Source organism: Nesoenas mayeri, assembly GCF_963082525.1.
Source record: "Nesoenas mayeri genome assembly, chromosome: 2".
Taxonomy (NCBI): Eukaryota; Metazoa; Chordata; class Aves; order Columbiformes; family Columbidae; genus Nesoenas; species Nesoenas mayeri.
In genome coordinates, this window is record NC_137543.1 from 157,749,617 (window position 1) to 157,893,283 (window position 143,667).

Genomic DNA, 143,667 nt, shown 5'->3' on the forward strand with positions numbered 1-143,667 from the left:
CTTTCTCTCAGTAATCCCCAGAAAAATGGCAGCTACAAGAAACATGAAAGGTGTGTTTTGCATGACATATGTGGAAAAGCCAATTACATGTAATTAATGTTGGATAAATGCTTTGAAGATGAAAAGCTTTTATATAAGTGTGATTAACATCTATTCTGTCAAAATGATTGTCTTTCTAATGTTTTAAGAAGCTTAATAGCATGCCTCAGCTTTCCAGTGTTTATCTCTGAGATGTGATGACCCCATGTAAAGCATTCACTAGAAAACTATATAAGAAAGGCCTTCAGTGGGAGCTGAAGTTGGCCACAAACCAAGAATAAAGACTGAGACACTGTGGGACAGACATGATTCACCTGTCAACAGCTCAATCTCTTACAAAGGTTCCTAATCAGCAAAACAGTTGAGCGATGCTAAAGTATTGTCCTGATACAAGGTCTTAAACTGTGGGCGCTCACTACAGCATGGCTTACGGAGCCTATGAAAAGATAGTCCGTGCATGCTAGATCCAGTTTTAGAAGGTGCATGGTAAGACGTACCAGCTTACACTTAGCAGGAGCCCAGGATCTGGCACGGAACCAAACAGACACCTCCAAATGGGAATTTTGCCACCGATTTCAATGAATGCAAGAAGTGACTACATTTTAGCATGAACAAAAATAAGCTGTTACTGACTGAAGGCTTATAGTCGATTGTTTTGCTCTGACATATTTTGCTTTCCACTGTAAATAAAGTGGATTTCATTGTAAACCACTCACAGGAGATGAGAAACAATAAGGGTTGGACACTGAACAATAGGCGTTCTGAGAAAATAGTCAGTTCAGACATCGGTAGTTGTTGTTATTTTCCGAAAATGAGTGCAGATGTTTTAGTATGCTGAAATCACTCAAGACTTTTATGGCAGAAAGAGGCCATGGAGTAAATAAACTGGTGACAGGTATAATGAAAGGCATTCAGTTTATTTGCTTGTTCAGAGTTATTTTATTCAAGGAAGGCCTGTTTTGCCTACCACAGGCAAATCCTTGAGACCATCTCCAAGAAGTATCTCCCTGGAAAAAAGAATCATGCAAGATCATGGAGCAAGCCCAGGGCTTCTGGATGACAATCAAATGGGTTACTTAATTCTTTGTAAGCAATTCCTAGAAAGCATTGGTTCCCAGGAGAGACATATATGAAGGCTCTGCTCTTTATTTGCTGGTGGGGAAATACAAGGGCTGTACTTCCAGTACTGAGGGGAATGATATTTGAATAGTTTGTGGTGCTGTTGCCAAGAAAAGTGTCCAGATACCACCAAACATTATGTTATTAAATCAGCCAGATAGAGGTCAGGGAGGCTTGCGGGGCTATAGGAACGGGCAGAGATCATCTCATTCTCTCCATCAGTTATCTTCCTGATGAGCTGATCCACTGGTGGGTTAGGACCAGTCCTTGCAGGTTTTCCCTGTATAGTGGAAGTTGCAAGATAGCTCTGAGGTGTTGCTGGAATCACCTTTTTCTCCACTGTTCAGCCAACCCAGCATAACCCTTCCCTGCCCTGGCCTCCTGGGGAACAGGATTTGCTTTTGAGTGCTGGAGCAGCATCACTCTGAGCTGTCGTCCTTCAGGACACTTCTCTTGAGGCTCACCACACCCCTCAGAAGTACCAGTGATGTGGTGGGGGTGGCATTCAGGACTCACAAGGTGCCACCTTTACCCAGCCACAGGGTCTCTGCTTACTTTGTCAGCCTACACGTGGCAAAACAGGTGAGACAACTCAAGCTGTACTCGAACCTGCTAACACACACAGAAGATGGATGAGGTCCTCAGGGCTTATCTCTGTCAGTTCACATGTATTAATACTTTGGCTGCTTCGCCTTCACTGGGATTTTACCTCAGGTTAATTACTCTGTATTTGCTAATACCATGTAGGAACATGCTTTTTTTCCCCCCCTGGTGACGAGAAGCTGGATCCAGAAGTGTTCACCTTCAGTGCAGCTTGCTGCAGCACTGGCACCTTCATCTTTCCAAAATGGAATTGGTAAAAATGTCAAAATCATTTCCACGAGGCTGTTGCCGCAGGTGGGGATCCACATGTTCTCCCACCGGGCACCAATGTGCTGCTGGAAAATGGGCATTGCTCGGGCTGGACCTCTCCCTGGCATGTACCATGCATCAGGTTTTCAAGTCCACCACCTTTCATTAAATGCCCTCAAAAAGACAAGACAACCAACCTTTCCCTCAAAGGGAAGCATATGATAACTTCACCTTTTGTTATTGTGACCTGCCCTTGCAGGACTGAAAAGAGCTTTGAGCACACACCCAGGAGAGCAGGAAATCTCTCCTACGGATCACTTGTAAAATGGCCCCATTTGAAAAACACACTGCAGAAAGAATGAAGCCTGACTGCAAAGGAGAGTGGGGTTTTTTTTGCCCATGAATAGGATTTCAAACTAGCAGCCAAAGTGAATCATTATACATCCTTGCCATATGCCACTTTCAATCAATAAGGCCTTATGCTCTGCTAACAATCATCCTAAACCATACCTATTAACAAGAATGCACATTTTCATAGTAATATGCCACGCACGTCACCGCACACAGACTGCAAACAGTTGAGAGCGATCACAGCTGAAGGGAGTCGGAGTTTCTGAAACAACAGGCTAAGCATGTGGACGTACTCCACACTGTAGAGGCTGCCGCTCTTACACGTGTAGGCTGGTTTTTGCTTTTAATGGCATACACTCCTACAGACTGATTGTTTTTTTCTCTCTTCCAAGCATACGCTTTCTTGACGACCCAGCCAGTTTCTGTCCTGGTGACCCAAGGCTTTTTCAGAATTAGCTGATGGACTGAGGATAAAGTGCAGCAAATAACCCCAGGGGGATGAGATATGGCTTCAACAGGACCCCTTCAGTTTGAAGGGAGAGAGACGACAGCAATCATCAGGAACTAACCATCAGTATGATTAGTTCATACCTGAACTAATCTCTCTGTGAAGACATGGAAACCTGCTATAAAAGAGACACGGTTTTGAGGGACGTGGTGTAGGAAGGGCAGACTTTATTTCCTATTGATCACAGGGCACCTCTGTTTCCCACCTGCTATTTCTTTTGCCCAATTACACTGCAAACTCCTCCTGATAGGTGTCGCTTCCACTGTGCTTGCCGTGGAAGTTATTGACTGAAATGCCACAGTCTGAGCTGCTCAGAGCAGCCAAGTCTTAACACTATGGGCATGAAGCACTCGGTAGATTCACCCAGCTAAAGCAGAAATCTGCACTTGAGCCAGTCACCCGTGGCTCCCTTGCTAGTCAGCGGAGAGCCAGTCAATACAGTCAATGGAGTCTACGGTGATTCATCTCTTCCTAAACTAGATGGTTAAAACAGAGCAGATGAATTGCATAAGAAAAACACTCATTTCTTCTTGCTGCCTAGGAAGTCCAGAGTGATAGTTCGCATTTAGAAGTTTACTCCCACCTCTGCCCTCAGGACCTTCCCCTGCCCTGATGCTCTCTGTGGACCTCAAGCATTTGCTGGTGCAGCTTTCTCTGTATCCTGTACTGCAAAGAGCGTTACGGTTGGGTTGAAGGATGCCTGAGCAGAGTGGTTGTTCCACACTCAGCTAAAATGTACCACCTCTGAGCAACAGCCCCAAGCCCTCCCACATGTCCCCAGACCCCAACCCCATGTGAGTCACGGCCACATGACTCAAAATGCGGTATGTGAGCTGTGCATTGGGATTGCATCAGCCCTGGGGGTCTGGTTGTGCAGGAGCTCAGGCTAGACTATACAAAGTTCTTATATCTACAGATCCTGGATTAGTAGAGCATGTACAGTATGGCATGGCCCCAACAACAGCCTTCAGATGCTACCACGTTAAAACCCCCTTCTATCTTTCCCTCAGAGGGTGAATGTAATCTTTGCTTATTTCTGTGTTTTGTAACTGAAGGTTGCTTCTGCAACCCTTGTGTCCGTATCTTTCACATGGTCTATGTGATACCCTGCACAAGTAATCCTTGTGTGTTTTGCAACGCTCAACATAAAAATTCTTTGCTAATCAAAAGACATTACTGCTCAGATGTTTCTATGATGCAAAATAACCCCCAGTCAATCAACACCCTTCAAACAATCTCTGCCTATGGTTATTGCTTTGCAACCTTGTTTCCTGCAGGTGAAGGCTGGAAAGGAGAACATGCTTACCTCTGAGGAAAAAGCTGTGCAACTCTGGGTGTCAGCAATAACACCAAAATATAGCCAAGGTGGTTCGACGCCCTTTTGCTGGCTTTCTGTGCAAGCATATATCCGTAATAGTGTCATTTGTTGCAAAGATTTCCCTTAGTTCCGTCCTGTCTGGCACAGTATGCACTCATTGAATCTTGAAGTCCTCATTCCTCAGACAATTCCTCTTGCCTTTGATGAAGATTTGTAATCCTGGAAGGGCTGTGCAAAATTTATACTACTAATTTTTCATATTTGGAGATATTAATGATGTACAAGTTACTGGATTCAGTACAAGACAACTGGCCAAATTGCTGTAGTCTGTTTTATATGTGAAGTAAATACAAGTGATCAAAGGAGAACTTCTGGCTTGAAAAGACATTAATACCACTAATATCAGCACAAGTAATTAAACTGCATGTATGTGTCTAAATACTTAGTGTAGCTGTTGACCCTATGGCATTCCCTCTCTTCTTTCTAACATCCATAGACATTTTGACAATACCAGGATCTTTAGGAATGAGGGCAGTAAAGGTGGGTATAAAAAATGGTTTCCCATAATGAAAATGCTCAAAATCATAAAATAAACACACTCTTATTCCAAATCAGGATAAAAGCCCAAAATCGCAGCCCCAAAACCCAGTCCCGGCAATGACAAAACCACACATAGTCCCATATAATTTCACATCTGGAAAAAATGGTTAAACACCTCCTAACATTTCTGGCTGCTGTTTCTGGCTGATACAAAACCCACCTGCTTCCAAAGCAGCGCTGCATCCCTGGGGATCCTGGGAAGGCATGGAATGGGGATGCAGGTGCTCCTTTACAGCACCTACTTAAAGACGGAGAGAGTTGGGTCTATTCAGCCTGGAAAAGAGAAGCTGAGAGGGGATCTCATTAATGCTGATAAACATCTCAAGTGTGGGTGTCGAAAGGATGGATCACATTCTTCTCAGTGGTGCCCAACAACAAGATAAGGGGCAATGGGCACAGACTTGAAACACAGGAGGTTCCATCTGAATATGAGGAGAAACTTCTTTCCTTTGAGGTGCCAGAGCCCTGGAACAGGCTGCCCAGAGAGGTTATGGAGTCTCCTTCTCTAGAGACATCCAAACCCACCTGGACACCTTCCTGTGTGATCTGCTCTGGTGAACCTACTTTAGCAGGTGGGTTGGACTGGATGATCTCCAGAGGTCCCTTCCAACCCCAACCATTCTGTGTGATTCTGTGATACTTGGTGATAAAGTCAAAAGATTACCTTAGCTGGGGCTGAGCAAACAAGGTGGTGGATAGTTCACACAGAAAGGTTCCTTTTAAATTACTTTAAAGGACTCTTCCTAGTTGAAAGGCAAATTTGCATCTGCCCATGACAATTCATCCCTATGGTGTTCCCAGGCATGACATATCGTATGGTTGGGGACATAGGACTTTTTTCTTACATGTGTCCTCTGTGACCTTTTAGGGAAGATGGCAACTATCAAGATGATTATTTCATTACCCGTACTATATCCAGAACTGCAGTGCAATCTCATGTTCTTAGTCTGTTGTTTCAGACACAGTCAGTGGGGCTGGCTCTGCATGGACATGTTGAGCTGAACTGAGAGCAAACTCAGCTCCCTGTGCTGCAGCTAATTAGAAGGTGCTTCCAGTGGGGGAGATACTGGAGAAGAGCTTCAGCCCCAGCAAACCGTGATCTCCAGTCAGATTCAAATCCACACCCCCCACCAACTGCATAAGTGTGTTTTCTACCCTGCACAGACCACATTTATTAATATTTGTGTGTCTTCAGTTTTTTCATCCTTCATTTCCCTTTACATAGTTTTATTTTTCCCAGTCAATAAGAATGATTTTATTCTTCTTAATTAGATTCTTTTTTTTTTAAGTTTCCCATAGTAATTAATGCACTTTTCTTCAGCAATATAACCTATTACAGTAGTTGAAACATTAAATCATGACTGCTGCCAGATCTAAGGGACCAAGAAACATAGGTTTTTCAAGAGCCATTTTGTCTTCGTCTTTTGAATTAGTTCGCAGCCTGCTTTACATTTTTGGGTAAGTAATAAGATTTGTTGATTTGAATGAAGAATGATATAAAAATAAATTGCATTGTACTTTTAATTACATAGTCTTAATTTTTGTGGTGACACTCCAGGCTCTCATATAATGTTGTTTAATGTTTACATCTCTTTATTGATTTGGTAATTTAAATACAAAAATGTTGTTTAATTTGCAAATTTCTACATTCATTGTTGGGTTGCTATGCTCATTAAGGAATCATGGGAATTCTGTCTTTTCTCCCTTCTCTTCTGTGCACATACAGGCGTGTATGTCCCGTATTTGCTTTTTTCTTGGGCAGTGAACCCCAGCTACAGAGATGCTTTTCTTCTTCACTGCTCTGAGATCATGATTCTCCCTGTGCTCGACATTTTCAGCCAGACGGGTTGGTGTGAAATGGGCTCCAGGAAGCCCTTTTTTATGAGACTCCTTGGAGGTGGTTGAAGATCGTGCGGGGTAGGTCAAGAGCCACCATTGGATACACTAGCCCTGGTGGGCTCTTTCTTCACCTGGGAAGTCAGACACCCTCACAGCACTGAGAGTGGTTTGAATACACCCATCCCCTGCAGAAGACATGGTGGAAGCAGATCTTGCAAAAGTTCACAGAGACCATAGGATGAGCGTCGTTAGATCACCCTTGTTTTAGGATGATGTCCTTACTGCTCTCCAAATGCAATTCGGAAATAGCTATGAGAATGCAACCAACGAACAGATCTGTTGGAGAGGGGCCAGAGGAGTCCAACAAGATGATAAGAGGGCTGAAACATCTCTCCTATGAGGACAGGCTGAGAGAGGTGGTTGAAGATCGTGCGGGGTAGGTCAAGAGCCACCATTGGATACACTAGCCCTGGTGGGCTCTTTCTTCACCTGGGAAGTCAGACACCCTCACAGCACTGAGAGTGGTTTGAATACACCCATCCCCTGCAGAAGACATGGTGGAAGCAGATCTTGCAAAAGTTCACAGAGACCATAGGATGAGTGTCGTTAGATTCCCCTTGTTTTAGGATGATGTCCTTACTGCTCTCCAGATGCAATTCGGAAATAGCTATGAGAATGCAACCAACGAACAGACCTGTTGGAGAGGGGCCAGAGGAGTCCAACAAGATGATAAGAGGGCTGAAACATCTCTCCTATGAGGACAGGCTGAGAGAGTTAGGGTTGTTCAGCCTGGAGAAGAGAAGCATCCAAGGAGACCTTATTGTGGCCTTTCTGTAATTAAAGGGGCCTATAAGAAGGACGGCAACAGACTTTTTAGTAGGCCATGTTGCAATAGGACATGAGGAAGAAATTTTTTACACTGTGGGTGGTGAAACACTGTCCCAGGTTGCCCAGAGAGGTGGTGGATGAACCATCCCTGGAGACATCCCAGGCCAGGCTGGACGGGGCTCTGAGCAACCTGAGCTGGGTGAAGATGTCCCTGCTCATGGCAGGGGTGGCACTGGATGAGCTTAGGAGGTCCCTTCCAACCCCAACTATTCTACGATTCTATGATTTCAAAAGCAAACCTTCAAACCTCCCTTTCTCTACCAAAAACAACATCTCTAACACCTCTTCCACTCACCTCTGCTCTCTCAGAGATAAGCCAAGAACATTGCTCCATCCTCCCCCAGGCCGTGTTAGCCACTCAGCTAAATCCCATCTTAGTGGACTGGTTTTGAGGTGTTTGCCTTTTAGTTTTAGAGCGCCAGTCATATTCCAGAGTTTCCAGAAGTTAAGCAAAATTAAACTTTTCTTTCAAAAATCCATCACCATAAAACTGTTTTTACCCTTCTTCATTAATGATTTACTTTCTGTGGAATAAATGCACCAACTGAGGACAGAATCATTATTAAAATCTCAGTTAACAACACAATATTACTTGGATCCTTTCATTTCCTCCACTATTATAAAATTCAAGATTCATTTCATCTATTAATATTAGCAATCTATTTTTTTTTAATTTTGACCAGGCACAAATTAAAGGGGGAATGATATTATGGAAGAGGCACTAGAACTTATTCCTTTTTTTGTAAAATCTATTTTTTCATTTCCATCAGTTCTTTCTTTGCATTTAATATTGGCTCCTTTTGCATTGATATTCCCAGTGACTTCATTTGATACCTGGCATTACTCCCATGGAAGTCAATTGGAAGAGGCCAACAGATATCCTTGGACGGTGATTAAAGTTAGGGGTCAATGAAGAGCTGAAGGCTGGCAAACAGGTTTGGGAGCAAGGGAGCTGGGTTCTGGTCCTAGCCCTGCCACAAAATTGTTCTGTGACCCTGTACAAGTCATTTTATTTCGCTGTACTGCCATTTCCACGTTTAAAATAGGAACAAGAGAGTCTGCTGCTTGTCGTTCAAGTCTCCTAGCAAATAAAACGTGATGTATAAGAGCAACGTGAGCAAGAAGGAGCAGATCCTTCTCTCAAGAAATCAGTGTCCTAGAGTAACAGCAGACAGTGAGGACAGGGGCAGAACAGAGACACATTCTATTTTTCCGAAAGCTCACAAATTGCTCCTGTTCCCTTATAACAGATCATTGTTGGTGGGTTCTAATGAGATTTTCTTTGTGCCTTCTAAAACTAAGCATAACTGAGATTTCTTTGCAATATTCCACACAGAAAAGCTCTATTCACGTGCAGTGTTTCCTTGACAAAGAAAGGCTAGATTTTTAATGCTCTAGAATAACCAAATTCTACAGTTACGGCACACTTATTTCTCAGCTTGTTTCTGTACCGCTACAGTCCTCAGAGCTGCGCATCAGCTACGTATGCACGTGATTGCTCTTGCCATCTCCTCGATTGCAAACAGGGGATTGCTATTGTGGCAGGTCTTCCCAAACGCTGAAGTGCTGAATTCCAATGATTTCAGTGGCAACTGGAGAAAATAGGAAAAGAAATTTAAATGAAGCCTTCTGTAATAAGAAGCCCTTGGTACAATCAACCACAATCATCCCAGCAAGATCTTTGTCTAACACGTCCTTGCAGTGACAATTCCACAACTGCCTGTGGGAATACATTCCGGTGCTGAACTATCCACAGCACTGGAAAGTTTTTCCTGATGTTTTACCTACGTCTTTCCTGCTGGAGCTGAAGTCCATGACTCACCCTACTTGCAGAAGGAACAAGGACACATTGTGCCCCTCTTTTCTCAAGCCTTGCATGTATTTGGCAACTTGTTTTGTCTCAGCTTGGTCCCTCTTCAGACCACACGCTTCTCTCTCCCTCAGCCTTTCCTCAAAGGCAGGTTTTCTACACCTTCAATAATTCTTTTTACAGCTCTCTGGGCTTTTTCCCAACTGAGTCGTATGTATCCCGAGGTGTGGAAATTGTTCTTGAGCCGAGACCCCACCATTGCCAAGCTAGAGTCTTACATCTGGGTAGGAACAACCCCAGGTTCCAGTATAAGCTGCTGAATGACCTATTAGAGAGCAGCGTAGGGGAAAGGGACCTGGGGGTCCTGGTGGACAGCAGGATGACCATGAGCCAGCACTGTGCCCTTGTGGCCAGGAAGGCCAATGGCATCCTGGGGTGTATTAGAAGGGGGGTGGTCAGTAGGTCAAGAGAGGTTCTCCTGCCCCTCTACTCTGCCCTGGTGAGACCACACCTGGAATAGTGTGTCCAGTTCTGGGCCCCTCAGTTCCAGAAGGACAGGGAACTGCTGGAGAGAGTCCAGCGCAGGGCAACAAAGATGCTGAAGGGAGTGGAGCATCTCCCTTATGAGGAAATCTCTTGAGCTTGGAGAAGAGGAGACTGAGGGGTGACCTCATTAACGTTTACAGATATATAAAGGGTGAGTGTCAGGAGGATGGAGCCAGGCTCTTCTCAGTGACAACCAATTACAGGACAAGGGGTAATGGGTACAAACTGGAACACAAAAGGTTCCACTTAAATTTGAGAAGGAACTTCTTCTCAGTGAGGGTGGCAGAGCCTGGCCCAGGCTGCCCAGGGAGGTTGTGGAGTCTCCTTCTCTGCAGACATTCCAACCCGCCTGGACACCTTCCTGTGTAACCTCATCTGGGTGTTCCTGCTCCATGGGGGGATTGCACTGGATGAGCTTTCGAGGTCCCTTCCAATCCCTGACATTCTGTGATTCTGTGTGAACGGAAAGGTTGCCCTGTGCCTTCTGCAGTGTGTCCCTCTGAACAGGCAACCCAGAGGACCGATGGATTTTTGCAGCACTGGATTTCTGCTGTACTCCCAAGCACCACGGCCCTGGATCTTTTTTTCCGCATGGCAGCAGCTTGGCCAATTGCTCCTCATTTTGTATTTGAGAAATTGATTTTACCTCCTCTGCCAGGGAGTGCAACATTTTAATTACTTCTGTGGATAAAGCCTGTTGTTCCCATTCTGATCAGGACTTAAGAGATAAGTAAAGCAAAGCCTATCAGAGATCCTGCAGAAGCTTGAGCTGGAACTCAGGCTACCAGAATACTCCCAACCAGTTCCTCTGCCATATGTCCTTCTCATGCTTGTCCCATGCCATTTTTTCTTTAAATCTTTCTTCCCAATATAATTGAATTCTTTTCAAATCTGGTGTTAGTGGCCACTTGCAACCATTTAAACTGTGGCAGTTGAATAATTAAGAGTCTGTCCACTATCCCACAGCACGGATAGGCCACGATAAATGGGAAACAGATTGGTTGCTTGCTGGATTATTGATTATTTCCCTGCTGCCAGTCCCTGCTTCTCAGCACAAATGAATGGCATTTGGTTGCAAAAATAAAGGACAATATCAGCGGCCTTTGGGAGTAAGAGAGTTAATATGGGGCCAGGAAAGTCAAGACAGGAATTGTAACATTCTTTCCAAAGGTCCTAATCCCAATTTAGGGGCCATTGAGACACCTACAAACAGGTAACACTTCGAGGCTGCCTACAAAAACAGTTCTGTCTCATTCTTCTGAAATCCATGGAGAGGCACTGCCCATGCCAGGGACTCACAATACCCTGGCACCACAGCCAGGGCTGGCTGCCCTCACTTGGGAATACATTTATCATTGATAAGATGCCAAAATGTCCAAGATATGAATGCTGGGGAGCTTTGGGAAGGAAAACAGGTTCTTCTCCCAGGCATAACGGACTGCAGCAGTATTTTACCTGCATCTGTATTGGCAACATGTCACTCCTGTCTCTCTACAAAACTGATGGAGCAGTGGTTGGATTCTTAACAGAATTGTTTCTACACTTGGTACTTTTTATTACATGTGTTCTGCGCTATGAAGCTAAGGAAATAGTCTGAGAAGGGCATTAGGGCAGCTGGGCAAGAAGCAGCTGATAGGAGGGTAGGGAGATAAGACCAAGGTGCAAGCCCGTGACAGCCAGAAATTGCTTGGATGAGTCCATCAGGGAGCCCTTCAGCATTCCGAAGACCTGCAGTTTAACTGGGGGGCCTGAATGGAGAGAAGTCCCTCAGAGCTGAGGAACCTATGTCAGAGATGGTGGCACGGGGAGTCCATCACTTCAGTGAGGGAATTCAGCCCGAGATAGAGCTACGCAGCCCAAGGGATGGAGTGAGGGTCATGCTGCACTGCCAGAAATACAAGGAAGGGACAAATGGTCTGTTTTGGCTTTAGTAGACTGAAAAGAAAAAATCTTGCAATATGTAAAAGCTGGAACAGCAAGAAAAGGATCAACCTGTCCCCCATGTACTCAGTAAGAACCAAACTGGAGCAGGAAAGGCTGAGGTTATTGTGGGAGGGAAAACGGTCTGGGAGCCCTGGGAGCCCAGAGCACCATGCAATGCCCAGCACTGCAAGAAGAGGTTGGATGAGCATTTCTCAGGAATGACACAGGCTGAATAAACACTGCCAAAGGGAGGAGGATGGACTGGATGACACCTGGAGATCCCTTCCGACATGAGCTCCTCAATGGTACATTGCCAGCTGTCAGGTGTGGGACAAGTTTCCGACAGGCAGTTTACACCAGCACTTCCCCCCGGTGACCAGCAGAAACAGACACTTCATGGTGTTAAAACAAACTTTGGTACCAATAAAGATAAAAGGACAACTAGGGACAACAAAAGGGATCTGGGTGTCTTGATTGACAGCCAGCTGAATATGAGCCAGTGTGTGCCCAGGTGGCCAAAAAGGCCAACAGCATCCTGGCTTGTATCAGGAATAGTGTGACCAGCAGGACTAGGCAAGTGATTTTGCCACTATACTTGGCACTGGTGAGGCCAAACCTTGAATCCTGTGTTCAGTTTTGGGCCCTTCATCATAAGAAGGACATGGAAATACTAGAGAGAGTGCAGAAGAGGTGACAAAGCTGGTGAGGGGCTGGAGCACAAGTGTGATGGGAGCGGCTGAGGGACCTGGGGGGTTCAGCTGGAGAACAGGAGCTGAGGGGAGACCTGATCTCTGAACTGCCTGAAAGGAGCTTGGAGCATGGACAGCGTTGGTCTCTTCTCCCAAGTAACAAGTGACAGGACAAGAGGAAATGGCCTCAAGTTGTCCCAGGGAACGTTCAGATTGGATATTGGGAAAAAATTCTTCCCAGAAAGGGCTGTCAGACATTGGAACAGGCTGCCCAGAGCAGTGGTGGAGTCACCATCCCTGGAGGGGTTTAAAAGGCATTTAGACACGGTTCTTAGGGGCATGGTTTAGTGCTAGAGTTAGGTTATGGTGGCACTCGATGATCCTGAGGGTCTCTTCCATCCAAAATTATTCCATTATATGATTCTATGACTACCTTGCCAGGGATGTCCAATTCATTACTCAATACCATGTAACACAATAATGCTGCACTTCAACACTTAGTCCATCTGCCTTGTTCTATTTATACTGTGGTCTTGAGTGTTTATCACCTCCTGCTAATGGCAGTAGATTATTTGCCATGAAAACTTGATTATTTGCCACAAAAACTTAATTATTTGCCTTCTTTGAGAGGGTATTTTTCCTGATTAAAGTCTTCCTGAGAGCAGTAGAGGAAGCACTCAGCCCCACCGGGCATTCTTATACCCTAACCACTGAAATCTGGGACAATGGCCAATAATCTGGGACAAACTCTAAAAATACACCAAACGCTCCAGGACATATTTTATTGGTCCTTCCGTACCTGCCTTGAATGTGTCAGGAGGCACGAGGCCACAGGTAAGAACAGTGAAAATAAACCCTCCAGCATGGTCCAGCTGTCTGCAGGACGGATACAGATGCTTTTCTTAGGCAGAACCATTTCGAAGAGAGACACAATACCTCTGTATGAACATTCCCATTGTTAAAGCATAATTGCAACCAGTTTAAAACCCCCAAGTCTAGCTTTTAAAATAAAATATTGGAATCTGAAAGATGTTCCTCTGCCATTTAAACACCTGGGGAGAGAGGAAGGTGAGAGAGCTGGAGAGATGACAGGCCTTGCCTCTAGGCTCCTGTAGCCACCATACTCACTTTAAAACACCTGCACTGTATTTTCAGGTAAAACATCAACAGCTGAAGACAATGTGGGTAAATACCTACTATCTTTTTTACACTGAGGGTGAAGAAACACTGGCCCAGGTTGCCCAGAGAGGTGGTGGATGAACCATCCCTGGAGACATCCCAGGCCAGGCTGGACGGGGCTCTGAGCAACCTGAGCTGGTGAAGATGTCCCTGCTCATGGCAGGGGTGGCACTGGGTGAGCTTTGGAGGTCCCTTCCAACCCAAACTATTCTCTGATTCTACCATTCTATGATATTTTACAAAGGATGGTAACTCAAACAGATAGGGTTAGGGCACAGTGTAAGGGCAGTGACTGAACACGCTGTTCTTGCTCTGCAGCTTCAAGGGCTGTTGTATTTGCAGGCTCTTTTTTAGGTGTTGCAAAACCCTGTGGGTCCCGCTGGCAGCCACCCAAAAGAGTGCAGCACTTCAGGCTGCCCTAACCTGGTCCAAACATGCCCTGAGGACAGAAGAGGTTTAACGCCTTGCCCTTTACCTGCCACCCCCAGCCAGTGTCTGCAACATCGGCTCTTGCACAAAACAAAGCGGAATAACCAGGGCGACTCGGCAGCTCCCAGGCCCGCAGCATTGCACCCTGGCTAGCCTTACCCTGAGAATGGGAAGATTTTCTTTCACCCTTCTGCTTGTGCATCTCACATAGAAGCTTTGTCGACAACCTCTACGCAAGCAAAACGGTCTAATGATGTGACCCGTATTTATTTACCTTCAGCTTTTAATGGAAGGAGGACAGAGTGCTTTATGGGCACAGAACACGAGATTAATAGATTCCCATTACTGGAGGCTGTCACAGCCACCATGATTGTCACCAAGAAGTGATGCTGGTATTGCTACCACCAACTTGGGAGTACATTTTCCTGACAGACATCCAGGCAGTCTTGAACACTTCAAGCAGAAGGGATTTTGCTGTTGTGGCACCTGGTAATATGTTTGAACGGTTAAGTACCATCAGCTGGTAGAAACATCTTCCTTCCACCAAATTTAAGATGCATTGACTTGAACTTGCTGTAAAATGTGCTCTTGGAAGTTAGAGAAATACTTATTTTTTTAGGAGCTAAGCACCACCAATAGTGAAATGACTGTATTTGTATTTTACAGGGAAACTGAGGCAGAGAGATTGAAAGCAGGACATTAAAATGAATGTCTACAGTTTGGTATCATAGTCCATTTACTCTGCTTTTCCTGACTCCTGTCCACCGGCTTTTGCAACAGCTGGAGCTTCTGTACCTGAGGTTCAGGGAAATCACTCTGTGAGCTGTGAGAGCAGCAGAACCTGGTGTTTCAGGGGAATCTGAATGCTGGTTTCTCATCGCTAAAAAGCACAGTAGTGCTCAAAGGCACAAGACAAAGCCGTCAGCCACAGTAACCTTCAGTACAGTGAACCTCAATGAAGAAAATACCTGAAAGGAACCTCAAGCATTAGGCAGACCTTTGACGCTATGGCCTGGGTTAAAAAAAGATAGAAAATGCAGTCCTTTACCAATTAAGCATATACCGTCATTGCAGAATTAGTCATATGATGTCCGTAATCCTCCTTGTCTGAGCACAGAAGTCTCCAACTCGAGTGTGGGCGTGCTTTGGTTCCCGGCGAGCTGGCATGTCTTGGGGGTATGGGTTAGAGCCTGGATTCTCCTTTATTGGGAAGGGGTAACATGCTAACGATGCAGCTCCCATCCAGCACTGACCATCCTCCAGAGCCTTCTTGCAATTAGGTTCCTGCCCAATAGGCCATCCAAATTCTCCCGAATTTAAAGAGAAATAATTATACAACAACTCTGCTGGTTACAGCGGTAAAAATAATGAGCTATGCCCCAGAAGTCTGAACAAAATTCACAGACGAATAAAGCGGTACTAAAGATCCAACCTAAACAAAGCTTTGGCATGCGGCTCTGACACGGGGTGACATGTGTCAGTTGCTGGTATTTACACTTTAATCGAAATACAACTGAGAACCAAGGGAAAAGTTCAAATTCTGGAGGATGGCAAAACTGTTAGTTTACAGGCATTTTGGTAATAGATCCCTTTGCTTGGTATATTCCCCTCTAATCTGTCAACATCTGATGCCTTGCTCTTTAGTCTGGAGCTAAGAAAAGCTACGAAAAAAATACCTTTGTATAGTTTAGGGCCCATTCTGTCTGCCGTATCACTCGCTATTTTTACCGGTCGCACTGAAGCCAGACCGCAAAGGGCAAATTTGTCACCGTGGGTGGGCTTTTTTAGAGTGAAAACCAAGGCCTCGTACAGACAGTAGCAAAGACCATTTGCATCCACGTCTGGAAGTCCAGGCTCTAATTTAAAGCCGCTTCAAATATAGACATTCCAGCAAAGTTAATAGTAGCTGCATTAAGGAGAGGTGACAGCAGCGAGACCTTAGAAAGCTGGGCAAGGTTTAAATCTGCCTCAGCTCTGTTCCTTTTAGAGTTAGGCAAGGCCTCTGGGAGTTCAATCAGGCTAATACTGGGTATAAATCCTGCTGGGAAATTCTGCAGGTGAGATACTGTCCACACAGCAACGGCATTTCTTGGAAACAAGGATAAAGTTCTTCCACAAAACCACCTTTTCCCCACACATTGAGAACCATGCAACATCGCCCTGCTGTATTAATTGGTCTGTGCTTTTAAAAGCTTCCTAACTCCGCTCACAACCGAGAACTTAGCTTACTGTTATATTAAGAAACCACTTCATGGTGTGGGTTGGTTATTACTGGGAAGCGCTTAATTACAATAAAATGCGTAGTGAAAGTGACAATTTATTTACTCGAGGTTATGAATATAAATAGTTTTTTCTTACCCGTGCATTTTGAAATGGGATGGTGGAGGCTGGGATCCCAGGAGTTTCTTTAGGCTGAGTGATTTCCTACAAACAGCTTTAGGAACTGGTACGGCAACTGCAGCATGTGAACCGGTTTGCTGACTTGGAGCCTCGGCACACTTTTCTCACTTGTTGCAAGTAATGCAAGTTTTGCTTAAGACGACTGGAAACGGGTCCCTTTAATTGCATCAGAGCTCTGTAATCTCCAACAAGCCAATGCCAAGCTGAAAAATAAATCCCTGTTAGTGAATACATGAAGAGATAAGGGAAACATTGGGTCCCCTTCCCCCAGTATTTTCCATGCTTTATAATACCTCTGTCAGTATAAATTTCCATTCACTGAAGAAATTACATTTCACGAGAGCTACAATAGGATTTTAAGATAAATGACATGCGAGCACTGCAGTTTTGCAGAGGCTTAAGCGATCCAAGTATCTTTATCACGTGCGGGGTATCAAAATACATGACTTTGACTTGTTACAACAGTCAGACGAGAAAGATTGAGCGTCATATGAGGCTGCAAAGCATAAAACCATCTTAGCTAAAATTTATTTTAGTGCAAGAGGGTTTGGTGTTTTGGTTTTTTTTAACTGTTAAGTAAAATTATTCCCAAATGGTCTGAGCTGTGCAGCCCTAATGATAACTGGAAACAGGAAAAAGCTCCTGAAAACGCCGCTTGCAAGGGCAATTCTTGCAAGCACTGCCTGCTCTTAACACTCGCTACCTTCGTTCATCGCTATTTCCGAAATTCTTGGAGGCTGATGAAGTTTTTAAGTGTCATCTTGCTAAGGCTGTAACATTATCTCCAGTGACAATACTCACTCCTGGGCTTTTATGTTGCAAGTAGAGAAAACATTTTAGCTTTTCAGGTGGGTAAACATCTCCCTGAGAAACAATGTAAGCAAGGCGGGCTGAAAACCCTGGTGTTTAATAAACGAAAACTCAGAGTATCGTTTATCCCTGGGTGAAAATTACCCTGAGTCCATTTGTCTGTCCGTTTGCTCTTTGCAGCATCAGCTGCATCAGTGCGACGTCTGTGGGTAAAAGGCCACGCTCCACATGCCTTTTTGGGTGGCTTTACAACAAAATCCCAAGCGCTTTGGGTCCGTTCCCCCAAAAGCGATGACAGGCACATGATAAATGTGCTCCCAGGTCTCTGCCTGCAAAGCACCAATTCAGGTATTGTAAAACAAGGATGTTTCATAGTGCCACGATTAAAAATAGGAGCAGAATGGGCCAGAGAGCATATCAGCCTGCGCAGGGAGGTAGCCCAAGCGATCGCAACATTAGCCACACTGCCTGCTCCCCAGAGCTAATATTTTCTTGGTATTAACTAAATCTCTTGTTTTAGCTAACCGTGGGTACAGTGAAACACTGGGTTGTATTTTTCTCCACACTTCAGCCACTTGGTAGCTGTTTAAGAACTTACTCCTCTAATTAAATAAGCATAAATATTGACTCGTTATTTGGTTTTGAATTAAATAAGCAGCCTTATAAGAAATTATCCACCCCTTGTTTATCTTTTCTCTTGAGGCTCCGACTGCATCCTGAGCTGGACATTTACTTCTCCTCTGACTACTGTTTTTCATTCCCTTTTGCACCCTTGTGGTCTTCTCAGTGATTTGTCCCACAAGCATCTGGTGACAAAATCAGTCCATTGCTGCCTCCAGATTAAAAAACTCCAAACCCTACTAGTAAGTGCTTATTTCTGAATGAATAATGATCAATTTCTGACCCCATCCCTTTGACAGACATGTCTCCTTATTTGCTGCCCTTGGTTTGACGAGCTGGGGGACATTATCCACCTTGCTTTTCCCTTGCTACAGACCTGCCCAGCAGCAGCTCTTTGTGGGCTCGTTTTCGCTACATTTTGCTCCAAAAATCATTTTCTTGAGCATTTTTCGCAGCTTTACCAATTGCATTGCCCATTGGTGCACAAGTTAGCTGTAACTCTCCCCCAAGAGTCTTGTGTTTATAGACACAACCACTACACACCTGTTGATGTATTTCTCTTATAGCAAACATATGAATGAGGTATGATACCATGAATGATGCTATTAATCAGTTTATTGCAACTCCACCTAGGAATCCCATTCACGGTTAAGACCTTATTACGCAAATGTTATACGTACATATAAAAAAGTCTCCAGCTTCAAAGAGCTTACAAGCTCTTACAAAAGTCTCCTGAAGTTTCCCACGAGCTTCTTACTGTAAAAAAAAAATATATGTATTTCTTCTTGGAACAAAACGCTTCTCAAACTTTTAAAGGAATGATTCATATTTACTCTTATCTCCCTCCAGAGGAGAAAAGCAAATGGTTTTAGAAATATTTTCAGCCTTACTCCCCACCGGACAAATCAGCGAGAGCTGACTGGCGATTCACCATCGTGCGCAGGAGCTCCGTGCAGCATCCGTGCCGCAGCCCTATGAGTCAGGGGACCTCGCAGCCCCAAAGTCTTGGGAATGACCCAACTTCAGCATCTTCCCTTCCTCACTCCTTCCCCTTAAGATTCCTTCGGTGCTCCCTAACGCCGTGTTATTTCATTATAACTAAAATAAATTCCGGTGAGAGTTCAATCCCTCTAACCCTGGCAATAGAGAAAACCTTATTAACCCTTGGAACAGACTGAAAATTGATTCTGCTGAGGTGCAGCCCTGGACACCGTCCCTGAGTCACCACCCCTACAAGATCCTGGGGTCAAAAGACTTTTTTGGGTGCAGGCGGGACATGAACGAGGAAAACACCTTCTCACCAGCTTGGAAGAGGAGGAGGTTTGTGGGTTTTGTTTTGTTGTTTGTGGGTTTTTTTGCCGGGACGCGGTTTATTTCAGCCCGGAGGGGGACGACAGCGCTGCTCTCTCCCCAGGGAAGGCGGCGGGGGCGGGGGGGGAGGTCCGGCATCCACCCCCTTTCCCCAAGAGGCCGCGATGCGTTCGCGCTGCGCCCCTCCATCCTCCCCTCTCCCCCCACCCCGGGGGGCGCGGCGCTCCGCGGGGCGCGGCCGTGACGGGCAGCCCCGCTCCCCACTCAGCGGCCGCGGAGCCCCCGCGCCGCTCCGCCCCCCTCCAGCCTCTTTGTATCAAACATCCGGGTTTCCCCCGCTGGCTCCGCTTCGGCTTCTCCCTTTTTTTAGAAGCCATTTTGGACTCGGTTCAGGTTTTTTTTTTTTTTAATTATTAAAACAAAACAAAAAAACACAACAAACCTCCCCTTTCCAAATTCCCCCCACCCCGCCTTTTTTTTTTCCGCCTTTTTTTTTTTTCCCCCTCCTCCCCTGTACATGGCAACTCCCGCCCCAGCCTCTGCTCCCGCCGCCCCCTCGCTCCGCACCCCGCGCAGCCCGCGATGCCGCGGCACGGCCCCCCCGCCGCCACCAGCCCCTCTCCCCGGCCGCCGCTCCGCGCCCGCTCCGCGCTTTCTCCGCGGGCTCTTGCCTGCCGCCCAGCAGCCGCTCCGGACGCGGGGTCGGTAACGGTGCAAAGTTTCGCTGCTGCCGGCGCTGGCACCGCGTGTGCGCTGCACGGGGAAGCGGAATGTGTGTGTTTGGAGGGGAGGGGGGACGGGGATAGGAAGTGGGGGGGTAGAGGGGGGTGTTGCGCGCCTTGCACACGGCTGCGCGTGCATTGCGCGGGACTGCGCGTGCACTGCGCGGGAAGAGGAAGGGTGTGCGCGCACACAGGCGTGTGCGTGTGAGCTCGCCCCTGCTGCTGGGGGAGCCGAAGGGGCTGGGTTGGGAGGAGGAGGAGAAGGAGGAGAAGGAGGGGGAGTCGGTGTGTGGTGCACGCCGCGCTCCCAGCACAAAAGCCCAGGGAAAGAAACTCTTGGAAAGCTCGGAGCAAACGCCGGGCCAGGCGGGAGCAGGTCGAACCGTCCGGGCGCTGCGGGGCTGTTCCTCTCCACTGGATACATTTTGCAACTGCGAAGGAATTAAATCCGATTTAATATTTTTCTTTTCAGGATTTTTTTCTTCTTTTTCTCTTTTTAAGAGAGAGAGATAGGGCAGAGCCTCGCTTCTCCCCCCTTCTTTCGCTCTCTCGATCTTTTATTTTTATTTTTTTTTCCCTTGGGGATAGAAGGGCACACGAGGAAAAAAAAAGTAAAGGAATATGATTGCTTCGTGGCTGACTTTCGCCTTGCTTTGTGGAACTTTCTGTGCAGGTAAGTGCATTTCTGCGTGTTTACCTCCTGCTCGGGCTTACGGTCGTCTCTCCAAATGCAGAATTGAATGGGCCGTGCAATTATTCGCAGCCACCCTCCAAAACAGAGCAGAGCAACCAACGAGGCTGCAAACGGGGGAATAACCCCTCCGCTGCCATCTGCTTAATTTTCTTTATTATTTTCTTTTCTTGCTTTTCACCCCTTTGCCCCCCTCCTCTCCGTTTTCTCCCTGCTCGCAGGACGAGCCTTCCCGTGCTGCTTTTTGTTCCCTTCAGGCAGCCTGTGGGAATTAATGGCAATGTAAACACGGCGTGATATCGAGGAAACTTTACGAAAAGGGGCATTTACTTCTGGGCGGGTGCTGCCGGAGTGTATGTGAGGAGTGGGGGGAAACCGGGGAGGTAGCGGGGGTGGGGGGAGAAGTTGGGAGCAGCGGGAGAAGACCTGGGGGGTTGCTCGGAATTGGTGCGGTGCCGCTCAGGTAGTGGCCATGTGTCCGCCGGGCTGCGGTTGTGCAAAATGGGGAGGTGGAAGGGACCCCCTTCCCTTCGCCCCAAGGAGACCCCCAGGTTCCCCCTTAGACCCCGGCACGGCGCGATCTCGTCGGGGTTTGCCTGTTAGCACGAAACGAAGCGTTTGGGGCTGGCTGGCGCTGCGGGGAGCTGGGAGAAAGTTGGGAAAAAGGGGGTGTGCGGGGCGGGGGGTGGGTGCTTGAGGGGAGCATCCCCGGGAGGAGGCTTGTGTGGCGTGGGGGGGGGTGTGTTTGTTTTGTATGTTCTTCATCCCATTTGGTTTATGGAATTGGGCTGGCCTCCAAACTTCAGCTCCAGCCGGCGGGGTGCGCATTTTGCCGAGGGACGCGGGGTGGAAGTTTAGCCGAAAGCCCGGGCATGGCCGGGGAAGCAGGAGGAGGCACCCGGGCAGCGCTTCCCAGAGTGGGGGGCGTTTCTCCATGGGGTGCCCATCCCGTAGCTGTTGTGGGGCGGGAGGAGTCAGACCCCCTGTGCTCCCCCTAGCACTGAAAACGCGGGCACGCTGGAAATCCCGACGCTCCCCACTTGCCCTCCTTGTTTTTATTTTATTATTATTATTATTGTTATTATTGTTGTTGTTTTCATTCCTTTTGTTGCATATTCCCCAGCAGAAAAACCGAGTGGGCAGCAGTTTTGCCCCCCGCCCTTGCGTGGTCATCACAGCCCCTCGACTCCAGGGGCTGAACCTGCCGCCCCCCGCTGCGCAGTAACTTGTTACGCTACCTCCTTTCCCCAGCTGGGGGGCGGGTCGAGGGGGGGCTGTTTGTGGCCGAGAGCTTCCCAGGGACAGGGAGTGAGGGGCAGCGATGCTGCAGCCGTGCCCTTTCCCCGCTCCGCGGTGGGAGCCGGGGAGTTCCCGTTGACTTCATTGTATTGCAAAACGGGTGGGAGTGAGGGGGGGGGGTTTCCCCGCGTGTGTGTGTCTGTGTGTTCCCCCCGCCCTGGGGAAGGGGCTGACCGGGGGGAGCGGGCGGCAGAGCCGGCCCCGGGGCGCTCCTGCAGCCGGGCTTCCTTTGTTCCGAGTGCCCATTAAATATGCACTGCCACCGCCTGCCTTTGGCATTATAAACAGTGCCATCGCTTAATTATTTTATTTTTAAGTCATACCGAAAGTGTGTGTGTGGGGGGGAGGGGCGGCAATAAAAAGGGAGCGGGCAATAAAAATGATAATAAAAAAAATTGATGGTGAGCAAAGACAGCTTGGGCTTTTTTTATCTGATCGCTGGGACACTTGTACGTAGCTTTGTTTCCATGTGTTAGAAGGGGGTTGTGCGGGCTTGTATTTACATAGCAGTGCTGAGGGAGAGCAGGTATTTTGGAAGGAGCAGGCAGTGTGTGTGTGTGTGCCATCAGCATTCGTGGTGCCCGGCGTTGCTATCATCACAACAGCTCTCTTGGCTGGAAAATTCTATTATGTGCATAAAGGAGATTTATGGTCAATGTATTTTCTTTCCATATATCTTGGAATCCTTTTATCTCGGGTGATTCAATAAAAGAGATGGCTTCCGGGTTTGGGGTTTTTTTTTTGTTTTTTTTGGGTATGGGCTTTGGTTTTTGTTTGGTTTTGTGTATATGTGTTTGTTTTTTAACCTGCTCCTATGGCTCTGTACATATAGTGGTCGAATTCTAAGTTGGAGGGAAAAAAAGCAATTGTTTAAAAAGAAATTAACCCTGAAAGCTTCTTAAATGTATCATGTTATGAAAAGGATAATCTAATAGGGCATACCTACGGTGACTTTTTCTCCCCCCTTGAAAATACAATAAAGAACCCTCCCCCCTCCAAATGAATATAATTGTGTTTATTTGGAAGGGTCCTCTTGGATCATTAAATCAGTGCATTAGCAATTCTGTAAATCCCTCCCTCTTTTAAAGCCTCTTTTTTTTTTTTGCCTTTCTTGTGGTATTTAGGAGCATTTATCAATGTGATCTTTATTGTCCAGTTTTTCCTAAAGCTGTTCAGTCAGGAAGAAAAAAATAAACCAACCTCAAATACCCAAAGTTGCAATGTGTTGCTGGGATTCATAACACCGGACTTTGCTTGAACTGTGTCTTTTGTGTGTGTACATGTTAGGACTGTGCAAAAGTGGTGGGCTTTTCAAAAATCGCTTGACCTCCATTGTTGATGCTTCTCTTCACTACCTTGGCTGGCTGTAACAAAGCAAGCACAGGCTTCTATTCTTTAAAAAAAACCCAAATAAATCTGTTACGCTTAATTTTTGGAATACTGAGGATTCATTGAGGAAAACATTATGTTCATTTTTAGCCCTTTGTTTGCAAATTTTCTGCAGCCCAAATGTTCAGAAACCATATTTTAATCGACGAGCTTTAGAAAATACAGAAGGTGTAAAAGGATTTGTCTTGCAGAATGCATTGCTAATGCATCTTCCCGAGCCATTGCATTACTTTTATTTCGGTGCAAGTTTAAGTAATGCCATGCAGCAATGAACTGTGCTGCAAATGGATCTGGTCTCCTCTTTCACTGTCTTGTATTTATCCTCTTGTGCTTGAGAAAGGGAATAAAACTGGCTTCATTAGCTTGCTAATTAAACACAATGAAGTGCATGGCCCAAGGTTAATGGCAATGGCCTTTAAAAACACAAAACTCTTGAACAGGTGTTTGGGATATATATATTTTTTTTAATCTGTCATCAAATCTAGATAATTATACCGCCGAGGTAACCATTGTCACAGTTCTGTGGAGAAGAAAATGCTACGTTAAAGATGTGAGCGCACAGTGTATTATTTTTAGTGGCATTATTTATAAACACCTCTCCAGGTCCTGCACAGCCCGTGGTTTAACTCCCCCCTTCTCCCCCCTGCACCATTTCAAAGCATCTTCTGCACGTCCCCTTTTGGGTGAGTTTTTGTGGATGAGGCAGGGTTAAAAATTCCGTATCCCTGGACCAGAGTGAGAGTCTAACCCATGCCTGGGTAGTTAGCTCAAGTATTTACGCGTGGAAATTTCTGCCATTTCTTGTATCTTTGAGCAGCCCATCCAGGCTGTAATGCCCCTGCTCGCTTGATGAGATAGTAAGAAACAGCCAATTAACGCGGAGGTCTCTTACTCCCCGCGTTCGAGCTGTCACCAGCCTCCTGTCCACTCTGGTCTCCATCAGCTAAAACACGCTTGTCGGGGGGGTTTTTTGTGCTTTACATGACGCAACAGTTGTAGACCTCCCCTGCTGCTGCTGAATAGATGGTTGAGGAGAAAGAAGCAGGACAGCCTTACTTTTTTCCTTTTTTTTTTTTTCTTCTCTTTTTTTTTTTCTCTTCTCTCCCACCGTGTTCCCCCTTCCCCACCACGCACACACTCCTTGCTTTGCAGATCAAGGGTTTCCTGGTTTCACCACTTCTGGGAAGCGGGATGAGGGTTTGGATAGGAGAGGAGCAGCTTTTGGAGCATTGGTGATGGGACTGCCCTTAACACCAGCCCAGGAATCCCGCTGCTGTGATTTGCATCTTGCCTGTTCATGGCGGTGGGTTCGTAGAGCCACAGAATAGTTTGGGTTGGAAGGGACCTCCAAAGCTCACCCAGTGCCACCCCTGCCATGAGCAGGGACATCTTCACCAGCTCAGGTTGCTCAGAGCCCCGTCCAGCCTGGCCTGGGATGTCTCCAGGGCTGGGTTCCTCTGCAGAAGTGTAAAGGAACAAAGGGATGTTTATCTTAATTTATCAAGAGTGAAGGAGGTGGATGGCAGAGATGCTTTGAGGCTGGATCTCCAGCAAAGATGCACTTGTGTGCTCTGTCCACAGGGTGCCTCTTTCTAGAAAGCCAGGACAGCTATAAAATTAAAAGAAGTCAAAGTTGCTCCAGTTCTAGGTCTTGTAGTGGAAGGAGTTACAGCTGTCATGTTTCAGGGCCTACTCCTAGGGGCATTTGTAAAATTTAATGTTAATAGTAGTTGACTGTGTGGAGCTGCACTAGAATAGAATGAAGTGACATTTTAGTAACACCGCATCTTTCAAACCCCGTAAAATATAACACTTCTCTACCAGCCACACCCAGGACAGTTATTTTGAGTTTAACCTAGTAGCTGTAGTCTAAAAGTGGCCAAAACAGCTTGATCTGTACTCTAAAAGTTGCTGAAGCAGCTTCATAACCCTCTTGCTTCTGGCTGTGTGTGGCCAAGGCCATTTGCTGGGTGCTCCTTCTCCTTGGAGTACCACACCGGGTGCTGGGTCATGGCCTCTCCTTATGGTACCTTCTGGAAATCTGCGTATCCCACCCCATCAGCCCATGCTGGAGAAGTGTTATAATTTGGGAAGGGTGGAGGCAGGGAGAGAACCTGTTTGAGTTCAGTGGTAATCTAGACTCAACTGAAAGCCCTTATGGGTCTCAGCTTTGGTGACCAGAGAACTGACTTGAAAAAGTCTTGTGAAGGGAACTCTGGTGAAGTCAGGGTTGGTCGGTACCCACTTCAGCGTAGGCTTTCTCTTGCTTTTGGACTGAAGAGGTGGTGTTAAAAAAGCACCGGCGTTTTCCAGGTCCCTTGGTCAGGCGCAGGCAGTGATACCGGTGGTGTGGTGGTACCACAGTGCCCGGGATCCGGTGTTCTCGTTTTAACAAAACATTGTGGGAAGTTGGAAAATGGGAACCACAGAGCGTAATCTCTGCTTTAAAGAGGTGTTGTCTTTCCCTTTTATCCCTCCTTGGCCTTTGATTTTAGAACTAGCAGGGGGGTGTGATTTTCTTGCCTGGCCAATAGTGCTGCCTGGATCTGAATTATTCAGTGTAGCACTTGGCATTCTGCACCCTATTCCCACTTAAGCTCTTTTTCGCCTGTTCCTTCATGTGGAGATTTTCACATCAGTGAAATTGGATGTGTTTAAGAGAGGTGTTTGTGGCCACAGCATTCACCGTATAAGCTCCCTCTCCCCTGCCTTTCCCCTCCATTAACCATTGAGGATCAACTAATGTCTAATCTCTTCTCTTCATTATTACTTCATTCTGAAATAATTTTGTATCTCTTTAGTCATTTGTTCCTTTAAGGTATATTAAAAAATATACATCACTTTTTTTTTCACCCCCTTAAATCTTCCTTGTAAGTTTTCTTGGAGCCACTAAAGTCAAAGGGGCAGAGAAGTAAATTAAAGATGAAACGCTCTGCCTGCATTTTGCCAACCCAGCACATGTTATGCTTAGATTTGAATATAACTGTTGGCCTTTTTCACCAATTTCATGTTCTTTTTGTTCTGTCATCTTCCTCCTTTACTATGGTATAGCTTCAATTCAAACTTAGAAGTTAAGAGCAGTAATTGTCAGTGTACACTAAAATAATAATAATATACTTCCCTCCAGCACACAAGTGCCTCTTATTTTGCTGTATTTGAGTCTTGTCGCTCTGATGGTGTTATTGCGTGTGGCATTGGTCCATCACGCTACTTAAGAAAAAAATACGTTACTGATGTCTAGGTGCCTTGGAAAAATACGGCTCCTCTTCTGCGAAGTGCTGTTTGCGTAGAGACAAAGTCTCTGCCTCAAAACCACTAAGCAGAGGGGCCAAGCACAGGCAAACGTTACTGTCTGCAAGCGCTCCCTGCTGCATCGTGAAGCGGCTCACCTAAGGTCGCGCCAAATATTTTGTACCTATACTCAAAAAATGAGCTGTGTATGGAAGTGTTCCTGTATCAGGTAAAATCAGGCTTTAACCTGGTAGTGTGCTTTGGCCACCTTTGTTTTGGTGACTTCGTTGGAGATGGTTTATGTGTTGAGACCCATCCCTCTTGGGTTGGTTTGACTGTAAGCAAGAACTGGCTCACTCACGCAGGTTTGTAAATTTAAGTATAAAAGGAACACAGCGGAAGGAACGAACCTGTTTGCGCTCGGCTGGAGGAAGATGCGAATTACTCGTTTCTCGTTAATAATTCTGCAATTTCCAGCTTGGTGTGCCATTTCATTGCAGGTTTGGTTTCAGATCTTAGGGTATCTCTGCGGGCAGGGGGTTGCTTGCAGGAGGACATGGGCTGAGCAGGAGGCAGCCCCAATCCAATGCATCATTTTTTGGCTCACTGATGGGTTTGGGAAGCGAGGATGTATTAAGGAGCTGAAACGAGCCTGTTAAATTGTGTGCACAGGAGCTGCTAGGAGAAAAACTTGTACCCGCAGATGTTGCCATCGTATAGTGCATAGTTTATGGTATGGAACAAAAGTTTACCAGGTGTTCCCACATCTTCTGTGGCGGGAGGGACGTTTCTGAGATCTTGGGAGTCAGTGGTAGGGCAGGACTGTTGCTCCTCATCCTCTTGGGTCCATGGCTGGTGCTCAGATCACCACCATTATCCTTTTTTTTTGTCCATCTGGAATTAAATTTGCTGGGAAAAGTGGAGTGTTCTGATAATTTTATGAAACAAGAGGTATAATTTTGTTTTCTTTCTGTCTCAGTCTTGTACAAATAGATCCATATATGGGTTCCTCTTCTTTATTTAAAGTGTGTTCACAAGAAGATGCAGCGCTTTGGAGTCTGAGCTATGTTAATTTTCATCCAAGTGGATGCTCGTGCAAATTAAGATGTGGATTTAAACTCAGCTCCTCATGTCTAGTATGTGCCCTTGTGTGAGGACAGAAAAAGGGGCTCATGAGAGCAGAGGGACTAAGTTAATCCTCCTCCAGTAAAGCTGGAAATGGAATGTGTTGCTGTCAGTTTTATAGAGAAATAAACAAAAACTGGGGGAGATGAGCGTGTCTCTGGCACTCACCAGACCAATCCAGAATCCCAGGCTGATTGAGCCCCAAACCACAGCAGCAAAGGTCATTTTAAAAAGTCCATGGTAGCTGCCACTGCCCTGTAGCATCTTAAGTGCTGGGACTGCCTCTACTTTATTTAAAGCTTTTCCCATTATAGAACTTGTTTTCTAACTGGCAGCAGAAGTTTAAATTTTATATGTGGTGCCTGTAGTGCTAATGTAATGCTTTGTCCTAATTTATTGCTCTAAAGTGTGAGGTTATAAGCCTTTGAGTGGATGACAGGGATAAAGTTAGCTCCATTTGTGCCTCATCTATCGAATGGTCAATCTCAGTGGCTAACCCTTCTTTCTTCTGACATTATCTGTTTAAAATGCCATGTGTAATGTGTGCGACTTTTAAAATTTGGCTTTTAGGAGTATTTTGCTTATTATATAATTTACCTCCGCAGATGGTTTTGAATTCCTGGGGAGGGAGGAATGCAACGGTAGGTCTGAGGTGAAGAAATGCTCAATCAAGCTCTGTCTCCTTTTTGTGACTTTTTAAAAGCATTTCATAAAATGAGAGTATATTAGGCTTTTTAAACCCTTTTAATGCAATTCTCATGTTTTGCAGTCTGTGGCTTTATTCTGCGCACTGGTGGCTGGTGCTGTAATTTGGCTGAGCTGTCTGCAAACTCTCCAGTTACTCTTTTTGCCATTGATACTTTCATTTTTTTGTGAAATGGTGTCATTTAAGATGTGCACAGTTGATGTCGAAGTCTTTCTCTGGGGCAGCAAGCTGAACTTTATGTTATTGAAGTTGTAAGGAGACGGTGGTACCAGTTTTGGAAGGGCCCCTGAGCTTTGTAGGTGTGAGGAGGCATTTGCTTTGCTCATTGCCCATACGTTACAGTGTGGATTTGCAAAAGCCCCTGTACTCAGCAGAGGGAAACTTTGATTGACTTGAGATGTGGCTGCTCAGCAAAGTGCAGATTTATGGCTATCTCGCTGGTATCCCTGTCTTGGCATGTTCGCTCTAGGGACAACCAAGACATGGCAATGCAACCTGTGGGCACCTGGCTCACTTGTTTCCCCAAGCTTTTATTTTTCTTTCCTCAGTACGACAACTGAAACACAGCAGGGTTTGTATTGCCGCTTTAGCTCCTGAGAGTAATTAATGGGTTAAGATTGCTAATTCCCCTATATATGTGCAGGCTGGGAAATTCAATTGTCCTTGGGTTTTCATGGTGGGAGTATCCAGTTACAGCTCAGCGGCTATTGGGTTAGCTCTCGGGTGCACTAAAGTTTGAACTCGGAATCCCTCGCTTTCACATGCACTCACAACGGAGCAGGCACTTTTATTTTTATAGGAAAGCCTCTGCTAAGGCACATTCTTACGCCTGGGGCAAGGCATTTTCACAAATACCTATTGCACTTGCACCTGCTTGGCTCCTAAAAAACGAGTTTGGGGTGGTGGCGGTAGGCGCTGCTGCTGACATACCTGAAGCAGTTCCCTGCTGTGAAATTCCTGTTTATGTAAGGACGCACGTGAGATAAAGCTTGACACAACCCGAAGGAGAAGAGGGGGACATGGTGCATGTGATGCTTGGTGCTGCTTTACTGGGTTGTTTGCTCTGGCTGCCAACGTGTGTGGTGTGGAGTTGTGAGTAACTGGCTCTGGTGATAATACTGGAGCTGTAGCATCTCCGTCCGAAATTCTGTGTGTGGGCATTTGAGTGGGGATGCTGTCATAGGGTATGATCTGTTGCAGAGCCACCTCATCCACGCTCCTTGGTTTCTTTTGAAATATTTCAAAGATAATTGCTCTTTAAAAAAAACCAAAAAACAAGACGCACACAAACATAAAACCCCCCCAAAAACACACCACACAAAAAAAAAACCAACGGAGCAACAAAAAAACCCAACTGAAACCAACACCACAAAACAACAACAGAAATCCCTCCCAAAAAACAGCTCCTACAAACAAACAAACAAATAAACCCCCCACCAAATCTGACAACCCCAAACTGATGGAGATGGATGTTTTTATCTAGTGGCTGTCGCTTGTTGCAACAGATCTTCGTTCCTTCCTCAGGTTCCTGGAGCATCTTCTTAAAACAAAAGCATGAAGCAGGAGCCTGTAGAAAGGGCAGGCTTGGCACGCTTAGTTACAGCAAGGTTTTAATCACCTTTCAGAATCTTTGAAGCAACATTCTGACCCTCTGCTGTCAATTTCCAGGCTTGTTTGCGCAGGCGATTTCAGAAATGCTCCATCAGGCTTCGCTTTCCTCTAATCCCACTTGCTGTTGCTGGGTAGTTCCACTTGTTGGGTGCAGCTTGGTGGCACAAAGCTCATTCAGCTTGAATTCTGAAGGTGGTAGATGCAAAAACAACCCAAACTAAACCACCCAGCCCATTGAACGTAGCATCCCTGCAAGTGCTTGTCCCCACGGCTGTCTCCTGGCTGAAGCCCTGGCACTGTGCCTGTTTGCATCGCAGGGAGTTTGGCCGCCGCATCCGTTCCGCAGGGCGGGTATTTTAACATTTATATTGTACCTGAGATAACTGGGGAAGTCTTTCACAGATAATTTTTATGGCTATAGATAATTTTTTGTAGATAGCTTCTGCTATCGTTTAATGGGACAGAGTTAGTGCTGCTAAAAGCAAACATGAGAAACCTTTTTTTTTTTATTGGTAATAGAATTTCCTTTCCCGTGCAATCCTGTACAGATTGACTATTTATTATGTAAATAACAGCTAAAAGAAGCTCTTCCAAGGTAACTGTAAGCCCCAAAGGTAAATGAGATCACTCCTACACTGTTAGATAAGTGAGATGCAAGTGTATCTGGCTGTGTAACTGTGTCTATATGCTCCTTCTCAATGAACTGCTGATGAAAGAAGAAACCTCGAGTGAGGGATGTATCGTTCTTGCAGCCGGCGCTGGAGAATCGCCCTGTTGCCGTCCCTGACGCTTTTTGTGCGTGGAAATGATTTTGAAACAGCTAACGTGCAAAACTTTGAAGTGTGGTACGACAAGATAAAGTCATCTAAAAATAGGTCTGAATATGAAAGCCAGGCGAAAACTCGGAGAGGGGGGAGCTGGGGGTTGTTTTACAGGCATTGTTGATAGAGTTTCAGGGTCCCGAGAAGGGAAGATGAATGTCTTTCTGTTATAGTAACAGCTGCTCTCTGTCCATCGGGATCTAGTGTTTGCCCATCCAACTCATAATAATTAAACAAAAGAGTTATTTCATAGCAAGCTTGGTGGAGGATTTATGTTGGAATTTTATCTTTCTCCGTTTAGACTTTTCTTCGTCTATTAAAGAAAAATACAAAGTTAACCTCTCACCTGAACTGGATCTGGCTACTTGTCAGATCCAGCTAATTACTACCAGGAGGAAGCCAGCAGTTAACTGGGCATTCAGAGTTATATTTAAACAAACAAGAAATCTTCAAGTTTCACTAATGTACTTGTCCTTAAAGAGCTCCTCAGGGTTTTTGTGTCCTGAATCCCTGAGCAGTTGGGTGACTTTACAAGGTTGTTAGTAGCTCCCTAGTACGGCCATATAATACGATGTACAGTTTTCTCTTATACTTTCGCCTTATTTTTCAGTGTGTTGTGTGTTTTTGTTTGGTTGGTTTGGTTTTTTCTCTCCCCGTTTTGAGGGCTAATAGCCAGTATAAATAAACAAACAGCCCTAAAGGACTCCCAGACTCTCAATGCATAACAGCATTTTGGGAATGGATCTACATTGTGGGACTTTATTCCCGTGTAGTAAATTCTGCAAAACCCCCTGGGATGGGTCAGGCTTAGGGGAGTCACAGAGGTCCAGAGTAAGGCCCAGTTTAGTTGGTCAGTACATTTTCATGTATTCAGCCACAACTTTTAAGACAATTTGGGGTTATATCTGTACCCCAGAATAAAACAGCCCTGGCCAAATGGTGTGGCATGTGCTGATGTTCTCCTCCTACCTGAGCAGGGTGGCCACGATCCTGCCCTGCCCTGTCCTGTCCCCAAGCCATATGTTGAGAGAGGCACCATCCAGAGCCACATCACCCATTCTTCCTCTTTGCAAATCTCTCCTGCCTTTTTGTGTCACTGGGCTCTGTCCCTGCAGAGACTTTCCAGAAGATTGCATCTAGAAATAGCTGGTTTTTTACATTTTTCGTTGCAGTGGTACACCTTCCTTTCTTTTTTTCAATATGCTGAAGCTACTATTCCTTGAAGATCACAGACTTGAATTTATCCATTGCTGAGGCATCACGAGAAGTGACCCAGGGCTCCCATCGCAGGATCCCTTCCCAGGTCTTAATGGGATAAATGCTTCCATGTAGCTGCCTTTTGAATCCTGCCTGTTAATTTAATACCATTTACCTTTCTCCAAAGGAGAACAGACCTGGTTGGCTGGTAAGGTTAAAACCTGAGCTGTGCTATGTTTATATTAATAATTTCCACTGGTAAAATATGGATCTGAGACTTTCCTGATTCATTTAAACCTCATAGTTAATAGGCAATAGTGGAAATGTACCACGATCATGATTATTGCAGTGACCTGATTTCACATGCATTTCTGATCTAACTTCTGTTTTGGAAAAAAAAAAAAAACCACAAAGAATTATATATAAAATTGATTTTGGGAGCCCTGGGAAGGAGAAGGAAACCATTTATTTCAACCCCCAAATTCCTTTGAGCTGTAGAAACATTGTCAAAGTAATTGTAGCCCTTTCAATTTTTTCTGTGTAGTCTCAGAAGAACTGTGCTCTGTTGATGGATGTCACTGTTTTTTTACTTGTGACAAATATCTCCCAAGGTATTGTTTGAGTGATGTAAAATTGGTTCATGTGTAAAATTCTAGCTTTTCATGAATACTTTATCATGGATATGTGCACGCCAGCTTCTCCTGGATTAAGGTGTTATACCTTTAGTGGTTTGCTGCGGGATATCATCTTAATCATTTTTGCTGTAATTTAATCATCTTAATTAAAACTGTATTGAATTGTGGAAAGTAATTTGGGTCTAGAGAGCAGTGGGTTTTGTATTTGGTTTTGGGTTGTTTTTTTCTTCTTTTTTTGTCTTGTTAGAAGATGGTAACGGTCTTGGCAAGATTCTGCTAAAAATTAGCACAGTGTACAAAAACTCATGTTGCCAAGTTAGTACAGTATTTCTCCAGTTAATTGTGGATTTGAAGGGTATGATATAAAAGGTCATCTTTGTTAGTGAACTGCAGGCTTCTCCTGCGAGACAGAAATCCATGTCCGTATCAAGGATGAAATCTTGGCTCCTTGGTTACACAATTGAGCTTTGCTGTAATTTGGACATCATTAGGCTCTTCATTAAAGCAGCAGAACACTAATCAATCTTCGTGCTTTGCTTTCTTAAATGTGTGGTCCCACCCCGGCCCTGCGAAGGGGAAGCGTCTGAAGATGGGATTGGGTTAAAACCTTTCGGGGTGTTCTTTGGCCAGAAGGTTTCCATTTCTGACGCTGGTTTTGAGAACCGGGGTGTCTGACCTTTTCTTCTCATCTTCTTTTGTTGAGCAGAGCCAGGAGACGACCATTGTGGAAAAAGCAGCCACTAGTTTTGGTTTGTGCTGTTAAACTTCTAAAACAATACACAAAACTTAATGAAACCAAAATATAATTTAAAAAGCGATTGGCTTTAATTTTCTCTTTCTTTAAACTCAAACAATTGGGTTTAATTTTTTTTTTTCTGGGGAGGTGGGGAAGAAAATAACCCAAACCAGATTTGTTTCTGTGGTACATGGTTATAGGGTGCAATTATGGAGGAAAGACTTCTTTCTTTCTTTTTTTCTCTTTTTTTTTCTGTGCCTTTGCCCCTTTTTTGTACTCTTGGATTTGTTTTCATTAGGATGTTGGCACTGCCAGGAACATATTTTTGTGGCCCTGACTTGAGCATTGTAAAACATAGCTGGCACTTACCATCTCTTTGTTTGATTGCTGTTTCTTTAAACCAGTAGATATTTTTCTAGTTGGAGGGATGAATGGATCTTTCCCACTTATTAGACAGATCTGATTTTGGACAGCTGTAAAAGTTAGACTTGTGCTTTGGCAGAGCTTCATTTGCCAGGTTTTGAGACTCTAAATTTTGGTGCCTACCATCACGTAGATTTGGGTACGTGATGTGCTGGAGGTGTCCGTGTCCTTGAGACACTCACCGGCGTAAAAACACTTGGAGAGGCAGGCACAACAGCATCAGATGATCTCTCTAAAGGACTGTCTTCTGCAATGTATGTGCCAACTTCACTTTCCTGCATCTTGATGATGATAATCTGAGAGTACCCCTCCAGCGGGACATGGAAGCGTTGTTACTCACACGCACAGATGAGGACCTGAGCGGAGCGATGTGCTCGACCAGAGTGATGCTCAGACCCTTGGTGGTTGTTTGGGCAAGCTGAAGTCTGTGGTCCCCGATCCCCAGAGATGGGGGCTTGTACATGGACCTCTTGATCATCTCAACGCTCTCATCGTCCAGGGAAAACGCTGGGAGGTAAATACCTACAGTTGTTATTATTTTTACAATTTACCATATAGGTGGCTTCACCTCAAGCACAGATGCTGTGACAAATGTCTAGTTTTTCAGTCTTGATGTATGTGCTGTGGTTCTGCGCTGGGTAACCTGTTATGCCTTCAAAAAAACCCCTAAAAACTGGAAAAGAGACTGTGGTGTGCTTGTGGATGAAGAAACCGTGTTCCGCTCTGCTCTGCACTGATGCGGCCTCACCTGGAACACTGTGTGCAGTTCTGGGCAACACAGGATGAAAAAGATGTTAAGCTACTAGAGAGAGTCCAGAAAAGGGCTATGGAGCTGGTGAAGGGTTTGCAGGGGAAGCCGTATGAGGAGCAGCTAAAGTCACTGGTTTGTTCAGGCTGGAGAAGAGGAGACTGAGGGGAGAGCTCATGGCGGCTCCAGCTCCTCACAAGGGGAGCAGGAGGGGCAGGACTGAGCTCTTTAGTGACCAACGACAGAACCCGAGGGAATGGCAGGAAGATGTGCCAGGGGAGGTTTAGGTTGGACATGAGGAAAAGGTTCTTCACCCAGAGGGTGCTGGACACTGGAACAGGCTCCCCAGGGAGGTGTCACGGCCCCAAGCCTGACAGTGTTCAAGAAGAGACTGGACAGCACCCTCAGACATATGGTGTGAATTGTGGGGTGTCCTGTGCAGGGACAGGAGTTGGACTCGATGATTTGCTGTGTGCATGTGCACTGAAGTGCTTGGTGGCATCTGGAATGGATTGTGCACCACCTCATTTACAACCCCTCCAGTTGGTACTTGCCCAGTTTCTGTCTAACAGATACGTGTGCACTTCAGGAGTTTTCCCCAGGTTTTGCCATTTTGTGCAAAAAGTTTGCTCTTTGAGCTATTACTAGAACCAAACATTTCTGCTCTGAAGGGGTGAGCTTTCTTGAGCTGCAAGTTTTAAATGAAAGCTTTAGGTTATGAATGTGTCATCGTCTCATTACTGTTCCATACTGCTTGGCATCCTGTTCGTCTAAGCTAGTTTAACTGTCTCCAGCCTAAATTGAGTGCTGCTTTCAGTATTTATACACTCTACAACTGTTAAAGCAAACCAAGCCTCCAGTTGCAGGAATGGAGCAATGGCAGTGGGGTTGAAGACAAGGAGTTGTCTCTAAGGAATATAGTCTATTATATGTTGGGTATAAATCAACCTCTGACTTGTGGGTGTTGGGAGGAAAATTTCCTTGGGGACTTGTAATCCAGAATCAGCCTCCTATAAATCTGCTTGGATCCTCTCCTGAAGCATGTGGCGGTACTGGAGAGCTGATTATGGATGTAGACTGTGGACTTAGGAGTGTGAAATACTACTGCTCCCTCCCCTTCATCACCACGCTGGACAGACGTGTCCGAGGAGCAGAGTATTTTCAGTATGTTAGAAGTGATGAGTTCATCGTCCTGTTCTCTCCCTCCCTCCCAGTAAAACCTGCAGGCTTGGCTTTAGATATCGGGAATTGAAAGCAAACAATAACAAATATAACTGGCTTGGTTTTATTTGCTTTTTGGGGTTTCGGGGACGAGCACGCACTTTGGTTGCATTTTTGTGCTTTTTATATATTTTTTTCTCATTCCTTGATGGCTGGAAAATATTTCTCTTTAAATGGAAGGTGATATTTTACATCTTCTAAATGTCTCTGAGGGATGAGTTTGTAGCAGACAAAATATCCAGCTCACTGGTAGCAAGAAATCCTGAGAAGGAAGAACAGGGCATGAGCTGATGCCACCGTATCTGCAGGGACAGATTGGCTCTTGGACGTGACAGTGTGTGAAGTTTGTCATTGCACGCTTTCTTTAAACAAAGCATTTTTTTGGTCTTTTTGTGGTGCCATTCAGTTGCTAGAAGCTCTCTTAGTTCTGCAGGTTAAGGTACTTCTCGAAGGATGGGTGATGTGAGCAGCTCTGGTCCTTCGAGGGTTTTCCACAAAGAGCAGAACACAGTTGATGTCCTGAAGCTCTTTGTAGTTGGTTAAATTTTCCCCAGAAAGGTAAAAACCATTCTTAGGGCAGCTCATTTTAGAGCCATCCCTCCTCTGTGCTAGAACCACACCAGTGATTAGGGCAGCTTTATTCTCTTCCGTTCCTTGGTGGGTTCATCCGTCTCCAGATCCAGGAGGCTGCAGGATCGGACACCTCCTACAAGTTGTAGGACTTGTCTGTACCTCATGTTGGTCACATCCTCTTCAACCCCATGTCCATCCTGGTTTGCACACTTCTCAGATGTGATATTTACAGGAGGTTTTTCCTAATGGGAAACATGACCACAGAACCAAGTGATATATGGGTTTGGTTTGTGTTGTTTTTTTTTTTTTATTAACCTTTTTCTTTTATCACTTCTCATGCAACTTGTCTACTTCTCTTCTTGCCTTTTTTTTGGTTTTTTGGTTGTGCTCTCTCTACCTTTCTCTCTATCTGGAAGAAATTGTCTGTTCCAACTTCAGTAAATGTTTTCTCGCTTGTCAGAACAAAAGCAGCTGAGCCCGGTGTGGTTTCTGTTGGTGTGTGTGTGTGCAGGGAACGTGTCAGATGTTTTTATGGGCGCTGCTGCCGAGCTTGTCAGCAGCGGCTGGGCCAGGGAAGCCAGGCTCTTCTACAGGTTACATATCTTTACAGATTTTTATCTCCAGTTTGCAGGGAAGAGTAGCCTGAAGTCGGTCTTGACAGTTGGATAGAGGAGAAGGCTGTAACCGCTGCTCGTGCAGTGCCTTCGCCAGCTGACCCATCCTCCTGCCTGCTAGCAGAGCGGTGATGGGATAGAATCATGGAATAATTTCAAATGGAAGAGACCCTCGGGATCATTGAGTCCAACCATAACTAGCCCTAAACCACGTCCCCAAGAACCTCAGCTATGTGCCTTTTAAATACCTCCAGGGATGGTGACTCCACCGCTGCCCTGGGCAGCCTGTTCCAATGCCTGACAACCCTTTCCAGGAAGAAACTCTTCCTAATATCCAATCTGAACATTCCCTGGCACAACTTGAGGCCATTTCCTCTTGTCCTGTCACTTGCTACTTGGGAGAAGAGATGTCATCCTGCAGTGATGGTTGTATTGGTCCCTCTGCTTTTGCAGTGGACTCTGCTCCCTTCCCCTCCCCATGTGCTTGTTGCTTCTCACAGCTGGAGGAGCCTGACTGGAAATGCAGGAACCTGTCCCTGCCCTTTCCCTGTCTGTCCTCTCTGCCTTGCTCTTTGGAGTCCTAGTGACAAACCATTTGCCATTAGTCAGGAGCCCTTACAGCCATGCCCGATAAAGGCTTTTATTTATCTTTCCCCCAAGTGGCTGTTTGGGGGTGGATGCTTGCAATTCTTTGTGCATATTTCTGCTCCTTATGTTCAAAGGGGCCCAGAGAGGAGCCGAATCAAACCCTCTGGGCTAGAGCATCTCCCACCCTGGGATGAGCTCCCGGTTTTTGCAAAGTCTGGGCACTGCCTGCTGTGATCTGATGCATTTTGGCTGCAATTTAAAGATGTTACAGGGTCCTCTTGCGTGTACGGGCATTGACATTCATCCCTCCCCCTCCTCCCCTGTGGTATCTGGGGCGCCGTTATCTACAGCAGTTCTGTTGTTTGGTGGAGGATGAGCTGTCAGGAGTTAAATGCGAACAGGCAGCAGGTAACTTGGCTGAATTAAACTGGTAATGCCCTATTAAACCCCTTCTCCCTCCCTTCACGTCTTTGGAAATGCCTTTTATCTGGACTGTGAATTAAATTATTGTTGTTGACATCGCTTCAAAGAAGCTGCAAGAATGAGTTAATGGGAGCTCCTGAGAGAGGTCTCCCCAGCAAGTCTCCTCTTAGTAAAATGTTAAGGCATCTTTTTTCCTTTTTCCTAATTTTTCCAAAGCTGGAATAGAAATAATCAGTCTTTTCCACTTCAATCTTCATGATGCATTTACCAAGAAACAAAAGTCCTATAAATGTCTTAAGTGTTACCTTTTCTTGCAGGCTTCATCGTAAAAACGTTTATTGAGGCCTCAGTGGCTTAAAGTGTTGTGGTCAGCATTATGAAAGTGATGGTTTTATTTGCTTCTTTTCTTAATATTACTTTAAAAAACCCAAACAACCAACCAAACCCAACAAACCGAAAAAAACCAACCAACCAATCAAAAACAACTAAGAACCACCAACCAAAAAACCACCCAGGAAAACCATCACAGACTGGAAATACATATTTCTCTGGCTTTTTGGTGTTTACCAGATATCAACCTGAAAAGGAAAAGGAAGAGTTCCTTTCTGCTGTCCAAGCTGAAATAACAGTGGAAAAGGAATGCTTAAAATAATGCTATGGTTTAGCAGTATACAAAAGTTTTTCTAAAAGAGATAAGGTATAAACAGTGGATTGGTTTTGTTTGTTTGTCTTGAGTTCTTTGTTTTCTTTAATAATCCTGGTTTTGGAGGTGTAGAAGGCTTGGTCCTCAGAGAGGAGGAGGAAGGAGAACATCAATAATGAACACGATTTGGAGAGGAAGGAGTGGGGTAGTTGGATGACTGCAGGAAAAGCGACAAGGTGGCCTCTTGAAACTGCCTTCCACCTCCTCCCTTTTTGTGTTTCTGCGCTTCTCTGGTTATTGCAGGTTACCTGGGACCTGAATTAGTGATATTAAAGTGACAGGGATGTGTTACTGAGCTGTCTCAGCACTGATGCCCCCTTTGAATTTGTCCTGCAGAAATTAACATTTTTTGTCAGAGGTGTAGTTGAAAACAAAACCAGCTGTGTGGCACTTCTAGGTCCCAGAGCACCTCTTGGAAATCCCTGATCTCAGGAAAATACAGAGGGGAAAAATAGCTTGGAAGGTATTTAAGAGTCTCAGGCTGGTATCTTTTTAAAGTTTTCTTACTATTTCCACCTCTGTGAAGATGTGGGGCTTACTCCTGTCATAGGCTGTGGGGGCGTTTAGCCGGGGCTGGAAGCTGGGGCTGATGCTGAGCGTAACAAAGATCAGATTTTAGTGCAAGAGATGGACTTTCTGGAAGTGACTGATGAACTAATTCCCCTCGTTTGTCAATCGAAGTACAAACTTTGGAAATTATGTGCTTGAGCTGGCCAAGGAAGGATAAAAACCAGTCGGGGAGAGTTTCTTTCATGGGGATATTGCTCCAGAACCCAGCAGCGATGTCTTGTTTCTTGCCTGCCAGAGCAAGAAACCTCTCTTTGAGCAGTCATGGTGTCTGATATAAACCCTCTTTTTCAAGTAAGAAATCATCTTTTCTGCAAAACACAAAGGTCGCCGTGTTTGTGTGTGTGTGCGCAAACCTTCTGTCTGTGAAGGGAGTAATGTAACCTCTGTCCTTTCGGGCTTCACCTCAGTTGATCCGTACCACATGTCCTTCAAGGTAAGCTGGGTAAGTGGCTAGTAGTCAAGGCAGGGAAGGAGAAATCCTATTTGAGGCTGACTTGATGCCATCTGACATTTTGCTTATTTGAAAAGGGGGAGGTTTGGTATGAAAATGGTGGGGCTAGTTCTGAGTTGCTCTGGCCCCTTAAGATGTATTCATCCCAAAGGTGAATTAAAGCTTTGTAAAACAAGGTTTTTATTCTGTGGTAAAGGCTTTTCTTCCACTGATCACCTAAGTCTGCTTGAATCCTTGATGTCCTTGCGTGCCTTACTTGAAGCATGTTGAGAAGCTGTTGTATACCTAATGAAACGTGCATTAATTCTGTACAATTAAATACTCCTTTATATATCCCTCTACTTAGGTTTTATGAGTGGCGTGGTGGACATTCCCTACTTGTAAGTGGGCCAAATATATTCTTGCTTTCTCTTTAGCTCTCCTTGGAGAAGCTGAAGGTTCACAGCATGCTTTGAAGACGAAACAGTTATTGCTGTAGCCTCTCTGCTCTCTGGTAGATTCAATCTCTTCCCTTAGGAAGCATCCAGCTAGAGGTTACAGAAAATAAAGCACCTCTCCCTGCTGCAGTGTTTTTGTTTTAATTGTGGTCTGCAGCTTATAAACACGGATAGGAAATTTAGACTGCTGCTCTGTTTGCTTTGTTTTGGTCTTTGTGAAACGGCAGTAGCTTTGAGGCAGCGATGCTTTCTGTTGACCTCATGCCAGGTTAAGGGTTTCTCAAGCCTGCCATCCAGCTTTAAGTGACTGTACATTTTGGGGCATGCTGTTAGCACACAGCAGATACGAGGGGACCCGCCTCAGAGCCGTTTTGTGCCTAGCACTGATTCCGGCTCCTGGGACTTGGACTGACAGAACAGGTGCAGCTGTTGCTGAGAAGTTCAAGGCAATGTAAAGCCTGTCATTAGGAATAGAAGTGTCTAAAAAGTTTGTGTTTTTGTCACTTTTCATTGGCATGTGTGATGTCTCCATGAGGAACAGCAGCATCTTTTCTGTTCTGTTTGTCCCCTCTCTCCCAACATCAAGCAGCTGGCTCATGTGGCTGCTCACCCATGCCATCTGTATCTTGCTTGGCCGGGGTTGCATTTCTCCTCCAGCTCTCCACTGGGTACAACCAAAGAGTAGAAAGAGCCAGAAGATCTGATGGTCCCCACCCCATGAGGACATACAGAGGGGAGCACCAGCGCCACGAGCGAGCCGGGCGCTCTGCCATTACGCTTTCTGCCAACGTCCCCTTCTACAGTTGCACCCTGTCCAACATTCCTGATTTTCCTTGGCCCAGCACTTGTTTCCATGATACCCTGCTGGGTGCCCTTTAAAACGTACTGTAATCCGGACATTGGCTCCGTGTGGTCTACGGGCCACCGGCCAGGCTGTGGAATGGGAGCCGCTCTCCAAGGCGAGGCCCAGCCCGGCCACCGCAGGAGCACGTGGACAAATGCCGTGGCCTTGGGGACGTTCAAACAGCCATCCCAACACAGGTGGACATTGGGATGGGCCAAGGTGTGATGAGGACATGCAGTTGGTGGGATGTGGGGTGCAGCAGGAAGGTGGGGGACACCTGGGGACCCTCAGTGGAGCCATCCCAGGAGAGCAAGGGTCACTGGCCTCCACCCACTTAGAGTGTGCAGATGATGGCTCTCCCAGACCCCTCATTTTCAGGTGGTAGTGTATATTTCAGAGAGCTGTTCAGGACTTATTTTCTTGAAAATTGCTTTGCATTGGTTGAAAATCCCTGCACAGAAATGCTGCTGTTGTTCTGGTAGGATCATGGTTGAGAGTGCCCTCTAATTCAAAATCACAGCTCAGCCAAGACTTGCATCTATTATTTTGTTTTGTTTGCATTCCTAAAAATCATCCAGACTTTTTCTGCTCTTTAAATGCAGCAGTGCTACAAACCTCTCCAGCTGCCGTTATGAAACAAGTGAATTATTCTAGCTAAATTGAGTAGATTGGACTGGAAGCACTTCTGGAAATACTGTGCAGGTTGTGGACCAGCTGTTGGCAAAACTAGCCAGGGTTTCATACACACTGAACCCAAAAAAGAAATTATATTTTGCCATAGTCCATAGTGATTTTTTTAAACCCGTTTTTATTCTGCTACAAGCACAATCCTGCACTTTTTAATTAAAATTTGAGCTGTCTCAGCAGTAGGAGAGGGCTGTAAGTCTGTGGCATGAAAGGGCAGTCGTTTCCTTCATGGTAGCTGGTTTCCCTCCTTCCATCGTGTTGGTGACCTGAGACAACAGCATGTCTGAGAGGACAGAGTGGTGGAAGCTTTTTTCTATTTTTCCTTGCCTTTCCTTGTTCCTTGCCTTTCCTCCCCTCTTCATGAGCGGACTCTTCTGCTCTGCTCAATGGGTGGCCCAGTAGCAGGAGGAGTAAAGGAAGAGTTTGTAGTAATTGATATAACTCAGCAGAGCATCCAGGGGGGAGCAGGAGGGGCCTGTTGAGAATGAGTAGACTCACACTGATCTTTATCCAGACTGGGATCTTTCTTACGAGGAAAGGCTGAGAGCTCTGGGTCTGAGCCTGGGGAAGGCTGAGAGGGGACCTTATTTATGCTTTTAAATATCTCAAGGGTGGGTGTCAAGAGGATGGACCAGACCCGTTTCAGTGGTGCCCAATGACAGGATGAGGAACAGCGGGCACAGACTGAAGCACAGGAGGTTCCTTCTGAATATGAGGAGAAACTTCTTTACTTTAAGAGTCCCAGAGCCCTGGACCAGGCTGCCCGGAGAGGTTGTGGAGTCTCCTTGTCTGGAGACATTCAAACCCGCTTGGACACATCCCTGTGTGATCTGCTCTGGTGAACCTGCTTTAGCAGGTGGGTTGGATGATCTCTGGAGGCCATTTCCAGCCCCAATCATTCTGTGATTCAGTCTTTTCACATCTGCCTCAGTCTATCGCTCTCCAGCCCAGTTCAGTTTCTTGGAAATTTTCTGCCTTTCCAATAATATATCCTAACCCTTCAATTTAGGGCTGTGGTTGTGCATGAAGACTCATGAGCTCTTTCCCTGCCCAAGCAGCCAAGGCAGGCACAGTGGGCTGGATGGGGACCTAGCACAGAGCAGCCCCAGTGGCTTTTGAGTAATTTTTCTTTTGCATGCATAGTAAAATACTCTCCCAGCATCATCTCCTTTCTTTCATGGGGAGGAGTATTATCATCAAGCAAAATGAAGAGAGCCAAATTCTTCAGCCTGCTGCTGCTGTACCTCTTGTTTGTAAAGCATGTATCCTTTTTGATTCCTTCTTTAGTGTTTCTTTCTCCTTTCCAGTTCGGGTCACCTCTTAATCCATAAGGTTTTCAATCAAGTGCACACAGATGGAAATTTTGTTGTTTTCTTGCTGCACCTGCTTGTTGTCCACTCTCGGGTATATGGCCAGGTCAGCCAGAGCCAGTTACTCCATCATGGCTATGCAGGAACAGCAAAGTCCAGAAGCAGACTTATCACCACTGGCAAGGGTAAACTACCATTAGTTTTTGAATGAATCTGACTTTAATGCCTTGCTGACAGGGATATTTGAACACAAGAGGGACCTTTTCCTCAACCTCCCAAAGGAAAAAACCCTAAACACTTGAAAACCTTGCATTCAAGAGTGGGCAACTGTTTTCGACCAATTGACGAAGAGGTTGAGGGAACTGGTGAGATGCTGCAGGTTATGTCCCATCTGCTGCTGAGATACTAAAGTAGTTTTGACTCCCTTAGAACAACTTGATTTGCTCTTTGCAGATTGAGATGTTCCTGCTTTGCACTGAGTGTACTTTTTAAAAATAAAAGAGAAGGTGGATGCTGGATCCTCTGTCACTATTTTTACCGAAAACCTCTGAAATGCTACAGGAGGAACCGCTTCCCCCAGGTCCTTGCAGTTTGCCTTGGCCAAAGACTTGCTTCCATTTTGATGTATTTTAGCAAAAGCATTATACTTGGGAGCATTGGCAAGTCGTTTATTGTTGCAGAATAGCAGCTGTATGGTGCAAACTTCACAGCACTAATCTAAAGTTTTGAAATGTTGCTTGTGGTCCAACAACACGTGGCTTTAAACTGGGCCACACTCTGATTTTGGGGAAGACAAGGCAATGGGGAGCTGTGACTTTGCAGCTGAGTAGGTCTGTTCTAGCAGGGAGATAAGCTACCATGTCCTCCCTCTTCTGCTGTGAATTTTACTGGAGATGAGACACAGTGTTCATGGTGACATGATGAGGTGACATTCCAGGACTTCACTTAACTGTGGGTGAGAACTTCCTGGTTTTGCCTTTACAATGATTTCAGAGTGGTGTAACTATCACCCAATTTTTACCTTATGGTAAAACTAACCAAACACAAACCAACCAACCTAACAAAACCCCAAGAAAAACCACAAAAACCCCCCCAAACCACTAAAAAACCAAAAGCAAACCAAATAAACAAAGCTCAAAAACCCCCAAACAACAGGGGGGAATTTTACTCTTTAGCTGCTTTATCTTGTGTTGTAGCTCGAATGAAAACACCCATTTCATCTTGCTCTGCAAGGGAGGTCAGAGACCTTGCATATCTTGTCTGAAACCAAAAAGCAATTATTGAACTGCATCGATAGTTTTACTGGGTGTACTTGAGATTGCGTTAATGCTCATGCACTGCTTTAAAATGTTACATGAGCTATTTCACTGGGACTTTCGGGTTTGAACTCCACGTGCTTTGAAAAGCACTGTTCTCCTCCAGGCAGGAAAAAGGAGGATCTGAGGGGGCTCAAATTGCCACGATCAGGCTCGGAAATCCTCCTCCGGACTGTGCTGAGCAAGAGCCTCGCTCCTGGCGTCGGTGGGGAGGGATATCGCCCTTTGGAAATGTTTCAGAAGCGTGAAATGCTGTCTCTGCCATCGTGCCAATGCTGCAAGGCTGCATTTTTTTCCCCTGCCCCCTCTTGCCAGTGTTAATTTTTATCCGTGCAAAAATTCTGCCTTGGAATTTTTCAAATTTGCGTTACCAGCACAAATTACTTTCTCTTCTCTCTTAGGTGTAAAAGAGCATTTTTGAATGGCCGATGTGCTTTCCGAGGCGTGATTTAAGCGCAGTAGGTCATCAATGTATTGCACATATTACGGCCATGCCTTGGCATTTGTTTTGCGTTTGTAATCCAACACCCAGCTGCTTCAGCTTCAAACTCCAGGCAGCTATTTAGTAGTTCAGCTAGTGTTGAGGAATGCATTGTGGTGCTTTTTACTTTGTTATGTGCAAGGCTTATATGGAGTACAGCAAGGTTCAATTAAAAACAAAATACAAACCCAAAAGCTGAAAAACATTGCTAGGAAATAAAGTGTTAATATAGATGTTAACCCAAGCTGGGAGAGAGGGACCCAACGGAGAAAATTTGGGTTCTATTCCGCAGTCATTGCAAGCATTCTTGATGGTGAGAGCGGAGATTACTTACAGTGTGATAGGGAACTGGACCAAGAAGGGGGGGAAAAGAAAAGTATCCATCTACTCCTCTGCTGCAGCTGTTCTGTTACTTCTCCATCTCTGGCTGAGCGAAAAGCACTGAAAAACCCCACCCAGAGCAGTAAATGGGGCTTTCCTCTGGGTATACTCAGGTTTTGCTGGTCCTGATCTAGGTTAATGTTTTAATTGTAGACTTGGCGGGTGGTTTCACCCAGTGTTTCCACATCCCCAAACTCTCTAGTTTTGCTAAAGTGAGATGGGGTGTGTTGCCCTGTGCCTTGATTTATATCTCGCGTGCTAGTGAAAGTGCGCAAAGTCAAGGCGAATTGAGTTCATTACGTTTAGCCGGGTAATTAGGATGCTGCTAGCTGGTTATGTAAAAGGTGATAGTAAGCAAAGCTTTTGATCAGCTGATGAGGATTTTGTGCGTATTCCTGCCGAGGCTCTTTAAGTCTCCCGGGGGGTGAGGAGCAGTGGTGGCTCTTAAGAGGATATAAAGTCCTGAAAAGGGGGAGAGGGCAAAGATCTTCCTGCTCCTTAGCAGGTGGAGATTGTCATGATGTTGTTTTCTTAGTCGCAGAGTAGCTTCTCATGACAGATGAATATGTTGTCTCCGAAATGAGGAGTGATTAATAAGGGGCTATTCCTGTCCCCATGCTGCAACAGCTGCTGTTGGAGGAGGGATCTGAGGATACAGAAAAATTCAAGGAGCTCAGCCCTTGTCCCTGGCCGTCACTCTCGTGGATGAGTTTTATGGGTCATGGTGAGGGTGGTTAGCTGGACTCCCAGTTTGGGCTGAGCACAGTAGGGGATGTGTACTGGGTGGTACCAAAAAATAGTGAAAAATATGCTTTTCACAACTAGAAGTGCAACTTGTGTGTAATCTCTTAGAAGAGCTGCTGTGGTGGTACCTGCCAATGCTCCAGCATCAGGAGGTGATGCTCAGTCATAGGGCTTTGCTGGTCCAAAGTGTTAGTCCTTGGCCGGGTGACTTGGTGGTTTTGCTGGAAGAAGAGGGTAATAACCTTCTCCTCCTGCTTTATAAAGCGTGGGTGCATTGAACTCAGATTTCTTTGGAAAATAATGTATGACCTGAAAAAAATAAAGGTGGTATTAGGATTTAAATCTCAAGGCAGCTTGGTTGTGGGACCTGAGCAGCCTGCACAGCAGGTTGGTTTGTTTGTTTGTTTGTTTTTTAAATATTGGGTTAGAGAGCAGTCGTTCTAGTTTTAGGCTTCTTGTTGTTCTTCCAGTTTACACATTTGTCATTGGGCTTTCTAAAGATAATATATATCATCCTTTTTAGCTTCTCACGCTTCTTGTGTGGAAGAAACAAGTGACGTTGCCTGTAACGGTACAAGAATACACCCAGGTGGGCAGTGAGGAGGTCTGGAGTGCTGAATGGACACAGTTATCCAGCAGAGCAGGTTTAAAATGTATTTGGGTTTATTTGAGCAAAAAGTCTTTTGGCATATGTAGCTGCATCTGACTTGGCATTTATTTTTTGGGTTCAGAGATCTGCTTTAAAACTCGTGTATCACTGGCACATCTTTGAGGGGGGATGCTATTATATCCAGCAAGTAAACTGCTGGGCTTTAGGAAGGGCTTAATGGGTAAAGGTTGGAGCATTGACCTTTTCCACGTGTATTGTTTTGGGTGTGATCCTGCCATAGAGCCTCGTGTCTGATTGCCCTGTGTTTGTGGCTGGTGTCAGGGCTTTATCAGCCTAACTCAGCATTGCTTATCAAATCCTTGGACAGGAGAGCAATTTCAGTGCCAAAAGGAGAACCACCTCTTTTTTTTCTTTCTTTTCTTTCCCCCCCGAGGAATTAAATTTGAGGGAAATGAGAGAAGCCGTGGTCCTCTCCTGCCCCACTTCCCAGGGTATTGAACTGATGGAGACTGGGGAGCCGGGTGGGACTTCTCCCAGTGGATCTCCTAAAAACAAGTAGAGAGGCAGCATCCTTTAGAAACAGATCTCTGTACCACGCGTCTACATTGAAAAGAGAGGGGAAAAAAAAAATCTAAGCCTATTTGTAACAAAGCAAATAAGAACAACTAGTGTTTTATTGAGAAGGGACTGAGACATCCTTTAATTCCAATAAGCTCTTTGTCCTTTACAGTGGCAGTAAAGGAGGATCTTCTTGCCTCAAAGCTGATGCTTCCAGAAGAGTTTGCTCTGTGTACAGCAGCAGCCTTTAGATTCAGAGAGGTGTTGGATCCTGCAAATGTCTTCAGCTGCAAAATGGTTATTATCCAGCTATTTTTGTCGCAGAGGGCACGTAGAAGTGGCTGTGTGGATTTTGTTTGCCTGTTTTCCCTGTCAGCGTAGGTTAGGTATCTTGTCATACTCGGCGGTGGCTTTCATTAAAGTGATTTCCAAGCAATAGCACTTAAGTGGTTTTGTTTTCTTTCTTTGTCTCCCTACTTTTCTGTTGGCACATGACAGGTTTGAGAAGAGTCAAAGAAAACCGGGCGCGTTTTCGGTGCTTTCTCAGCTAACCTGCAAACCCTTCCCAGCAACCTGGGACCAACTCCTACCTGTGCCCCATTTTTCTAGATTCCGAAACATTTGTGGTACCAGCCTTTAAAAAAAACCTCAACAAACTAGCTGATGCTTTCTTACGTGTTATGGGATAGTCTAAAAATAGTGTGCTGCCCTTTTTAACAGAAGCATGTATTATTCAAGAAAGAATGAATAAAATCCTCCTTCTTCTCACTGCAGACGAGCTTTAAAAACCTTTAAGCCAAAATATTTGACCCTCTTGCAGATGGGAGCTCTTCCTCGGGAACTGCGGTATAAACTTCACATTTCTCAGCTTGTGGCGAGGTGGTTGTTTGCCTTTGCAAATTTAGCACCCGGGTAACGTGTTGTGGTTTTTAATTTTTATTGTATTTCTTTTCTCCAAGAGGAGCAACAGCAAGGATGGAGCTGGAACAGCGTTTTCCTAACCACTGCATGCCCTTGCATTCCTGCCAGGCGCTCGTAGGTGGTTTATATATAGTGATAACGGGGCTGATTGTATTTATCTTGCCTGGGATGTAGCGGTATAAAATACTCCTAAATTGGGCTGGTAGCATCTGACACTGCACAGTCATTCACGCGGGTGCTGCGGTGTGTAAAACGATACCGTGCTGCTGCGGTAGCATCTTATATTCGCTGCTGGCACAAATGAAGTGAACAAGATGCCCTGTGCCTTTTCTTGTCTGAATGACCGGTTGGGACAAATTATTGCAGGATGTTTCTAAGCAGCAGGCTCTTCTCTTTGGCTCCGTTTTCTGTGTGTTGCTGGTTGAATAACAGTTTGTGTAATAAGCAATTAATGTCTATACATTTAATTTTAAAGGACACTGTAAATAACAGGTTTTACTTCCCTCCCTCCCCCAACTGTTGCATTGAATTTCATTCCCTTTAATTATACTAACAAATGTGGAAAAAATTATAAATATTTATAGTGGACTGCATGGCTTTATTCCATAAGTGAATGAGTGTCCCAAGGTTGATTATAATCTTCCATTCAATCACAAATCAAAAGTACCTATTATACAACTTCAAGAATGAAACTCCAAACTTCTGCCAAAAGCAGAATGAAACGACGTCGGATGTCGGGAATGTTGTCAGTGTGAACTGTGGTGTGGCTGGCCAACACATTATTGTTATCCCTGTTCCTGAGCAGCTAAAAAGTGAATTATATGGCTGTAATTCTGGTGTGACGGTGCATTTTAGCTGCTGCCAGTAACTAATTTTTGGAAAACAAATGTCAGGCGTTGTGCTTTGACGTTGACTTTGATTCAGCGCGTCTTTTAGAGTTTTAATTTGTTAAAGGATATTTAGACAGGCATATGAAATAATTGGTAGGCAAGTATTTTTACCACATTTTTGTACTTTTAGCGTGGAATCTCTAGTTTCAATATTGCATTTAAACCCCAGGTTTCTCTCTTTGAGTTTCTTCCTGCATCATTTCCATGCATGCTCCTGGACAAGCCATCCTCCTGGCAGACCAGGATGTTACTGGGAATGCTGTATATCCATTCATCTTCAAGAATATTAACAGCATAACCCTTCATATGACCTCTTTTTTTTCTTTACTTAGTTTTCTGCCTTTTTGAGAAGTGCTGTGTCATTACAGAGATGGGTCTTCTCCCACTGCAAGAAGAATATATAGTTTCAAGTGGAACTGTGGAAGGGTTGGGCATTGATCCCTTGGTGGGAAATAAGAGCTAAAAGTCTGATATTGTTTAAAACTGGTTAGTCTGCATCAGCATATCCCTGCTTTTGCTTTGTAACTGTACAGCTGAGAAGAAAGGAAAAGATAATATCTTCGCTATCACCATGGGTTGTCGCTTTAGTGTCAGTGCTGTGATCAGCTCTCGGCAGGTGAATTCCGTAGTCCATGTGCTTCATCTCTGGTTCTGTGGGCTCCATTTGCGTTATTTATACCGAACTGCTCCAAACAGGACCTGCTTGAGCTTCTTACAAATGTTTGGTTGGATTTGGCACATGCAACCTTTATGTGTATATGAAGTGTGTATATATATATTAATATATAAGTCATATAGCACACACACACATCTATATAAAAGCATTGCATCTATAACCACTGAGTAATCTTCTCTTTGATTAAATTATTGCTTAAAAGACAATAAAGATAAGACTTTCAGACCACCTTTCAGTTCTTTATTAGCTATTCCTCTTTGTATCATCCAGCTGCTGTAAGCCAGTCAGGTAGACTTTTAATGGAATGGATTGTATTTTATAAAGAGTCCAGCATAATAGAGTCCTTAGTGGCAATAAAAATGGTAAATTCACTGGAAGTGTCTTGCAATTTTATAACTTCAGATGTCTTTCTTACATTATGCTTAAATAAACGGGTCTTAAACTAGGAATCTGAGGCTTAAATTAGACTAATGTTCTCACAAGTTTCAAGGGTTTTATTTTGACTTTGAAGGACTGAAATAAAATCACTTCAGTTTATCACTCTTCCCTCCTTTTTTTTTTTTTACTGAAGAAGGCTGAAGTGACAACTTCACAATATTTATTTTAAATGTGGTTGGATGAAATGTTGGTCATGTAACTTTTCAATAGGTGCTTCTTTCAATCGCAGATAGCAGTTTTGAGTTGAGGCGTCAGTAGAAGGCATGTGAGACATAAACCTCCATCCTCTTTATTATTTTTTCATTTTGATTTTTAAAAATTGGTGATGGGCAAATGCTGTATACTCGCCTGTGTCTCTGCTCTTGGCCTCTCATCTCCAGCCACCAACACTTCAGCCATCTCTGCTGCATCACCTCCATGAACATCCCCCAGACTTTCCTCCCCGCTTCCAGTGTTTCTTCCATCCCCAGTATCACATGATGGTTTTTTTTTTAAGCTCTTTTTCCTCATCTTTAAAGATTCTTCCTGGCTCCCTCTGCAGTCACTGGGGTGATGTGGTGCTTTGCTGCATCACTTGGACGATGCCAGCCTTAATTGTCCATTTGTCTGGCTTTTCTGTGGGCGTCCTTGGCTGCTCTTCCTTGTGCTCCTTGAACGGGTCCATGAAGATGTGTCTTTTTCCTCCAAATTGTTCTTTTAAGACTCCAGGGATCCTACAGAGGATTTGTACTCACACATGCTAGGAGAAAAAGCCTTTTCATTTGCTGGGGTAGGTAATTTAGGGAGTCCTGGAGATAGAGTTCCATTGAAGGCCGAGGGTTTAAACTTTCCAAACCCTATGAATTTTAGATCATGCTTGTGTAAAATCACATTATTGGTATGTCTTCTTGTGGATTTCTGGTTTTATCTCTACTGCTCTCCCTTTTTGTTGTTTCTTCTCAAATTAAATTGCAAGTGATGGGGTGGCAGCACAGAGAGAGAGGAAGCGGGGGAATCTTTCCCTGTATTGTTAAATAGTTTCTACCACAGTGAGAGCTGGATCCTTTTTCACACCTTTGGATACTACTTTATTGTAGATCTTTTCACTGAATGGCATGTGTAGTTCCCCAACAGCACCATCCACTGGGACCTTCCTGGGGCATGTTTGTGCTCCCTGCATGGGTAGGCAGTTTTTACGTGTCTCTTATATAAACCATAGTGACCTTGAGATATTTGACAACAACCCATTTTTTTCCTTCTGGCTGTTTCATAAAGTTAGAGGCAATCACTTAGGTGGTATTGATGCTGGTAAAGCTCCTGGTAGTCCAGCTCCGTATGTCAAACAAAGCTGGATGTGAAATGCTTCTGCTGAATTTTAATGTCAAGTGGTGCCACTCTAGGTCTCAATGGCCTCATCCTCACTACGCTGGCAAGACTCATAAAGCCACATAGCCACATAGCTTTTGTCATGTGTAATAAAAGTGATATTTACGGATCGGTGGTGCACACTGTCCTGTTCCTAAATAGTGCTGGTTTGTACTTCATAGCCCAGGAGGCACCCAAGTGTGTGCCGAGGATGAGAGCGGTTGAAGCCAACCGGGAGCCAAGTGCAAGAAGGAGGGGGAAGAAAGCAAGGTCCTAATTTTTCTAAAGGGAAGCATGGCTGAACACCTGCTGTTCCCCAACAGAATAATATGAATTTGCATCAAAAAGGGGTCCCAATCAGTTGTGCTGGCTGCTTTTGAGGAGAGCAGTTGTGTCTGGAGGCATTCTGTTGGGGGAGATGTCTTCCAGTGAAAGCATTTGCCATGGGGCCCACCCCGTGGCTGGCATTTAGAGAGGAGTGGAAATGCTATTTAAATTTCAAATGGACTCAAGTTTTCACAGTTGCCATGTCAATAGATCAAGTTCCTTGAAATACATTTTAAGCGGAGTTTACACAGAGCCGCAGGAGCCCGCATTGACTCCAGGCCCTGCCTTTATTGTGCCTCCAGCAGTGGTAAGTCAATATGGCACATTGAAAGCAGCTCTGCTCTGCTGCCGAGTGAAAGTTAGCAAATTCCCCCGTCTCCTTCCACCTCTTTTCTTGGGTAGCAGCATGTTTAACTAACTGAAATGGTCTTTCCCCCCAGCCCCCGCTTCTTCTTTCTTACTTGTTTTGGAAAGGCGGTAATTAGATCAGGCTCTCAAACTCATCACACCTTCCAAACGCAATGCTGAAAAACCAACGTGATACAAGGGAAGGTAACAGGAAAACAAGCAGGACAGGGCTGTGCTGATAAGGGTCGACAGTTGCTTAGTACAGAACAATAGAAAATAAAACTCGGAAAACAAGACCAGCCAGAAGAGTGGTCGTATTTCATTGCGGGAGCTGATAAAGGTTGCAAACCGTAACTTCAGCGGTTCCAGGAACAACATCCTCTGGGACTGACCTGATCTGACCCCCCTCGCAGCTCTTACCCTTGCCTAATTGTGGTTTTCACTCAATTATCTTCTCTCTCTATCCAAAATTGCTCCAGATTCTTGTAGGTCTAGGGCTTGCAGCAGGTGTGGGTTGTAAGCAGAGACTTGCAGGAGATCATAGAACCATTTCAGTTGGAAGAGGCCCTCAGCATCATCAAGTCCAACCATAACCTAAGCTAGCTCTAGCCCTAAACCATGTCCCTAAGAACCTCATCTAAACACCTTTTAAACCCCTCCAGGGATGGTGACTCCACCATTGCCCTGGGCAGCCTGTTCCAATGCCTGACAACCCTTTCCATGAAGAAGGTTGTCTCCAAAAAATCTCATAGGTCTAGGGCTTGCAGCCCTAGGTGGGTTGTAGGCACAGACTGCTGGAGATAGGGTTGTCTCCAAACAGAGGTGGGATGCTAGAGGTGGCTGCTCCTGGGAAGGGCTCTGGACCTTGTCATTAACTTCCCCAATTGATCCATCAGGGTATGAATGTATCTGACGTAAATGTCATGGTTTAAAACCATTTGTGTCTTTTTTTTCTCCTAGGGGAACGGTGCATGGAGCAACATGTGCTTTTGCATGTTGTTGGTCATGGCTGATGCTGGAATCAAATATTGTCTCTGGTCTTATGGCATGTGTCTGCTTTTGGTGTGTGGGTGCGTGCAGTGAGTCTGCAGTGCTGGAAACTGTCTTCTTTCATTTCTACAAGACACGTTTGAAATGCTTCTGGAGATGTTGTGTGCACTTTTTTCTCCATCATCTGCTCATGAATGAAAACCCGTAATTTCTCCTTGGTGTGACTACCATACAGGCAGTCTCTATTAAAGACACTTGTTACCTGTTTCTTGCTGGGCATTTCTAATGGATACGTGAATCTGAACATCCCCATCTGTGGTGAGTTAGTGCCAGCAGGTACTTCTGATTTTAAGTTTGACCTGCTTTGGTATTTTAAGATGTGGCATGGTGGCAGCTATCTGCGGTCCTCCTCTTTTCACTGGTGTCGCATGTGAGGAAGCTGGAGCAGTATGCAAGCTGGAGTCTAGACTTCAAATTTTAAATGCTCTGGTATGAGCTGTTTTATTCCTGTTTGGGTTTCGCCTACCACTTTTATACCCTAGTGCTATCCTGCCAGGATAAATCCCTCTTTAGGTGACCACGCATTTCCTGAGAAATACTGTTAACTTAAGCAAGCAAACAAATGACCTGGCAAATCTCCATGTGATGTTGGGTACTGATGATGGAGCCTTTGACTCTGCAACCCAGGGAATGTTCCTCCCCTTTTTCCAGGGCTCTGGTAAAGCTCTGTGATTGTGGTACCCGAAAAAAACGATGGCTAGATTTACATCCTACCAGAAATAGAGTTTAGCATGGGAGAAACATATGCCTTGATTCCTAAATGAGGAAAAATAATATTTAGGGAGGGAAAACAGTTCTGTGACTAATTATTTTAAATTGTTTTATTTGTAAAAAAAGATCAAGATTGTTAGAGTGCTTCTTCCCCTCCAAAACATCTACAAGTGATCAGGCTACCAAACAGACTAATTAGATGTCAAATAGACTTCAGTTCTTAAATTGGTTTAGTTACACAATGCAAAACATCACATTGGTAAGCAGATGGCGTGTCATTTTTAATATGTCTTGTAACTTGCCTGAAACCACTTCAAAGTTTCCTTAAAGAAAATGTTGCTACTGCTGACCAAAAAGATGCCACTGAGTATCTGTCAGCAGAAGAGGAAGATGTTGGGCCAGTGTCTTGCAAATGTTGCCGGTTCTTTCAGAGGGTTAGGAGTAGAGGTGTCTTTTTAAAGGGGTTTATATTCAGTGTATCCACTGGTGATCATAGAAAATTCAGACCCTTTAAGGTTGGGCAAATTGGACACCAAAAAAACCTCCAAACCAAGGCTATAATATAATTAGTTTTGAATAATCTCTTTGCCCAGATTATATAGTTCAATTGGCAACCTTTTTAGGCTGTGCCTTCCATGCAAATGCCTGTGTTGCATTGGAACCTAAAAGATACGTTGAATAGGAATCTGGAGAACCAGAAACCCCACAGCAGCGAGGGAACTGTTAGCCTTGTTGCAAAAACATGAAAATGGTTCAATATCTTGTAACTCGAGTCATTACAGCATTAATAAAAACAGCATTAAGTGCTGCTGGGCTGTTCCATTGCAACCTTAATTACTGAAAGAGTAGGAAGTGAGTGTTTGGGTGAAAAACAGGTTTAGGATTGTGGTGTAGATGAAGTAATAGCCAAGTGGAGGGAGTGCTGTGCTCAAGTGATCAAAGTTAGGAGATGACCTCAATTGTATTCTGAATCCATACCCAAAGGCATGTTGCAGTGGCTTTGGAGGGTGTATTTGTTGCATAGGTGTAGAAGTCCATGAGATTCTGACAATAGCAATGAAAACAAAGTCAGCAGTAGATGAAGGCTGTGGTATATATAAAAGGCCAGTGTAGGTATCCTTGGATGATTTAATGCTTGAAAAAACACATCTTCCACGTAAGTTTATTTAAATATTGATGGAAAAGTATTAGTTTGGGTTGGGGTGAAAATCAGAAAATCAATCAGTATAGGCTAAACAAGGCAGAGGGTTTAATTTACCTCTAATGTTCTTCATTCATACACAGCATTTCGTTACTTAAAATTCATATTTCTAAAGGAAAGTAAAAAAGCAAAGAATTAGCCCTAAATTAGTATTTTAACATGTTGTGCAAACTTTGGAAATATCTCCTTCTTTTATCACAAAATAATTCAAAATAGTGGACTTTCCTCCCTCCCGTTCCAAGCTCTTAAAAGGCAGGAGGAGCAGGGTAAGCTTTGCCATGGGGCATCCTCTTGTCAAAGATGCTTAATTGCCTCCGAGTCTACTAATCTAATATACGAACAATTACCAAAGCAATTAATCGTGTTGATTTAAAACCCATTTCCCCTCTTTTCTTTCCGCTTCCCCCTCCCCAAATCTCTTTACATATTCATCCTGTTGGCGGGAGACCGTCGGTTGTGAAATTGGGTGATTCATTGATCTTTTGGGGTTGGGAAAGCTGTGGCTTGTGGGGCGAGCGCTACTTTAGGAGGGAGGAAGGAGGTGGAGGAGTTGGTTTGGATGCGTTGGCTCTGGGGGTGCTTTTTGCTATGATGAAGTACAGTCTAAAACTGCTATTGGATGTGGGATATTTTGGTGATCCACTTGGGCAAAGAGGAAAGCCAGGCTTGATGACACCTACCCTGGGCGCAAAGAGGGGAGCTGGCCTTTTTGAGGTTCTCTTCTTTTTTGCACTCTTTAGTCCCCCTGCTGGTAACAGTTTATAATTAACTTAATTAACACAGTATACAGGGCCTGGATCAATCTCTGGGCAGTTGCTCCTAAGGATATCTTGCTAAAGGACTATAGGATAAGTGTATTTGGCACCAGAACGTGATGAAGATCTTTGTCCATGGCGCTAATTGCTTGTGTCATCCTTCTCCTTGCTGCCAGCTCCACACAGTTCTAGAGATTTTCCTCAATGGGGAAGAGTTTCCTTGGAAAGAAAACAACCTTGTCTGTACTTTTGGTCATTTAAATGGCAGCAGTTGGTTTTCAGCGCTGCTCTGGGGAGTTTGGGGAGGTGGAGGCAGTTTGAAGGGGGTCCTATGTGAACCCAGTGGAGAGCTGGGTGGTTTTGAAAAGTGCTTCTTACCTCCAAGTGCTTTAGAAAAATCTCTTTCTGAAAGAAAAAAAGACAAACAAAACTGTGAAGGTGTAAAATAAAAGAAGCAATAAGCAGGATTGCTTGCCCTTATTTTCTATCTAGCTTCCCCAAAATGGGAATGCATTACAACACGGAGCTGCACTGAGGTCATGAAGTTTGCGGAACAGCAACCATGTGGAGGAGAAGGCAAAAGTGAACACAAAAGCACTGGGATTAGTTTGGAGTTTTTTTGAGAAAACGGTCATCCAGGATGTTTCTGTTGTAGGCAGATTTCTGTTGAGTGCAAGTCAAGTCATCTCATTTTATTCAGCTCTAGGCATGACTTCGTTTTTTGGTACCTGGTGGGTTTCATCCTACATGGCTTTGTGGACCCTTCCACATTTTTGCTAAGGATTTACAGATCTTGGGGAGTACATTTGAATAATATTGGCAAGAGGTGCTTTTATTTGCTGCTTTCCTACACCCTTCACATGTGCTGCTGAGATCCTTAAGAGTCTTTGCATCCATACCTTAAAACTCGTCATCCTTTTAATTATGGTGGCGTCCTCAGCTTGTGGACTGGGACCTGTTCAACTCTTTTTTAACGCAGAGCAAGACTGAAAAGTTTATTTTGTTGTGAAGAAGTTATGGAAATTCTCGGCATGACCATATTTATCTCGTAGTGGGAATGAAGATGTGAGAGCATTTAAGAGAAAGCTGGAGAGGGGAGGTGGGTCCTGCGGTGCCTTTGCTGATGAGTGGTTGTGGGTGTTTGCTCACCTTCTGGTGGTGCTGGTTTATTTGCTTCGTGCAGGAAAAGGTGCTGGAAGAGGAAATTAGGAGCAGCTCTATTGCCTATCTGACACATTGAATCCTGCCTTGCTTGTTATTTGAATTACAAATGTTTTACTCATCCTTTTGTTTTTGTCAGGGCTGGATTCTAGCAGTAGCCCCTTGACCATACACTCAAATGAACAAGAATGACCTGAGAAATCTGACCTACTGTTGTCTTTGATTCTCAAATCTATTTTCAGTAACTGTAGTTTTTGTTTGTGCTACATCTAAAGAAAAAACCCTTTAAGCAGCCTCAACTGGTGGGCTATAGGAGGCTGGGAAGGACCTGTAACCACTTCCACCATTTTATTTCCCATCAAGTGTGAGCATTTTAAACAGAAAACCTGACAAGTCATTTCCTATCATGCATTGTAATTATCTATTATAATAGGGAATAAAGGATTAATTACTTTTCAAGCTGCAGATATGATTTAATTAGTTTTCAAGCTGTATCAGAAACACCTGTCTCAGCAAAATCAAGGTGCTTTCATTTAGGGGGAGAAAAATAGGGGAGAGGGAGGAAAGGAGACAGCAAGTTCAGGGTTGCTCATGTTTGCTGGTTCACGGGGTTACTCCCCCATTTTACACCCTCAGCCAAGTTTGATGCATATTTTGTTTTTAACAGCCCGATGGCAAGTGTCTAATTGCACTGACGTGTTTGAGATGTGTCATTGCCAGTTTATGCCAATGCTCCCCAAAATTTAAGGAATTTCGCATGTCCTCTATAGGATGAATGTGCTTGACCCCAGGGGGTTCATGGCAGAGAGAAAGGGACCGAAAAACACTGTGTTTTGTGAAAAGTCTCAGCTCTAGTCACTTCGCTGCAGGAGGGCAAAGCACTGGCCATGAAACTCTCCTCTGGTTGTTGATTTGGGGACAATTCAGTGCTGAGTGGTCAGATTAGGTCAAAGGATATTTTTGCTGTATGTGAGCAGCAGCTGAAGTCTCAGGGGGAGGCAGTGGCATCTTTCTGTTGGGATTAAGTGTAGTTTGGGAGGAAAAGGGGTGTAAAGCAGGAGGATTGATGGGTGGGTTTTATCGCGGTATCGCTGCCGACACCTGGTACTTTTGGGATAGCGTGGGAAGGTAAACTCCGTGGGTCCGGATTAGCCTCTGAGTGAAACCACATCCTCTCTATCTTTTCCTTCTATAAGGATAATGATAATCATAATAATAACCACCTTCAAGAAACTAAGCTGCTTATTCCTCTCACCCCAAAACCGTATTTCAGGGTCACTCCCTGGGAAGAGGTTTCCAAAGCAACAAGAGTTTTGCTTTTTGGAGGTGGGAAAAATGTACCATTCCTGAAAAAAAAAGCATTATTGTGTTTTTTTGGTATCTGAAGATTTTACTTGGCGCTTTTTTTTTCCTCCATCTCACTTTCTCCCTGTCACCTTTATTTTGAATCCTGCCTTACACAGCAGCGCTACCGCCCAGGCAGGCGCAGGGTGCAGCGCGCTTTCTTCCCGTAGTAGTAGTAAAGGTCACGCTTCCCTGCGGTGGCTTTTTTGGCTGGGTTATTTTTAACTCAGAACAGCCCATCCACGCTTCTCTCCTTCCCCATCGCGTTCGCGCCCGCGTTCTGCGGGAGCAGAACAACAAACCGATGGCGCTCGAGTTTATTCCGTTGTTGTTATTATTGCTTTTATTTTATTTATTTTGTTGTTGTCGTTGCTGGAACCGCTGGAGCTCTGCGGTTGGGTTGCGCCTGGTTGCTCGCCAGCAGCTATAAATAGCGTTGTGTACAAGCAAGAAGTGCCTGAATGAGGTTGAGCGGCAGGAAAGGAAAAGCCCCTTTTGGCTTCCAGCTGGCTGGCGGCCAAGCAGCGCATTGCTTCAGCAGATGAGTGTTTTGAGGTAGCGTGGGAAGGAGAGAGCAGTGAGTAAGATGGTCTTTCTCCGGTTAGAGGTGTGTGCGAACGTCTGCGTGCACGTCTTTTGTTGAGGTTTGGATTTTTATGAATGGCTGCCCGCGGGCAGGGCGGGGATGCCAGTGGCTTCCCACCAAGGTTTGATCCCTCGAGGTGCTAATGAAGGAGCCTTGGGAAGGACGGAGCGATGAGGATGCTCTGGAGGATCCCTGGTGAGGTGATGCCGGGTTGGGAGTCAGGTAGGTTTTAGTTGTGATTTTGCTCCTGTTCTGATGTGTTTAGCATCGGTCAAGCTTCTTCTCTCTTTTTCTTTCTTTTTAATATTTTTTTTTTCTAGTCTAGAAATCAACTCATTCAAACTGGGGTGTAGCACGTGTTTATGGGTGTCCCATCTTCAGCGCTTCTCATGACAGGCTGTCATCCTGGTGGGTTTTGGACTTTTATACTCAGGAAGTAGGAATTGTCCCTCTGCGATGGGAGGGATGGGACCATTGTGCATTATTCCCTTCTCCCCATCATCTCTGGGGCTGGGCCACCGGTTTTGCACCCCAAAGGGCACTCATAACCCCAAACCCACCCCCTTGCACCCAGGCTCTTCCTTACCGGGAGGTGGGGATGATTTCTTGCATTACTGCAGCACCAAGTGAACCCCGGTACAATTGGGGCTGTGCATATAGACTAGAAGGAAACACTCAGAATTGACCCTGGATAAATAGATTGTTTTTTTTTCCCTCAGAGTGCATAGATAACATAATTTTAATCAAGCTCTTTCTTTAAGAAGTCTTTCACCTATATATATAGTAAAGAAGAAAATAAAAAGTGCCTTTAAGTGCCATATATAGAAGCATGGATTAAATTACATTGTTAGTTTAGAATTAAATGAGGTTTTATCAGAACACTTAGAGACACTTTTACGGTAAAGCCTTAATCGGTCTGGGGAAAACCTGACTTTTCTCTGTCCAGTTATTTCAGCTGCACTGAATGGCTTTCTAGGAAGAGCCACAGCTCAGCCTGGACAGGCTGCCAGCTCTGTGGGAAGGAAAAAGGATGAGGGGAGAGTTTGCTGTCTTTGGCTTTCACTTTTTAAAAGAAAACCAATTAAAAATGCCACCAAATTTCCTTTTTGAGTATAGAGTGAGTTGGCTTAATTTTATCCCGAGACTTGAGGATTTCAATGAGTTTTGAGATACTAGAACCAGGGGCAAGAAGTAGAAATATTTAGGGAATTTATTCACTCTTCCTTCTCCTTATTACAATTCATTTGCAAACTCAGTGAGAGAAACGTTATGCTAAAAAATGTATTATTTAAGTACAATTAAGGATTTACTTAACTGCATAAGATTTCTTCAAACTTCAAAACTGATGAATTAGCACTACATAAAAGTAAGCGGGACATTAGGGATCAGCTGAGATGCTGATTAAGGCAGCATTAGTTTTTAATAGCGATGATAACGAGTTAATGGTTGCTTATAGGGCAGAACAATATATTCAAACATTTATGATTGTCTGTGTTGTGCTATGAGTTAGCAGATACTGTAACTATCACTGCCCAGAATAACCTCAGACCTGCACAATCTGCTTCAGAAAAGCCCAATACGGTGGGGTTTGCTCTCTTAAATGTTTTGGGGACTATCCCTTTTTTTGAAGGTACCTGCTAATTGTGTTGATCATCCTGCAATGCAGATAATGCAGCATTAATTTAGTAAATACATCAATCTCCCTCTTCTTGGTTTCATAGCTATTCAAATGCTATAGCTGCATTATATTGCTGGATTTTTTTTTCCTTCTGTAATCAAACAGTCTTAATGCAGAAACGGCACTCTATTTATTTGAACTGTTTAGAGGAAAATTAATTGGGCTATTTTTATGATTGGTCTTTTGTGTCGCGGTCTTATTTTTCACTATGTGATTTATGTAGCTGGAGTAAGAGGACTGAAAAAAAAAATCTGCCTCATTTGAATTGCTGATATTTCTTTTATAGGGGTTTAGGTTGGGATTTTGTAGTTTCTGCTTTAAGAGTAGGAGACAGAGAGCTCATGCAGGAGAACCTGAAATATGATGGGGTTTTTTTTGTGCTGTTGGGATATCAGGGCTGCTTTGATCGCCCATGATAAAATGTAAGATGCTGGGTTGCTCCAGAGACAGAGGGGGACCTCTTTTTTATTTTCAGTTCTTCAGGTGGCTTTGGTGGTGAATTTTGAGCAACAAAGGTTGGCAAAGCCCTTCCTTACACCCAAGCGAATGTCATGACCCCCAAGTCCCAGTGGGGCACTGTCCCCTTTGAGGCTGAAACCCAGACCTGGAGGACTGGCTTTTCCCTTTTCCAGTGTGGACAATTTGTTCTGCTGGGTGCTGTTTGCTCACCCAGGTCAGAGATCAAATGCCAGGCAGTTTGCAAGCAATAGTTTGGGAAGTCTGTGAAGAAGTGGACATGGGAGGACAACATTTGGTACCAGGTTTGAAGCCTTCTCCTGAGCTGGGCTTGCTCCCTGGAGCGGCACTGTATGTGGAGGTGGGAGGTTTCTAGTGATGCTGCTCTGGTTATTTGAACAAACCCAAATTTCAGGTGGGAGTTTGGTAGCTGGCAATTGGTGACTGCCCGGCCATGTGTGTGTCCCTGATTTACTTGCAATGCCAAGAAAACAAGGTGGCTTGAACCCCAGGAAGGAGACACAGGGCTGATGTTTGTGCCTGTGCTAAGGAGTGGGTGACTCCTCAAACCTGGCTCTTGCCCAGCTGCAACTGCCTTATCCTCTTGTCCCGCTTTAATTCTGACTTAGCAGAGGAGTTAAAGCAGTTCAAGAAGGACAGGGAACTGCTGGAGAGAGTCCAGTGCAGAGCAGTGAGGATGATGGAGTGGAGCATCTCCCGTGTGAGGAAAGGCTGAGGGAGCTGGGGCTCTGGAGCTGGAGAAGAGGAGACTGAGGGGTGACCTCATTAATATTTATAAATATATAAAGGGTGTAATGAGGATGGAGCCAGGCTCTTCTTGGTGACAACCAATGATAGGACAAGGGGCAATGGATAGAAACTGGAACACAGGAGGTTCCACTTAAATACGAGAAGACACTTCTTCTCGGTGAGGGTGGCAGAGCCTGGCCCAGGCTGCCCAGGGGGGTTGTGGAGTCTCCTTCTCTGCAGACATTCCAACCCACCTGGACACCTTCCTGTGTAACCTCATCTGGGTGTTCCTGCTCCATGGGGGGACTGCACTGGATGAGCTTTTGAGGTCCCTTCCAACCCCTGACGTTCTGTGATTCTATGATAAAGCACTTTACTTTGTTTTGTCTGTAGTGAGCAGCTTTGGTTTGATGTAATCCATTTAAAGTGTTGAAAGTTATGTGTGGTTTTATGTTTGTTGTTCCTTTTTTTTTTTCTTTTTTTCTCTTTGCCATTGCCATATAGATTATTTGAAGCAGTTAATTGTCAAAAACCTTGTGCCCTTCGCTCTCCTTGCGTGAAGGTCTGTAAGGACTTGAGCTGGGCTGCAAAGTGAGCAGCCACCCCCTAGCACCGCCACGATGCTGAACCACATTGGGAGGTCACCAGAGGAGCCTTTTCTGACAGCAAGACCGTGCTATCCAGGGAAATACTGTTATCTCCATGATAAAATGTTGTTTATGTTTTTTTTGGCAAAAATCTTCCTTTACAGTCCCAACTACTGGAGAAGTTAAACGGTCCAGCCTTGAGGAGCTGGAGCCAAGTGCAGCACTTGGAGCGCTGCTCCCTGTGACCTCCCTCTCCTTAGTGGCCTTTCGCTTGTTTGTGGCAGCAGAACTTGTTGATAGGGAAGTGCTGTCCTCTAATAAATGAGAGATAACGGATAAGGACACGTTAATAGTGGAAGGTGCCGCTTGAGAAACAAACACCAAAAGCGCTTTGGGGGCTGCTGGTGGTGTTTCCCTTCCCGTGCGGACTTCAGTGCACTCCTGGGCTGCTCAGTTCATGGACAGTGTAAGGGTTGTTAGAAGTTGCTGTTAGCTCTGGGACTAACATCTGCTTTGGCTAATTATGGTACACCACCTCTCCATTTTACACTGTTTTTTCTTCTTTTTAAAAAACAAACAAACAGAAAAACAACTATGTTAAGTATGTTTTCTAGTTAAAACATCTTCTGGCATGATATATGTTTTTTTCTCTAAGCACCCAATGCTCATAGTTAGCGAAGGGAATCCCCTGTGGTGATGCCACATACCCAAGTTTTACAACCCCAAAAGGGGGATTTACGTCTCCTGGTGCAGCTGAGAAGGTCACACGTCAACGGAGAGAGACCAATCGAAACCCCACGGCTTGTTTGAACTACGAGGTACAAAGTACGAGACTTCATGCTTTAACTCCTCTCTCTGCTGAGTCAGAAAAATAGGGGGATGAGAAGTTAAGCTTGTTCCCATTAAAAAGGAAAAAAACTATATTGGTTTTATAGCCATTGGTTTTAGGGCCACTTTTGTTTCGTCCTGTTGATGAGAGGAAGGATGAAGGAGTCATCAGAGCTTTGGGCACATGGAAAAACCCAGGCTGATCCCCTGCTCTCTCGCAGGCTCTTCCTGGCGGTCCTTGGTAAGTCGCTTTGCCTTTTGGTGTCCCAGCTCCCCATCTGTAAGCACAGAAAACACTTTCCAGCTGTGCTGGAAGACTGCAAATAATATATCAGTATTTGCAGGGTGCTCAAATTAAAGTGGAGGTTTTGTATGTGCATGCTGAAATTGTTTCCTGGTTATGTGTACAAGAAATTGCTGTTGTGATAAACCCACATGTGTATAAGTTACTTATTTTATTAGGTCATTAGGTTGCATGAGTTTGGGTTGGGTTGGAGGGCTATCACATAATGGCAAGTACATTCAGTATATGAAGAACAAAATGCAAAATCCATGACTCTTTGTTGTTGCTGCAGTTCTGTACTTCTTTTGTTTACTTATACATTGAAATTATGGAGAGGGTTTTGCGGGGTTATTTCAGGAGCAAAACATCTTAAGTGACCTGGATGTCTGTAGTCACTGGAGAGAATGGGTGGGAAGCATTTCACTATTTGAAACTTTGAATGTATGAGATTGTAGAGTTGTGTTTTTGAGACATGCAAAGCAGTGTGTTTGAATGCACGGTGTAATTAGCAGTATAATTAGCTTTCTAATTAGTGAAAGCCTTGATTCTGACATCCAAAATAATGTACTGGTGGTTGAGCAGAATATATGTGGCTGTGATGAGGTTGCACAATGTCCCTTATAACTGCACCAAGAACTGCTGGTCCAGGGTGCTCTGGCTGAGCTGCTGCAGGGATCCCAATGAAATCTGTAGGGCAGGGATGCTGCGGGGATGCTATTAGCAGAATGATGTAGGCACACTGCCATGGAGAAAGAGGTTAAATCACTGTGGCCTAATGCAAATTGGCACTAAACTTTGCCAAATTAAATGTTCTACCTTTCCTCTGTCAGAGGTTGCATTAACCAGTGGTGTAATTAAGAAAAAAACAGTAATTTTACTCTGAGAGAGAGTTGAGAGGGGTCTTGTACCTTGAGTTGCAAGAGCGAATAGCGTGGATGTCTGTCAAATTCAAGTGCTCCTACTAACAGGTTTTTTTTCCCAAAAATGAGTCAGTGGGGAAAATTAATTTTAGTGCCAAGCAGAAGTTCCTGCTGTAAAGTACCGTGGCCTAAAGAAGTGGAGAAGATGGAGTATGCTTAGAAGAAAAGGTAAAAACGCTCTTTTTGTTAGTGGGGTGTCAATGGTAATTGGCTGTTTGGTTGCTCACTGCAGAGCAGCACTTTAGCTGTATCAAGTGGGCACAAATTCAGACTGTGTCTTCTTGTTATTTGTTTTTATAAACTATAACATAAAAACCCCACTGATTTTAGGCAGTTGAGCCATTTAAACTAGATATTTGTGTTGCTTGTTTCTTTGGCTCCTCATAATCTCTGGTGAGACCGCATCTGGAATATTGTGTCCAGTTCTGGGCCCCTCAGTTCCAGCAGGACAGGGAACTGCTGGAGAGAGTCCAGCGCAGGGCAGCAAAGATGCTGAAGGGAGTGGAGCATCTCCCGTGTGAGGAAAGGCTGAGGGAGCTGGGGCTCTGGAGCTGGACAAGAGGAGACTGAAGGGTGACCTCATTCATGTTTATAAATATGTAAAGGGTGAGTGTCAGGAGGATGGAGCCAGGCTCTTCTCAGTGATAACCAATGATAGGACAAGGGGTAATGGGTTCAAACTGGAATACAAGAGATTCCACTTAAATTTGAGAAGAAACTTCTTCATGGTGAGGGTGGCAGGGCCTGGAACAGGCTGCCCAGGGAGGTTGTGGAGTCTCCTTCTCTGCAGACATTCCAACCCGCCTGGACACCTTCCTGTGTAACCTCATCTGGGTGTTCCTGCTCCATGGGGGGATTGCACTGGATGAGTTTTCCGGGTCCCTTCCAGTCCCTGACATTCTGTGATTCTGTGATCATTCATTCGCACCAGTGAACTCTACTGGTCTGAAGAGGGCAAGAGACCCACAGGAGCAATTGTGCTGATGTGGTGGCTCAGACCTTCACTTAGTTTTATGTTTCTCCCGGTAACGCTATTTTCTGTTCTTTTGAAAGCTCCTTTCTGCTGTAGTTGTTCAGTATTATCTCAACAAACTGCAAAACCGAGCACCTTGGCTGACTGCACTGCTGGGAGGAAATGGTTTGGGTTTTGTGTTGGGATGACCTGTTGAGTACCTGATCCTATCTCTGTCTGGTGAGAAAACAGAGCTGCCCCGTTGCAACTGATACTTTCCATTGTGGAAATAACACGAGTGTGTGCGTGGGGGTATGGAGGAGAACAACATCCATTTTCTTGGGCTAGAGGACCAGTGTCAGGGGAAGAAAACCCATTTTCTTGGGCTGGGGGAGCATTGCGAGGAGTAGAGAACCTGCTCCATGAAGATGATCTTGGCAGCTGTGCTAGTCTTTGCATCTTTCCGAGAAGACCCAAGTGCTGTCATGGTTGTTCAGGTATCACGAAAAATCCTTGGTTTAATGGCACAGTCCTGCTGGTTTCAGCATCAGCCTGAGCTCTGCCATGAACAGCCCCTGTGGGTGTTGTTGGACTTGACAGATTGAAGGTGCTCGTTCAATTAATGCTGCATCATGGTTCGCTTTCAGGAACGCGGGAGGTGTCAGCAGTTTTGTTTACGAGCCTCCGTGTTTAAGTCATTCCTGACAAAAGGAAGTTTAAACGCTTGCATTGATTCCTGGCTCCGCGGTGCAAAATATCCGCACGTGGCAAAGACGGGGAGATTTTTCAAAGCAGCCTAAAGGATTTAAAGTGCTTTTAACATCTCAAGCACTGAGCTCCCAGGCCTTGGACCACTGCTTTTAAGCATCCGTAAGTCACAAATAGATTTAGAAGATAAAAAGCTGGAGGCTATTAGTTCTCTCAGCGCATACTTTAGTTATTATTTCTTTTGAGGAGAGCACGCTTACTAAATTTACCCTTTGTAATGTTGAGAGATTGATATTCAGAGATTTAGCCTTTATAAAAAGCATGTTTGGTTTTGTAAAGAATATTATGGCTTAGAAGCAAGATTTCTGGTTTCATAAGTCTCCTCCCTGTCACTAAATAAACTATCCCAAAACATGGTCCTTAACAATTGAATATGTGATACATGTAAGAAACTAAGATGCTTTTTAGTTTTCAAGTAAAAGCTGGGAAATAGTGGGAGGGGGTTTGTGTGATTTTGGTTTGGTGTTTGTTTGTTTGCTTGCTTAGGGAACACAAGTTTTTAACAAAATGGGTTCATTTTTCCCACTGTTAAAATGGAGTTAAAATGGAGTTAAAATGGAGTTTAAATGTTCCACATTCGAATGTTTCCTTGGAATTTTTTTTTAAAGGGCTTATTCTGTCTTTGTTGAAAAAAAAAAAAGGAATATTGTGTATCAGGAAGTCCCAATGTTTGGGGGGAAATGCAGAAAGAAAAAAAAAAGAATAAGAATTTAAATTTGAAACTCTTTTACATGTCAGATATATTGGAGTTAATTGGATTTTGTGTCATGTTCATCTGCAGTGGATCTACCAAAATAGCCTAGATGATTGCCCTGATCCATCTGGTTATTATCTTGCTTCTTGTAACGTCTTTGTGCCGCGCTGTTGCGGCCGGTCGTGGCTGAGAAAAAGCAAGCTGGAGATTCCTGAAGATCTGCTCTGTTACACGTTACCAACTTGTCAGGGACTCACTTGACAAACTGAAAATTAGCCAAATGCTTTTCCAAGCCAAAAGTAGCCTGAGCTGATGTCTATGCATCATCCCAAAGAGCTCTTTTTAGTTCCTTAAGGTGACCGACTCCAAATATTCCTCAGATTATTAATAGTGCCCTAATAAACCTGGAGAGCAATCCTATAAATTTCTACATGTTCGTGGGTCAAGCAGTGAAGTCAATATTAATTAATAGTCAAATGCAGTTTTTTATTTCATGTAATCAGCCTCCTGACAGCCTGAGCAGTCTTGGAGGTTAGTTACGCTCGGAGAGTGGGAGCAATGCCAGAGCATCCCATCCTCCGTTGTTATAAAATAGCAAATAATCCCGAGCTGCTGCATGTCATAGCTGCAGATTTAATATATCGCCTCAAATGCTTTGTGGCCTTTAATGAAGGATGGTGGAAGCATTTTCTGGTGGACCTCGTGGTGTTTTCTCCTTGCCCTCCTTACCAGCTCTTGGCGCAGAAACTTTGCAAAGCAATGCAGCAAAGCAAAGGAAAAAGTTGGGTTTATTATGAGAGCAGAAGAAGAGGACAAAGACCCAGGTGTTGGGAAGTTGTAGCCAGGTGGGGATTGGTCTCTTCTCCCAGGCAGTCAGCGATAGGACAAGGGGCCATGGGCTTCAACTCTGCCAGGGGAAATTTAGGCTCGACATTAGAAAGAAATTTTTTATGGAGAGAGTGGTCAGGCATTGGAATGGCTGCCCAGGGAGGTGCTGGACTCACCGTCCCTGGAGGTTTTTGAACTGAGATTGGACATGGCACTTAGTGCCACTAGTGAATGGACTGGAGTTGGACCAAGGGTTGGACTTGGTGATCTCTGAGGGCTTTTCCAACCCAGTCGATTCTATGATTCTGTGGGGTGACCTTGGATGGTTGGTGGCTTCATGGTGGCAGCTCCAAGGTGGAAGGTTGCAGGGGGAAAGGAAGGACATGTGGAGAAGCTCCACACTCGTAGCACAGATGGAAAAGGAGAGGAGCTCCAGAGGGAAGGAAGAGGTTGCCCCTGAGGGCAGCTCTAGTATAAACTAAATGACTTCAAAATTGTTTAACATGCACTACTGGGAATATTTAAAGGATAAAAATTCTCTTTGTGAAGGGGAGTTGTGTTTGTGTACCGGGATTGTCAGATTACTCTGCTCAAAAGCAAATCCATTTATTTGAAAGTGTGATTTATAGATTATTCTGCCTTTCAATAGCTGATCTGCAGCTCCTGGAAATTCTTTATAAACTCTTCTTCTTTGCCTGGCCGGCGGTTGGCACGTCACCACAATTTGTCTGTGGTTTAGAGACACCTTTGGTGGACAAAGAGGAGGAAGACCTAAAACTCATTGCTGGACATTTGATAATATAAAGCCCATCGTGTCCAGAAGTTTTGCCTTCATTTTCATGATAGCTTGAAGCTGCAATGTGCCTCAAATGCAACTCTTCATACCCTAAAAAGGGCTTGAGGAAGAAGGAGGAAGAGGGAGAAAAAAGACAATATTTAAAAATTTTCTAGGCAGATGCACAGATTCCTCTTAGCTGAGGATATTGGACAGCGTGAAGATGGATGCTTCATCCAGGTATTTGTATTTTCTCTCCAATCCATTATTAGAGTGAATTAGGATACGTTTTGGCTACCATCTCCAAGTCATTTATGTAGGATATGTCACTTTATTAATTATATTCCTATATAACCTTATGGGGTGTATGCCAAACGTTTCCCAGCCTGAGGAGGATTCACATGTGATCGAGCCCAGCTGGTTCCACAGTGCTCGTCTCCAAACTTGCACCATGCTTCATTCTTGAGAAAGAAAAATAAAGTTTGCAGAGATTTGTGCCTGGTTAACCCAGGCAATACTTCATTTTTGTGGAAGGTAAAAGATTTGTGGCCAGAGAAAGGTTTACTATTGAATTTTTAAAACATTACTTATATACACATGCATGCGTAAACACAATGCGTGAATATAAAATAAACATATATTCACTGCCAGTGCTACTGGTGATACATTAGTGTTTTAATTCGATGTAAATACATTTGCCTGGCATCCTCTTGCGGCTGGAGTTGTGGTCTCCAGGTCGCAGTGTCCTCGAGGAGTTCCCTCACCATACGGCAGCCGTGTGGTGGCCCTGCAGTTTGGAGCCAAGTGTGCTGCCATTCAGGGAGACCTGGGCAGGCTGGAGAACTGGGCAGAGGAGAACCTGATGAAGTTTAATAAGGGAGAGTGTAGGGTCCTGCATCTGGGAAGGAACAGCCCCAGGCACCAGTACAGGTTGACCTACTGGAAAGCAGCTCTGCAGAAAAGGACTTCGGAGTTCTGGTTGACAACAGGTTGACCGTGAGTCAACAATGTGCCCAAGAAGGCAAATGGTATCCTGGAGTACATTAAAAAGAGTATGGCCATCAGGTCAAGGGAGGTTGTTACTCCCCATCTTCTCTGCCCTGGTGAGGCCACATCTGCAGTTCTTTGTCCAGTTCTGGACTCTGCAGAAGGACAAGAAATTACTGGAGGGAGTTCAGCAGTGGGCTACAAAGATGATGAGGGGTATGGAGCATCTTTCGTATGAGAGACTGAGAAAGCTGTGTCTGTTCAGCCTGGAGAAGAGAAGCTGAGAGGGGATCCAATCAATGCTTATAAATATTTCAAGGGTGGTTGTCAACAGGATGGACCAAACTCTTTTCAGTGGTACCCAATGACAAGATGAGGGGCAATGGGCACAGACTGAAACACAGGAGGTTCCATCTGAATATGAGGAGAAACTTTTTTCCTTTGAGGTGCCAGAGCCTGGCCCAGGCTGCCCCGAGAGGTTGTGGAGTCTCCTTGTCTGGAGACATTCAAACCCACCTGGACACATTCCTGTGTGATCTGCTCTGGTGAAGCAGGTGGGTTGGACTGGATGATCTCCAGAGGTCCCTTCCAACCCCAACCAGCCTGTGATTCTATGTTGATGTTTCTCAAGCAAAACTTGGTTTTCCATTATTTTTCACTGTTGAATCCAATCTGTTCATTCAAAAAAAATTAACTTTTGATTGAAGGCTTCCCATGTCTCTGTTTTGTCCCCCATTCAGTAGAGCACATCTTGTGATTATAGTTTAGACCCATCATATATATATTTTGTCCTAATATCATGGTTAAGGCCTTTGCTGAAAGATATATGGAGTAAAGCACATTGTGTGAATGCTCTCAGAATCTGGGTTTTTAATAACATTAACCAGATGTTAGGCAGCCTGCTTTTGTGGGATGTATAATACAGTTGGAGGGAAGGAGTAGCTCCTACTATGAAGCTCTGCTTTTGTGGTGCTTCAGGACTCAGTTTTCCATCATCCGCATTCCTATATCCAGATGCAGATAAAATAAATGCTCCTGCTTTTAACCATTTTTCAACAAAATTATTTAAATCCTTTCTTGGGGTTCCCTTCCACAAGCTTTCTCATCCCAAGGAGACATTAGGCGACAGCATTACTTGTCTGCCTGCTCTGCTTTGCTCAGCATCTTGACCTCGGCACCATCTTGACTGATGAAGTTTTCAGAGGTGATGTGTGTTTCTACAACTATCTCAAGAAAAGGCTACTGGGTTGAAAGAGTTGTACTTCTATTGTCACCTTGACTGGGCATTTTCTCCCATCTGGACTATTTGGGGTTTTGGGGTGCAAACCCCAGCTGCCAGGTGGATCTACAGAAGGGATTCCCCCATGAGTCAGCCCTCCAGCAACCTGTTAACAAACCTCTGGCCAATGGGCCATTCCAGTGATGGTGCAGTCCTGCATACTTGTGTAGTCGCTGCCTTTTTTGGCATATATTTCTCTTTATTTTAGTAGCATTTTGACTTCATCTCTGGCTCTAATGGATTTTGTGCATTTGAGGAGATAAACTGAGAAGCTCCACTTGAAGGCACCTCATTGACGGCCTCTCCTTTGCCGCTGGAGTGCTTTCTCTTTCTGGCCGTGTGTGCTTTTTAGCCATGGCAGCCCAATTTCGAGTGCATATTGTCGAGCACATCGCAAGGCTTTTCGGTCAGCGAAGCACATGTGCACACAGTGCTGAATTGCCCAGCATTACAATGGGTTTTCTTCTAATGCCAGCGACATCAAAACATTGGTGCAAAGGCAGGATAAATAACCAGAGATGGATTACTTTGGGAGAAGGGCTTTTTGGGGGAGGTTTTTTCTTCTGGTCCATGGGGCTGAAAACTGGCCTTGGCTTCAGTGGAGATGAAGATATGTGGATTTAGATTTAGCTGCAATCTGCTTTGTCTTCTTCTAATGAGAAATTTGGATGCCTCCTCTCCCACGTAACATTTTTTTTCCCTCCATTTCTGTTCAAGTATGTGCCTTCCACAAAGCCCAGCACCTTGAGCATCTTTTAGTCTCAGTTTAAGCTCATGCTTACACAGCACCTTGCACAGGGGGAGGATTTAAGTCCTGAACTACCACTTTCTACATTGCCTGTTCCCTGAGAATCTGTCTAAAAAAAATTAATGCAAAACTCCAGCTTTTTCCAGGTGTGGTTGTGATGTGCGTAAATGAACACCTCAGCCTTTTCCTGAAGGACCAAATATATTCCATAACAAACCCAATGACTCGCATTGTGCAGACAGAGTTATTTTGAATTAGATTATCGCAATTAGATGGTAATTTTTTTCACTGATCTCGCTTTGGCTAAACTTGAGCTTTTCTTGCCATAGGTACATCAGCCAGGGATCGGGTGGCCATGGTGCTGGGGAAATCGCCACATCAGGTGTTTAAATAGCTGCTTTTTGAAGTAATTCCTTTTCGTGGGATAGATCTGAGTGGATGTAGGCTGATGAACACCTGCTGTTGACTTTGGGCATTTGCACCTGAACTCCAAGGATCATTTTTATGATGGGAGAGGCAAAAAAGCAGATACCTGAGTTGGTTTAACTGGTGGAGTGTTGGTGTTGTGTGAGAGTGAGGGGCACGGTGGCCAGGAGACTGGGGTGTTCTCCTTGGCTGCACTTTGTTCTCCAGGATGGGAAAGAAGTTGTAGGTCACAACCATAAAGAAAAATAACAAAACAAAACACAAGAACTTCAGCATCTCAACAGATCTGAGCCTTAGAGCTGGTTTTCCAAAGCGTATCAGACCCGTTGAGTGCTTGTTGGTTTTAGGTGATATCTGCCCAGGCACATCCAAGTTTGCAAGCAGGTGTTGGAGTTCCGTCCTCTGTCTTCATGCTGCTTTTATTAACCGAGTGCTGAGAGGCTTTGGGTGCCATGTTGAGACACCCAAACAGGTCCCTCCTGTGTTTGCAGGGGAGCTTGAGTGCGCGTACTGAGATAGGATTTAATGCGAATGCATCCTCCATCAAAATCCATATTAAATGGAAAAAGTGCTCATTGGACTCCCCTAATCTCTGGTTTGTGTGGCTGAGCGATGGAGAGAGTCTTGGCCTACTTTGAAGCGAGAGAAAGGGAATGTGTAAGGGAAGCAGGAGCTGGAGTTGCTAGGGAAACACGAGCGGGGATGCTCGCAGGGCTCTCACCTGATCCCTGCTGCAGCAGCTCTGCCGCGCAGGTTCCCTTTCGTACAAGTGTCATGTAGCCTCCTGGGTGAATTCACGGTCACAAAAATCTGCTTAAATTGTCCACTGTGGGAGTATTTCTCCCCCGAGGCTCAAGGGGCAGCAGCGGTGCCCGGCAGATGGGGGACACGTAGTCTGCCCCTGGGCTGCTCCGGGGATGCTCTGCCCATCGGCATTGCTGCCAGCACTTGAGGGTTGCACTGAAGAATGAGGCAAATAGAGGTTTTCTTCTTCTGGGATCACTTTCGGGGAATTGCCAACTTGCCCTCGGTAGGAAGGAACGCAGCAGGTTTGGTGGTTTCTCCGTTCGTGCCCGTATTGCAGGACATGGGGACGATGCTGGACCCATTGGGGTTGTCCCCATTTTCATTGCTCTTAAAATTGTCATTTCCATTTATCCCTCTGGAGTACGAGTCCTGAAGTACTTTGCTATTTGAATAATTTGTACCAGGCCGTGTACCTAGTGCTCAGCACACTCCATACCAGGAAAGATGACTTTCATCGAATTTATGATTATGCAGGTATTTTCTTTCCTGCAAATGTTTTATTTATTGCAATGGTTATTGATAGCTGCACTTACCGATTCTGTTGAGGCAAAACAGCCCTCTACAACAACTGCTTATTTTTTTTGTTTTGGATCATGTGAAATAAAAATCAATCCTGGCAAAAATTTGAATATCTGGATTCCTCTTGGCTTCCCCCTTGTAAGATTTAGTAGTATCTTGTAAATATTTTCATCAGCTGCTCCTTTGTTGTTTAATTGAGCGCAGATGAATCTTGAATGAATGGGTTTTATATGACTATGGGATTTTTTTTCATGTTTAAGCAGCGATCCGTTCAGTTTAAGTGGTGGGCACTTTGGGGGATGGATGTGGGACTGTTTGTAATGTGGTTATTTTCTTAAATTTAGAATTAAACAGTTGTGGAGGAAAGCAATTGAAACTTTCCTGTGCTGGCTGGTTCCTTGGGAAGCAGCCTGTACCGTGCAGGAATTGCAAGCAGCTGGCTTTGCTTTATAATTAATCAAGGGAGCGATTATCTTGCGATAATCTTGCCCCCTTCATCTCCCATTGCATAAGTAAACACAACTTCAGCTTGTATAAATTGAGTTTTGCCTTTCCACCTTTTGCTACCAGAGGTGGAAATTCAGCCGTGCCATGACGAGCTGCCCCCTCCAGCAGCTCTGCCCAGCTTCTTGTCCCCCAGAGCAGCCACAGAGCCCAGTGCCACCTCACGCTGTCCCCAACTTGGTCAAGTGGGGACCACACTTCACAGCCAAACAACTGTGTGAGGAGCAGTTGTACGTGGACACTGCGAATGGAAGGCTGAGGGAGCTGGGTCTCTGGAGCTTGGAGAAGAGGAGACTGAGGGGTGACCTCGTTAATGTTTACAGATATATAAAGGGTGAGTGTCAGGAGGATGGAGCCAGGCTCTTCTCGGTGATAACCAATGATAGGACAAGGAGTGATGGGTTCAAACTGGAACACAAGAGGTTTCACTTAAATTTGAGAAGAAACTTCTTCTCAGTGAGGGTGGCAGAGCCTGGCCCAGGCTGCCCAGGGAGGTTGTGGAGTCTCCTTCTCTGCAGACATTCCAACCCGTCTGGACACCTTCCTGTGTAACCTCATCTGGGTGTTCCTGCTTCATGGGACTGGATGAGCTTTCGAGGTCCCTTCCAACCCCTGACATTCTGTGATTCTGTGACTATACTCCAGTAGCTGATTTATTTTATTTATTTTATTTTATTTTATTTTATTTTATTTTATTTTATTTTATTTTATTTTATTTTATTTTAATGAAGCATTTCTGGCTAGAGGCTGCTGCTTTGGGCTTCAAACAGAAGAAAGGGACCAATTGAAAAAAATGAAAAGCACTTGCTATGGGGTGAACGTGGGGCTGTGCTGCGGTGCTGTGCAGTCAGCATCTCAAGTTTGGTAGGGTGCTGCTGGGTGAGATGAGCTCAGATTAGCTGAACTCATGTCCTTAAGAGCCTTGGTTACATCCGAACTCGCTATGGGCTTGAGAGGCGATTGGCACGCACACAGCAAAAGCCTCAAATCCCTTTTGGCCAGCTCACCCAAGTGCTGCCAGGGGGTGGACGTTGCCAATTCTGCAAATCCCAGCACCCCAGGTTGGGACTTTGCCTTTGCAGGCTGCTTTCAGGTCTTGTTTAAAAGGAAGGAGATAGCACGTTTGAATAGCAGACTCTGCATTCATCTCTGGTTTTATTCCTTACCCTTCCTCTGCAATATCTTCCCTGTGGGAAGGTGAAACCACGAGCTGGAAGGAGCTGGCTCCTTGCTTGTCAGCGGCGCCGGCATGGCCCGTTTGCTTGCCCGGAGGTGGGGGATGCTCAGTGCCAGCTCCTGGTCAAAATACATTTAATTTCTAAATTAAGACAGGGATTCTGCAGAAACATTTGGCATAGGTGAGTTGGAAAAAGATTTTAAGGGTAAGCAGGTTATTTATACTCTTGCTTTGCGTGTCCAGCCTGTGTTTGCGCTAAGCCATTTATTTTACGGAGAAGGACCTCTGCAATAAATACTCTTCTAACCGTCAGTCAGCAGCAAGCACAGGATGGGTGTAGGGCACAGTGTCCAGCTTAGATGGAGGAGGGCGTTTAAATAAGATACAACCCCTTCCCAAGGGCTGTATCCTGCATCATACAGCAACTGAGAGGGAGCAGCGGGCTGGTGATGCAGAGACGAATGGTCCTGCCTTAGGTTAGAGGTTAGAGCATCCACATGTATACGGTGTCCCCAGCCTCCTCCATCCTTGGGCATCTCAATTTTTAAACACTGAGAAGATTTTTAGGCTCCTTGGGCTGTGAGCAATCACAGGTTCATGCACGTTACAATTTTTTAGCAGGGATTGGTGTGTTTACATGAGCCCTGCAAGGCTATGGCAATGATCCCACTTGTGAAGTCCCTGGAAAGTGCTGTTTAATATATATTTTCTTCCTCAGGACATAGGTATGAACTGGCTATTGGGCACTTAGACTAGTAAAAATGGGTTTGGGGGTGCTCTCATTCAGGGGTGGAGGAAGAGGGGTTTGGCAGGACCTGCAACCTGCGAGGTATTGAAGAAAATCCCTGTCTTCCCATAAAATGTCTGCAGGGACATTTATCATCACATTTGTCTCACGGGCTCTTTAGTGGGAAAGAGTTAAATGTCTTCTCACATGTGTTCATCACCACAGCCTTGGGGAGGTTTCTCTTCCTCAAGAAATAAATGTAGCACATGTTCAGCTAAAAATATTGCAGGAGGAATCCTTCCTTGGCCATAGCCCTGATATGGGAGAGCAGCTGTGAGTTGTGGGGATTTTGTTTGGTTTTAAACTTTATCTGTTTTCGAAGTGATGCTGTGGTGGTTGTGGAGTGTTACAGGAGCCAAAGTCCCCATTGATTTTCTTCTACATGTGAGGACTGATGTGGTCTAGGACTTATTGGCAGCTATTTGCAGCGTGGGTTAGAGGAGACTCTTGGTTTTGTTTGTGCTTATCTGCAAAAGCAGAAAACCTGGAGGTTACTAGGATGAGTTGCGCTTGGGTGGCTGCAGGTTGGAGCATCTTTGGGGTTGCTCATCAGTGTGATGATCTCTTGCTGCATAGAGGTGAACGGCAAGGAGAGGTGTCTTAGCCTAATGCTTTGCAGGGATCAGTCCACAGCACTAAACCTTCCTCATCGAGCATGGGACCTGATTTGCTGTGTTGATGGATAAAATGGATTTTGACCCTGTGAATCAACTGTCATCTTCTAACCAAGCGTGCCTTTGATCAGCTCCCTGCGTTTGAAAAGACAAACTGCTCCCATGCATCTCTCATAGAATGATTTCAATTGGAAGAGACCCTCAGGATCGTCAAGTCCAACCATAACCTAACTCTGGCACTAAACCCTGTCCCTAAGAAATGCCTTTTAAACCCCTGCAGGGATGGTGACTCCACCACTGCCCTGGGCAGCCTGTTCCAATGCCTGACAACCCTTTCCAGGAAGAATTTTTTCCTAATATGCAATGTAAACCTCACCTGGCACAACTTGAGGCAATTTCCTCTTGTTCTATAACTCGTTACTTGGGAGAAGAGACCAACCCCCTCCATGCTCCAAGCTCCTTTCAGGCAGTTCAGAGATCAGAAGGTCTCCCCTCAGCTCCTGTTCTCCAGCTGAACCCCCCAGGTCCCTCAGCCGCTCCCATCACACTTGTGCTCCAGCCCCTCACCAGCTTTGTCACCTCCTCTGCACTCTCTCTAGTATTTCCATGTCCTTCTTATGATGATGGGCCCAGAACAGTGGGGTGGGATTTCTTAGTTTGGCTTAAGCTTCTACTTTAGGGCGTTTTACCCCTGCAGGTAAATTCAGCTTAGTGTTTCCATTCTTAAACCGGTAGTGTGGGGTTATTGCTGCCTCGATAGATTTCCGGTGTGGGATGGGACTTCTTGCCAGCTGTATTAACACCAGTGGATGCTGCTGCTTGTCATGAAGGTGCTGGAAAGCTGCACTTGAGGACCGGCATGCCCTGTGCTAGGTGCTCCCATTCCCAGACAGATCATTTAAAATTGTGCCTTACTTCCCATTGTAAAAGTGACCCTCCTCTTTTTTCTCTTCTTTTTTTTTGTATTCGCATTGCTGGCCAATCATTCGCCCACCACCCCAAATCCCAATTGAGACTCGATGCTGAGGGGCAGATGAGGCAGCGAATGCATTCAGCCCGATGATTTCCACATGAGCAGGGCTCTGTGCCGGTGAAAGACGTGAACTCATTGCAGAAACCTCCCAAGAACAAAGCTTTGGAGAAAGGATCAAACCTTATTAGCACATTTAAGGAGAAAGGGGGTTTGTCACTGTATCCGTCCATGCTTCAGCACATTAGCGTTTTAAATCTCTTTGTGGAAGGATTGATTAAAAAACTATATTTACTTTCCACCCTAAAAACCTGGAAAGGAAAAAATTAAATCCCCAGCATGCTAGTTTGCTGTAAATCTTTTAGACAAAGTTTGTGGGGTTTGATGCTTTAAAGCCTCCTGCAGTTAAAACGATTCTTTTTTTTTTTCAAGCAATCTTTTGGTTTCCCAAGTATTCTTCTGGCCTTTTCACTTGAAAAGGAAAGGCAAACTTTCATGAATTGAGCAGGAGCACTCTTTGAATGAAGCCAGGGTCAGTGCTTCTCCAGGCTTTTCTTCCCATTGTTTGAAGAATACACTGAGGATGGTAGGAGCAGATGTGCTGCTTCTATCTGGGCTTATTCTGCCCCTAGTATGGATATATATGAGCTGCCTTTGCATTAATTCCTCCCATGGTTGCTTTGGCTTATTCTACGTTACTTAATGCGTTGAGGCTCTTCGTAAGAACAGGACAAGGCTCTTCTGATGAAAAGTTGGCGCTTTACACTGACACCATCCCTTTCAAAAGCAACAGCAACAAGAAAAAGAATGAAAAATATCAGCAAAAGGAAAAATCAGTGGAAATCTTTCTGTTCTGTGGGTTATGTTGGGGGGTGTATACCCTGCACTTGTGACCCTTTGGAGAGGTGTATCTGCCATACGTGCCAGATGTGTTAGTGATGGAGGGTGAACTAATGCAGCATCCAGCCATTGATTGCTGGATGTGAGATGCTGTTTGTAGTAGTACCTGCCACTGGGATTTAATTCCAGAAAGAAAAAAAAGTGGAAGGTGAAGGAGATTGCATTTAAAATAAGTGTATGTGAACGATTTATCTGTCTTTCATAATAAACAGAAAGATTAGCCACTCTTTGAGCACTAGACTACTAATGGCTTTTCTTTGGCCAGTGACTCTCAGTTTAACTATGCTGTAAATGAAATGGAGAATGGGCGCTTGTGGTCATGGATGTTTTAATGTTAACAAAATAAAAAAAAAATGTGTTTTTATTAGGGCAGAGATTAAGCAGAGTCTGGCTTTGGAGCAGAGATGCTGCATCCATTAAAGGCAGCTAGAAACCTGGCATATTTTTTGCTTTTGGGAAGAAATCCTGCAAACAAGGGGCTTGGTTCTGACTATTCAAATTGACGTTAAAATCTCTGCCTTGTGTTAGTTACAGACATGGCATCCTCGGTTAGGCTTTGTCCCATCAGGGAAACGCTGCTTTGTCACTGTGTGTTACTAGCTGGGGTAGCACTGTTATGATATCTTTAAGGTAGGTTTTGTCTTGTAGGCACAAATTGTTGCAACCAGCGTTTCAAGGACAGTATCACTTTCACAAGGACCGTATCTCTTTCACCTTCTGAATCTCTCATCCTCTTGAAACAGAGCGGTTGTTCAGTGGAGAATGTAAAGTACATCCTCATCCCTACCTGCTACTAATGATAAAAGCGATTTGTTTCAGTTGGGGAAAATAAATATGAAATACATAAAATTACTCATCTGTTCATCTCCTTTTCTGTCCCATTCTCTTACCTTGTTCACGCATGAGCATGGGATGTGGTTTGCCGAGGGGAGAGGGCAGAGCTGGGCTTGGATGGCTCCAATTAAGATGGTCATGGTCCACTTGTCCTCTTGTAGAGAGCGAGGAAAGACCTTTACCCCATAAAATGCCCATGTGGAAAATCTGCAACGCGTGTCCCTCTTCCCCAAAGGGGGATGCAGTGGGAAGAAATCCTGGTCTGCTCCTCCGGATCTGCCTTTGCCGCAGCCCCCTCCTAATTCAGCCTCATCTGGATGAAATTACTGGCTTGCACCTGATGCATTATCAAAAAATACCCACTTGTGATGAGACTGGATTAACCGTGACATTTTACAAGGCCAGCTGGGAGAAATGCTTCATGATTAAGTGAAGCGAGTTTCTACCTGAGCCGCATGCATTACTTTTCATGTTTCATTTTTGGGGGGCAGGTTGCGTATTTCTCACTTTCTTCCTGACAATTACATTTTAAAACCAGCTAAACTGCAACCAGTCAAACTTACTCCATCCTTTGGTCAAGCAGAGTTGGAGAGATACAATCTTCAGCAGGATTTATGATGGATTTGCGTGCTTGGAAGATGTTATAGGGCGGTTTAGGAAAGTGGTCAGATGACAAAAGGAATCACGCAGCAGAAGATTAGTGCAATGGGCCTGAGATTTTGTAGCCATTAAGGTTATTGAAGAGGGCTGCAATGCATTAATTTAACCTTCCACCTAGCACGGCCAGAGGAACTTTATCTTCTGATAGCCGCCAACTGTCTTTTTTTCAACTGGGTACTCTTCAGGCCTAAAATCCATTCCAAGATAAGAGTCTACTTAAGCCTCTGAGACTGCTTAGCACTCAGTAGAGCTGAAAACTGCACGGTCGGCTGAGGAGCAAAATGATACTGGGTATATCAGTTCCAAATCCTGCGGCGACACCCGTGAAGGGACAGAGGCCACCAGAAAATCTGACTGTAATGGAACCTAATATCCACGCTGGTCTTTGAGTTGAAAACCATCTGCTTGAGCTCTCCTGCTAGTCCAGCATGAGGAGGTTGTGCGCTTCCAAGAGGAACGGTGGAGCAGTTGTGTCTTCGTCTATAAATGGAAGATGGAAATTAAGAACTAGGAGATAGAAATCTTCCATCCTAGGATAATGAGATGAGAGAATGTATCATCAGGAGAAAATACCTGGAAGGCACATCTGCCTGATGCAGATGACTTCTTTGTAAAAAATAAAATAAATAAATCAGTTTTTAATGTCCTACTGAGAATGCCCCAAGTTTGGGATTGCTGTTGTGCCCCAGAAAATATCTTGCAGATTCATTTGGCTTCCCAGTGCATTTAAATACATGAGAAAGAGTCACTTGCTTTCTAGCACTGCTGCAGCATGCTCTGTTCTTGCCATCCCTTGGGCGGATGGTTTGCAAGGCGAGATTTCCCAAAAGCACTTGGTATTGACTCAGTCCTACTTCCAGAAGCCGGGGGAAATACCTATTGAGGCACTTGGAAGCCCCTCCTGGAGTTGCTCAGGTCTGTGGGGACTTCCACAAGTGCTTTCATCTTGCTGTCTGCTGCTCTTTGAAACAAAGACTTTATGGAGAGCAGATAGCTGGGGTTCTTGAAGACTTAACTTCTGCAGCAGCTGTCAGTACTTCTTGGCTTTATGATGACAATCACAGAATCACAGGCTGGTTGGGGTTGGAAGGGACCTCTGGAGATCATCCAGTCCAACCCACCTGCTCAAGCAGGGTCACCAGAGCAGATCACACAGGAAGGTGTCCAGGTGGGTTTGAATGTCTCCAGACAAGGAGACTCCACAACCTCTCTGGGCAGCCTGGGCCAGGCTCTGGCATCCTCAGAATAAAGAAGTTTCTTCTCATACTCAGATGGAACCTCCTGTGTTTCAGTCTGTGCCCGTTGCCCCTCATCCTGTCGCTGGGCACCACTGAAAAGTCTGGTCCATCCTCTTGACACCCACGCTTGAGATATTTGTAAGCATTTGTAAGATCACCTCTCAGCTTATCTTCCAACACAATTTTGATGCTGTCTTGGGTGTATGCCAGGAAGACACAGAGAACATCTCTGGAGCCGCGAGCGGGGTTTCTGGTACTGATAAACTCTGGGCAGAAGGTTTCTGGTTTGCAAACTCTCCTACTTGACAAACAAGAGGTTGCTCTACAGAAGGGGAAAGGACAGGAATTAAGGGGAAATTGGATGCAGCCACCAAAACACTGGGTGCAATGGGGAAGATGTCCTTGTCTGAGTGACTTTGGGTTTCTGGGGGGAAGGCGGGTTGCTCTGTCCTTCGGCGGTGCAATTGCATCCACGTGAGGCTTTTCTCCAGTGGCACAAACCTGCCTCGCGCTGCTGCCAACAGCTCCTTGGATGCTGCGTTGGGAAGAGCTCTTTGGACTGTTGTTGTAATGCTGTCGCTCAACATCCCCCCTGTTTGCCTACCCGGTTTAAAGTGTTACTAGTTCCTGAATACAGAAACTATTTGCAGGAACTCATTAGTTTCCCCGCTCTTGGGCGCTTTCAGCTTTTAAGAAGTGGCAGCTAAAGATGTGGTCAGATGTGCTACTGAAATTAAAATGCAATATGAATTTAATGTGAAATAGCTGCTCCTAAATGGCTACATGCACGTAGATATTCCTAATCTGGAGGGGAGATTAATTTTTAATCTGTTTTATTTCACTGCAATATATCCACGAGGCTGAATTGAAAGAAAACAATATTATTCCAGGATAAACATGCTCGCCTGCGGGTATTCGGGAGGAATGGGAGCCTGAACAGCTCTGCTGGAGCAGCTTCTGTGTGTGCACAAGCCGCAAAGCGATCGTCTGCTGCGATTTTAAGAGGGAGCCCGTGATGTGGAAAATCCTTTGCAGCTGATATGTCAGTCATACCTGAGGATCAACCAGGAGGGAGGGATAACAGCACGTTTGCTGCCCAGTCGAGGGCGAGCAGCTTGCAAAAAAAAACCCCAAACCTTGAGTAAAGCTGGAAATAAGCTGCTGGGACTTAATAGGGAATTGCAGTGCAGAGCACAGTTATAATGTTGGAGAATGAGAAGTAAAAACACTTTAAAAAAAAAAGAAAAAGGAACTGGTGCTCCTGATGTTGATCAGTGTCTGAAAAGCAGTGAGACTGATCGAAATTTCTTGCAAACCACCGTTTTCTGGAGCATTTGCATGAGGCCAGCTCCAAGTTAGCTGGCTCTTTCGGAGCTGTTTGCACTGAGGGTTGTGCAAGGGATGGGGAAATTTTCAAAGTGGTTCTGGGAACTCGTTAGGCTGAAAAAATAAATATCTCTGGTGGGTATAAGTGGTCAATGTATTTTCCCCTTTTAATATACCTGAGTCGGGCTTCCCCACCCCTCCATCACCTCCTCCTCTCTTGCTGCTCGCTTGTCTGCATGGCCCTGGACCCCTTTGGCCAGATTTTGGGGTGGGGAGAGAAGTTCCTGGCTTGCAGCGCTTGAGATGTGTTTGTGATGCCTTTGCCCTGGCTGAGATTTCCACGCCAGGCGGGCTCCTCATCCTCTCCCTGCCCACGCCACTGGCATCATGCCGGTGGTCCCAGGCGGGTTGTTTGGCTCCGGTGCAAGATACCACATTTCCCTTGATAGAATTAAATAATGCTTTTTCCTTCTTCCCCCCCTTTTATTTTCTTTCTTTCTTTCTTTCTTGGGGGATTGTGATGCTTTTCCACTTCAGCTACTTCCACATCCAGGCAGCCCTGCCTGCGAGTGCCGGTCCCTTTTTAGCACAGCACAGCACAGCTCCTTCCTTTGAGGTTGCCTTCACCTTGTTTATTTTATGATAAAACGAGCCCATCTTCACCCTGGCTTTACCTTCAGGTCTGTGAGTTATCTGAGTTAAGAGCTGTGGTATTTTTCTCTTAAGCATATAGAGGCACTCAAAGCCCTGGTGCTAAACAGCATCAATCCAAGCCCTGACTGCCTGATGTTGTGGACACCTGCGGCCATTAGGTGAACTCTCTTTGCTTTTGAGGTTTTTGTATAAATCTGTTTTGCAAATTGGAAGAAGCTCTAAAAACCTATTTCCCTGTTTTGTGGTGTAAAAACCCACATACCCATCGCTTCAGTAGGATGAAGAGGACAGGTACAGGGCTGCAGCTGATATTGTAGGGAGCAAAGCAGTGAAATGCCATAGAATCTTGGACTATCAAGAGTCGTCACACCCCTGTGGCGTCTTCTTGCCATAGGGAAGCACTTGATTTCATCATAGGAAAACCCGCCGGGTGGTTTGAGCTGGGATGGCAGTGGTTGCACACTAGGTATATTCCTTGTATTTGATACTGTGCTGTTTCATCTCCAGTAGCAACTGGATGCTTTTCATCTAACCCCAACATCACCCATGCTAAAATGTTGATGATTAATGTAACTTTTCTGCTAAATTCAGAGAAATCTCAGCAGAAGCTTGGAGCAGAGCAGGGAGCAGCAGCAAACACCATCTCTCCCCATAGGGAAAGATCCTTCCCTATTAAAAAATTAACAATAGTGAAATAATTCCTTTATATTCATAGCTGGTCAGAAATAAATTGCCCATCTCAGGAGTCTCCTGAAGTGTTTGCTGAAAGTCTTTTTCAGGATGTAGGGCTCACCTTTTTCTAGCTCAAGAAAATTGCATCCTCGCTGGGAGTGATGCTATAATAGTGTGTTGATGGGAAAGCAACCCGGGCACTTTTGTTTTTCTCTTATATTAAACCTTACAGTAGGTTTACTTGATGGAGTCGAGAGGATTTAAAAAGAAAGCGGAGACGTTCAGTGTGCTGAGTCTGATGGTGATGCAAAACAGTTGTAAAACATTAGGGACAGTAGCCTGAAATCTCAGGCGGTCAAAAGGTGAATGAAAAGTAAAGATAAAAAGATCCTCAGTGATGTTTACTCTAAAAAAATAAAATCTTAAAAGAAAAATCTTGTGGAGGCCATTTGGTGCTAATGTGCACTTGCAAGATTTGGCAATTCAAACAAAGAAAAGGAATTAAAATTCCTTATTTGATTTGAAAGGCAAGGGGACTGTTGCCTTAGAAGTGCCATTGGCACGTATGGTGTGTTCTGAAATTGCTTGGGAGATAATATTGAACTGGGGAGGGGGGATGGAGGGAAAGACTAATTATATATAATCTTAAAATGAATTAGGTGATATAAATGTAATGAAAGCAAATCCTGTTCCTGGAGAGACTTTTCAGTTTGCATTTTGATATCCTAGGGCAATGGCATGTTGCTCTCTGACAGACAACCATTTGATTTGGAAATATGTGAATAATTGGGAAGTGGAACCTCTTTGAATTTGTTACTTTCCCCTCTGGCGTTTGAAGGACTAATTATAGGAAGAGCCGTAGAATGCCCTCTGCGAGCACGCATGCATGCAGCCAATTTTATCCTGTGCCGGTTGCATGAGTCACTGCACAGCATCCTGTGCTCTTTGATATGTGTCCTTGCTTAAAAACTTAGATGTTTATTTTATAGATGGAGAGATTAGCATGTTATACTCTGCGTTGCTGAGCCCTTGCTAAAGATACCTGTGGCAAAAATAAAAATATGCAGCTTTGTGGCCAAGGCTGGAGGTGGGCTGGGATGTGCTGGTGGTGGGTGGGAATAGGCACACATGTGGCTGATGTAAAAAGTTGAGCGGCTGAAAGCTTAAGGATCTTGGCAAGGCTTGTGCTGCCTGCTCGACTGAGAGGAATCGCCCTATTTTAAGATGATTTAAAAAACGGGTCTGAGGATCCTCCTGTCTGCAGTTTTCTGACCCTGTGCTGGGCAGGAGGCACCATCTCCCTGTGCCCAGCGTGGCCACTGCCAGTCCCCTGGATGGTACCAAAAAACATTGATGTGACCAACCCGAGCTCTCCAAGGAGGAGAGAGGGTTAATCAGTTGCTTGGCTGGTCCGGAACACTTGGTCTCATTTATCATCTCTGCCTGTGTCCAGCTCCAGGGCGGTGGGTTTGAAGGGGGAGGTTAGAGCCGGCATTAGGGCAGGAGGCACTGAGTGTGTGGATAAAAACACTTCTCAATCTGGAAAAAACAATGTGTTTCTACTTGGTGTAGCTCGCAAATCCTAAATAATAGTACCGTATAAATGTTTTACAAATATATGAAGTCTTCTGCAATGTGAGTGAAACCACTGCTGGGTTCTTCGGTGCAGGGGGGGAAAGAGGGGCAGTTGTAATGTGGTGATGGAGACAAAGCCACAAGCCTGCGTGCGAGATCTGTAGTTCCCAAGCTGTGCTCAGCAGACCCATTACAGTATCTTATGTTAAGCTTTTGTTTTTTAGGTAACAGGGAAAGTTTGGGATCTTCAATGACTCAAATATTCCTAGTGGTTTATTCCTCACCCGATGTATAACCTTGGGTTTGGAGCTATGCCACCTCCTCCGTCTCCCCCCACCTATGATAACGATATCTGCTGGTGTTTGTGAAGCAGTGTTGGCATGGAGAGCTGCGGAGTGAACTGGGATGCTTTGCTGGGCTGGGACGCAGAAGGATCTGCTCGTTTTTTCGGCTGAGAAATGATACGTGAGGTTGCGCAAGATGCGCCGCATCTTTTGTCTCTCCCTTTTTAGGCAATATCCTATTTGGGAAGAGAGTAGCGCAGTGAAGACCAGATGTATGTTAAGCCCTTAGGGCCATATTGAAATGCAAATGGAAATGAAATAGTGTATTGCTTCCAAGAGCAGTAATGGTGGTGTGAAGACAAAAATGCTGCGTTGGTAGACTGTGTGCATCAAAAAGGGATAGCTGGTTATCAGTCCTGACAATGCTTTATCCTGTTGGGAAACCTGCATGCAATGCAATGTTGTATTTGGGGTTTTGAGGTCATTGTTACGCAGATTATTTAAGCCTGGATGCATTTTTAGCTGGACTTTGTCTAAAGAATAAACAGAGCCAGGGCTGTTTTCCAGTCATCAGCGAAACAGCCAGATTGAGGGCTTGAGTCAGCGATCCTTGCAAAACGTTACTGGCTGTCTTCAAAACAAAAAATTTAACGCTCTTTGCCTTTGAAAATGTAACCGTGCATAGAGTGATACACATTATTTTTACTTCATAAACAATTCTGATGCCTGGACCGTGGATGTGTGAGTCTTGGCTCTGGTTCTCACTTGTATTTGTGGTGCTTTGCTTTCTACATGCATCCATGTATGGCTGAGATGGCAACCTAAAGATGGAATTCACTTCCAAGATTAAAAGAGCTTAATTATCTCCTCCTGAAAAACCAGTGGCACAGGGACAGGAGTTATATTTTTGCTATGCTAGGGACGTGTGGCTTGTAGCAGCATAACACATAGTCCCTATCCCACTAGAAAAGCTTGCAGCTCTTGCTGCATGGCTTGTAGGTCTGCCCTTGCTTTCAACTCAATCTGTTAGAACTGGTTTTTAGTAGAAACACCAGCATCGTTCAGATTTTGCAGTGAGAGCACTAATCCCCATTAATTATCCCATGCTAGAAATGTACCTTTTAGGGCAAGGAAGACAACATGTGAATTCCTTGCTATGCTGAGATCAAAGGTGGTTGTGAGACATCAGCTCAGACTGAGCACTACAGTGACTTCTCTCTGCTTAGATTTTTCAAAACTCCTTAGTGGCTTGTGGATACTTAATTTGAGACATTTTAAACATATTTTTTGCCGCTTCAAGAATCAGGCACCTTTCCAAGATAGCTTAGGCTGCCTACCCTGAATGAAAATCTTTACTCCCTTTGATACTCTTGGCCCACATCTTCTTCAACAATTCAGATGGACAGGCACAGCGGCTTCCTCTGTGTTGGTGTAAAGGTCACTTATGATGTGTTGTTGAATGGCAGGGGCATCCTTGCTACATAAAACATTAAGAAGTTGTTAAGCTGGAAAATACCAATGAACAGATGAAAACCTTGTGCAAAATCTCTGCCCGTTGGGAAACGGTTGCAAGTGTTGATTTGAAGTGGACCAGGGATGGGATCTGGCAGGGAGGTGTTTGTGTCCTTCTCCCAGCAGCTGTTGGCTCCAAATGGCACTTCTGGGCTTGGGGCAGTTGTTCGAAGGGATTTGGTTCCTCGAATCCCAACATGAAAATAAATGCAGGCCGTCTGGATAGGTGAAATGGCAATCAAGAGCAAAGTCACAGTCGGTAACATCGTCCGACATTTGAAGTATTTTTAAATTATGTTTTCTTAGTTTGAAGACATTTAGTATAGGAATTGGGCAATGACCAGACTGGGCCAGAATAAAAGCCCACCCAGCCTGGTGACCTGACTGCATCTTGGCCAAAAAGTGCTTGAGGAGGAACAGCAGAACAAATAAGTGCATGTGGTTCTTCTTAAAACATTATGGGGCATCTTCTGAGAAGGGGTTCCCCACATCACCTGCCCTTTGCCTGAGGAACCGTCTTCTCCAGGTTCATGTTGAACCTGAATCTCACCAGCTGTGGTTGGTTAACCCTTCCACATTTGTTCATCACTTGTTTCACTCTTCATCAGTTGCCTTATCCTTGCAAAGCAGGGGCGATCTTAGAGGTGGGGGAGATTGATCAGCAATATTGTTCTCCAGTTTCAATTCATTGTCTCTTAGTGCTCATGAGAGGTCCTGGTATAACTAGAATAATAGATTATGTTTTACTGGGGTTATTATATTTTAAAAAAGCAAATCCTGTATTAGAGTATTTATATTGAAAAGTCTGAACTGTGACATGATAGCCAGGGAAAACCTGTACATGTAGTGGTGGGCTGAAACTCTCCTATAGTCTTATCTTTGCTCCAACCTCGAAAAGAAAGATATAAAAGGTGGAGAGCTTCCCGTCCCTGTTGCTGTCTCACCTTGGGCAGGTGCATTCACCTGCTTGTTGGTGTGGAAGCAGATGGATGGTCCTGCACTCTCCAAAAAGTTATCAAAAACTTTGTTTGCTCTTCTCAGATAGCTGCAACGCCTTACCAAAGTTCAGGAAAGTTGGCTGAAGAGCACCGAGAGCCGTGTGTCCAAACCTAGTGGGTGGCTGAGTTCTTTTATTGCTCAACCAGCTGCTGTCACGGTGAAACTTGTCACATTGCCTTGGAATTTTTTATTACTTTATTTGGTGAAAAAATGGAGTTCATTGGTGGTATGCCTTCCATTTTTATTCCTGCTGATTAACAGGAGTGTACAGTAATGTCTCATACTTTATATTTTCTTTTATTGGAGAGGTGGGAGTAGTTTGCACGCCCGTGTCCCCCGGGGGAGGCAGTGAGAAGATGTGTTCAGGGTTGCAGTTTGCTCATCTCCATGTAGCTGCCAGACCTCTACGTGCAAATTCCTGCACGCACCTCTCTCATCTTACAACTCATGCACAAAGAAGTAAACAAGTGATTATTGCATCTTGCCAATGAAGCTCTTGAGGAGAAAGGACTGCAGCTGAAAATGATCATGTTGCAGGCTATAAAGGGAGTATTTGAAAGATTTTTTTGTGAGGTGGTTCAAATAAGGATGAACTGATCCTTGATTGTGCTCCTGAAATCTGGAGGAAAAAGAAGAGAAGGAAATGTAAAGTATCTTCAAGTTTTGAAATGGTTTGCTCTGTCAAGGTCTGACCTACTCTCATATCAAGAAGGGTCTTCACTGAGTTTACAGGTTAGTAGAGGGAGTATTTATGTAAAATGATTGCTTAGAAATTCAGCTAGATCTTGCATAGTGCTTCAAACATCGATGCCTGTTGAGTCTTTTTTATCTACAGGGAAATGAAGACATGGCAAATCATGGAGTGGCTTGGGGCAGTTAGTGGCCTTGTGGTGGAATGAGAATGGTGACCTTGGCAGCAGAGCAGTGCTGTGTGCTGTGCGTCACAGCTGGGGACACTCAGCATGATGAGAATCACCAGGGATCAAACATCTTCTTGTTGCCACAACAGTTGTGTGATGGAGGCTGACAACCATATACTGTTGTTTTTTCTTTCACAGACCCAAATCTCTCCATTAAAGAATGGTTTGACTTGGAAGGAAGCTTTAAAGATCATCTAGCCAACCCCCTCCTGCCATGGGCAGGGACATCTTTCACTAGATCAGATGGCTCAAAGCCTCATCTGGCCTTTCCTTGAACACTCGCAATGATGCAGCACTCGCAGCTTCTCTGGGCAACCTCTTCCAGTGTCTCACCAAACTCATCATAAAAAAATCGCTTCCTTATGTCCAATCTAAACCTACCTTCTTCCAGTTTAAAGTCATTGCTCCTTGCCCTGTCACTGCAGGCCTTGGTAAAAAGCCTTTCCCCATCTTTCTTGTGAGCCTCCTTTATAGACTGAAAGGATGTAATAAGGTCTCCCCAGAGCCTTCTCTTCCCTTGGGTTCTCATTGCACTTCTAGTGATAAATCCCTCTAAATATTTGTGTCCCTGGAAGTGCCCAGACAAGAGCACCTCCAGCTCCTTATTTTCATATGTCAGCATCTGAATACATGGCAACAGCATCAGAGATGGGGCTTGTGGAGATTCCCACCTATCTGAGCTTAGGAAATTCGCTAGGAGTACAGTACTAAATCTTAGAATATTACTTTATGTTGTTTTATGTAATATTGGAGCCTGGTCACCATGGCAACAGGCATCTAAATAAAAAGTTGAACTGGGAGGGAATGTACCCAGTTTCTGGGGTGGAGCTGTTGTGCTCATGTCATCCATAAAGCTCCCATATGGATGGAGAGTGTTTGTCCTTCCATGCCGTGTGTGTGCTGTGATCCCAAGTGTTTTACTCTTCCTTGTGAGAAAACTTGAGAAAACTATAAAACACCTGGAAGGAGAAGACCTGTCCAAGAGCACGCGATTATTTTATTACTTCCCGCCTGTGAAACATGCAGAGTTTCAACTTCATGGGACAATCTGCTCAGGCACATTTTTATTTCAAAGTGGAATCCGGATGCTGGCGAGTGCATGTAATCAAGATGAAAGTTAATAGGTGACTTTATTTCCCTCCCCCCTCTTTACATAGTGTCTCTTCAGAATCTCTTTTCTAACTTGTCTTTAGAGAATCACTGCAGTTATCCAGCCGTTTCTTCCGTGCCTTTCATTATTGTAACAGAAACAATCACTGGAAATTGCATGATGCTATTGGATTGTGCTACATTCCTTCCTCAGGTCACTTGACGGTAGCTTTTTTCAATAGACCCAAAGGAGAAAGGTACATTTCTGTAAACATGAGACAAGTCCTAGATGTGCTGGAGCCACTTGGGAGAAAACTCCATTGTAAAAGAGGCTTTTAAAATTGCTCATGTGGGATTTGCCATTAAGAGAGTAAAGACGGGAGAAATGGACTTCTCATTCAGCTGACAACTTGCTTCTCATCCTCTGAAGAATTTTAGGAATGCCTTTACTTCCTTTTGGAGGGCTTAAGGCTAGTGTGTGATTGCAAGGGCTAGAGAGTTGCTTTTCTTCCTGCCTCCCTTCTCTTCCATGCGAGGTTCAGCTGTGTTGACTGAAGCTTGTTAACTCTTGAAATACCAGTGTACACTGGGAAGGAGGGTTTTAAAAGTCGGTGGTTTCCTTATGAGGAAAGGCTGAGGGAGCTGGGGCTCTTTAGCTTGGAGAAGAGGACACTGAGGGGTGACCTCATTAATGTTTACAGATATATAAAGGGTGAGTGTCAGGAGGATGGAGCCAGGCTCTTCTCGGTGACAACCAATGATAGGACAAGGGGTAATGGGTACAAACTGGAACACAAGATGTTCCACTTAAATTTGAGAAGAAACTTCTTCATGGTGAGGGTGCCACAGCCTGGCCCAGGCTGCCCAGGGAGGTTGTGGAGTCTCCTACTCTGGAGGCATTCAAGACCTGCCTGGACGCCTTCCTGTGTAACCTCATCTAGGTGTTGGACTGGATGATCTTTTGAGGTCCCTTCCAATCCCTGACATTCTGTGATTCTGTGATTCTTCTTTTGCAAAACTTGAGTGATCTGAAGATATAGGATGTAATGTAAAAGATGTCTCTTTCTTCAAGGAGGAGGTATCATACGTACTGCAATGGGCTGAACTGAGGAAACTCTGATTGGTTGTGATAACGCGTGCTTGTCCTTTATCAGTGTAACACTGGCATTAAATAGTGCTTGTAGTTTCTTGTGTGCTGTACTTTGGCTGTATTCTTACTCTTTGAGCTAAAATACACCAGGGTGTCAGAGCATCAGCAGTTGCTCATGCCCTGGGGAATGCAGGTTGGACCAGCAGCTAAAATTCATGCATTCTGTTCTCTAGAACGTAGGGAAATATGGGAATTTTGTCATATGGTATTCTGATGAGAATGGTTTTTGCCCAAAGGGCTTAATTACCCATCCAAACATTGAACCCTCGAGCGTACTATAGGAAGCCGTGGGCTTTGCTGCAACTCAGGGTTTTATGTAAAGAGCTGGGCAAGCATCCCCCACCTGGTCCCAGAGCATTTCTTCTGAAGCCCTTGGATCCTCTGAAACAAAAGTTTGGTTTTCTCAGATAAATAAAGTAGAGAGCCCAGCTGGGATCAGCCAACAAATGTCCATCATCGTACTGGAGCTGAGGTTTGATTTTACAAAGAGTTACCAAATTAATTCTTCCCTGAGTTTCTCACTTGCTCATGTAATCTGCTCATTAAGTGAGTCACGTCCGTGGTGCATTTGAATTTTGGTCGATGGTGGAGTTTAAAACAGGGATTTTGAACCCTCTCCCTCAGTTTAGAGTGACAGTGCTTTTTTTATTTGCTGCTGAGAAAACTGCCCAACTCCAGGCTTTGATTATTCAAGTGGAAGAGGGTGACAAGACGACAAACAAACATCATTTAGTTCTTGGGGGCACGCTTTCCTGATGCTTGACCTTTTGGACTTCCAACGTCTTCTTGTCCATTTACATGCATTACAGTTTTTCCAATTACCAGTGAATTAAATTTGGAATTGTGGTATTTGGAAATGTCAAGCAGAATCAATAGAAAAGCACTTGGGGCCCAATCTTAGTAGACTCAGCACATTTTAAAGCATACTTGAAATGTCCCTGCTGATAAATCTCAGAGGACCATGTGTAGATTATGAATTGAGGTGCTGCTCTTTGGGTACTGAAGCTCTCTATGGTTTGCCAGGTGGGCTGTGGTGTGTTAGACCCACATCGGTCTCTCCCTGGAGAAAACCTTAGAAATCAGGAGCTCTGAAAGTCATTTCTGCTGGTGGCAGCAGCACGGGAGGATGAGGATGGTGGGATAGAGCAGAGGGGCGTGAAAGAGCTGGGAAAGGTATCATCACATGGTTCCTTAAATCTCTCAACTCCCGTATCTTCATCGCTTGGCCTGGAAGGACATTTCTTTTATAGGCTTGCTTTGAAAGCTTTTCAAAACTTCACTGTGTGGGGGAAATATTTACGACCATACGTGATTTCTCTTCCTCCTCCCATGTTCTTTGGACACCTCACGATGGCTCCTGAGGAGAATGGGAGAGAACAAATGATTATGTTTTAAATGTCATTGCAGAATTTGCTGCATATTTTACTTTAGTGATTTGTGGCATCTGGTCGAAATCTGCCTTCTATTTGATTTTTTAGGAGTGTAGTTGGAAATATCTTTATCTTGTCATTAAACTCTGATATTTTCAGTCACTGAAGCTGCAAAGTTTGGGCCTGAGACAACCTTCTCAGTAGCTTATTCACCCAGTGTTTAGCCCACGATGGTCCACTTTTCATGCCAGAGAGTAGCCATTGCTGTTACAAGCCAAATAAATGATCTGCTTAATGCTTTTATAAATGCACACCTCAAATTTAAGGAAAAAAATATAATCTAAATACTTATACGCTTATTTGAAAACTTGTGGCCTGGGGGAGAAAAACAACCTCTCCTCTATGGAAATCCTATAGAGAATGAAGTATTTTCTTGGTACAGGGGTGCCAAGGAAGCCAGGAGATGTCTCCTAATGAGCAGGGTGGGTGGCGGAGCAGTTGTCACCCTCCTGCACGCCGTGGGATCCTTGGGGACGGTCACACATGGATAGACAGCAGCTCACCATCTCGGGAGGTTTGGCCGGGCGATGGGCAGCTTCATGTGTTCTCCACTCTGTGCTGCGGTCGGTGACGAGGCCCTTTTTGGATGCGTAACTTTGTGTTCATCGAGGTTGACTTGGTTTTGTTTTTATCCTTCGGGTGTAGTGGAGGAGTGTCTATCTATATTGAATTTTTTTTAAAAAAAATGGGCCTTTTTTGTATGTTATTACTAATCCGGTTTGAGCTCTGCTGTCCAAATTGCCTCGTTTGTGACCCAAAGTGCATTTAAACATGAACTGCAGAAGCACCACGGCATTAAATGCTTTTGATTGATCTCCCTGATGGTTTTATTAAAGAACTAAAACCGTTTTTTGGGGAGACAGATACAGTTAGTGATGCGAAGGGAGAAATCTAATTACATTTTGGCTTTGTCCTTAGCTGAAATGCTACAAAATAGGATTTTTCTAATGGATAACTAAAATGATCCCTTCTTTAAATAAAATATAGAAATGACCAGCTGAGTTCAAGTCAAAAATGCACTGCGTCCAGAAATTGATTAACTGCTGGCAACGATTCTTCCTGCTGCACACCAGGCCAGCCGGTGACCTGGCCAAACCTCCTTGGATCTCTCTGCCTGGCCAGAAGAATGATTTACTAAACCTTTTCCTCAGTGATCCTCCTCCTTGGTCCAAGAGATTAATCTCATCAGCTCTGTGTGTGTGTGTGTACACTCAGTATTCCACTCAATCGAATAACGCCGTCATCTTACTCAGCTCTGTCTTCCCTAAGCAGGAATCTGCCTGGTTTTATGGATTTGTGAGGAGCTGGGATGCTGCGTGTTCTTTTCCGGATCCTCCTTCTATCCGCTCTGTTCCACTTAAAATACCAGGGAAATTATTCAGAAGAATTAAACCTTTATTGCATCCTTTCCCCAAGCTGGCTCTAATGACTCTTAAAACATGTTCCCTGTGTTTTACAAAACAGGTTTTACTTGCAGTTTAGGGGAAAATTGTAATAAAGCTCTAATTCTTTTGAATAATTTCCTTGTTATTTTCTACTGAGATAAGCCCAAGTTAAAAAAGAGATATATGGGGTGGGGGATTGTTACACAGATGTCCGTGGAAGCTGTTAAGTGTGAGTCATGGTGTGAATATAGAAGCCCTGAGTTGTCATCCCTGGTGAGCAGGGAGGATGTATTTCTTAATATTAAAGTTCCTTTTTTAATTTTAAAAGAAAATGACTTAAAGCCTCCTGTCCTTTTGAGACTGGTTGTCAATGGCATCATTGCAGGTTACCATGGCAATATATGCTGAGATAATAGATTAACAGCCATTGATTGACTAGAAAACTTAAAGCTCTTTTATCGTGGGATATGCCAAATCTATTGACAGAAAACAAAATTTAAAGTAATATCTTCCCTTGGCGTTACGCCGTTGCCATTCTTGATGCTGGTTCTTGGCCTAGTTTTACCTGATCTGGCTTAAGAACCAAACCATTTTGCAATAGTTGGTGCTTTACTATGTTTTTTTAATTAGCCAGGGCAGTGCCCATCCCTACCTCCAGATGGTTGAAGGGGGCAAGCCCTTTGATCCGTGTCTGAGTGAAGTTTTGGCTTGAGAAAGGCGGAATTTCTGTTACATGGGGCTCATTTCTGTTATATGGGGCTCTGCCATTTCAGGGCTTTTGTGAAAGAACGGGGGCTACAAGCAACAAGTCTTTAAATCCTCATGTACAGTTACATACTTAACCACAGATGTCATCGCTAGTTTGATGCTTTGCTTAAAAATGTATTTAGACCCTATTATTTAAGTACAGCAGGAATGAAATCACTCCACTTGGGGAATAAGCGCCAGAGCAACATTTACTAATTGCAGATTCATTAGCAGCTCTGTAGAGATGCAGCGGGGTGGTCTCTCCAGAGCAACGTTTTCCAGACTTTCCCAGTTGCATGCCTTCCTCTGGCTTGATTTTGGGATCTGAAGTGCTCGCAATAACTGTTTGGTTTTATTTAATTTGCAGTCCTGCACCTAACTTCTGGCCAGGTGTCTGGGAAAGGGTGAACTGGGAGGCAGCAGCACCTCTTTCCCTTCACCCCAGTGCCTCCCAGTCTGCTCCATGAATGCTTAGATATTGGTCCCCCCACTGAAGGATGTGCCAACATGCAGCCCTGTGTTCAGAGGTGGCTGGTTTAGCATCCCACAGGCTCTGAGCAATGGGGAGGGCGAGCGGGAGCGGATGCTGATCCCAGAGATGCTGGGCTGCAAGGTGAGCGATAGGCAGCCTTTTATTTCCCAGCTCTGCTCAAGCATGCTGTGGTTTGAGGGATGGCTCTTGAAAACAAATACAAACCTCAAACAAAGGGCCCAACTTTCATAATCACACATGCAAGAATGCATCCGCAGTTGCTTAATTGCTACATGCAATTACCCTCCAAATTAGAGGGCAATTACCCCAATTCAGTGTACATTCTCTGTCATTTTATATTATAAAATCACATGTACAAATAGCTATATAGGGACATAACCAAGTGTTTGCAAATAACTTCAGTTGCATACACAGTTTCATGTAGAAAGCCCGGTGGTTTTGACAGTTAGGCAAACAGACTGTCTGGTAAATCACTCAGTGTTTATGCAGACTATTTTGACACATTCCATCTTTTCATATATACTTTCATTTTAGCTTTTAAAAAGGGGACAGGCAGAGATAAAGAGCTGAGATTTATAGCAGCCTTCAGCCTTGGGGAAGATATTCCCTGTATATCTAATTATGAGTTAGGAGCCCAGCAACTGCTAATGCCCAGACCTGGAGTCGCTACACTGGATCTTGGCTGTAATTTAGCAGCTGTTGGATAATGACACAGCCTTGGTGATCTGTCAGCAGCTCCAAATTAGGAGAGCAGAGTTTAGTCTCAGATCAGCAGCAAGGTCCCATGCCTCAGCAGGCTGAAGCCCTTCAGTTCAGGAGGACCCTTTTTAATGAGCTCCCTCTGTGCCTTGCTACTCCTGAGTAGAGGAGAGAGGTCTTCCCTCGTCACACGGTGTTTTGACTGCTCTTCCTATCATTACATGCCTCAGATAGGTGCTGAGGTTCTTGCATGGCAAAATCCTAGTGATGCTTCAGGCATCTGGAGCAGAAAAATAACCCAAGGGAATCAGTGTAATGATAGTTTCTCAGGACTGAGGTCAAGAAGTTGATTTCCACCCCAAAAATGGCTGGTGGTGGGTAGCTTCCCTCTGCCTTCATCATGTGTTGGGAGTTATTTTGGCTTGGTAGTATTTTGTGTAAAGGTTCCTTCTTCAAGGAAGGTTGTCGTGGTTTGAACCCAGCTGGCAGCTAGGGCCATACGGCCCATTGCTCACTGCTCTGCCTTAAGTGGGATGGAGGAGAGACCAAGAAAGGGAGAAAAAGAAAGAACAACCAACCTTGTGGGCTGAGATGAGAACAGTTTAATAGGACAGCAAAGGAAGATAAAATTATAATAATGATAATGGAGTATACAAGACAAGTGAGGCACAATGCAGTTGCTCACCACCCGTGACACCCATGTCCCATCTACTCCTGAGCAGCAGTATTTGCCACCCTGGCCAACTCCAGTTTAATATACTGAGCATGGTGTCATATGGTAAGGAATACCCCTTTGGCCACTTTGGGTCAGCTGTCCTGGCTTTGCTCCCTCCCAGCTTCTTGTGCACCCAGCAGATCATGAGAAGCTGAAAAGTCCTTGACTACCCAGCAGCAACTGAACCAGCAGTATATTATCAACATTCTTCTCATACTAAATCCAAACCACAGCACTATGCCAGCTACTAGAATGAAAATTAACTCTATCCCAGCTGAAACAAGGACAAAGGTGTTGGGCAAAGCCACACTGTGCATCTCCAAAGCACTGGGTGTGTGCAGTGGGATGTCAGAAACCCATCTGACCTATCTGTTCCTGCAAAGCCTAATTCTTCCTCAGACTTTGATTTCAAACAGGACTTCAGACTTTATTCCTTAAATGGCTATTTGTGGATCGTGGTATTGAAATGTTTATTGTTTTTGCCTGGCTGCTGTCATGAGACTCTTTTGCATGGAAGAACCGGGGTTTATAGTGGGCGGTGCTGCTGGAGATGCTATGCTGGCAGAGTATGGCTGGGCAGGTGGAGAATGGGGGACCATTGAAATAAACCAAGTTCTGACAGTGATCTTTAGACACTTGCTTACCAAATGTTTTATATCTCAATGATAATGGTAATAGAATATACTAAACAAGTGATGCACAATGCAGTTGCTCACCACCCATGACACCAATGTCCTACAAAGGCTTTTATTTTAGGAAAGCCTTTTTTGTGTCCAAAATTAATCCTGTCCCTTCCCTCAGCTGCTTGGGTTTGGTTCAACACCTCCCTTGAGCCAGAATGTGCTGCCGTGGGTTGAGGGAAGCCCACTCAAGTCCAACCCAACCTCGTTGCACTAATGCATGAGCTGTGTCCGGTGGAAGGAGACAAGCACTTCTTGCACTCATTTTGGGGCAATACCCTTCAGTTTTTCTTGCAACTTGAAATGAGAAGCAGGATGTGGTTGATCTGTGCCTCTCCTACCTCTGTCACTTGGCAGAAGTATCCAGCTCTGTGTTTCCTACAGGCCTCTGGTGGCCTCAGGGGAATGGGCACTTCCGTACCTGTTGTCCAAGGGGAAAAGAGGCAGGAAAAACTAGATGGCTTCCCGGACATGCAGGAGTAGAGCTCAGATTTCCTCCTCCTGGTCACCACCACCCCACCATTCCTGTCAAAGACACAAAACCCTGTTTCAGTTCCCCCTCCTGCCATTCCGTGGAGAGTTTTAGCACAGTGAATGCAGATAAGGCAGTTTGCTGCAAACTTTGGTCTCTGCGTGATCCGTTACAGAGCGAGGTGTGAGTGTTTCTTGATGAGCTAAAGCAGCAGGTAAAGTAACACCCAGTCCTGGAGCTGTGGCCCTTCCTACTGAGACCATCTTGGGCACAAACAAAAGGGTTTCTTGCAGTCCTGAGCACCCAGCAGGATGAGGATCCTTACCAAAGGGCTTTTTAAAAGGATCTGAAAGCAGGTAGCAAACATGCAGGTTTTTGAAGTGTCTCTGTAATGCAAGCATCCTTAGGAGCTGTTTTAAGGAAAACATGCACGTATTCAGTCATCCAAAACTTTATTCATGTTTTTATTCAATTCATCTAAACTTTGACAACAGGGGAAAAACTGCGAAAGGCCTTTTTCCTGGCGCAGTTGCTGTTTGCAGAGTTGGGTTTGCGTGTTTGCAAGCAGATCTTAGTCTTCAGCTGAAACTTGTTCCAGAAAAGACAACTGTCTTGGGGGAAGGGAGCCTGGGCTCAGCACAGGATTTAGCAGCCTTGTTTTGCTGGTCCCAGAGCCGACACAGCTCCTGCTGTACATCTTTTTAGCATTCCCTTTTCAAAGCACAGTAGAGACATCAAATCTCACCGCAGCTTTGTGCATTGTCTTGGCCCTCGTTGCAGGTGGAGAAAACAGAGACTACACAATATTGCTTGAGGTTATGGACAGAAGTGGCTGAGCCAGGATTAGATTTTGGGGCTGCTTCCCAAGCAAATGGTTCGTTAAGCTTTCCTGCTTTCTGGGAGACGGGATTGGGAGAGAGAGGAAATTTCCCTCTAGAGCAAAAGCGAGATTGGATTTGGGATGATGGCAGTGATAATGACAAAATGTATTTCAAGGACTGGACCAGAAGGTGACAGTGAGGATCAGGTATCAGGTATCAGCTTGAAGCCATGTGAAATATTACAATTAAGTGAAGATATTTACTCATTCCTTTATAAAGAAAAAGATACCGGCCTCCCTGCACACAAGACAATGCTCCTTCGCTTCCCTTCTGATTTAACCACTATTTAGCAAAAATGCTTAATCTGCCCTAACAAAGCGTGGTGTAAGTATCAAGAGAGCAAATATCCAGGCTTTAACAAGGAGTGTCAATATTGACACTGTTCTGTGTTGAGGGATATTGGTAGGTTGTTTTTATTATAGTAAGCAACTTGTCAGGGGAAAACTCAGATGAAGCTTTGCAAGTGCCGATAAAACCTGCAGGTGCTATTGAAATTGAGCTCTTGTTCGTGTGTGCTTTGAATATAATTTTCAGTTTCTGAAGTCGGCTTTATGACTTTCTCATACCCCTCCTCCCTTTCAGTCTCTCCCACGATGCAGATTAAACATTCTTCCAAAAAAAAAAGAGTTACTGAAGGATTGAATACCTCTCCAGTTGTCAAGAAAACTTCCTAGTCGGATGAGTTTGCTCCATACCATGAAAATGACCCGTCACTGAGTCCAGGTGTTGATATCAGAAGCAGGCTGGACACATCACCCCTAGCTTGTGCACAAACCATGGTTTCTCCTGCACGCTTCTTGCAGTTCCACTCCGTGCCAGGTCATCTACACTCTTTGCTTGATACCTGCTGGCAGCAGAAGGTTGATTCCCTACAGCAGATCAGGCTACGCTGAATAGCTTGAATACAATCTCTAGCTCAAACAGCATCTCTCAAAGGCTCTCCATGCACTGCAAAACTGGAGGCGAATCCTCCCACCAGGTAACAGCTTGGAGACCTGGCAGCTTGAGGAGCCGCAGGCTGTGGATAGGCAGGTCAGGCTTCCCCAGCATCCTGCTGGCTTGGGACACGTCATTTAATCTTGGCCACTCGCTGCTTGGTGTCTTATGCAGACTGAGTTGCCTCACCTTGTGGAGACGTCTCAGAAGTGGCCAGTTTGCTGCGTTGAGTGGGAACCACAGTCTGGGTGGTCATCTAGATATGGCCTTAACTGCCTTAACTGCTGCATTGAAGGTTGTAGGGCCTTTGGAGAGGTAGAGTCATGAAAGCACTGCAGATTTTTCCAGGCAGAAACTTAGCTCAGTGTTTTGCAAAGGTCTGGCTATTCTGGGAGATGCAGCACTTTCATTTCATCATCCTGCGGGACCCGTTTGTGTTTTCTACCCAATTGTCAACACATTTTATTGGGATACCTAAGTTTTCCACAACTGCAATCCATAAGTGATCTTAAAGGTCTTTTCCAACCCAAATGGTTTTATGATTCTATGGAAATAATGGCCAGGTCTGACCTTACCTTGGATTGGGTGATCCCGAGGAGAGATGGCTGCAGAGCATCTCAGGATTTACAAAATCATGAGCTTCATGGTACCTTTTCTGAGTGTTTGCTTACATGTCATGTATCTGCTGCATTCTTCTCACTTTAAACTAATTCTTAAAATGCCATAAAGCTGTGTATTTCCAAATGAAGACAGGATTTCTAAGGCTTGGGACAAAACAGGTCACTTGCAGATCTCACTGTTCCCTTACTTATTTTTAATGGATGTGTCTGTACTCGTGTTTCAGTTCTGTGTGTTTGTGGCCACATGGGAACTGTTTCACTTGGGGCAGGAGGAATTCCTCAGTCCTTTGGTACAAGGCTATAAGTGGTAAAGGACCTACAGGCTATGGAGACTTGAGGACCACTTGAGTTTGTGGTGGCCAAACATCCATTTGGGGTGGCCAGACTTATTCAGGGAACAGAGTTACTTTTTGGTAAAGGTCTTGCTTGGGTGGAGGGGCGGCATGTCAACCACAGCTAAAACGTGGCATTTATCATATGGAGGCTTATCAAGTAAGCCTGAACTGGGACCTAAGTGAGAAACAGGCACTGGTCCAGTCTTTCTCTGCAGGATGAATATTATATATGCTCACTTATAACCTACCCATGTAAGAAATCATTTATTTTTTAGTGGTGTTTCCCAAAATAGGAGTGGAGAGGAAGGGTAAAATCTTCTGTGTGACATCCCAGCAAGTAGCAAGTGGCACCTCAGGAGGTTGCCTTTCCTCAACATGGTTCCTGGGTTGCCTTGTCTTGTACATCCCCTGTTAGGGTCCTGTGGCTGAAGCACTGGCCAGAGGAGACCTGGGAAGTTCTCAGCTGGGCTCTTGACTTCACCATGAGCTCCTCTTGTGAGCCCAGGCAAACCTGACCTCTCTGTTCCCCACCAAAAAAAGAATAACCCTCCATACCATACTGAAGCTCACATTGATGAGCTACTTTGCTCCAGGGAAGGCAAATGTATGCATCACCTAAAGCAAAGCCACGTGGAGATGCATCTCCTAGGATCTGTTTCTGATTTTGCATGAACGTATTTGGGATTTGAATTTTGCTCCAGGCCCAGGCCATGGGGAAGCTGAAACAAGGGAATGCATTTACTACAATGCCAACTGGGAGCTGGAGAAGACCAACCAGAGCGGCGTGGAGCGCTGCGAGGGGGAGAAGGACAAGCGGCTCCACTGCTACGCCTCCTGGAGGAACAACTCGGGCTCCATCGAGCTGGTGAAGAAAGGCTGCTGGTTAGATGACTTCAACTGTTATGACAGGTAATAGCCTGGTTTTTGTTTCATTTTGTTCTGTTTTTCTGAATACAGGTTGAATTGTTCCTCTAAGCGCAAAGACTCATGATTTTTGTATCAAGGGAAAGAAAGCAAGTCCAAGTCAATTGGCCCATTCATCCCTTGTAATTACTTCTGTTGCTAATGTAGCTCTCTGAATTGTCACTTATCTGCCTTGACTTTCCGAATAGAACCTGCAAAAAGCACTTTTAGGGTTTTTTGTTGTGTGTTTGTTTTGGTTTGGTTTTTTTTTTCCTTAGCAAAGCTTTGATAATTCTGGCATGCGTTGAAAAACGTGTCCTGTACCATCAAATGAAGAGCAATATGTTCTTCCAAGAGCATTTGGCGATACAAAGGAAAACTTGGAATCGTTTGGAGCTCTCTAGCAAAGAAAGCACAGATATCTGGAGGTGGTTAGAGGTTGAGATATTCTGAGGTCGGTAATGTTGCAAAAAGTTTTGCTGTTCTTCATCTGAATTAAGAGACGGGTGAGAAGAAAGAGCGGGACAGCAAAAGCAAAGCGCGTGTTTGTGTGTCATTGCCTGTAGCGAGCTGAAAAGGAGAGGTTTTGTAGAACGAAGGCTCCAGCCTCATTACATAGCTGGGAAAATAAACCAGTCTTTTCTCATTCCCCTTGATGCAATTCTACAGAGGAGAAAAGAATTAAAGCTAAAGAAAATAGCTCTCTGAAGTTTGACGGTTTAAAAGGACAATGCTTGGTAGCTCTGGATTCAGTCAGGGTTTCTGTAAAATAAAACCAAAACCAAACCAACAAACAAAAGCAAAAACAACAACAACAACAAAAAAACCCAAACCCCCAATGTCCAACTAACCAACCCAAACCGATCCCTTTCAATGGGGATGAACAGAACATAAAATTCAAGGATTTCCCTTGGTATAACACCAGTGTAGGGTGCTCGCACCTTTGTACAATCCCCAGCTGTGCATCTTTGTAGCTTCCCTTTCCAAAAGTTTTAGGACATCAGGTCCTATGTCATGGGGCTTAAGCTGGGACTAGATCTGTCCCATGGCTAGAGACTTTTCTCCCTATGGTGCTGTACACTGTCCCTGCTTTTGTGCTCGTTGTCTTAGCTTATCCCAACTGTGAGTTGTTCCACATCTTCCTTCTATTATTAGCGCTGGGTTTACTTTCCCACCACACCTATTCCCTTGCCAGTTGTGTAGCCAAGCTCTATATATAGTTAAATTTTTATTCTTTCCCGATAAATCAATCCTCCTTGGCCCATTAGTCATTTTAATGCCGATTCTTCTGAGAACAGAAGGTCACTCTAGTTTTCTACTTCTAAGCAGAAGTGTTTACTGTAAACAGATTTCTCCTTTCAGTGTCTGCTCTTGTATACAGTGACACTTGTATTGTCACTGAGTGTCTCTGTGCAGGAATGTAGTGGTTCTTAAACTTTGTCATAATATGTTGCTCTGTTATAACAGTAAAAAGTTTCCAGGGCTCCTCGCAAGCCTTTTTGCAGCCCTGGGGTTGAGCATCCATTATCCCGCAGCCTCATTCTTCAGTTCCAGGGCAAAGCTAAAAGATCTTCGGAGAATTAACAAACAGCGCAAGCGTTGAAAGCAACGTTTGAAATAAAGGTTAGCTTTAATTAAATAAAGGCTGTTTAAATGGAGTCTCTTTTTATCTCTTCTTCTCTTGAATGTCTCCATCAGTCTTTCACACAGGTAGTGTTGCATCACAATGGCTAAAAAGGTGACTTTTTGATGGGTGGTGCTGTGCTGATGCCCTTTCCGTCTCTGTCTTCAGCATCTTTGGATGCTGAGCTCTTGAGCGCATCTCTTGGGAGATGGACCTGTATCTGCAAAAGTGTCCTCTGCATGCAGGGCATGGTCCTATTCTGCCAGGCAACACATGCTGGTCCTTGTCGCTGGAAGGTGAAGAATTCAGGAGTGCGAGGGTTAGGGTGATGCCTACTTACTCTGTTCTTTATCTTAAGGAAACAAGAACGTAGCATATGTACATTTAAGGCTATAGGAAAAAGGTAGTGTTTAAAAAATCGACTTGTGTGCTCTTCCTTTATTTACACAGCCCCACCAAGAGGTCGTGTTCACGTTCCCTTGAAGAGCACGTGAACTGCTACGAAACGTGCCCTCGCTGCCATAGAATAATGTGTCATTCTCTCCCACTGTTTCATTTGTAATATTTGCTAAGTATAACATGTCATATGTACCTGGATGGCTGCCCCGAGCGCACACCAACTCAAAGACAGGGATAATGAATTGCAGATGTGGAGCAGGCTGTTTTCACTCATTAGCTTGATTTCTTAACCAACAGATTTAGCAAAGGGATGTGTTTTCTCTTGAAGACTCCGATACTGATGCTGTTAAATCCAAACGGCTTGTTATCTTATTTCACGAAAAAGCATCTGGAAACATTGCTTAACTTGTTAAAACATCTTTGGTCATTTGAATAAGTCAAATAGCTGTTTTTTTTTTTCTTTGAAGTTTAAAAAATAAAAACCTGAAAAACAAACCAAGTGCTTCCCAGCTGAGATCTTGCAGGAGACATTTTGTCTAGAGCCGCTTTTTTCTTTCCCAAAAAGGAATGAAACACCAAAAACTACCCTGCATTACGACTGAAGAGAGCCCTTTCCATCCTTCTTGTGGCAGTATGTCAGTGATACCACAGAAAAAGAGGCTTGGCGTGGGTTCACAAATGAGTAATAATGTCAAACACATATGATTGTTTTGCTACTTCCTCCGAGTGGTCGAAGGAAGGAAGTTATGCATATAATTTAGCTGGGCTTCAGGAAATAGTTTGATACAGTTCTCTGCAGAGAGCAGCTCTGCAACCCTGATCGCCAAAAGCAGAGGGTAATGTAGTAAAAAGTGGCGGGGAAGGGAAGCAGGTATTTAAGAAAGGGAAAGAAACGACTGCTAAAGTGCTGCAAAAATCACTGCGCATCTCTTTTGGCATTGACCTGTGGGAGAGGGAGGATGTGTGGAAGCGGAGTCGGTTTGATCCGTGGCCATCCCCTAACGCCTTGAGCAGTGTGGAAGGAAACCTCGGTGCTGCAAATGCTGCGGCACTACCTGGATAAGAGGCAAATAGGGAAAATGAGAGCTGCAACCTGATTTTCTTAAAGCCTTTTGTGCAGGAATAAGTTTTCTTAAAGGAAGAGGAGATGGCGCTTGAAAATTTAACTTTAAAAGCAAAACCAAACCAAACCCTGCACCGCAGGTGCTGCTGGTGTCTGGTTGCCCTTCCAGCGCATAGAGTTAGTGATGCTCAAGGCTGTGAGAGTGGTCTGAGCTCAGCCCTCCTTGTATGTGCTTTATGGCACAATCATTAATTGCGCAATCAAATGCTCCTCTCCCCTGACAGCATACATACGGGCTGCGGGAAAGGCGCTGTTCAGGGAATGAGGCATCTCTCCATCGTTTTTCTGCTTCTCATTCAGTTAGCGGCGACGGCTGTTATTTATTACTCGCCATCTAATGCCTTCAGTACATATGGAAGCATTTGTTTCCTTTACGGTCTTTTCAAGGATCTTTGCTATCCACTGGGGTATTAGAGTGCCAGGTTGTGTTCTGTAAGAGGAGAGTGCCGATCTGTGCAGCACAGCAGAAGGAGAAGGTGCGTGAAGAAGGCGATTCGGGGCAGGAGTTGGCTTATGTTGGTTTTTCTGTTCTCTTCATTGCCGTGTCTGTCCCTCCCTGATGCAGGCAGGAGTGCGTAGCCACAGAAGAAAACCCTCAAGTGTTTTTCTGCTGCTGCGAGGGCAACTATTGCAACGAGAAATTTACCCATTTGCCTGAAGTCACCGGCCCAGAAGGTGAGTGACCATTGTGGGTGAGAAGGGAGAGTCTCTTCTTCTGGTCTTCTTGATGACTTTGGGTTGCTGGATGTTGAGCAAAAAAATATATCCGATAGGACACAAAGTACCATTTGAGTTACAAAGTCCAGAAATCTTTCTGCTGGGGTTCTTTAAGGATAGTTTTTTAAGGTTGTTTCACTCTGTGGGTAAAGTGTGTTATATCAACACCTTGTAAGGATTAGGTTTTCTTCATGGTGGGCTCTTAAAAATCCCACACAGGGGGAAGAGGGCAGAGTGATTTATACAGCATGGATCAACTCAGACTCTTAAAAGGTGTTTGACACCTTCTTTATTAATTTTCATAGGCCAAAGGTCTCCAAATATCTTGGAGATCAAGGATTTTTGCATTTGATTGGTCTTTTCTTGGTCTGGGGATTGAAAGGGAATGTGTGTGTGTGTCAGCTTTCAGAGTTTGTGGATATACTTCGGGGAAGAAAAGTAATAGCAGGTCCTTCTTCAGAGGCTAATAGAAAAATGATGATTCTTTTAGCTCTAGGCTTGCTGAAGTATCATTCAGTAAAAATTATTAAAGCAGGTGGGTCTTTTCCTTAGGATGGTTTCTTTTGCTCTCAACTCCCTGCCTTTACTGAGATGTTCCAGTAGACTATTATCAGATTTTCCCGGGCTTTCCTGTTAGGTTTTTAATTGTTTACATGGGTTTTATTATCTCCTGTTATTAATGTACCCGTGGCAACCTAGTAGCAAATATTCTTTCTCTCACAGTTTTTTGTTTAATTTGGCAAGTCTCGTTATTTTTTCCTTCTCTGTCTCCAACATAGCAACATGGCTCCATTTAGTATTCCCATTGTTTGTGTCTCAACTGCACTGATGTAATTTGGAACAAGAACTACTGTGGGAATAGTGCATTTGATTGTGGCTCCGGCAGCATTTTACTAAAAACTGACATCTTGTCAATCACTACAAAAGGCAAAGCGGTGCTGCAAGGGATTTCGTGCTCGCTTAAGACTTTCACAAGGGTTAAGAGGAGGAAATTTTCTGCTTTTACGTATCCCAGCAAGAAATGCCCATTTTAACTAAAGGTCAGGCGGAGGCTCAGCTTGCAAAGTGTGGTTTGGACCGTTGTAGCTCCATTAGTAAAAGCCGTATGGAAAAGAGTGAACCGCAGAGCCTCATGAATGCTGTTGGATGCAGCAGGACATGCCACTAAGTATTGTCAGCTTTGGAGTGGAGGTCAGGATGGAGTTTGATTGCATCTGGCCCTGTAGCTGACAGTGCTGTTACATGCCTGAAGGGTCCTTTCTCTCATTTACCCTCTCTCTTTTCTCAGTCATATACGAGCCGCCGCCACCAACGCCCTCCCTGCTCAACATCCTGGTGTACTCGCTGCTCCCCATTGCTGTCCTCTCCATGGCCATCCTCTTGGCCTTCTGGATGTACCGTCACCGCAAACCTCCCTACGGGCACGTCGATATTAACGAGGTGAGGGAGAAACCGGGGGCTTTTCCAACTCGTTCTCCTTTATTTGGACCTTACGAAAGGCGCGGAGGCCGCTCAGTATATGTTCACATCCACTTTTCCTTCACTCTTTTCAAGTGGCCTAACTTTTCTTCTCTGTCCTTTTGAAGATGGTGGTACAGTTGGCCTCCGTGGCCCACTCTGCGAGGCTGGTGGGTTTACACGGGGGTTATCACCATGTCTGAGATTCCTAAGGGATGGAGTTGCACAGCCGTGCTCATTGACCACTCTTCTCCCCAAGCTCTCAAACCCCTTGCCTGATTTCAGCCAACTTTGCAAAGGAGCGGAGATCACAGAGATGATAAAGTTCCTAACTATGGGGTGAGGGGAGATGCTTTCCCTGTTGAAGCTCAGTTTTTATGAGCCATCAGAGAATGCATGCAGGAGGTCATCCTCATGGCCCAAAGCCATCAGGAACTGGTCCTTGCTTGCTCTGCTGTGCCCTGAGCCTTCTGGTTTCTTCTGAAGAGCTGAGCTGTTACCTCTCCCTCCCTTCTCTGCCCATTACAGCCCATACTGTGAACCTTTCCCATCTGAAAGCAGAGAGGACACAGCTCCAACCTCACGCGTCCCGCGGGGTTGCGTTGTTCTCCCGGACAAATGCAGAGTTGAAATAGATACGATCTTTATGATGCTGACAGACCTGTTTACTGCCCATTGCTAGGGTTATGTGAAACATGCTTAATGAAGTGCAAAGCAGTGGGAGGTTTTAGGTGTAGCTGGCTGTTGGGTCACAAAGATCAAAAAGTTCCTGCTTTTGGCAGGAGGTAGCCTTGAGGTCATCCATATTTTACAGCCCAGAATAGCTTTTGCTTTGAAAACATAGGAGAATTCAGGTTTTGCCAGAGGATAGCAGGCAGTAGTTTGACAGACAAAGTGACACTTGGAGGCATAGATTGTTATACGTGTTCTGTACAAATACCCTACAAAGCAAAACAGGGAATTTTGAGCTGCTTTTGCTGCAAACAGTACACCTAAATAATCTGCATTAAACAAAATGTTATTTCTTTGTGCCTCTTTCCTCATATACAATCTTTCCATCACTCCCCTCCTTTCTATTTTCTAGTCCAGTTTCAGCTGGTGACAGTGTTTTTCTCCTGTGCAGGACCCCGGCCCGCCACCCCCTTCTCCCCTGGTTGGCCTAAAGCCTCTGCAGCTCTTGGAGATCAAGGCGAGGGGTCGCTTTGGCTGCGTGTGGAAGGCTCAGCTGATGAATGACTACGTAGCAGTGAAAATCTTCCCTATTCAGGTGAGAAGTGCATTGCATTAGGTTCTCACTCATTTGGCTTCCTCACTGGTGCTGAGTTGCTCTAAGTGCCTATGGAGGTGTTTTTAAGACGATAACAGAGATGCATTTGGACTCTCCTGCTGGGGAAAAAGTTCAAGGACCTTTCTTTCCTACACTTTTCTCTGTGTTATCGAATTACCAGCTGTCTACTGTGGTAGTAGTTGCTGCAAGAAGGGCAAAAACAAGCACATTTTGAAATCTATAGGATATTTTAACTTCACTGCAAGTTGTAGAATTATAGAATAACTTGGGTTGAAAGGGACCGTCAAAGCTCATCCAGTCCAACCCGTGCCATGAGCAGGGACATCTTCACCAGCTCAGGTTGCTCAGAGCCCCATCCAGCTTGGCCTGGGATGTCTCCAGGGATGGTTCATCCACCACCTCTCTGGGCAACCTGGGATGGTGTTTCACCACCCTCAGTGTACAAAATTTCTTCCCCATGACTAGCCTGAATTTCCCCTCCTTTGGTTTAAAACCATCACCCCTTGTCCTGTCATAACATGTCCTTCTAAAAAGTCTGTCCCCATCTTTCTTTTGGTGCCTTTTAAGCACTGAAAGGCCGCAATAAGGTCTCCCTAGAGCTTCTCTTCTCCAGCTGAACACCCCAGCTCTCTCAGCCTGTCCTCCCAGCAGAGCTGTTCCAGCCTCGGATCATTCCTGTGGCTCCTCTGGCCCCTCTCCAGCAGGTCCATGTGTGTCCTGTGCTGAGGAACCAGAGCTGGACCAGCACTGCAGGGGATGCTCAGCAGAGCAGAGTCCCTGGTGTTACAGCCCAGCGCAGCAGCGTGCAGCTGCGATGTCCAAAATGCATACAAAAGACCAAAGCCTCTGCTTTGTGTGTCCTGCCTGGGTAGATTGTAAATCCAGACCTGAGCCTAGCAAACAGTTTGCAGCTTGCAAAGGCGCAGCCCCGGTGCTGTGACAGCTAATTGCACTGCGGCGTTTCTGTCAGCTCACGTCTTCTGCTCTAGGAAACCTTTGAACGCTCCTGACTTGACTCTCGAGGAATTGCAGATGGAAAGAGTAAAGCAATCAAAAGTCAAATGAAACAAGAATGACTGAAACATCTTTCTGCTTCTCTGCTATCTCCTTCTTTGTTAATTTTTCACCCCGCATTTGTTGTCACAGCGTTGCTAAAGGAGATTTGCACATCTTCTGTCCAAGCCAGCTGTGACCTACTAGTAAATATTCAATAGGGCTTGGATTAGATTTTGCAATTGTAACAATTAGAGCTACAATGCAGATCTGGCTGCTGTATGCACAGGCTTTATTCTTGCAAGCATCCTTAGGAAATCTTGACAAATCTTATTTCTCAGTGAGGTTGGGTTTGTATTTCTCCTCACTCCCCACACATGTGATTTAGGAATAGCCAAGGATAATTTTGGGGAAGGAAGACTGAGAACAGCCACTTCCAGTCTTTCTCCAGCATCTGCCCTTTAGGAAAACAGCCTCACTTTGAAGGGATACATCACATCCAAACGCTGGAGGATGATATTAAAAGGAACGTGAGCAGCTCTGACTGAGCTGAAGGAGCTGTTTGCTTTAAAGGGAAGTGTGATCTTTGACGGCGCGTTTCTCCCTGCTTTAGGATAAGCAATCTTGGCAGAGCGAGAGGGAGATTTTCAATACTCCTGGCATGAAGCATGAAAACCTTTTGCAATTTATCGCAGCAGAGAAAAGAGGGACAAACCTAGAGACAGAGCTCTGGCTGATCACAGCTTTCCACGACAAGGTAACGTATCATTGCACCTACATTTTGGGAAGGCAGAGAGGCAGCTGGTCATGAAGTAGCAAGATTTGGTGTCTAATATTCTCCAAGAAGCTCCCCTGTAATCTACCCAGTCCCTGGGGAGCCATGGCTTAGTAGTAGCTGAGAAGTGCCCCTGCTCCCCTTCTTCAGAGGCCCTTCCTTTAGCTTTCAAGGCTTTCTTACACAAACAGAGGATTAATGAAGGTGGGATTTGGGGAGAGACAGAGGCACAAAAGGCCACAGCTCATGTAGGTGTTGGTCACCATCTCTTAACGTGTGTAGATGAGCACTTGGGAGCCAGGGACCGCAGACCACTGCGATCCCAATTCGCCCCTTGCAGATGGGCTCCGTGTTTGCTTTTTAAGCTCAGGGTATAACTCCCCCATTTCATGGATTGCTTTAGTTAGCAAACATGACTAACACTTAAAATAAAACAAACATGCACAAATCCGGGGTTGAGCCAGCAGCGTTATCCCTCTGTTTAATCCAGGGTCTACTGAGTCAATCATTGCCACAACCAGCTGATAAAATGCATCATCTTCTTGCATGGAAGACTTTCCCCTTTCTTGAGTTAGATGAATTGCTCTGTTTTGAGATTATTTTGTCCCTTCCTTACCTGCCTCTCCATTCCCTGGCAGATTAGTAGACTTCTTTCAGACATCCAAAGGGCTGAGGATGTATTAACACTTATTGGTTTTTATTTCTTCTTCTTTTATACTTTCCCTAGTGAATTTTTCCCCTGATAAATCAAGGTTTCAGTTTCTCAGCCACTCATTAAAACCATTTCCTAAGCCGATGAGGTGGTACATATGTCACGTAGCAGGGTCTGCGATTAAGAACATACGATGTCCTGTTTTGCAGGGCTCTCTGACGGATTACCTGAAGGGCAATATTATCAGCTGGAACGAGCTCTGCCATGTTGCAGAAACGATGGCTCGTGGCTTGTCCTACCTTCATGAAGATGTCCCTTGGTGCAAAGGTGAAGGACACAAACCCGCTATAGCACACAGGTACGGCCTCTTTCATTGATGCAATTCAAGTGGTGTGTTCAGATGTTTTTAGGAAGTAAATGCCTTTTAACCCAACAAATCCTATGCTAAGACAAGATTGTTTTTCAACCACATGTGAAATGGTAAAGGGTGAGTAAGTGTCTTGTCCGTGAAACAGTCGGTATGGTTGGTAGTGGTTTATGGGAATGTCTGAAGGGTCGGAGCTTCCCTCTTCTGTCGACTCTTCTCTGACATGTAGTGGGAAGGGAAATCCTAATTGCTGCAGAACCTTTCTTTGAAAGGACTGTGCTTGATAAATCACATTATAATCCATGTGTTTCTGTGGCCGTACCAAGATTTGGACCCTATTTTTCCCTAAGTGTGTTAGACTGATAACTCTGCTGCGTGCCTTCCCACAGAGCTTTTGATCATTAGGTAGGAAACGGAGAAACTGCAGAAGTGCAGAAAATGGCTGCTATTTATTTTTCACTCTATAGTGCCCAAATCATTCCAGGGTGCAAAACACTGAGGTCCCTCTGAGCCCTCTTGGCACACGCTTTAACCCACCTGGTTGGCAGCACTGTGGGGACAGCAGGAATCCGGAAAGCCGTGGGTTAAACCATCCTTGTTGCAACAATACTTGTTTTAGCCCTTCTCTGCAGCCCCACATTGCTCACCCTGGACTAAAGCATCACTACCTAGCGGTTTGCTGGTGGCACAGCGGGATGGGGGGAGTTTTCCAGAAGGGATTTACGTGGGCTACACGCTGTAATCCACAGTCATACATTCCCGCCACCCACCACATCTCATCTAGGAGGGGCTTAAACCCCACATCCCGCTGCAGCAATTTGTACCTGAACTAGCAGGGCTGGCTTCCTGTATGGAGAGATAATCCCTGTTTTTGCAAGGGCGTCCCTGCTCCCAAAACAACCCCCCTGGCCAAACCTGGAGGTTTCTGAGGACTGGAGGCTGTTGAAAGAGCCTTCAGCTGCCTTTGTGCTGCTCCTGGAGCTGACCCCTGTGTCCCTGACATTTGTCCCTGTGGAATAAAGGCAGTGGTTTATACATGGAAATTCCTGAGGGCGGGGAGCAGAGAAAGGCTATAGAAAGGCTTTAAAGCAACAGATCGTGCTCATTAGTGTCCCCATCCATTTAGCAAATGATAAAAGATGGAGAATGCACCATTTGTGTGAACTTAGCACATAACCCAACAGAAGAGGGATTTAAGGACACAAGGGATTTTCCTTGGATTACCCCACTCCTTTTAGTTTTATTTTTTTTAAAAAAAAAAAAAAAGAAAGTACCAAATACCTTTTAAATTTGAGGGTGAGTGTTTCTGAATGGCTTTACACAATGTGTGCGAAGATGCCGGGGTTGCCAGGTGGGACTCCCCGAGTCGCTGCTGGGCAGGGATTCAGCGAACTCCTTACTGGCCCCCACACTACAAGGATTAATGTTATGGGATTCCTTGTTGGTGCAAAAGTGCCCCCACGTGGAAGCTGAAAATAAAATCTGCAATATCTGAATCAAGTTAACGCACCCACCGTTCATAATCCGCTCGCTCTTTTACTCCCTAGTTTCAAGCGTTACATGGAAAAGGATATTTTGTTCGTTTCAGGCCACTTTCCTTTAGCAGTGACCATTTTAGGGTCATCTGAATCATACAGTGTTAGTAGGAATTCTACTTGGCATGGCTCAGATCAAGGATATATCCCTGTCTTGGATATGTTTGCATTGCAGCTCATACTTGCCAGTTCAAGGCGGTTTGTGGAAGGAAGTGCATGGAAAAATGGGGAAATGTATGGAAAAATGAGGAAATGTATGGAAATGGAGAAATGTATGGAAATAGGGTGAGGAAAAAAGGAATTGCAAAAGGAAATCCCAGCATCAAGTATGAAGGTGTAGTAGTTAACTGTCACATGCCCAAAGGGCAGCGCGGGTGAGCAACAGCAGCAAATGCCCAGACAATAATCCTGGTTTAAATCTTGTTTCACTTTGAAAACGTATCATTCAGGCCACTGTCTAATAATGTCTCCGTGGTCCTTGTTGGGCTACTGTTCTGCAAAAATTTCGTGCAAAATCTGCACCATCCTGGAGGGCATAATCCCCTAATGCTGACCGAGCAAAGGTGTTGATCTATGTCATTACATGATGACTTTTTTCTAAGCCTTTGGGGAAACTACAGCATAGGCGCAGTCTCTAAGACAACAGATATTGGGTAAATGGTGTTTTTCTGTGTAATGGAGGGGTACAGATGTTTTGCAGGCTCCTCAAAACTGTGCTGTGTCTTTAGAAACCCTGTGTGTCCCCTTTCTGCTGGGGTTTCCTGGCTGTATGATGCTCTCCAGCTTCGCAGCCTCTTCCCCCATCTTGATCCTCAAGCTAGAAATGCCCATAACACTGTGTTTAGCTTAGAAAGGAAATATCCTTTTTCTGACTTTTGTTTCTATGTTTGGGTTGGGTTTTTTTGTTTTGTTTTTGGGGTTTTTTTTAAGCTCAGAATCAGGGGCTGGTTGTTACAGGATGATTTTTGCTCGTGGTGCTTTGAGCTGTTGCTCTGGCATCCGAGGCCGCAGCAAGCAGCCTTTCTCTATGGTCCAGCAGTTTCTCTCTTCCCAAAGAATTTTGACAGGTCTCTCTAGTGCGGAACAATTGTATCTGCCCTCATTAATTATTTTGTGCAGGCCTGCAATGTCCTGCAATCAGCAGGGTCACCGAGTGAATTGATGATAGGGAAATTATAATGCTGAGCATACAGGACAATTGCCATCTGCTGTCTAAGGTCTGTAATTTAATTAGATTGCCAAACATTTCTTTTCAGATGAAAATGTGGGAAGCCCGGGGAACAGGGCTTGACTGGGTAGGCATCTCGGTGTGACCCTCTTCCACCACCGCTTTCCACCCCCTGCAGATTTACCTGAGCTGCACAGGACTGACACAAATGTCCCCGTAAAGCCACTTTCAAGCACAGAGCCACCATCTCCACTGCAAATGCTTATACCAGCCCATCAGCTGCCCAGTGTGATCCTGACAGCTTGTCACCCCCTTCCCTGCTTGTTTCCCAGCCCTCCAAATTCTCCAGGGAAGATCAATCCAGCAATTACACCATAAGTTTAATAGATGACTATGGCAGAGTCTGTTGAAACACATAGTCAGAGTGAAGAGAATCACACCAGCATCTGCTAATTTCCAGGAAGATCTAATTTTGTCAACGGGAGCAAACATCCTTACTAGGATAAAGAGTAAATGCACCCCCTTAACCTGTCTTGTTTTTGTTGTTGGAGTGAGAAATATAAGAAGTAGCCAGAGGTGGGATTCACAGAGCAAGAAATGGTGCCTAATAGTGCCTGCTCTAATTAAAACCTGCATTTATGATGCCCTCTTCCTATCACTCCTTGCTTTTATTTTGAGCTTAATTCACCGTAGAGTCTGTTTGACTCTGTGCCAGGCAGCACAGCCTACTTGGTTGTGGTTTAGGGATGTGGATGGCAGGGAGCAGCCAAATTTTCGAGCACTGACCATGCTGGGCAGCTGGGGAAAGAAGTGGGAGCTGATTTACTGGGGGCTGCTGAGCCTATAGACTTGCAGCGTGGTGTGTTGCAACATGAATTAGATGTGTGCTGTAATAAACCCTTCCCAAACTTGTTTCTTGGCTTGTCCGTAGGGACTTCAAGAGTAAAAATGTCTTGCTGAAGAACGACTTGACGGCAGTGCTGGCTGATTTTGGACTAGCTGTACGGTTTGAACCTGGAAAACCTCCAGGGGACACTCATGGACAGGTAATCATTATCTTTAACAATAACATTTTAAGAAGTTGAGCTTGTCATAGGTCCTCCAGACGGGGAGTGTGTAGTTTGTATAGATACATTTCATTCTCTTCGAGATATGTGTTTTCTGCAAAAGCTCGTGCTCAAACCTAAATCCCAGGAGCTGCTTTGATCTGGGTGAGCAGTGAGAGCGCTCAGACCCTCCCGACCGCTGTGCAGGTGGAGCCCCCCAGCCCCTGGGGAAAGCGGCTTTTTCCTTCAAACATGGGACTTGCTGACTCTTTATTGTCTTGGTATTAAATATTAATACTCCTAAAATGATTCAATTATTTTTAAGGATTCAGCCAGGCTGGCCGTTTGGGTGACCTTTAGCAATGGCAGATCTCGCGAGCTGGCTGTGCGCTGCATAAACAGTTTACTTCATTTTTATGGGTTCTTAATTTTCTCTCTTTGCGTTGGGGTGAGCAGCCCCTTGTTCTGCTCTCGTGCCGGGGCACAGCAAGGCCAGCATCCCCTCCCTGTGCCTCTGGGGTTTTCTAAATTCCTGTCTCCCAAGCAGGCTCCCTTCTTTACATTTATCCCAGAAGGAGTGAACGCTTTTCTAGGTTAGCCCTCCCCCAGCTTTCCTCATTTTTGCCACCTTTTTTTGGCCTTTTCTAGTATTTCACATGCCTTTTCACATCCTGGCTTCCCTCTGTCATCACTGCCTCAGGTGACAGCAAGAACAGATGAAAAATTCCTAAAGGAAAAGATTAAAGGCATTTAAATTCCCTTGTTAAAAAGGTGCTTTTTCTCCTTGGTCTCCTCTCCATTCTGCTACACTATGGGCTAGAATTCTGCCACGTGTATAACCACAACTAAATGAGGAGCTCAGTGTAGTTCTACCTGGACTAAACACAACAAGATAAACACTATAATGAGGACTGATTCCCCTCAAAGCAAGAGGGGATCTTTTCCAAACCAGATCATGGCAAGTGAGGGCAGGGTAGACTTTGCAGGGTTCATGCTTTACCACTCCTGCATATACAGACTTGTTTTATCTAGGGCTGTCAAACCAACACCTTTTCCTACCATTTCAGGATATAAGTGTTTTACTTTTCGCTTATATCTATGCCTCTATATATTCTTTTTTTTTCCTTTTAGTGAAAGGGGATTGAACTTTCAACAACCACGATAACCAAGTCTGACTTGACCTCAGGGTGTTTTGTGTGTCTCCAAAGACAGCATTTTCTCACGCAGCATGTGCTGACGGAACAAGATGCGGTGGGACGTGGGGAAGGCAGGATTTCATCCGTACTCACTGTGCTGCGCTGCATTTAAATTAGACCCGTAGCGTACGCTGAATGAATATCACACACGTAGCCGTGCACTTTGGCTTTTTCCTTCAGGTAGCTTATCTAGACTCGAGTGATCTTAATGAGAATCGGTGTCAGAGAAAACAGCTCCCTTTTGCTTGTTTTTCAAGTGAGGTGCAGCTTTAGCAGAAGTAGCCTTAAGGCTAATGAAACCAGCTGTCATTCATCTCCAGCCAGCGGACGCTGACGGGCCCAACTGGAATGTAACCTGAGTTGTGTTTATTTTTTCCTCTGTAGGTGGGAACAAGGAGGTATATGGCTCCCGAAGTGTTAGAGGGAGCAATCAACTTCCAACGAGACGCCTTCCTGAGAATAGACATGTATGCAATGGGACTGGTGTTGTGGGAGTTGGTCTCCAGATGTAGAGCAGTTGATGGTAAGAATAAAGATGTTCTCTGTTCCAGAGGAGGGCTCTGTTTCAGTGTCATTTAGCTGTCTAAAGAATGGGCCAGGCTTTGTTTAAAAAAAATAATCATCAATAGTGTGTTTTTATTAAGCAGCTAAACTGGTTTTCGCTTGCTTGGTTTTTAAGATAAGCTGTCACCCTTTGTGGAGAAGAACCTTTGTAGCGTTCCAGTCTCCAAGTGTTAACTGTGTGCCCATTACATTGCAAATGGGCTGAGAACTCGGAGGGTGAAGGAAAAGGTGACTCCTCCATCAGTGATGGGGGTCCCTTAGTCCTGAGCCTGCTCTGTGCTGCTCTCCGTGGGACTCTGCGTGCCTGTCCTTGACCAAGGCAAGCTTGGAGCTCTGGAGAGGAGCTGTGTTCAGCCTGGGCTTGGCTGTCAAGCCTGTGGTATCCTGTGGAAAGCACAGAAGTGAAGCACCTTGATGAAAAAATAGCAGGAACACAGGGATGGAAGGATCTTCCTGGGTCAGCAAGTCCATTTTCCTGCTATCATAAGTTGTGCTGATCAAGCCCTCTCTCAGCAGTGGGTTGTTCCATCTACAAGTTTGGAGGATCTCACTTTCTCCTGGGTGATCCAAAAGAATGAGCTTTCACGGTGTCCCTTTTCTCAGAGTTTTAATCCTATAATGATGCTGCAAAATGGGGCATCATTTCAGTCCAAATAGCACATTTGTTCCTTGGTGACATCCTTGCCATTTGCAGGACCTTGCCCCTGATCAGGGAAGCAGTTGTTTAACTGTGGTAGCTCCAAGGCTGTTTGATCCAGCTTCTTTCCTCTTGCATAAATATGAGTGCTATGGACTGACTATCAAGTTCATAAATTAATAGTACCTCACCTGGACTTCAAACGGTTTTGTTAGTATTGCAGTAGCACTGAGGAGCTTGATTATAATTAGGATGCATGCATAGGCTTGTGGTAAGAGGAGGTGTTTTCTTCAAAAAGTTACTAGTTAAAGCTAAAATGCTAGAGGAGCAGGAAGGTTGGAGCACAGTGGGGTGAAACAGTGGTACCCAGATTACTGCAGGTCTTTGTTAGATGTAGGAATAATCCTTCTCTGTTGAGGCTCCCCCAGATACCCACTTGGATTTTTGCCTGTCATGTTTGTGATCTCTTTCCAGCTGCTCTCAGGCAGCAGCCGGCCAGGATGTTCCAGGTGTTGTACACAGCACCATTAAATCGGAGGAAAAGCTCCCTTTGGGATGAGAGAGAGTTTTGCTGAACGTCATCTGCACTTATAGCTCAGAAGTGATGTTGTGTAAATTGCATCACTTTATTTAACAGATCTGCTCCATCTTTGTGGTCAAAATCACATCTGCTGGCTTCAGTGGCCATTAGCCCTAGTCCTGATGTGTGAAGCTGAAAGGCAATGAATGTAACTTCAGACACAGAGCTTTGACTCGGTTCCAGTTGTGAGATAGTCGGTGAGGATGGTTTGGCTGGGAGATCACCAGTGCAGCTCTTCATAACCTTTATTCCTCCTGGATGAAGAGGAAGGGAAGGTCATGAGCATTATTGCGCCATACATTGTAATGAGCATTTCAATTTAGTTTAGTGACCGGCATTGTGCCAGCAAGAATAATGATAACCAGTTTTAGTAATTTTTTTTGAGTACCTAAACATCATGTTCTTGGTGTCATAGTTGATGACCAGCTAAAGTGTTCAGCTCTTTTATTTTAGTCTGGAAAAGCCCTCTTGAAATATCTCTGCTCTTGAAAGAGATCACTCTTTGCTACTGAGAAATCCCAAGTGATGCCGCAGAGCACCCTGAGAAAGCCCATCAGTTAAGCTGGGCTGTGTTTGTGAGTGAACATCTATGCATCGCCAAAGGCCAAATGACATTTCAATAAGCAGAAGTTATTCCCACCGTCCGGCGTCTGTACGGATACTCTGTTGTCTCATTCCTATGGCCCGGGGCAGTTCACAGCCATAACTGGTGTAACTAAAGCATTCAGAAATCATGTTGCATTCAGGAGCTGGTACTTGGGACAAGTGCATCTGGCTCCAGCGTGTCAGGGTGGACTCAAATCCATGAACAAGCCAGATTGCAAAGCAAGAAATTATAAGTGTTGTATATGCTTGACCTTGCTACTCAGTGCCTAAAATGAAGTTATGACCATGCCGAAACCTTTCTCTGGGTTATTGTGTGTTGAATTGCTATGCTAAAACATGAGGAGGAATGGGCTGATTTGCTCTTTCTGTTAAAATAAATCACGGGCTACCCAGCAAGCGTCCTCAAGGAGAGTGGTGGGATTGGGAGGCCTGATGGAGGGTTCAGATTCATAACTCAACAAGGTGGAAATGTGTGGTCAGACAAGCAGCAGGGACAGCAAAGTCCATTGTGCGTGAGGAATGTAAATCACATTTGTCTGCAGCGCCATGTGACCTTCAGGTTTTGCTGCAGTGGGCTGAGGTTGCTCTGGAGGCACAGCTCATTCATGCATAGGGAGGACGTGGCTCTGCAGAGGACATTTCTGTAGTAACCTCATTCTCCATGTGCACCTTAGGTCCCGTGGATGAATATATGCTGCCTTTCGAAGAAGAAATAGGTCAGCACCCATCCCTTGAGGACCTGCAAGAAGTGGTGGTTCACAAGAAGATGCGCCCCGTGTTCAAGGATCACTGGCTGAAACACCCCGTATGTCCCTCCTGGTTAATGTGGAAATTTTGTGTGTGTGTGTGACAAGGAACGAGGGATGGGGTTATACATCAGTCGTTAGCTTCAAAGAGAACTCAGTGCCAGGGAATAGGGGTGGCTCAGCACCTCCATGCTCCCCTTTCCATTTGTCTCTTGTATTTAGAGAATAAACCAGCTGATTAAAATCAGCCAGTGCTGAACGTGGAGCATGCGGTGGTTTAGTAAGACTCATTTAATATGATGAAAGAACAGAAAATAAAGTCCTTTTCATTAATAAAAAGAAAGCGATCCATACCATCGGAGACACGTTCCTCACAAATTAGATAGCATGCAAGACCTGAGCGATTTTTGGAGGAAAAATTAATTAGACTTGAAGGCGAGCAGACAATGAAGTCCAGTGCAGCGTGAGTTTCCCAGAGGTAGATGATTTCAGGCTCATGTTTTTAATAAAAGAGGTGATTTTTTCTTTTTTTCCCCGACTGGGAAACTGAGCAGATGATGAAATCTCACAGGGCTTCAATAAGAAGCTAAATACCTCTAATTTGACAAAACTGCCACGATTTTGGCTAAACTAGGGTGCACTACCTCATTGCCTAGAAGTCCAGGAGAGCTGTGGGTTGTAGATAAGGATGAGTGTTCCAGTTTCTGGGTAAGTGGGGTTCAAGTAAGAGCTGCGCTCTTCCAGCAGTGCTAAATTCAGTTATTTTGGGGATATCTACAGAAGCCGTTGCAAACAAAGCAACCATTTCATAGTAACTGGTACAGTGCTGGCAGCTCTCATGGTTTTACCATGGGAATTGTAATACTTGATGTCTTTTAAAGCTTCAGCTGTTCACAGAACCACAGATTGTTAGGGATTAGAAAGGACCTCAGAAGCTCATCCAGTGCAATCCCCCCATGGAGCAGGAACACCCAGATGAGTTTACAGAGGAAGGTGTCCAGGCGAGTTGGAATGTCTGCAGAGAAGGAGAGTCCACAACCCCCCTGGGCAGCCTGGGCCAGGCTCTGCCACCCTCACTGAGAAGAAGTTTCTTCTCATATTTAGGTGGAACCTCCTGTGTTCCAGTTTGAACCCATTGTCCCTTGTCCTACCATTGGTTGTCACTGAGCCTGGCTCCATCCTCCTGACACTCATGCTTTACATATTTATAACCATTAATGAGGTCACCTCTCAGTCTCCTCCAAGCTAAAGAGCCCCAGCTCCCTCAGCCTTTCCTCACACGGGAGATGCTCCACTCCCTTCAACTGTTGAGTCTCAGGATGTATGTTGATATTAAAAAAGTACTTTTGAGGCTATGAAAAAAAGTGGGATGTGACGAAACCCTACAGCTTGAGAAAGCAGAAGCATAAGAAAACCTGAAATCTTATATTTAATGTAATTGTTAAAGCTAATCTCATAATTTCCATACCACAGAGAAAATATTAGCTTTTCTTTAGGGCTTTAAGCAGACCTCCCTGTCCACTGCAAGGACAGGGTTTTGTCCAGACGTTGTCACTGAAGGTGCTTTGTCCCCCTTGTTGTCCGCAGGGCTTGGCGCAGCTCTGCGTGACCATCGAAGAGTGCTGGGACCACGACGCGGAGGCTCGGCTGTCGGCGGGCTGTGTGGAGGAGCGCATCGCGCAGATCCGCAAATCCGTAAACGGCACTACCTCGGACTGCCTCGTCTCCATCGTGACATCCGTCACCAACGTGGACTTGCCGCCCAAAGAGTCTAGTATCTAAGTTCCTGGTTCACTCTTGTCTTTCCGGACTCAGTGGATTTAAAAAAAAGAAAAAAAAAGGAAAAAAAAAATACACACAAAACACAAAAATCCAACAAACACATGAATGCAGCTGCTATTTTATCTTGACTTTTTATTATTATTGTTATTATTATTATTATTATTATTTTGGATTGGATCAATTTTACCAGCACATTGCTCTACTGTATTAAAAAAAATGGACATTTCAGCAAGCATTCAGGTGCCGACTAATGAATGCAGAAAAGGTGCAGGTACCTCAGAACCTCAACAAACTCACTTCAGTTGTTTTCTTTATTTGATTCAGTTTTCTGGTTTTCTCTTTATCGGTCTGTCTTCTGAGCGGAGCATCTGTGACATAAAGGAAAACCACCTACCATCTTAGAAAACGCAATGCTGCAAACTGTGGAGGAAACTTAAGACTGTTATATAAAGAATACACCTTCCTCAAAAGGATTTTATCCCCCCGTTTTGTTTTGGTTTCGGGTTCAGTTTCTTTTTCTTTTTTCGGAAGTGAGCTTCAAAAAAAAAAAACAGCAGATGTGTCTTTTACGGATCTAACGGGTGTCATTGTAACATGGAAAAAAAAAGAAGTAACTGGGCGGAGAATGTTAATTCTTGATGGTAGAATTGAAGGGGGGAGCGTAGATTAGGGGTGGGGAGAGTGATGTTGGACTTGGCAGCATTTGGGGAAACATCATTTGCTATGGAGCTACTTCTCAGGTAACCATTAAGAGGAGGGGAAGGAAATTTCTGGGCAGAGTATTAACGGCTGCAGCGTATGGAGAAAGCGGAGTTAAAGAGCCAGTGGCTGTAAACAAGGCGCTCGATCTTGCTTCGGCCAGTATCTCGGGCTCGGGTGGTAAAAGAACAAAGCAGAACTATAATTACCTTTCATTTTTTGACTCCAGATACTAATGGGAAGGACGCTTTTAAGCAGTGTCACTGGAAGAGGTGGGAAAGTGCGTTCTCAGAAGCACTTTGGTAAAATACTGGAGAACTTTTGCATCTGGCTCTACGCGCGAGTCAGTTCAGGAAATTTGGCCTGGGGGTTGATTATCCATCGGCCCAAGCTACCGGTGCAGATGGTGAAAAGAGGAAAAGTGCAAAAACATGGCTCTATATTTTTAATTATGTTTTCATTTGGGGTCGGGGGGTGGAAATACCTGAGCAGGTGGCTCCTGTAGCATCCGAGAAGCCGATGAGCCGCCCGGTTGCTGAGCAGCCGCTGTGATTATCGCAGCATCTCTCCGACTGGTCTCTGACACCGCTTTCTCCTTACGAAACTCCAAATTACGTCTTCAAGTGGTGCATATTCTAAAATACCGTTATTCTTGTTATGCCATAAACTTGCTCTAGTCAGTGAATGTTCCTAATGCTGCTGATTCAACATTGAGATATTTTTTTAATTTGCAAAACATGCAATGTTTAAAAAAAAAAAAATACAAAAAACTTAAAAAAAAAACAACAAAACATCACAAAATACACACACACGTTACGTGGCTTCCGAGGTTTAAGCTGAAACAAACAAGAATTAAAAACTTCATGACCACAGACCACCTCAAACCAGAAATACCTCAGAATTTTCTACTTGTATGAGTTTTATTATATATTTTGTTAGTTGTGTTGTCTTGTAGTGAGTATATTTTAATGTAAGTTGGCTTTTATGACAAGGGAGTTTTAAAAAAAGAAAAAAAAAAAAAAAACAAGAAAAAAAAGTTCCAAAATCTTTTAGGAAGTGCTACCATTTTTTTGTTTGTTTGTTTTATAAAGCACCATTGTAAATAACTGTATACAGTTGTAGAATAACTGCCTATCTAAGGTACCTGGGCATTATTCACTCTTATTTGTGAAGGCTGTTTTCCATCCTGTGTTATTTTTTCGGTCTGTTTTAGTGAAAGGACAGTACATCTTTTTATTTTATTTTATTTTATTGTTTCTTTTATTTTTTTTTACGTTGAATATAGCATGAATTCTGTGTGTTGCTAGACTGACAAAGCTACATCCATTGGATGCCAGAACGTCTAAATTCTTCTTTGCATTAAGCCAAAATGCAGTCCTGAACTAATCACCCTGTAACGAAAATGTAAGAAGTCTGTATTATATAAATGAATTGGAGTTGTTGCCACTGCCAAATTGTCAGCATGGTGCACCCTTGCACAGATATAATTTATTAAGCAAGCAAAATCGCTAATTGGAGAAAATATAAAGAAAATTGAAATATATTTCTTGAAAAATATAGCTTTAAAACCCAGAGGTCACAAATGAGGACATGGTCCTTTATCTTGAGGAGACATTAAGATAATTGCCTTAATTTGTCTATCTGAATAAAGTCTTAACCTATTCTTTGAAGTTACTGAATGTATATTGCATATGAGTGTGTACACACATGTAACTGTATTTCCGTGTGTAGGTTTTGGAAGTTTCTGTTTCTTAATGTGCTTCTGTTGAGAACACCTGAACAAAACCAGACAGAACGAGCCCATTTGGACCCGGCTGATGGCCCCGGTGATGTTTGGCATCATTTGGGCCGATGCCGCAACACACACCTATGCCGAGCATTAAGCGCATCGGTCGCTCTTCTGGCGTCGTGACATTAAGCGCTTAACGCTGAGCATAGTCGTGCGGGTTTGCAGGATCGATGGCTTTCATGTTTAATACATTTCTGCACTGAGATTTATATAAAAAAATGTGACTATGTTTTAGAAGTGAAGTGATGTAAGGGTTGGGGTGGAGCGTAGAGCAGTTGGGATTGAGTGAATCTTTGTTTCGAGGTGAGTTTGCTCCCGTTTCCTGCAAGTGGGAGCCAGCTCATGTCGCTGTAGAAAGAAAAAGCTGTACTGTCTTTTAACTGTTAATATCTGTTTGCTGTTCTGGATTTTTTCCTTCGGCATGATGTATGATGGCTAAAACAGGCTTATTACAGCAGTTGCTTTTTATCCTGATTTCTTTGAGAAGCTTTAAAAGTATTTATTGAAAGTGCCATATGATTTTAATAGGCTATTAGACAGTCTCTGAAATGTTCTCTTTTGAGAAAGCATAAACAAAAATTCTCCACGTGTAGCTTATCTTACTGCTGGGAACTGCGCGACCGGACAAACTTTGACCAAATCTTGATTGTAAAGTGCTACATCTTCCCTGGTGTAATGGTTCCTTATAGATCATCTTGTCAACAGGATTCAGAAACTTGATTTTTTAAAAGAATTTCCAAATTGTGTGTGTGCTCAGTTAGGAGTTTTAAATGTGCGTAGGTATGTATGTCTTGCTATTGCAGCAGAGAAGGAAATCCTGAACTTTTGCGTATTTACAGATTTGTACCAGTTTAGCTAATGCTGTTCTTTTAGACTGGTATTTATTTATTTTATTAACAACGACAAGCTCTGATGAACTTATTGGTGTTTCAGCACTAGAGCTGTCAAGCAAGTAGCTTCCTCACCATTAATCTAGCATTTAAACTCTCATTGACACCATGATTTTGGTTCTGTTCAGTACTGCAGAGGTTTTTTCCAAGTCAGTAATGAGGCACATCCATAGGTGTAGCTGTAATTAGCAGTTGTGGCTCTTTTCCTCTTAATGCTCACTTGAATGTGATGGATACAACATCTCTCTCGTTACTTCCCAAGCACTAAATTTCACTTCCCATGCAGCTCTTCAAACACTTTGCTGGGGAATTTTATTGTTGACTTTCCTCTCTTGTCTGGCAGTTCTTGGATATGCCGGGTAGAAATTCTCCTTGACTTTAGGAATCAGGGTTCCCATCTGTCTGGTGTAACTCCCTTTAGGAATTTACTGCACTGGCTGGACTGGTTTCTTAGGTGGAGAAAGTTTGAGTTCATATTTTGAAACTGGAAATACCACAGGAACTAAAACCGGGTGGTTTTTGAGATGACAAAGCTGTGATGTGCTGATGGAGCTGCATTAGTATGGCAAGGCTGAAAATTGTAGGTGGCTCATGTTAAAATATACGTGCATGTTGTAAGAGATGGCTATAAACCAGTCTAAACATCTAGTTCAGTAGTATTAGGCTTATTCATTATGATTAAGGATTTTAGCTAGTCCTGATCGTAAAGTTTTCTCTACTTAGAAGAAAACTACTTTTTATTCTGCCTCGTTCTTCAGCTGAAATTCTCTTACTACGCTAGATAAAGTTACACCTATGGAAATGCTGAGATCTTTGTGTATGTTTGTTACGAAGAAAAGGTCCCTCAGTGCTCCCCGGTAACTCCACTGTGTCTTACGTGGATCTCCTGCCTCGCCGCTGTTTCCACGTGAAGTTGTTGGGTTTCAGTCGAAGCAACTGGGTCCACTCAGTGCAGTGTTGCTGGGGGGTATTTCCAGGTTGGTTGGATCAGGCCTCACCATTAGGAATCCTGATCCCCATAATCTCACAGCACAGAAACCAGAGAACATGTGTTTGTTCCTCTTGTGCTACTTTGGAGGCAGACTGTCAGAACTTGCCCTGTTTCACTTAGTATGGAAATAAACTCGTATTGCAGAGGAAGGTGGTGGTTGCTGATGCTGTGACTGTGCTGGTGTTGCAGTCCTGTTCAAGCCACACTCCGCTTAAGAAGTCGCTAAGCAGGAAGTGTCCCGCAAACTATTATCATTTTTACATGCAAAATATTGTTTTGGTAACATTGTAAATAAAATAGACTATATAATAGAAGAAAATAATGACATTTTTACTTTTTTACTTTCAGAAAGAAAATATATATATATATTTTAGTTACATATACAAACAAAAATTCTACATTATGTGAGAATTCTTTTATACCACAAATTATTTTTGTAATGTCTAATATGTTTCTGCAGGGAAAAGGGAGAATTGTCTGTGTATGCACAGCAGATAAATAAAGAAATATATAAAATGTTTAAATTACATGTGCACTACGTCAAAGTCTAGAGGATAAAACAAGTTTAGCCTGAAACCAAGTTGAGGAGCAAGTTTGGATGTACTTGGACATGCTTTGAGGATGGCACTGAGTATATGTTTAGGTTATATTGCATGTCACATCCCTTCTGCTAAAGGTGCTTATTGCTTTCCTATGACCATCTTCAGTTTCACCAGGAAGAGTTTTTTCACGTTTTCATGCGAGTGTCCGTGTGTGAGCCACGTGTCTTTTGGCATAAGCCGTGATGCTGCAGTGAGTTGTGAAGTCAGGATGTTCAAGAATTTACCGAGACCAAATAGCCGGGCTGATCTCGCTCGCTGCCGTATCCGTTTCTAGCAGCTGCGTCTACTGCATTGACAATATGATCTGTAAGGAGCTGTTGCCAGTAGAGTCTTGATAAAACCAATTCCCAGAAGTTCCTTCTCTCTGAAGTGATACAACTAATCAGGCTTCACCAGAAAACACAGATATATGCTCTGTGTTCTCACCGTCAGATTTTACGGTCTTGGTCGGAGGCACTAAAGAAAAGGAACGCTGTCATGTGCGAAGTCCTACTTTGAAAAAGAGCATTGCAAATTTGTCTAAGCAATCCAAGGTATTCTAAAAGTATTAAAGAAAAAAAGTTAAAATGTATTATTTTCACTTAAGCTAACTGTTCCCATTGGACTGAGAATTCACTCCGGTCTTTTTGGTTCCCTTAACCTTGACGGCACGGTGTCAGTAAGAGTTACTGAAAAAAAAGCTTTAAACCAAACAACCCATTGCGCTACCTTGAAACCTGTTTGACAGTTTGCCTTTTGAATTTAGTGCTTCAGTGACTCCGAGCAGGCTCCTGCAATTGCCGAGTCCTGCATCTGTGTTCTGGGTGAAGTCGTGTCCCTGTGGATGCCAGAGGGAGACTTGACATCCAGTTCTGTGGGACCAGGAGTGTGCGTGTGTTCCTGGAGCACTTTCTGGTCCCTCACTTAACATGGGACTTTTTTATTTAACTCTAGTTTTAAGGGTGACTCTCGATTCCCTGACTGAAGTCGTAACGTATCGAGTAAGCAGTAATCCTTTTTGTCAGGACACTTCCACGGAAAGAGATCACACTTGTGTTATGTCCATCCAGCTGTTCTGAAATGTAATGCTATTCTGTTGTGCCTTTATTTTTCCATGTAAAAGCAACTGCTGTAAACGAATTATTTTTTTTTTTCCTTTTACTAGTTTTTTCGGTCTGAAAAAACACTTTTCATTGCCCAGCTGTTATTTCTGGATACAGTCTGTGATCCAGGTATTTCAAGAACCAATTACCTCAAACCTCATGTTAAACAGTGTTGCTATCTGGATTCTTCTTGATACTACAATATCATAACATACACAAACAGGAACCTTGCTATTTATGGGTGTTTATATATATGTATCATATACATACATACACGTATCTCTATGATATATATATGTAAAGTGACCCCAAGGACTGAAGGAAAAAAGCAAAACTTTTGTTTTCCACCATTGAAACCAAAAGGGCTTCTCTGAAGCTCTATAATGGCATTGTGCTGGATATATATCAAGAAAAGTGCTTCCCTTGTTAGCCTTTTATTTCAGTATTTGAATGGGGCAGATTATGTGACTAAAACACTTGTTTCTGCATTTTTGGGCCCATTTTGAAGCAGAGGCCTCTTAATCTTTCCAGTTGTTAAAAAAAACCAAAACCTCAGTGTACAACATTCCAGTACTTTAGTATTGCAAAACTTCAGCATGTTCTGGGAAGACTTTACAGTGTCTCTTTTTCTGAAAAAAAGAAGGCATTGGCAGTCCTTAATTCAACTTTTCCTTTGTTTTGAGGAACTGAAGTTTAACCAGTAACCATCAATTAAAATCCTAATTCAGTAGTGGCTGGCATCTCTGTATTGCCACCCCTGTTAAAAGACCAAACCAAAAACCCCAAATCCAACCCAAACCAAAAATCCAACCATGGCCAAGGAGGAGGAGGAGGTTGGAGCATTTCAGAGCTCCTGCAGGTGGACTTTGCACCAGAGCAACTTTGTGCACAGCAAAAAAACCAATGTGTTGGCAAAACCTAGAACCTGCCTGGCCCTTTTTCCAACTGTCTTCTCCCAAGAACCTCCTCATAAAAGCAGAACTTCAGCCACGCTGGCTTCTCCTTAGTGGTACTTTGCTGAAGAGAATTCTGTTCAGGAAAGGGGATGGGAGGAAAATAAAAATTAGACCATTCTTGTCAGTAACATTTTAGTCTACATGTTCTGCTCCCAAATATCTCCTTTTAAAAAAATGTATCCATTTAGCTGATGCAACGTTACAGTCTGTATTTTACTTGGACAAAATAGTAGCTGTCCAATCCAAATAGTAATGAATTTACAATTAGTAGTGATTAATTACTGATAATTAATGGCTAGTAATTATTTATTACTACAGGAAGAAAAGGAAAGGTTTCTCTTTCCCCATTTTTTCCTTGACTGTCTAATGTTTTTGCAGCTACTGACGGTTTATTATCATCTTTGGTAAATCATTTACAAAAGTACTAAAATCTCCCAGATGGAGGCATTTGCAATGCTCTTGGCCTTCTAATGGAATAACTATGATGCAAAAGGCGACCTGTTGGTGGATGAGAACTGAAGGAGGTGGTTACTGCAAACTAAGTAACATTCTTGACCTCGATTCTATGCCCTGAGTCCGCACAATGCCATTGTCAATCTGTTCCAACTATCCACTTATGAATTCTGCATGATCCTCATGATAGAGTTGAAAGCCTGATCTTTCACCTGTTAATGTTTTTCACGTTCATCCTTGAGTTTGAGAAATTTTATACTGTAAAGTTGACTTAAGTACAGTTTGATGTCAATTCTTGTGGAAAGAGCTTTCTGCATGTAACATTAGACACATACAGTTAAACAACACAGCATAGTACAAAACTCACAAGCAAACGTTTTGGCACCAGCAGAAAGAAATCTCACCCTAACCATTCGTCATTTTAAACCATCTTATTGTAAGTTTTACCGGCTAAATTTGTGCTTTATTTAAAGAAATAAAAATCCTAAGACTTGTCTAGAGTAGTGAAATATGTGTATATCAGTTTTAGGATAAATAGCTAAGTCTTATTACGCTGTGTTACTTAACTTGTATATATAGAGTATACATAAGAGTTTGCAGTAACCTGTTTCTCCAGGATTTCCAGTTTGAATGGATTTAAACTCAAACTATGAGATTAAGTAAATGATTTAGAAGATTGCAGAATAAACTGAGTGTAAATTACAGGAAGCTCTATCAGATGGTGAAATAATTTTTAAAGAGTCTTTTGGTCCTTGGCTCAAATTCAATAAGTACTGTTTGTATACCAAGATATGTGAAATGTAAATGTTGTAGGTTATATTTCACTCTTGTAGCTATAAAAATGTAGAACAGAGATAGCTTGTACTACTGAGTTAACAAAAGTTATACTAAAGTATCCTGTTAAAGAAAAAGTATACAGAGAGTTAAGCTCGTTGCTGTAACCCCTTTTGGATTGAAGTGTGCTGATTTTTTATATATGTATATTATATATATATATTCTGCAAAAGTATATATATATAAAATGTATATATAAAATGGCCTAATGCAGACATCCATTGTATTGCAGTTATGAAATGAAGACATTTTGACAAGAACATTGTATCATAGTTCATGAATTTGCAGTGGATCTTTGTTCCTTTTTACTGTGGTATTTTAGAAATGAGTCTCAAGTTTGACATTAGATCTGTCAAGTTGGAGTTTTGCTGCTTCAGCTTTGCACTGGGTGTCCGAATAAACCAGTATGAATGTAGTATTTGCCCTGTGTGAAGCAGCTACACCCCAACAGATAGGAGGAAAAAAACTAGAAAGAACTATTTCAAGTTTATCTTTTTGTATATGAAAATAAACAGTAAATTACAAATAGTTTCTTCTCTTGGTGGTGCGACATTTAAAATAATTGGTATTTTATTGTCTTCGGCATCTAGCTGGAATATTTCTATTTTTTATAGAAGAATGTTTTGGTGTTTTAATAGTATCTCTGCTATCCAAAATCCCTAACAAAATCCCCATAGAGGCACAGCTGGGGTCTCTGCTACCCATTATTTCCCAATTATTCCAAAGGGAAAAGAGAATAGGCTTGAATCGCTGAGTGCTTTTCAGCACATTGCCTCTTGCAGCCCTGTGGTAACGCTGCGTATCGTTCCCAGCGAATAACTGTTCACATAGAGCGTTACATGAACGTTAAGCTGTATCAATACAAAGTCCAGCAATGTAGCTGTGACTGCCAGTGATGGGGCGTTTAAGCTAAAAATGGCTATTTCCTGGGGGACTGCGGGCTGTTGGCAAACTCACAAGTGCTGCAGGGTTCCCAGTCAGGGAAATGGCCTCAGCGTGAGGTACCTGGGGCTGATGCACCTTACACATACCATGGGGTTTTTTTGACTCCAAAAAAAACCAAACCCTGAGCTCCTTGTACTCATAGCAACCCAGTGTGCTCTGTAATCCCCACAACATGAGACAAGAAGATGCCTCCAGCCATAAACAAGCATGGCCGGACCAGTCCAGGCAAGCTGCCTGCAGTGAAGTGGTCGTGTGGCAACACAGCCCTCAGGTTTTGGTGTTTTCCATTTCTAAAATGGTCCCTTTTTTCAGAAAAAAACGCATCTTGCTTGGTGCTAGGCGGGAAGTGCTTCCAGTGGACCCACATTAGGTCAGTGTTGTTGGTGAAGGGTTTGGAGGGGAAGCCGTATGAGGAGTCACTTGGTTTGTTCACCCTGGAGGAGACTGAGGGGAGAGCTCATGGCAGCTCCAGCTCCTCACAAGGGGAGCAGGAGGGGCAGGACTGAGCTCTTCTCTTTAGTGACCAACGACAGAACCCGAGGGAATGGCAGGAAGATGTGCCAGGGGAGGTTTAGGATGGATATTAGGAAAAGGTTCTTCACCCAGAGGGTGCTGGACACTGAACAGGCTCCCCAGGGAGGTGTCACAGCCCCAAGCCTGACAGTGTTCAAGAAGAGACTGGACAACGTCCTCAGACACACGGTGTCAACTGTGGGGTGTCCTGTGCAGGGACAGGAGTTGGACTCCATGATCCGTGTGGGTCCATGCCAACTCAGGACATTCTGTTATACTAATGTGAACGTTAACAGACACTTGTGAGGGAAAAATAGTAATAATGGGGCTGGTGTTTTTCCTGACAAAAAGCCTGATGTCAAATAACCAACCGGTGACTAAACCCAACCCCGCATCTTCCTCTGGCGCCATTTCCCCCCGGCCTCACTGGCTGGGGACCAGTTTAGCCACCCCTCTCCGGGGGGATCCCTGCAGTCCCGCTGAGGGCCAGCCCGCCGCCTTCTCGCTCCCTTCTTCGCAGCTCTCGGGCAAATCCCCCCTCGCTCGTTCCTCCCCTGTCCTTCCTCCACCGCGCTGAGGCGATGCCGCCATGGCGGGCGGGCCGGGAGGGGGCGCTGGCGGGGCAGCGCGGCTCCGCGGATCCTCCCCGGCCCGGCCCGGCCCGGCCCTGCCCGCCATGGCGGCCTTTCCCCGCCACCGCCGCTTCCTCGGCGGTTTCGTCTGCGGGGCCGCGGCGGGCGCTGCCGCGTCGTGCTGGGCTGCGTGGCGGCTCCTCCGCAGCCAGAGCCAGTCGGAGCCGGGCCCCGGGCGGGCCCTGCAGGAGGGTAAGAGCGGCGGCCGGGACGCGGCGGGCCCGTGGCGGGTGGGGGAGCGGCGGCGGGAATGGCGGCCCCGAACTGCCCCAGCCCCTCTCTCCTCTCAGAGCAGAGTCCAGCGCAGAGCAATGAAGATGATGAAGGGAGTGGAGCGTCTCACTTATGGGGGAGCTGGGGCTCTTTAGCTTGGAGAAGGAGACTGAGGGGTGACCACATTAATGTTTATAAATATGTAAAGGGTGAGTGTCAGGAGGATGGAGCCAGGCTCTTCTCAGTGACAACCAATGGTAGGACAAGGGGCAAGGGGTTCAAACTGGAACACAGGAGGTTCCACTTAAATTTGAGAAGAAACTTCTTCTCAGTGAGGGTGGCAGAGCCTGGCCCAGGCTGCCCAGGGGGATTGTGGAGTCTCCTTCTCTGCAGACATTCAAACTCCCCTGGACACCTTCCTGTGTAACCTCATCTGGGCGTTCCTGCTCCATGGGGGGATTGCACTGGATGAGCTTTCCAGGTCCCTTCCAGTCCCTGACATTCTATTATTCTCCCCACCGCGTCCACCCTGGGCTGCCCAAAGCACGGAGGGCGGGGAGTTTCCTGGGTACCTGCCCCATGCTGAGGGTGGTGCAGTTATTTGGGGATGCTGGGCTGTGACTTGCATTAACGGGGGTGGGTCTGGTGGGGTTGCAAGGTGTGGGGAAGGGGCTGTTGGAGGGCACCAGGGCCTGGTGGGAATGAGCAGTTTTCTGTGCAACCTGAAGGCTTTAAAAGGTACTGAAGTGTTAGAAAGCACAGGAAGAGGGGCTCCGAAAACTTGAGTTGCTCTTGAACAGATGGCTGGAGGACGAGGAAGTCAGTAAGACATGTGTAAATATTCCTCCATGAGAGAAAACTGTTCTTTGGAAAAAACAAACAAGCAAAAAAATCTCAAAGTGAAGATTTCATTCATTCAGCAGAGTGTAAGTGTTCCTGGTGAGGGCAGGACAGGACTCACGCTTGTGCTCAACTCAGACATGACAGTTTGTGAGGAAGAGTTCGATTTCCAGCTCTGAAGGGTGAAATGTGTTTCTCTCCTGTGTCCGTAACAACTTGTTGCCTGATTTAGAGTCATAGAATCATTTTGGTTGGAAGAGACCCTCAGGATCATCAAATCCAACCATAACCTAATGCTGGCACTAAACCATGTCCCTAAGAACCTTGTCTAAATGCCTTTTAATCCCCTCCAGGGATGGTGACTCCACCACTGCCCTGGGCAGCCTGTTCCAATGCCCAGCAATGCTTTCTGTTAAGAATTTTTTCCTAATATCCAATGTAAACCTCCCCTGGCACAACTTGAGACCATTTCTTCTTGTCCTATCACTTGTTACTTGGGAGAAGAGACCAACCCCCTCCATGCTCCAAGCTCCTTTCAGGCAGTTCAGAGATCAGAAGGTCTCCCCTCAGCTCCTGTTCTCCAGGCTGAACTCCCCAGGTCCCTCAACTGCTTCTCATCACACTTGTGCTCCAGCCCCTCACCAGCTTTGTCACCTCCTCTGCACTGTCTCTAGTACCTCAATGTCCTTATGATGAGAGGCCCAAAACTGAACACAGGATTCAAGGTGAGGCACAATCACTTCTCTAGTCCTACTTCCTTTGTCCCTGAATATCTGATAGCTTTTCTTCTGAAGGCCAGCCCAGAGCAATTACCAGGTAGATGTGTGTAGGCATTAAAGTAGAGGAGTTAGGCCTGGACCTGAGATTTTCATGTGAGGGCATGATGAAAAGCACATCTCTTTTGGTAGAAGGGAGTTTCACTGGAATACTCTCTTAATATCCTTTTAGGTTTTAATTGTGGCAGTAACCTCAAGTAGTTCCCTATGCAGTATGTTTATATCCACGGAGGTGCTTTTCTTACAGTGTTGTTTCTGATCATGTTTCATATTTGGATGGCTTTCTTTTTCTTCTCAGAACCAGTGGAAGAGTCTCTGCTGGAAAAATATGGATTCCCTGAAGCTGGAACAGAGACCAGATGTTACACAAATCATGCACTGTCTTATGACCAAGCAAAACGGGTGCCTCGGTGGGTGATTGAACATATTTCGAAACAGAAGACACTGGGTATGTATGTATTTATTTTTTACATTTATAGCACCCAGAGTCAGCCTTGCAGTTCACAGAAAGTGGACGCAGGAGCAGGCAGGGAGTAAAAATCCTGTAGTGATCTCTAGGTATGGATTTTTCCACCCATTCACAATCTCACTGGAGGCAGCAGGCCTCTGGCTGTTGTCAGCTTCGTGACAGTATTAAGGCTGATGTTGCCAGTGATTTAAAAGAGATGTGTCACACCAGGTTGGCAGCCTCTTCAGTATTCTTTCTGGTTTTGGGACTAGTCTGATATTGAATGTACAAAGTCCTGAAGCCTGCAAGACACACTTGGCCCATGGGTTGAGTATGAAAGGGAATAATGAAGAAAAACTAGAGCTACCTTCCGGGAGAAATTTCTATTATGGATTTATGAAACAGTCTGTAAGCACCAGATAAATACAGTTGTGTGAGTGTAAACACACTAAGTCGTGCTGTGGCAGGGAAGCCTAATTTAGCTCTTTTAAACATGAATGGAGAGAAGATGAAAAATGGAAAAAAATGAAACTTTTCTTTCCTGATTCAGACCTGCAAAGTTCAATGTTACTGCTTGAGCAGTTCCGTGGTGCAATTTATGTCGGTTGAGGTACTGCCCCATATGTGTGAATGCTTGTGGAGTCAATGCCTTTAGTGGCCAGACTGTTTTATCCACAGCTCTTAAAGAGGTTTCCTCAGAAGGGGAAGAAAAGATGAATGTCCATTTGTGAGATAAAAATGGAGCAAAGGGCATGAACAGTTGTAAGTGTTTAAAGCTAGAGAGGGCATTACCTGCTCACTGCAGCCATTACTTACTTCGATGCAGTTCTGTTGTATTTTCTGATGTGCATTATCTAATACTGTCTCCCCTGCTTTTTATGCAAGACAGAGGCTCAGTGATTTTTTGCTGTCAGTGGTGAATGAAATATGAGTGGTATACAGTCATTGTAAATTAAGTTTATAGCATTAATTCGGTTTTTATAAGGCAAGTTATTAGTAATGGAGGTAACTGTATAATTGTAAAATGTTTTATGAACGCAGTAGCCCTCTAAATATATCTTAATCACTGTCTTCAAATTACCTTTCAAAATTAAAAGCGTGATCCTGAAAATATTTATAACCAACCCCTAAGTAGCATCATTGATTCCACTTCTTTCTGAGAAGGAAGCAGTAATTCCAGGTTTACTTTCAAGTGGGCCTTAACAGCGGAATTGTTAAAATGTTTTCAGAACGGTCAGATACAACTAACATGCAAGTTGAAATTAAGCATTTGAGGCATTTGGCTCTGATTAATGTCTGATAGCTACTCTAATTAAGATTTGAGGCAGAGCTGTATTGTTTGGTGAAGGTCATAAAAACCTTCCATGTCCTGGAGTCTTGAAAGGACATGATGTAAAAAAATGTATTTTACTGATAAGTAAGAATGTAAATGTTTAAAAACCATGGTGGAAATAAATTAGCTTTACATGTAAATGAGATGTACAAAACTGGTTACAGAAGAAAATAGCCTTTTTTATCAAACAGTGAACAGAGAATAAATGAGGATATAGTTTTCCGTTTTTCAGATTCAGTTGATAATTACAGTTTGTCTTACATACTGAGATGAAATATGATTTTTTTAAATACGAATTGTGCTGTTTTACACACTGCTAAACTTGTCAGTGTTGCTTCCTAAGCATCAGTCCTGTGTAAAAGTATCATGTCACCTGCTTTATCAAAGAAGAAAAGAGAAGTGCAGCTCCTTCCTTTTACCTATGCTGCATAAAGGTGCTCTGACCACCTCTCTGTTTTGACATCACTTCCATAGACATATGCACAGATGGTCAGCAAAGAAAAGGAAATTGCTTACAGGCACTGGTTTCCAAGAGATGCGTTCTGCATATGGATGCTCATTTTCCACCCCTTCACTTCTTTGTGGTCCTTGGGTGTCATAGAATAATTTAAGTTGGAAGAGACCCTCAGGATCATAGAGTCCAACCATAACCTAATCTAACTCTAGCACTAAACCCTGTCCCTAAGAACCTTGTCTAAACGCCTTTTAAACCCCTCCAGGGATGGTGAGTCCACCGCTGCCCTGAACAGCCTGTTCCAATGCCTGACAACCCTTTCCGTGAAGAATTTTTCCCAATATCCAATTTAAATGTCCCCTGACACAACTTGAGGCCATTTCCTCTCATCCTATCGCTTGTTACCTGGGAGAGGAGACCAACCCCCTCCATGCTCCAACTTCCTTTCAGACAGTTGCAGAAAGGGAGAAGGTCTCCCCTCAGCTCCTGTTCTCCAGGCTGAACATCCCTAGTTCCCACTGCTGCTCCTCATCAGGCTTGTGCTCCAGGCCCCTCACCAGCTTTATCGCCTCCTCTGCACTCTCTCCAGTATTTCAATGTCCCTTTTATGATGAGGGGCCCAAAACTGACCCCAGGATTCGAGGTTTGGCCTCACCAGTGCCCAGCACAGGGGGACGGTCACGGACTGGTCCTACTGGCCACACTATTACTGCCACAAGCCAGGATGCTGTTGGCCTTTTTGGCCACCTGGGCACACGCTGGCTCATGTTCAGTCACTGTCAATCAATGTCCACAGATCCCTTCCCCCCAGTCACTTTCCAGCCACTCTTCCCCGAGCCTGTAGCATTCATGGAGTTGCTGTGACCCAAGTGCAGGACCTTCCACTTGGCCTTGTTAAACCTCATACAATTGGCCTCAGCCCAACGATCCAGCACATCCAGATGCCTCTGTAGAGCCCTCCTGCCCTCCAGCAGATCAACACTCCCACCGAATTTGGTGTAATCTGTAAATTTACTGAGGGTATTCTCAATCCCCTCATCCAGATCATTGATAAAGATGTTCTTGGGTTCTTCAGAGAACTGCCAAGTGGGGAGCGTGTACCACGCTTTGTCCTCAGTACGGAGCACGAGGAAGCTCATTGATAATATTGACATGACAAAAAAGCCAGAGTGTGTGCAGTTTGTGTGTGTGTGCACAGTCAGCTATAGAAAAAAGAATAATTTTAACAACTAGCAGTGATCACTGTTGAAAATTGCCCCTCACATTGTGTAAGTGCTTTATAAAGTGCCAAGTTTGAGGAAAATTCTCTCTGTTGTTTATAAGTCCTGATTCATGCTTAAATGAAAAGAGACTATAAATGGTCCTGTGTATTGCATCTGTGAAATTATACCTAAGATGACACCCTGAATTTTACAAAGAAAATTCAGTATGCCTTAGATACTTGGAATTATATTGTCATTTGTGAAAAACATAATGTGGACAACAATGATGGTGCCCTAAGCCAGTTATTCTCCAGCTCTGTTGACCGATTGCACAGGCACAGCTGAGTCAGCCTCTGCTGCTTTTCTGGAGCACTTTTCTTACTTACGGATGGTTTTGGGTTCCAGGCCATTCCCTAAGTAAGATGATACTTTATTGGAGGTTGTGAGTGCCAGAATAATTCATGCAAGTCTCTTCTGGCCATCACTTTTCCAAGGAAGTGATCTTGGTTTGGGATTAAGTAGTCTCAAAGTTGCAGCCCACTCAGAATATCCTCTTTTCCAAGGGGTTTACTGGAACTTTACACAGTGCAAGGAAGGAAATATAGGTGTACAGCCAGTAAATCTGAGAAGAAGTCAGTCTCCCCAGCAAAGACAGCTGCTTGGAGTGGGCTCTGCAACAGTTAAGTTCGCTTCCCCCACAACCCACCCCTCAAAAAGTTTTTGTCTTTCACAAGGTTTCGACTTAGTAATTTTCGTGCGTAATTCCCAAATGTCTGGAAAGACTGCAGGGGAATCTTGGAAAGGAAAAGGAAAGCTCTGCACTTCTTTCTTGAAGAAAAATTGTAATGGATCAAACATAAAAATGGAACTGCAGCTGGTGAAGTTTTGTATATCTTCGTTGTCCTAAAAAGTGAATCTGCACTGTTTCATGTCTTTAGCAATCTTGCCTTTAATATTGATCTGTGTTTATGATAGGGCTATTTTTTTCTTTTTTCTCTGTAACATAGTAAGCATGTTACAACTTTTAATATATAGTGGGAATTAATTTAGGACTGAAGCACAGATATTTAAGTTGAATTCTTCTCTTGTATAGTTGAGAAAAACACTCAATTTAGATTAAGGTGTTGAATCCTTAAGCATGGGTCATTTGGCAAGATGTGACAGAACCAGTTCTTTTTTTCTTGTCATGACGGTTTAACAATAACCTGACAATTTAGTGTGTTATTCTTTAGGCAATGCAGACCGAAGACACTGTAAATTCCGACCAGATCCTAACATCCCTCTGATGTTTAGTGCTGTCAATGAAGACTACCTTGGGAGCGGATGGTCACGAGGACACATGGCACCAGCGGGAGATAACAAATTTTCAACAGTAGGATTTTTTTCTTTCTTTTTAATTTATGTTTATCAGTCGGAAAGGGTCAGAAGACCCTTGAAGTAATGTGTAATGTTCCTTTTGCAGTTTTGAGATGGAACGTGGTCTCTTTATTGACTCGGAGTGACAAGGTCTGTTCCTGACTGAGCACTGTAGGATGCTCTCACAGTCTGCTTCAGGCATCTAAATGAGGCGCATCCCCTGCTGACATACCTCTCTTCATTACATCACACCTATATTAACTTGTTTGGCAGAGATGGTGTGAGTATATCTTGTACTGTACAGCGTTAAGGAAGTCTTCTCAACCTCTTGTATGTCACATTGTCTGCCTGTGAAATGAAGATTATAACCTTCACCAAACAAACCCTGAAAGTGTGTTCTGAAGCTCAGTGAAAGGGAGACAGGGAACGATGACTTCATTCTGGCTGACGGGTGCTGAGATGTTTAAGGCTAGATTGGGCAAAGCAAAGATGCTGTTAAGTAGTGTTCTGTATTGGCAAGGGGATTGCCTGGATGATTTAAAAGGCTTTTTCCTTTCTGGCAAGGCGTATGAGGTAAATTAGAACCTTCTTTTGCCATAGTTCTTTCAGTCTATAAAATGTCTTCACCTGCCATTTATTTGAGCTGTAAGAAAAGCACACCCTAATGCCTTGGCTGACTAACAAAGCAGCCTTGGATTTATTGGATCCTCTTGTGAAATGTGCCTAATGCAGCAATTTGTCAATTAAGAAGCAGTTAGAATTTGTGTTTCTGCCAGGCAGAATAGAATGCAGTGAGGCAGAGTGACAGCGCAGTGGCATGTGGTGGTTGAAAGAACAAGTCATTTTATTTCTACTAGAAGTGTCTTGGTGGTTATTTATTTGTGAGATTTGGGGGTCTTTTTCTAGTGAACTGTATGTGTGCAGAGAGATCCTGGACCGTGCTTGAAATGCAATGAGATGATACAATCTTTCCAATACAGGATTCGAAAAATGTAATTTCACAGTTTAATTAGTGCAGGTAGTATTTGCTCATTATCCTAAGGAGTTCTATCAGCCTCTTCACTTTGAAGAAGTAGTATGTGAAAAATATTGGTAATACAGGACTTACGAAGATTCTGGGTTAAGACCTTGGAAATGTTTTCTCCTCTATTTCCCTGCATAGATGTAGTTTTTTAGCACCAGGTCCTTCGCATCTGGAGATACATATGCGGGCTTCAGTTCAGAGGGGTTCATGGCACTTTTTAAAGATAAAATTAAGCAGATGCGTAAATGTTTGACCATTTGGATCTCACAAATCATTACATCACCTGCACATTATACATTTGTAAAATATTGATTAATATTTTCAGTAAAAACTTTTCTTGCAGTGGAAAGAAAAAGCTAATCATCAGGCAAATTAGGCAGTCAAATAAATGAAAAGCATGGGTGAAGGCATCCTTCCCATTCAAAAATAAGAGCAGCTATTAATAGTTGCATCCAAAAGCATTAAAAAACTGACACCAGGTGACATAGTAATTCGTGTGCCTCTAGAATTGGACATTCTCATGCTGTGTTTCTGTCAAAACAAAAATCGAAGGAGAGACATTCTGCACGGTTTGCACCTCATTATGCACCTCTTAATCCAAAGTAATTTTGTAGATGTTCTGATTTAGGCTTTATATGCTAATCTTAAGGTTAAACTAGAAGTGGATTCTGATCTATAAACTTCTAAAAATATGTTTTCAGCTTGTAGATGTTTCAGTTACACTATATTATTTTCATTTTGTATGCAGAGAGCTATGGCCGAAACGTTTTATCTGTCTAACATCGTGCCTCAGAATTATGAAAATAATGCTGGATTTTGGAACAGGTAAGAAATTTCTTGTAAGTAAACTAAGTGAAAAATATCAAGCAGTAGCACAAATCAAAACTGCTGTATTTATAAAGCTTCACATCAAAGTATTCTCAAACACTTTATAGACTATCTGTAGAGATCATAGCAACTTGCTCTGAAATGAAAGGCAGCTCAGTCCTCACAGTGCAAGAATAGTATAACGACTGCTTTAGTTCTGTATTCAATCAGTCTGTAGAGGACATTAGTTTAGAATAAATAAAATTACTTCTTCTGGCTGATATGGGTAAAAGGTACCAGGCTTAACGTGTTTTAAAGGAAAATTCAATAGAAGTAAGAAAAGAGTTTAGATCTTGCTTTAACATCTCTCCCTCAAAAACGTGCTTCCAGTGTGAGGCCATTCACATCTCTCTATGTGGACATTGGTTCACTTTGAATTGGGGAACTGAGCGCTCCCCACTGAGTCGTGACTGCTTCAGGTCTTGGATGTTTCTTCAAGTGCTGGTTTCCAAGGATCAGCCAGGCAGGTTCTCTGTCACTTGTGAACACTGGCTAGATGGGCTTTGAGGTAAAAATGAGTGGCTGATAAATTTACACTTTCTTCACATAGGGTTTTTATTCTTTCCTTCCTTTGAGCAGAGAAAAACATGAATAAAAGTAGCATTCATCCAGTGCTTCTTGCATAGGGCTTCCAGAATGCTGAGACTCAGAAACAGGAGGGGAAAATGATGTATTTCACAAGATTTGCTCAAGGGAAGGTTAGAAAAATTATGTACTAAACGTCTGTCAAAAATGCATCATCATTCAACCCAGGACTGCTTTCCAGTTTTACAAGAATGCCTATAAAATCATACGAAGCATTCAATAAGGTTATGCTGTTTTATAGACAAATGAAATACACTTAACATTTTAGAGATATTTTTTCTTTAATCATTTTAATGTCTCAACTATTTGAGCGTAAAATTTCCTTATACAAAAGCTAGGCATTTGTACCAATTTAAGGCTGGAAACCCTCTGTATTTCCCTTAAACAGGATCTCTGCCTAATCAGGAAATCACGGGGAGTATGTGAAAATTACCACTGGCACCATCGGCCCCACAATTTAAGCAGCTATTATCACTTTCTCCCAACCCCAGCACTCTATCCCCACGGTTTAAATCCGTGAACAAGATATTTATACCATCTGGTCTGTCAGTCTCTTGTTTAATCATAAATAGTTTTAAGGATACTATGTCTCTTGTGCGTTGTATCCCTTCCTGGCTTCAGTACTCTTTTCCTTTCTCTTTTTTCAATTGCTTGCTTCTTGAATTCTCTTTTGAGGAACAGGTAGGCAACAGAGTTGAGTCAGTTTAACAATCTCTTGCTTTTTGAAGTGGTATTCACCCTCCAGCCATGTGGTTTTGCTGCTTTCCCAGTTCCAGCTCTGGTAGTAGCCTGACTGCAGCCAGTCACTCCATCTGCTAACACAGTTAAACTGTTTTGCATTTTGTTTTGCTTGGTTATGTTTCTGCCAGCTTAGAAATTGGGATCAACTGGTGAGATGAGTGCAAGAACCAACACAGAAGATGGAGTAAGACTGTTGAGCTGGGGAAGACATGGGGAGCAGTAGGAAAGGGGAGAGCAGGACCGCGTCTTTCAGCAAGCTGTTAGATAGTAAGCTATCAGACTGGTTCAGTGCTGTGCTCTAACTGCACCTTAGTACTTATTCCTCCTTCTCTTCCCACCAACAGCAGGCTGCTTTCTTTCCTGATGTTTGTCATTTTCTGCCTTGTTTTGAGTGCGATTTCATGGTCACTGTAGTCCGATCTCTGTCCCTGTTTCCACCAAAAGCAGTTTGCTCCGTACCTGAATTTATTCCCACTCTTTCCATGTGCAAGGCGGTGTTTGTATTGTCGGGCTGTGAGACAGCCTGAGGAGCTGAGCTGCTTGGAAGCAGAGCTGATGACAACAGGAAAAAAATCAGGTTGTGGTCAATGCTTTGGCATATCACATGCAGCTCACTGTTACCAAAGAAAATTACGTGCTAATTCTGATTCGTTGGGCTCATTCTGGCTAATTCTGATTTGTGTAAGCTGATTTAACTCACTAACACAGCAAAAAATGGTTTGTCCGTTTGAGTGCAGCTGTATCTTTAGTAAAGTACCAATGGATATTCACAGCCTGTGATTCCTGTAACACTTGGGGTGTTAGATCAAAGACAGGCTATAATCTTTCGTTTTATGTGAAATAAGCATGATCCAGAAACCTTCTTATTTGGAGAAATATTATGCTGTAAACCGAATCAATTAGTTTAAAAAGCAATAATAACATTAGCATTTCTGGAGTTACTACTTTATTTTTAAACAGTTTTCTGTAAAAAAGAAACCAGTAGACTTAGTGGGAATGACACGTAGAAACTTTCTTAAGTACTTTGAGCTGTGGAAGAGCTGTCAGTTGCAGGACATTGATTCCTGGGGGAGGAACAAACAAGTCCAGTAATGTGGTAAATCTTTTTAAAGTAAGAATACCACAACCTGCTGTTTGAACCAAGTATTTTACTAATCCCAAGTAAGCATCAACAATATCTTTCTAGGGTCAAGTGTGAGAGTAAGTAGAGAACTCAGATTTTCAGGATAGGTGGTAAGACTATGGAAACCATTTTCAAATGTGTGTGATAACACGTGCCTATCTGTAAATAAGTGAACCTGGGACAAGTGGGAACTATGACTTGGGCTTCATTTTACCATCTTTGGCTTGTTAGTCAGTCACATGAGTTTGGAAATAAGTTCCTAAACTGTCAGTAGTTCATCTTGCCCTTCACAGTATGTTTCAAAGATTATTATGTTAAGTTTTGTCAGCTGACTTTATCTGACAAATATATTCCAGAATGGAAATGTATTGTCGGGAATTGACCGAGAGATTTGAGGATGTTTGGGTAGTTTCTGGACCTCTGACCTTGCCTCAAACAAATGATGATGGAAAGAAGAGTGTTACTTATCAGGTATGTTGTGTATGTTGCTGGGTTAACAGTGCAGTGGTGATACTCTATTTATTTGTTTAAAATTTAGATTGTAGCTTGATAAAACAGCTATCTTAGTACATGCAAAATGTCCAAAATGTCTAGTACTACTTGGTACAAGTTCAGGAGAGATGTTATATCTTTCCTACACATGAAAAAGTATCATTTTAAAACAATTTGTTTACAAAGAGAGATGTATTAAATGCCTAGTCACTGTCTGCAGTAAAGCTGTTTTCTGACTTCTATAATACATGACAGTAAGCAGAGAGTGGGTTTTGCTGATGTTTAGGTATCTATTCAGTCATGTATTGATACATTTTAGCAACGGTGCGATACAAAGGTAGTGTGAGTTTTGCAAAACTACATACCCATGCTCCATTAATTTCAAAAGCAGTTGTTTGCCGATATCCCATATACATCACAACTGAGATTCTGAGCATCCCAAAGTGAACTGAAAGGCTTCATTCCAGTTCAGTAGGTTTTAGGTGAATGTAGTGTTATCACTGGTCTGTGATACTGATACCCCGTGCTTTTGGTCCCCCGTTTTTATTGCCAGCTTAAAATACTCTGAAGATTTAGGATTGATCATGCACAGTCTCTAGAAACTGTCACTGATAGACAGATAGCAAAGGTTCTCAAGTTGAGAGATGAATTTGTTGCTTGTCCTGACTTACCCTCGGTAACCACGTGTTTACACATCTGTAGGATCTGAGCGTAGTAAGGCATCTGAGTAAGTATTACCTCCTGCCCCTGCTGTAATGAGATGTTATTGCTGTTTTCAGTTCCTAGATGAAAGCTAGCATAATGCAAATAATAAATGCTGTATTTTGTGCCTCTTGAAAAAACACTTTTCCTTGGAAGTAAGTACTCGGATCAACGGCAGCTTCAGCTCATGAGTGATTCAACTGTCCAAGCAGTCCTCTGAGGAGCAGTGAATGAGCTTGCTATAACAAACCCGTTTCAGAGGGATATGAGAGACACAAAAGAGAGAAATGTTCAGCTTTCAACACTGGCTTGTTTAGCGGTAAAATTTAGGCGCAATTTCTCCATTATAAATACACGGCTGATTTCCATTTGATTGAACGTGGAACTCAGTCATGATAGAATGTAGTTTTTCCTGCTTGCTTTTACCTTTTTACTTCTTTAAAAACTGTCCCTCATGTCCTCACCCACACATCTATAACCTTGACTGTGACAAAATCACAGCTTTGGTTTTGGGTTGTATTATTTTATTTTCCAGACAGTCAGATATGCTTAGGAAAATGTAGTAATAATAATTTATCTTTTTCGTGTTCAGTG

At 44.3% G+C, this 143,667-nt stretch overlaps 2 protein-coding genes across 2 annotated transcripts in view; both read left to right on the forward strand.

The window, feature by feature from the left end:
* Nucleotides 1-19,314: 19,314 nt before the first annotated feature.
* Nucleotides 19,315-120,771, forward strand: ACVR2B (activin A receptor type 2B). Its single transcript, XM_080339360.1, has 11 exons — nucleotides 19,315-20,627; nucleotides 101,074-101,281; nucleotides 104,987-105,096; nucleotides 106,427-106,578; nucleotides 107,720-107,863; nucleotides 109,491-109,634; nucleotides 110,514-110,662; nucleotides 114,306-114,420; nucleotides 116,001-116,139; nucleotides 118,678-118,808; nucleotides 120,337-120,771. The coding sequence occupies exons 1-11, from the start codon at nucleotides 20,576-20,578 to the stop codon at nucleotides 120,529-120,531; spliced, it is 1,539 nt and encodes a 512-aa protein (XP_080195486.1). The 5' UTR covers nucleotides 19,315-20,575; the 3' UTR covers nucleotides 120,532-120,771.
* Nucleotides 120,772-130,961: 10,190 nt separating this feature from the next.
* EXOG (exo/endonuclease G) overlaps nucleotides 130,962-143,667 on the forward strand; it is a gene marked incomplete at its 5' end in the record, with an annotated part of 25,004 nt that continues 12,298 nt past the window's right edge. The window contains 5 exons of the mRNA XM_080338737.1: nucleotides 130,962-131,109; nucleotides 133,045-133,194; nucleotides 137,416-137,555; nucleotides 139,312-139,388; nucleotides 142,236-142,350. Coding sequence (XP_080194863.1) covers nucleotides 130,962-131,109; nucleotides 133,045-133,194; nucleotides 137,416-137,555; nucleotides 139,312-139,388; nucleotides 142,236-142,350 — 630 coding nt within the window. The remainder of the gene's footprint in view (nucleotides 131,110-133,044; nucleotides 133,195-137,415; nucleotides 137,556-139,311; nucleotides 139,389-142,235; nucleotides 142,351-143,667) is intronic.

Bases quoted from the DNA above. Each gene is read 5' to 3' on its own strand.
- ACVR2B (XM_080339360.1), top strand. From the start codon at position 20,576: ATGATTGCTTCGTGGCTGACTTTCGCCTTGCTTTGTGGAACTTTCTGT. The intron at 20,628-101,073 runs GTAAGTGCATTT...ATTTTGCTCCAG, and splicing joins TTGTGGAACTTTCTGTGCAG to GCCCAGGCCATGGGGAAGCT. The intron at 114,421-116,000 runs GTAATCATTATC...TTTCCTCTGTAG, and splicing joins CAGGGGACACTCATGGACAG to GTGGGAACAAGGAGGTATAT.